Source organism: Convolutriloba macropyga, chromosome 4 (genome assembly GCF_964194025.1).
Source record: "Convolutriloba macropyga chromosome 4, txConMacr16.3, whole genome shotgun sequence".
In the NCBI taxonomy this organism is placed as follows: Eukaryota; Metazoa; Xenacoelomorpha; order Acoela; family Convolutidae; genus Convolutriloba; species Convolutriloba macropyga.
This window is the reverse complement of record NC_134471.1, coordinates 5802057-5924271: the sequence shown is the minus strand read 5'-3', so window position 1 is coordinate 5924271 and position 122215 is coordinate 5802057. Positions and strand designations below refer to the sequence as shown.

Here is a 122215-nt window from a genome sequence, read left to right as displayed (position 1 = left end):
AGTCTATTTTTTTCTTCTTTTACACAATTAAGATTAGGATCAGTTCTTCTCTTCTTCCTCCTTGCAGGGACTTAGTAAAGAGGGTACTGAATTTGACCAATAAATTTAGCAAAAGTAGCTCACAATGTAGCTAGGTGATGGAATTCCACCAGAAGTTAAGCTGGTAAATCCGACTGGTTCAAATTTTGTACCAGATGGAGATAAAAAGAAATCTCCTTGTGCAAACCAGACAGAGACCACGGACTACAAGCGATCCTCCAACTGGGAAAAAAGTCTCACTACATGACAGTGACAGCAGTTGGCTACTCCCTGCAAGACTGACGTCACTGACCAGCACACATGATAACTGGCACCCTCACTGGTTATACAATCAAGACGAACTCCTCACTGACGACACTAGTCACAACTCCACCTCAGAGAAGACCAAACTCTTCAACCCACGTTTCAACGAGTATGACACATCCATCGTATTTCTGCTGCAGTTCACAAATATGGGTTTGAAACTCTTAACCCCGGATGGATGTAGCAGTAGAAATACTGGATGTACACCTCCATGCAATCAGAGACTGAGAAGACAATTCTCCTTTATATAGAGAGAACTCTACTAACTGTAGTCAGTCTATTAGTTAGCTACAACATGTGTATACTCTTGACTCCGGTGGTGTACTTTATTACCACCGTAATAATAGAAGTTTATCTTCAGTGATTTATAGAGCCGGTGAGTCTGAGAGATATAGGTAAGCCTACTTCGCGCGCAGAAATAAGTAGCCCTAACTCTGTATAGTTTAAGGCTGTAAAAGGAGCCCACATCGGGTCTGTCTAATCATCTAGGTTTTTAAAGAGGAGGTATTACAAGATTTTAATTTGTTTACCTAAATTGCACAACCCAATTTAGTGAAAATAGAATTGTTTTCTTGAGTTCTGTGAATTTTCCGTTCTCGGCTTTGTGCGAAATAATCTTTGCTCCATTATATCTAGCGGATATCATCCGGTGCGAATCTAGAGTCTTAATGTTTGCAGTGTTGTCTGGTTAGCACATGTAAGCCTTGACAGTCAGTTTTTTTTCTGTTTTTTTTCTGAAAGATATAGAAATTAACGGCAATACGTGAATACTATGAAAATCATTATGTGAACAGCCTTGGCGGTCGCGCGCTCATATCAATAGTCACATTGTAGGACGGGGTAGGGGCCCCGGACGTTTCTTTACAGGAGTTGCGGATACCTCAAAACTTTGCCGTGACGGGCTCTCGAATCGCACCCGTCAGAATTTTCTGCAATTTTGTCCGCCGGTGGGAAATGGCCAGACAGGAAAAATTACTTTTTCGACCCGAAACGATTGAAATACTCCTTTCATGGTTTTTTTGGGCATTTTTTCCGGGAAAAAGCGCTAAAATGAGTTGATCTTGGAATAAGTGGATTTTCTCAAAATTACCAAAGAAGTTAATTTTGTGTGTTGGTCCAATGAAATTGTCCTGGAATCTAGTTTATATTAGACAAAACCGTTGACAGATAGCTATTCCCAATTTAAAGAAAACCCACTTTAAAGTTCGCCGAAATTGCTTATTTTTTGTAAGCGGAGAACCTTGGCGCAGTGCGGGATATGCGTTCGCCTCCCACGCTGCTGGTTGTCAGATCGATTCTGAGCAGGAAAGAAAACGGCCATTGACTGAAGAGTTTTTTCTAGTCAAAAACGTGTTTTCTTACGTGCGCGTTTCAATTCTGCTGCATGCGTGATTTCTCAAAAATATGAAAGTTTCCGTTTGTCGTCGTTCAAAGAAAAGCAGTTTGGAAGTTAGGCCAAATGGACGTTGAGATTGCTCACTTGGCGTGCTTATGATTTCTTTGATTGCAGAACATTCATTTCAAAATAGAACAATTGATTAATGCGTGCGTTTTGGCCCGGCAGCGCAAATAAAGAGAAGTTGAAGAGAAATTTGAAAAGCGTGTACGCAAACTGCGGAAGCGTAGTGATTACTAGACGCTACGCACTGAGGATGGAAAACGTAGACTTCACAGTGAATTGAGGCATTGTTCTAGCTTTGACATGATTGAAATCAGAGGTAACATGGTTCAGAGGTTGAAGATGCGACTTCTACGATGGAGGCGTGGGTTCGAATCCTGTCAGAGAAAATCTTTTTTTGGTTCTCACATTTGACACATTTCAGGAGCTTAACCTCGATTCTACCGGCGTCTAAACATGTGCTATTTGCCCTTTTTTAATTAATTTCTGGACGTTATTCCAAACAGGAACTGTCTAAGGGGCTTGTTCCCCGCCAGACAGTTCCCTACGTAGTCAATCGACGATGAACTATCTATACAGCTTCTTCCTACACCGAGCCAGAACGGCTCAATGTCTATGTCTCAAACGTCGTTTTTAAATAGCTCTGCTACTTCCTGCGTGCTGGAGTTCAAGGCCTCTGCAAGATTACTGCTATTGTGAGTGTTTTTTTCTGTATGGTGATTGGAGGGGAGATAATGAACCAAAAAGAGACATCAACAGCGCAAAACCCAGGGTTCGAGTGACAGGGGGAACTCCTGATTGAGGGGAACGCCTGATTTGCTAGATCCTACATATGCCGCCTTTGCGTTGAGTTAAGCGTGGTTGTTTGACTTAGCTGTCATTTTGCAGTAAAATTTCGTTTTTTAGAAACAGTCTTGCATAATAAAGTTGAAAATTTAAGCTCGATATAAAAAGTTCACAGAGCAGAGGGTTGTCAACTTATTCATTCGATTCAACGCATTCAGCACCCAGAATTGAAGCTGCAGTCTAATTGAAATAATAAAAACAATTTTTGGAATACTACAGTATGGTGGTAAAAAAGGTGACCAGCTCGCAAGTTTCACACACAGACACACAAGCACACACTTAAGCACACAAAAACACACAAAAACACCACATACACACAAGCACACATAAATACACACACACACACACATACACACACAGACATACACACACAAGCACACACAAACACACACACGCACACACACATACACACACACGCACACTCAAACACACACACACACATACACACATACACAAACAAGCAAACACACACACAAGCACACATAAACACACAAACACATACACACACATAAACACACACAAGCACGCACAAACACACACACACACAACACACACGCACGCGCGCGCGCAGAGAGAGAGAGAATCCTAGGCGCTGAAAATATGTAGGCTCGATCCATTAGAAACGCAAATTTTATAGATAATCTACGCTTGAAAACGCTAAAATCCGGAAAGTACTTTAACGAATGCTGTGGTATTTAACGAATACTCTCCGCCATTAGAACACAAAGCCTATTTTTTTACATAGTTTGGCGGTAAAATCTTCGAACTAATGACTTTAAATTCAACTCTTTTCCTGGACTGAACTGCAAGTCAAGATCAGTACTGGGCAAATCAAATTGCAAGTCTACAAGCACATAACAGTACTGTGCACGTCTAAAAACAAGTCTGCAAGTCTGACAAGTCTTTGCCAAGACTTGGATTACACTTGCAAGTTTATTCCTAATAAGTCAAAACCAACTTTTCAAAAAATTTCGAGCGAAAATTTCGAAACTCGGAAAATTTTGCAACGCGCCACGATCTCCAGGTTAATGTTCAGCCACTTTCCCGGGCTCCTGAAAAGCGATGTCAGACTGGTTTTAAATGGTGCCAGACACTACTACAGGACCTCCGGGAGTTCCAAATGGGCCATTTCAGGTAGATAGTGGCCGTTTTCAGCGGTTTTCAGCCGAACTTTAGCCGAAAAACGACAAATCTTGATGAACACTCCTATCATGTCAACCATTCCTATCCGAGGGAAGATTTTGAAGAGAGGGGCACCCAGGCTTTGGTCCAGACCCAAATTGAGCTATGATCAGACCCAATCGAATGAATATATTATAGCAAAACTAAGAGACTTGTTCATATTTAAAATCTTTTTCTGATCAGACTACTTTGAGCGCACTTGAGTCTAATCATAGTCTGATTAAGGTCTGGGCAATGGTCTGAAATTGAGTCTGGACCATGGTCTGAAGATGGTCTGATCATATTCTGTTTATAGTCTGGACAATGGTCTGAATTTGGGTCTGATCGAAAGCGCACTATAGTCTGGACAGTGGTCTGGGTTCGGTCTGATCAGAGGAAATTTTAATCTGGAAAGTCTGATCAGAGATCATTTTGGTCTTGAAGGTCTGATCAGTGGTAACTTCGGTCTGGAAAGTCTGATCAGAGGTCATTTCAGTCTGCATAGTCTGATCATAGCTCAATTTGGGTCTGGACCTAAACCTGGCAATACAGTTAGGGTTCACTTGCTGACCCGAGGTCCAGTTATTGGGCATCAATCCGCAATTTTGATGTTTTTTGAACCAATTTTTGACGTTTTTCCGGCCACATATGACCTCTTTGGATCTTTTTTTGACGTTTCTTTCGGCCATTTTTGACGTTTTTTAGACGTGCCAAGTCTGGACCAAGACTTGCATTCAGACTTGCACGTCTTGACTAAGACTTGCATTTAGACTTGCACGTCTTGGCCAACCAATACTTGCATACTGACAAGTGTAAAAAATGACAAGATCATAGCTCTGAATCAGTAATGATATAAGACTTGCAATTTGACGTGCCCAGTACCGATATTGAGTTGCCGTTCAGTCCGGGTTATGTCAAAAATGATAAGTAAATTTTCCAAGCTGTCAATGCTATTTACGGCTTATGTTTCAAAACTCTTTGACCCGGGAACTACGCAGAAAAGAAGGAAACCTGATTGTAAAAGACAAGTTTAAAATCGCGAAAAATATAATTATCTTTGAATATAAACTAACTTTAACCGGTTATCAATCGTTTTATAAAAAAAATTGATGGATGAACAGATATAAAAGTATAAAATTCAATTCGAAAAAGAAAAATGAGCCTGATTCAATATATGAGAAAAAGCAGATTCCAGTTTCCTGAGATCTCAGCTCTAATTACCACACCCCCTTAACGGTGCTTAAAAAAGTGCGCTCTATCAAAGAACCGCTAACTGTCGTTGACGTCTTTTTTGGAAAAGTGGTTTCAAGATTGTCAAAAATCTTTACTAGTTTTGCTCACTGCCACTGTTGTCAGCACTCGCTCGCAACTCTATTCTGAAAACATGGTTGTGAAAAACGGCGCGATTTTTTAAAACAATCACTCAACCTTATTGGTTGTAAATAGCCATTTCGACATCATTGCTAAACAAAAACTATAAAAAAAATGTAATCCAAATGTTTTTGAATCGATCATTTCGGTCAAGTTGATCAATTTATGCTTTCTTTTTACGGGACAGGTTTTTCTCTTAGTGTAGCATTTCTGTTTGTCGCTTTTTGTTTATAGTCTGTTGCTTATAAAAGTTCAACTTGTTCACTCATTAAATCAACTTTTGAAGCCTCAACAAGAACACTCCATGACCGCAAAAGTGCTTTTAAGCACATCAAGTATCAAAAGTATATCTCATTATAATCAACAAGCTATTTTATTGTTGTATGGTCAAGTGTATTTATTTATTTATTTATTTATTTATTGAGTCAGATATACACAGAATTATAGTTTACAAACGTACATTTGTCCCCAAAAAATTCTCCGCAAAAACTATGGACGAGCATTTGCACGTGCACACAATTGTGGAAAACACACATGGTCTGAACGCCAAAGAGGTTAATATGTTGCTGCAAAAATTAGAAAAAAAAGCTAATTTTTTAAAAATCTTCTATGATTCCATGCTTCCAGGCAATCTTACTTTGTTTATTTTTTGTGACTGTTGCTCTTATGCATTACTTTGTGCTGCTTTGGCATCGCATGTCACTTCAAGACAGATGTGTCTAAAATTTTTAAATGACGTATTGATTTTTTGACGTATTGATTTAGTTTTTCCCATAGGATAGCATTTCTTGATCCCGGGTCGAGGAAAGATCAGAAAAATAAGCAAGGTAAGCGGTGAAAAGTCGTTTTTTTACCGCAAATTTCGTACATTATTTTGCAGTGAAATGCGGTGAAATTATGCAATTTGACCGCTATCGTGTAAGCGGTGAACTTACAAAAAGTCACCGCATTTCACCACCCTTACAAGGGTTCAAACCTCTCAACTCCTGCATGTCATGCACTTCTTCTTCCACTGCGCCATCTCTCGCTAACTTTTTGAAGTAGTATTTCTCACTAACTAGTATTTTTGTTTTGAATATAAGACAAATTAACTCTACTTTCAGTAAAACATGCGCGGTGAATTTTTGTAAGATTTCCGATTTTTAGCTATGAAATTACATATTTCAGCGGTGAAATGTGGTGATTTTTTGTAAGTCCACCGCTTACTCTAGTGGTGAAATTACATAAATTCACTGCTTAGAGAAAGTGTCAACAAGATGTAAGATTAAGGGGTAATTTTAAATCTAATAATCTAACATGGGCTTAAATCTAATAATTCCTCCCTTGCTCCCCATTAAATTCACCTCATTCACTATTGATCTCACACAATTTTAACACTTTTTCTAAGCGGGTAATTTATGTAAGTTCACCACTAAGTTAAGCGATGAATTTACTTAATTTCATCGTAATCATCGCTTACCTCACATAATTTGGACACTTTTTTCAGAGCGCTGAATTTATGTAAATTCACCGCTAAAATCAGCGGTGAAATTATGCAATTTCACCGCTACCAGGCGATAAAGTCTTTTTTCACCGCATTCACCGCCTGATTTATGTAATTTCACCGCATTCACCCCTTATCTTACATAATTTTGCGTTGAATGATGGTGAATTCTCGAGCCGGGATCCATTCAAAAAGCACATATCCGTATATAGCTCTGCTGAAAGTGTTGATTATTCTCATAATAGCCTCTCAAACATTGCATCAATTTTTCTAATTTTTACCAGTATTTCCCTATGCAACTTTGCTCACAACTAACGAACCGATTAATTTGGCAACTACCCTATAAAGCTTTGATTCATTATTTTTCGATTCTCATTATTCCTAATCCACCTCTCCTCAAAATAAAATTATTAGTTCATGTTTTATAACTTTTGCCCCCCTTTTTATTCAATATTTCACAATTCACGGTTGTCACCAATTAGTTTAGCGTAAAACAATGTTGTTCACTGTTTTCATACTGACATCTTTAAAATTCGGTTCACTATTTCTATAGTCTAATAATTCGCCATCAATTACGCTCACCACTAACGTTGTGATTAATTGTCAAATTATTCTATTGATTTTTTTAAAGGTTTTTATATTGCAGTAATCTGCATTGACTTCCACTGAGAAGATATAGCTAGATTCAATTTTCAAAAATTTCACTCTATTTAGTTTTTCTCATGTTGTTATATTTGAACCTTTAGTTTGTCTAAAATATGAGTAGGATACTAAAATGCACGTATTGTCACGGGGGAACGTCCCCCCCGTGACAAGTAGTGTGGTACATTTTTGAGGTGAAAAATTTTGTCTCTCAATTTTGCCGGAGGGACAAAAACTTGTAAAATTTTTTGGGGACAAATTTGTTGGGGACAAACGCGGACGACGTAGTGGCCAGAAAAGCTCTTGTAGCTAACTCCTATGAAAACTATTTTATTGGAAATGAAATTTTAACTTGTGATAAACACTTACTTAGTGGTGTCACATTGCGAATTTCCTTTAGAAGGTCTACAATTGGTTTTGTTGTGATTTCCGAGTCCAACAAACATTACAAGATAATATAATTGAGGCTAATCTGTACGTTAGAAAAATGACAGTAGCGGATCATGTTTTGATGGCGATTAAGAAAACTCTACTAAAAACACCTGCAGTGTATTGGTATACAGAAGTATTGCCACGAACTTTTTTAGCTACAACTGGAATAAGAAGTTGGAGCCATGGAATATTTTTTCGAAAAAACCAGTACGACGTATGGTTATTGCAGTGGCAACAAATCGAGACCACCTCGGAGCTAATCCCACTAACACTTTTCACTACCAGAAATTTAATTTGAGACAAATTGTTGTTTATAGAAATGGTCAACCTATTGTTGTAACTCCGATCTCAAAAAATTTTAGCCACCGCATTTACTTCAATACTCTGGAAGCCTTATATTTTCTTGACAAAGGTGGGCACGGTACAGAACTAACAAATTGCTCAATTTCAGTTCAATTCACATTCGACGGAGCATTGGCAGCCAACGTAGAAATTCTACTTTTGGGTGAAAGAAGCTCAACATTTTATGTTAATTCGGAACGAAAGGTGACAAAAAGTTCAATTATCACCTACCCTACAGATGAATAATGATGAAATACGCTATTTGTTGGGAAAATGTATTCATTTGAAATATTATTTTTATGGAGTTTTTACAGCGGACAATTTAAATTAAAAGCTAACAAGAGAAGGATTTATCATAGTCAATGCTTCACCGTCGCAACATGCAGGAAGTCATTGGATGTTTCTTTTGTTTCACGGAAACAAAAATTATTTGGCAGATCCGCATAGAATCCCGATACAAAACTACCAATTTTTGTATTGCCGACTGGTAAAGTTTTACAATGAAGTAACTCAAATACTCAAACTCAAGCCAATTCAAAATCAAAACTGAAAACTCGGTGGATTTTTTGCATTTATATTGCGCATGTGATGTTTGGTTATGAATATCCTTTGATGTTGAATATGAACGATAATGATTTGCTACGCTTTGCTAATCATATGTTCTAACATTTTTTAATTAACTTTCTTTGCACAATTATTTCTTCAAAGACAACAGAACAAGTCAATTGTTAAGTAAAAGATTTCGATTCCATTTATAAATTTATCAAAATCAAACTATTATCAACTTGCCAACAACCATAGCCACAAATTAATATATCAAGTATTTTGGAAAGCTCACCGTACATACCACCATTATAAATACTATATAATCTTTCAATCGTACAAGTAGGCAAAAATTCAATTTGCGTTTGAGCATCCTGTGTCATTATCATGTTGATATTTGGTAATTTTTTGTTGGAATTTGAAACAGTTAGATTGCGCAGGTCGTTGTAACTGACTGCCTCTTGAAGTTTTTCCATTACTTCGCCATAATGCACTATGTGACAAGACCCCCGAATTAGCAGTTAAAAATAAGTGAAGAGACATGATATTGTTTATAGTTTAGAAGAAGTATCCTTGAAAGACTGTGGCAATTGATCAACAGCAGCAATGACATGGTAATGAAATTAATGTATTTTGCAATGATCTTCATTTTTGTGCTGGCTGTATGCGAAGATTTTTGTAAGATTAGAATCAAATTGAGGCTCACTATTGCAATTAAAAAAAGATTTTCGAATTGTCGAAAGTGTTCAGGTGTACGTTCCAACATTGCTTCAACCATTTTCTTTTGCTATTTAAATCTCTTTATCACTCTCTGAGGCTTTTCTAATTTTTTGAATCTGTAGCTACAACTTTGAAGGTTCATTTCTAAACTGGGACCAGGCTGTAACTTCCTTGCGCCAGAGCTGCTCTGCTCGTTCGCAAACTTTGAGAGAGTTTTTCTTCTGATAGCATCAATTTTTTCTCCCACTTGCTCCAATTCCTGCATAGAGAGAGTGAGTTTTTGGTTGAAACGAAATTCGTTGTCTCCGTTTTTTTTGAAAAGTTTCAGCGATTTATAAGTTCCAGTATTATCATATGTTTTCACACAGGCAACTACATATCGTTTTTCAGAACGCGCTATAGCGCGATAAAAATCAAAGTAATCTTGAGACGACGACATACTACTTTCTTTTTAAACACAAACTCAAACTTGTGATGACTCATTGTCTTTGATATTAAAACAACACTTGTTCAAACATGTGCAAGACGGTAACAAAACTTAAACTTGACTGACCAATCGTAGAAACTTAGACGACCACACTGACAGGCAACACTGACAGGCAACGACCACACTGACAGGCAACTACATATCGTTTTTCAGAACGCGCTATAGCGTGATAAAAATCAAAGTAATCTTGAGACGACGACATACTACTTTCTTTTTAAACACAAACTCAAACTTGTAATGACTCATTGTCTTTGATATTTAAACAACACTTGTTCAAACATGTGCAAGACGGTAATAAAACTTAAACTTGACTGACCAATCGTAGAAGCTGAAACGACCACACTGAATTGCTTATAGTAACAAAAGAGACCACACCTTGTCTTCTTGTCTTTGAAAAAAAAAGAACACGTGTTCAAACATGTCCTAGACGGTAATAAAGCATAAACTCGACTGGCCAATCAGAGAAGCTGAGAAGACCACCCTGAAATGCTTATGGAGTTGAAAGACACATATCGGCACATGTAGTAAACAAAATAATTCCTAAAACTTGGTCAACCAATCACAAACGCTGAGATCGAAAAAAAATCAAAAAAAAAATCAAAAACATATTTTGTCATATTCCCCAGGCCAATATTAATCTTCAGTCAGCTTTCAAACAATCAGAGGTCGACAAAACAAGTCCAGATTGGATAAAAACAGATTATCATTGTAGAAATACAGCTATAGTTATTGTTAGTGCTATGAAACTATTAGGGAAACAAAAACAGAACAGGAAAACTGTTTAGTAAAGTAAAGAAAAAAAGAAATTCCCTTACAAAAAAAGAAGTTGGTTTTTTTAAGTATATAAGAGAAATAGTCTGGTCATTCTATCATTTTGCCTAAGTTACGCAGAAAGATTCAGTCGTACATCAGTTTTCCTGTTAAATTTTTGTCATTTTTATAATTTTCCCCAAGTTCTTACACTGTATTATGTGATCACATTTGCATTATCCCTCAAACACCTTGTGTTACACAATTTAGTGGTCTGCACTTTTTGTCATTTACAATGCAAAACAATTTTCGCATAATGGAATTGCTTTTCGTTGAAGTATTTTGCATTAAATTGTCCAAAAACATCAATTTTTACTCTATAAATACACAATTTTTGTCGATTTTTAACTCTCCCGTCATTTAAACCTGGTATATGAATTGCTTTACCGCACACTCTCAAACACTTTTTCAGTACTTTTTTGTAACATTTCATATAGTTTTGAGCATTTTTTTGTCCATTTCATACGTATATTTCATCCTTATTCTCTGCAAAGTTGCCTTCTTTTCACCTCTGCCGCTTCAAATTGCATACCAGACACAATAATTCTCAATTTGGAGCCCTGGCACTTAAGTTTTATTGGTTTTCTATTCTGCTCACACTCCCTAATCTGGGATCACATATTGTCAATAAAACTATCAAATTAAAACCAGATGTTGGAAAAAACCACCAAAATTTGACTCCATTTCGTTTTACTGTCGATATGTTAGATAAAACTTATCAAGAGGTTGAAATAAAGAAAAGGTAAGTCAGTTATATGTCTTTGAAAACCCAAGAGTAGTCCTTTTGACAAAAAAAGTGTTTTTAAAGACTAAAAAAGATTTTAAAGTTGAAAAAAGGTTTTTTCAACTTTAAAATCAACTTAATAGAACCCAATAAAATGCAAAATTTTTACAAGTTTTTCAATAATTCCAGAAAACTGTGAAATTTTAACAAGTTTTTATTCGCCGCAAAAGATAGCTGGAAATATCGTAAGTTTTTGCGCACCAAGCAAATTTGGCAGAAATTTCACAAGTTTTTCTCACCGCACAAAATTGACAAAAATTTTGCAAGTTTTGTCCCCAACGATTTTGCGAAAATTTTAGAAGTTTTTGTCCCTACGACAAAATTGAGAGTCAAAATTTTTCAACCTCAAAAATGTACCGCACGATTCGTCACTAGGAGGGACGTCCCCCTCCCCCCACCCCGTGACAAAACTTTATTCACGATTTTTCACGGGATTTCTTAAGTTTCGATTCAATTACATTTGGTCTAATTCAGTTTTCTTTGATTTGTGTCAGTAGATCTCCAAAAAAACCTGGACAACAGTAAGTCAACAACTTCAAAAATATACAAAAATTAGGTTCAAATAGGTCCGAAAAGGACTATCGTAGCCGAATAAGTGTAGAAAAATTTACAAAAATTATTTGAAAACAGTTTCGCAAAAACGACTATATTAGCCGGAAAGAGCTCAAAACATGGTCGAAAAATAGTCCAAAATAGCTCCAAAAAGCAGTGAGAACTTTGAGTGATAAATGACACTTCATTTAATCTGAGCTGTCAATTTTATGCAGTTCGGTGAGTTGATGTTCATTTTAAGTTTTTTTTGTTTGGCCAACTTTTGATATGGAACCTGGTTTAGACTCAAAATAAACTTCAAAGAATGAACACATTCAATCTCTCATTGAAATCGTCTTTGCAGGTGTAGATAATTTTTCTATTCAAAAACTTTGCCAATTTTACCCTGTTTGAATTTTTTTCAATCCATCCGCTCCTTGCAGTACCTTCGCAACAGCAAATCTATCGGCTCAACAGGTGCCCCGTTTGAATTTCCAAGGGTTTGCAGCATCTTGTTCTCTATTTTAGATGCAGATCGTCGTTTTCTTCATATAGGCACCTGTTGAGCTGGTATAGTTGCTGTGGCGAATGTACTGCATGGAGCGAATGGACTGAAACTGATGGAAAAGTGAAAACAATCAAAACACATGAAGTTTTAATTGAAACTTAAACATATATAACGGTCTTCACTGAGCGGAGAAACAATCGTAAAAAAACATAATAATCTATCTAATTGAGTATGTACCAGGAGGCACGTGCTAAAAACTGTAACTTTGAGAAACACTAAGTCATAATGTTGATTAAAGAGATGTAATTCAATGGTTAGGAAATGGATGACTTTTTAACAGTAGCAAAAGAAGATTTGTGAAGCAAATCTCACGAGTTTTAACTGTTGACAAGGAACAACAGTGGGCAAAGGGTGGCCCAGGAATATCGTGCCAAAGTAACTATAATTCAAGGGTCTTTTTGAAACACCACCAACACTGGCGTCAGTGAAGCATGCTGATTAGTTTGCTTCTCTGACGTCCGGCCGCAGCACCACCAACACTACATATTCAATATTACCTGAAGGCGGAACACCGCACAGTTTTTTTCTAGTGAGCCCCCCCCCCCCCCTAACAAAGCTCGAACGCGCAACCTCAAGGCAAAAGCAAAGGCAAGGGCAAAGGCAAAGAGAAAGACCATGAATCAACCCCAAAGACCAAGACCCCCCCCTCCCGACCGGACAATAAAGACCCCCCAGCACAGTCAACATCTCAACAACACAAAACACAAAGCAGAATACAAACCGCCTGACAGCAATGCCGAACATAACCATGCAACCACTCGTTTTAAAAGCAAAAATCAGGGTGATGGGGGAGAAAATTGCGAAAAACCTGCAAACCATGAGCGAATTTATTGACAGTGGGAACATAAACGCAGCGAAGAATGTTCACGAAAAGGCAGCGGAAACGTTTTCGGAGTTCGCGGAAACAAGTTACGAGCTGATTTCACAGCTTGAAGAAGATCAACATTAGCAGTACATCGGAAAAATCACTGACACGTGGAACAACATCGACGACATGAAAATTAAAATTCAGAATCACCCATCGCAGGAAAACACCACAACAAACTTCAACACACAAGACAACAACGAGACAACAGTAACATCCAATTCGACAGCCGATAACTCAGCAACCAACAACAACATCAACACTAGAGCAATTGGACAACCGCAAACATCCATTAACAGAAGTTTACACAACGAACAACCGGAAACTAGCAATTAATAACAGACTAGCTTACTCAAGCAGCCTAAACGACCAGCAGAACAGAGTAACTCAAATGGGGGCACACAGACATTCAATCAACCAACAGTACTACCCCAGCAATTGTCAACAACGTTGTCACAACCAGTTCCATTCTATACGCCTTATGTGGAAGCTCTTCCAAAAATAGATCTTCAGAAATTCAACGGTGAACCGAGCAAATGGGCAGATTGGTGCAGCCGTTTCAGCTTCATGATTGGAGACACTCATCTCAGTGATGGAACGAAGATCGCCTATCTACAGTGACTTGTAATTGGAAAAGCCAAAACAGCAATTGAAGGATTTGCGTGCAACGGACACCTGTACAAGGATGCAATAAATGAGTTGAAACAGCGTTTTGGGAACCCAAACGTCATCATTAGCAACTTGCTGGAGAAACTCTTCAACTACAGGCCACCAACAACATCTCTTCCTTGGACAATTGTAAATTTTTCCACTTTCATAAACACCATGACAAGGACTCTGCAAGAACTGAACTTCGAAGCCGATCTCAACAGCACGACCATCTTGAAGCATGCAACCGACGAACTACCTTACATCGAACAATTCAAATGTAATCAGTTTGTTTTACGACGGAGAATTCAACAGCCGACAATTGCAGACCTCAACCAATGGATTAAAGAAATAGCCGAAGCACACGAATGTTCAACGCATCAAGGACGAAGCAGCACCAGCCTTAGCACAGCCAGTGACACGCATTAACAAAATTTAAACTCAAATGGAACCCGACAATTTCATCAACAACCAACTCATCCTAACCGGGAACAACAGCAGCAACAACAACCAACACAGAAAATAACCAACTTTAGCAACAACAACAGGAACCAGTACAACCAGAGGAGCACAACACAATCGTTTCAAGCAACAAGATGAAGCAACAGCAACAGCCAGCCTCTGCCTTGTGCCTTCAACGACGGTAATCATCAGTCATTCCATTGCCCAACGTTTAAAGCAAAGACAGCAGATGAAAGACTAGAAACGGTTTATCAATTGAATCTTTGCAGAAATTGTTTGGGAGCGAACCATCGAGCCAATTGCAGGGAGCAAGGATGCGGACAACCACACAACACTATGCTACACGGTGACAACAGCAGACACGGACGAACAACATCAATTGTTCAAACAAACTCTCAATTGAACAACTCAAGAGAAAAAGGTAACTCATTTGCGGTCATCAACAACAAAGATACAACCACAACAAACGACACAACAGCAGCAACTAAAACAACGAATCTTCTCTATGTCATGCCAGTTATTTTACATAACAAAGAGAACAAAGGTCGGACATACGCCTTCATCGAGCCAGGAGGCAGCTTGACATTACTTCTCTCGAAGACAGCCGACGAACTACGCCTTCAGAAAGAAACACGTCAACAACTTGTCTTGGAAGGAGCGAACGGAACAGACACAAAAACTTGTTACACAACTTCAACAGAAATTTCAAATTTGGTAGACGATGAACGCTACAATCTCAAACAGATATATGTTGTGGAAAACATCAATTTGCCAAAGTTGAGGGAGCACCCGGGAGACATTGCCAGAAAGTATGACCACCTTAGACATGTCAATATGCCAACTCTGGATAATCTCCAATTCGCAGTATTGATTGGACAGGACAACATTAACCTTATCTCAACAGTCAGGGTGGAACAAGGACCATCTTCAGCACCAAGCGCTAGTCTTTTCAAACTTGGTTTGACTATTTCTGGACCTCATACAGTATTGGATGACAGCAAAACACAACATTCAATGCATCATACTGCTTTGTTTTGCAGCAATTGCCTTGAACAAGACAATGACCTCAACGAAGAAGTTTCTCATTGGTGGAAAGCAGAGACAAATCCATTGGAATTCAAAACTAAGTCTAATGATCCAGAAGTCTTGTTGGCCACCAAGATACTTATCACAACATGCTTGAGAAAAGCAGATGGACTTTATGAAACGGGACATCTCTGGAAGGACGACAACAGTTTACCAGCCAACCGGTCACAAGCCTTGACTCATCTGAATCATCTCGTCAACAGACTACAGAAGAAACCTGAACAGTACAAGAAATACAATGAGGGCATTCAAGCAGACCTGGAAAAAGGCTACATTGCGAAAGTACCTTTCCATCGACAGAAAGATACAGGATTGTACATACCACACTATGGTCTTGTCCGCCCAAACAAACCCGACAAGATACAACGAATCTGCGATGCCAAAGCTCCACAAAGCGGAACAAGCCTCAATGACAAACTCTTAGCTGGACCTGACCTCCTCGGAAGTGTGCTTAGAATTTTGCTTTGGTTCAGACAAGGAGCCATCGCAATCCAGGGAGACATCGAAGCGATGTTTATGCAAATCGGAGTACAACAAAAAAGACCGATTTTATCTGCGATTCATGTGGAGACAACCAAATAGCCAAGAATTAGAGGTGTACGAATACCAAAGAAACACCTTTGGAGCCAGGGACTCACCAGCTTGCGCAAATTTTGTTTTGCAACAGACAGCCAAAAACGACATCGAAGATCACCCAAATTCTCTGGAGATCATTCAGCGGACATTCTACATGGATGACGTGGTTGCATCTTTCAGCGACACAATCACAGCATTCACGACAGCCAAGGATGTCAAGGATACTCTGAAAAAAGGTAAATGCAACCTAACAAAATGGTGCAGCAAGAGCCGTGAGTTTTGTCAGCAGATGCAAGACGATCTTTGCAGACCAGTTGAGGAGCTCTTTAGTAAAACTTTTCATCAAAGAGTGCGTGGAATTCATTGGAGCTTGGACGAAGACAAAATAACGTTCAAAGCGAAAGACAAAGAAATTGGACAGGAAAACAAGGACACAACGCAAGTTTCTGTCTTTTGTGTCAAGTTTCTACGATCCTTTGGGAATCATATCTCCATTCCTAATCCGAGCAACGATTCTACTGCAAGAACTATGGAAACACGGACGCGAATGGGACAAAGCCATCAGTGGAGACAATGGAAAGGCCATCAAGGATTGGGTAGAGGAAAGGGAACTGTTAGATACGGTACTGATAAACAGGTTGGTAGGTGGTACAAGACTTGGGGACACAATGGAACTTCATGTATTCTGCGACGCATCATTGGAGGCAACAGCAGCGGTAGCACACATCAAGACAACCAGCAACCGAGGAACCACAATTCGTTTTCTTATGGGAAAAACAAGAGTGGCACCCTTACGTCAAACAGCAATTCCCAGACTAGAACTGGAAGTAGCACTTTATGCAGCAGGATTGAAGAAAACAATCGAGGATGAAATGGATTTCAAGTTTAACAAAATCTTTTTATGGAGTGACAGCACGACCGTTCTCAGTTGGATAAAGAACTTCAAATTAAAACACAAGATGTACATCGGAAACCGAATTGCCGAAATAAGAGATCTAGAAAGCACTAATCAGTGGACCTACGTCAATACTAAGGACAACGCAGCAGATCAAGGAACGAGAGGACTTAAAGTAACAGAGATGACACAAAAACCTCTTTGGTTACAGGGACCACAGTTTCTTCTGTTTTCTAACGAAAACTGTACAACTGACGAACAACATGAAAATTTCTTCTTGAACAGTGCACAACAGAAGTCTCAGGTAACGCGACGACAGCCAATTGACAAGGACCTCATTGATGCCAACAGCTTTAGCCAGTGGTTGAAACTCAGAGCCGTCATCATCAAAAATAAAAAACCTACGAAACATAACGAAATCACATGACCAACAGATCATAGATGCATAGAACTTTCTCTTCCGTTTATCTCGGCAGCAATCATTCGACGAGGATGTAAATCAACTAATACACAACAGTCCAGTTCAGAAAAGGAGTAGATTGATTCTGTTGACAACTTCAATAGACGAAGATGGTATCATTCGTTCAAACAGCAGACTAGCCAACGCACCCGTTTCAACAGCAACGAAAAAACCAATAATATTAGACGGCAGAAACAGGATTATGCGTCTTTTTCTGGAACTGCAACACAATATCAATGGTCATCTTGGAGTTCAACAGCAAACACACAGCATTCAGTTGAACTATTGGGTTCTACAATGCAAAACAGTAATGAAGAAGATCTCAAATAGATGCTACGAATGCAGACGACAGAGACAACTCAACAGCCAGCCTCAGATGTCAGATCTTCCGAGTTACCGATTCTCAGTCAAACCTGTAGCCTTCAAAGAAACCGAAGTGGACTTTTTGGGCCTTTTGAAATCTACAGCCAGATCAACATAGCCATGAAAGCTTACTGCTGCTTATTCACCTGTCTGACGATACGAGCCGGTCATATCGAAGTGACCGGGAACTTGCAAAACCAATCATGCATAACGGAATTCCAACGATTCTTCAGCCGACGAGGACTACCGGAAAGAATTCACAGCGACAACGCTTTATTTTTCACAGTACAGCAACGACCGTCGAGGAAAGCAGCTTAAAGAGCGATACAGAAACATGCGAAATTGAAAAAGATTGCATGGAATTTTATTCCACCAGGAGCACCACATTTTGGCGGAACATGGGAACGCCCCATTGGGATGAGCAAACAACTCTTCTTCAATATCGCCAGATCTAGGAAACTCCAGAAGACAGTTTCTCAACCCTTATTTGCTAAGTCGAATCTCAACAGCAGACCTCTAAGTCAGCAGTGACATACGCGATGTGAAAAGCCTGACACCAGGACATTTTTTGACAGGAATGACAACAGGACTGCCATAAGATAGTACAAATAGCAGCAACGGCAGAGGAACACGAAAACTATGGGACAATGTCAGCAGTATCATGAACGAATTTTGGACACACCTTTTAAAGGAAAATCTCCAAACACTCAGAAAACATCGAAAATGGCATTCAACAATAGACGGGATAGAAGTAGGCGACATGGTATGGATATTAGAAAACAACACACCCAGGGGTATTTGGCCGGTAGGTAGGGTACAAAAGGTAAATAAAGGTAAGGATAATGTGATAAGGTCTTGCCTGGTTAAAACATGAAAAGGGGATTTTGTTAAATCAGCTGTTAAACTTAAATTGATCAACGCCAAATCAATATAAAGGTTATCAATAGTAAATGGGGAACAATAATTTAAGCACAATCTGAAGCAAACTTGATATCAGTTTTGGGCTTAAGGTGATGTGAAAGATGAAAATTTTAAATTTCAATTCAGTGAGCTATAAATTCAAAGGGACTTTTACTTATCATTCAAGTACAATTAGGGCACTCAATAAGTAAGCTCACCAGGATAATAATTTTAGCAAAACTTAGCGTACATTAGAAAATATTTTCAATTGGAAAATTTAGGTAGTAGGTTTAAAAGGAAGACAAATTCTGGATAGACTGTAGGTAGGTTTTGGAATTCAAAAGCACAATTAATTATCTTATTGCAAAAAAGCAGAGAGTTGAACCGAAAGGATACCAGTATTTTGAAAAAGTAGATGACACTAACCAACTTAGGTAAAACGAAACATCAGAAGTAAAGTATTACAAAACATTTGGTATTCCGACAAAATCTAATTTGGGAAAAGCTGGTAAAATGTAGGCAATAAGTACAAGGTAGTGGTAGGTTTAGGTAGGTAGGGAACGCGGTTTGCAATCCAGCATCTTTTAACGAGCAGACAAGCGGCAACAATATTTTCAGAAATTGTTCAGTATTTGACATTCGCCAATCAGCCAATACAAAGTCGATTCAAAACAACTACAAATGTGCACAGTCAAACGCAATCCGCACAAAAGCAATTCAACTTTCCAGCGTACAATTCTTTCATATAACAAAACTAGCAGCGCGTTTACAACCAGCACACAGTAACAGTCTACAGATAACACAGACGGAAGACATCAACAGAAATTTCACGACAAAAACCAACACTTCAGCAAGAATTACTTCAGCAGAAACAGCAGAATTTTTCGAACAGCAGTCAACGCATTCATCAATAGCAGACATCATCAAAGTCAGGTCAGACATACTTGTAGATATGGACCAGTCCATAACTTCAAGATCAGCGTTTTATTGAGGACACAACTCAATACAACATTTCAACATAATGATCAGCAGCTGAAGTAAGAAATACAGTTCGGCTACACAAAAGACACAACAGAGCAAAAGAGAACACGACGAGACGACAAAGAGCAACTTCAAACAGACTTCAACAACAACAACAACAACAGATCGACTACAAGCGGAGTGTACCAGGAGGCACGTGCTAAAAACTGTAACTTTGAGAAACACCAAGTCACTAATTCCGATTAGAGAGATGTAATTCAAAGGTTAGGAAATGGACGACTTTTTCACTGTAGCAAAAGAAGATTTGTGAAGCAAATATCACGAAGGTTTTAACTGTTGACAAGGAACAACCGTGGGCAAAGGGTAGCCCAGGCATATCGTGCCAAAGTAACTATAATTCAAGGGTCTTTTTTGAAACACCACCAACACTGGCGTCAGTGAAGCAAGCTGATTAGTTTGCTTCTCTGACGTCCGGCCGCAGCACCACCAACACTACACATTCAATATTAACTGAAGGCGGAACACCGCACAGAGTATTAGTAGTTCAATTTAAATCCATCCATTTCAAAGGTTTTTAAAGAACTATATCACATTTTTTTCAACAGAATTAATTAGATTTAAGAGGATTTAAATTGTTAAAATGGTCCCGGATTAATGCTGTAGAATGGATTTTGTTGATAACATTTTATTAATGAAGAACGCTAAAAAAGGATTTCCAGTTCAATTATTCCAATGCGGTCTGGAAGCGTAAAGATCATTTAACAACCAAGCAGGGGGCGAGACAGAATAACCTTAGCATTCTTTGTTGTAACGCAGTGGTTCATTCTAGTGAATATTTGTGAGCTAAGGTTGAAAAGACGCTTGGTAACTGAATGAATTGTGTTCATAGTACGATTCTGTAACGATCAATTTAAATGTGTAAAACTTAGATTCTTTAAAATAAAATTGATTTGAAAGTAGAGATAAATTGTAGTTTCATTAAATTTTAAAAAATTTGAAGAATGAACAAAGTGTTTCGTGATTAAATTGAAAAAAGTACAGCATGTGATCTGAATATGAAAAATGTAGCATCTGCTAGTTTCCTAGTCAACAGTTAACATTGTGTTTATAATCTAACCTTTTATAAACTGTTGAGCAAGATTCAAGAGCGATCTCGCTATTTTTAAAGAGCTTCTCTAGAAAACATCTATCTTGCATACAAATTACCTAGATTTTAAAGGGTCTTGCAAAAAAGGTGTTCTTTTTGCAAACCTCCAGAAGTTCGTTTTATAACATTATAAACGCCTTTTCAAACAAAGGTCTTTGCGCAAAAAGCATAAAAAAATTTTGTTTTATTTTTTGAAAAAATTTTGTATTTAAAATGTTATAAACAGTACGTAGAATGAAATTGAAACACTAGCAAACGTTTCAGAGGCCAAAAGTAACAGAAATGCACATACAGACATACTATCTATATATTAATTCTAACTCGAATGCTATACCACCATGTTTAAGCGCCTATCTTCTCATGTTCTAACGGTCCTTAAATATGCAGCGTGTTCTGTGACTTGGTTTTATGTGTGTGCGTGCGTGTGTCCGTGAGCGTGCATTCGTATGTGTGTGTGCGTGTGTGTGCACGTAGGCATTCAAATGACCATTTTGCTCTTTTCGGTTTTTGGACGTTCATTTCGTTTTCGAACGTTTGATTAGTTTTCGAACGTTTGCTTGCTTTTCAAACGTTCGATTTGTTTTCGAACGTTCTTTTAACTTGACCGCTTACGTCTATGTGACTGTGTTTGTGTATATGTGTTTGTGACCTTGGACTGATAAAATTTAACTGACGTTAACCATGGCTTGGAGTACAACCGCTGAATTTTATCCTTGTGCGTTTGTGTGTGAATTTGTTTGCGCGCGCGTGTGTGTGTGCGTATGTATGTGTGTTTGCGTGCACGCGTGTGAGACCTTGAGCTGTTGACATTTAACTGAGGTTAACCGTTACATTGAGTTGCTTTAATGCAATACTGATTGTTCTTTTTACATATTATCATTCCTTTTTGCATATCCCAGATGGCCAACGATTTGGTAAGCATCCATTGGTGATTAAAATTAATTAGGGCGGGCAGGTCTGAACTGGTCTAAAGGTTTGTGAGGTTTTGCTCAGATTTTTTTCATTTTCTCAGACTCTTATCCTGCAATTCAGTTATCCTCCTGACTTTTCTTCGCTAAAACTTTTCTTCGCTTTTCTTGGCTAAAACGTTCTTCGCTTTTCTTCTTTAAAGATAACTTTCAGAAATGACTGCTTTACCAATAAAAGGACTGCAGCAAAGCTTTAAAGCTGAGATCAAAAAATTTTAGCAATAAATTATGGTTGCTGTTGAGCGGTTGCAGACGGCATTAAATTATTCTGTCTATAAAACGAAAAGCCAAGAGTCTGACAGAAAAAAACCTAAAAAGTTGAGCAGGGCCTTAAGAAAGTGCCCCGAAATAGATAGATTTAGAGCGACTATCAAAAAGACCTTCTTTTGCTCACTTTCCCCACTTCCTTTTTTCTTTTCTCACTTTCTTTTCTCACTTTCTTTTCTCACTTTCTCTTCTCATTTTCTTTTCTCACTTTATCTTCTCACTTTCTCTGCTCACTTTTTTTTCTCACGCTCTTTTCTCACTTTCTTTTCTCACTTTCTTTTCTCGCTTTCTTTTCTCGCTTTCTTTTCTCGCTTTCTTTTCTCTTTTTCTTTTCTATTTTTCTCTTCTCACTTTCTTTTCTCACTTTCTTTTCTCACTTTCTTTTCTCACTTTCTTTTCTCACTTTCTTCTCTCACTTTCTTTTCTCACTTTCTTTTCTCACTTTCTTTCTCACTTTCTTTCTCGCTTTCTTTTCTCACTTTCTTTTCTTACTTTCTTTTCTCACTCTCTTTTCTCACTTTCTTTTCTCACTTTCTTTTCTCACTTTTTTTCTCACTTTCTTTTTTCACTTTCTTTTTTTCTCACTTTCTTTTCTCACTTTCTTTTCTCACTTTCTTTTCTCACTTTTTACTCACTTTTTCTCACTCTTTCTCTCTTTTTTCTCACTTTTTTCTCAGTTTCTTTTCTCACTTTCTTTTCTCACTTTTTTTCTCACTTACTTTTCTCACTTTTTTTCTCACTTTCTTTTCTCACTTCTTTTCGCACTTTTCTCACTTTCTTTTGTCACTTTCTTTTCTCACTTTCTTTTCTCACTTTCTTCTCTCACTTTCTCTCTTTCTTTTCTCACTTTCTTTTCTCTTTTTCTTTTCTCACTCACTTTTATCACTTTCTTTTCTCACTTTCTTTTCTCACTTTCTCTTCTCACTTTCTTTTCTCTCTTTTCTCACTTTTTTTTCTCATTTTCTTTTCTCATTTTTCCTCCCTTTTTTCTCACTTTCTTTTCTCACTTTCTTTTCTCACTTTCTTTTCTCACTTTCTTTTCTCTCTTTTCTCACTTTCTTCTCTCATTTTCTTTTCTCATTTTTTCCTCCCTTTTTTCTCACTTTCTTTTCTCACTTTTTTTTCTCACTTTGTTTTCTCACTTTCTTTTCTCACTTTCTTTTCTCACTTTTCTCACTCACTTTTATCACTTTCTGTTCTCACTTTCTTTTCTCACTTTCTTTTCTGACTTTCTTTTCTCACTTTCTTTTCTCACTCTCTTTTCTCACTTTCTTTTCTCACTTTTTTTCTCACTTTTTTTCTCACTTTTTTCTCACTTTCTTTTCTCACTTTTTTTTCTCAATTTTTTTTCACTTACTTTTCTCACTTTTTTTCTCACTTTCTTTTCTCACTTCTTTTCGCACTTTTCTCACTTTCTTTTGTCACTTTCTTTTCTCACTTTCTTTTCTCACTTTCTTCCCTCACTTTCTCTCTTTCTTTTCTCACTTTCATTTCTCTTTTTCTTTTTTCACTCACTTTTATCACTTTTTTTTCTCACTTTCTTTTCTCACTTTCTCTTCTCACTTTCTTTTCTCTCTTTTCTCACTTTTTTCCTCCCTTTTTTCTCACTTTCTTTTCTCACTTTCTTTTCTCACTTTCTTTTCTCACTTTCTTTTGTCACTTTCTTTTGTCACTTTCTTTTCTCACTTTCTTCTCTCACTCTCTCTCTCTCTTTCTTTTCTCACTTTCTTTTCTCTTTTTCTTTTCTCACTCACTTTTATCACTTTCTTTTCTCACTTTCTTTTCTCACTTTCTCTTCTCACTTTCTTTTCTCTCTTTTCTCACTTTTTTTTCTCATTTTCTTTTCTCATTTTTTCCTGCCTTTTTTCTCACTTTCTTTTCTCACTTTCTTTTCTCACTTTCTTTTCTCACTTTCTTTTCTCACTTTCTTTTCTCACTTTCTTTTCTCACTTTCTTTTCTCTCTTTTCTCACTTTCTTCTCTCATTTTCTTTTCTCATTTTTTCCTCCCTTTTTTCTCACTTTCTTTTCTCACTTTTTTTTCTCACTTTGTTTTCTCATTTTCTTTTCTCACTTTCTTTTCTCACTTTCTTTTCTCACTTTTCTCACTCACTTTTATCACTTTCTTTTCTCACTTTCTTTTCTCACTTTCTCTTCTCACTTTCTTTTCTCTCTTTTCTCACTTTTTTTTCTCATTTTCTTTTCTCATTTTTTCCTCCCTTTTTTCTCACTTTCTTTTCTCACTTTCTTTTCTCACTTTCTTTTCTCACTTTCTTTTGTCACTTTCTTTTGTCACTTTCTTTTCTCACTTTCTTCTCTCACTTTCTCTCTTTCTTTTCTCACTTTCTTTTCTCTTTTTCTTTTCTCACTCACTTTTATCACTTTCTTTTCTCACTTTCTTTTCTCACTTTCTCTTCTCACTTTCTTTTCTCTCTTTTCCCACTTTTTTTTCTCATTTTCTTTTCTCATTTTTTCCTGCCTTTTTTCTCACTTTCTTTTCTCACTTTCTTTTCTCACTTTCTTTTCTCACTTTCTTTTCTCACTTTCTTTTCTCACTTTCTTTTCTCTCTTTTCTCACTTTCTTCTCTCAGTTTCTTTTCTCATTTTTTCCTCCCTTTTTTCTCACTTTCTTTTCTCACTTTTTTTTCTCACTTTGTTTTCTCATTTTCTTTTCTCACTTTCTTTTCTCACTTTCTTTTCTCACTTTTCTCACTCACTTTTATCAATTTCTGTTCTCACTTTCTTTTCTGACTTTCTTTTCTCACTTTCTTTTCTCACTCTCTTTTCTCACTTTCTTTTCTCACTTTTTTTCTCACTTTTTTTCTCACTTTTTTCTCACTTTCTTTTCTCACTTTTTTTTCTCAATTTTTTTTCACTTACTTTTCTCACTTTTTTTCTCACTTTCTTTTCTCACTTCTTTTCGCACTTTTCTCACTTTCTTTTGTCACTTTCTTTTCTCACTTTCTTTTCTCACTTTCTTCTCTCACTTTTCTCACTCACTTTTATCAATTTCTGTTCTCACTTTCTTTTCTGACTTTCTTTTCTCACTTTCTTTTCTCACTCTCTTTTCTCACTTTCTTTTCTCACTTTTTTTCTCACTTTTTTTCTCACTTTTTTCTCACTTTCTTTTCTCACTTTTTTTTCTCAATTTTTTTTCACTTACTTTTCTCACTTTTTTTCTCACTTTCTTTTCTCACTTCTTTTCGCACTTTTCTCACTTTCTTTTGTCACTTTCTTTTCTCACTTTCTTTTCTCACTTTCTTCTCTCACTTTCTCTCTTTCTTTTCTCACTTTCTTTTCTCTTTTTCTTTTCTCACTCACTTTTATCACTTTCTTTTCTCACTTTCTTTTCTCACTTTCTCTTCTCAATTTCTTTTCTCTCTTGTCTCACTTTTTTTCTCATTTTCTTTTCTCATTTTTTCCTCCCTTTTTTCTCACTTTCTTCTCTCACTTTCTTTTCTCACTTTCTTTTCTCACTTTCTTCTGTCACTTTCTTTTGTCACTTTCTTTTGTCACTTTCTTTTCTCACTTTCTTTTCTCACTTTCTTTTCTCACTTTCTTTTCTCACTTTCTTTTCTCACTTTCTTTTCTCACTTTCTTTTCTCACTTTCTTTTCTCACTTTCTTTTCTCACTTTCTTTTCTCACTTTCTTTTCTCTTTTTCTTTTCTCACTTTCTTTTCTCGTTTTTTTCTAACTTTCTTTTCTCAGTTTCTTTTCTCACTTTCTTTTCAAAATTTCTTTTCTCACGTTCTTTTCTCTCTTTTCTCACTTTTTTCATTTTCTTTTCTCATTTTTACCTCCCTTTTTTCTCACTTTCTCTTCTCACTTTCTTTTCTCTCTTTTCTCACTTTTTTTTCTCATTTTCTTTTCTCATTTTTTCCTCGCTTTTTTGTCACTTTCTTTTCTCACTTTCTTTTCTCACTTTGTTTTCTCACTTTGTTTTCTCACTTTCTTTTCTCACTTTCTTTTGTCACTTTCTTTTGTCACTTTCTTTTCTCACTTTCTTTTCTCACTTTCTTTTCTCACTTTCTTTTCTCACTTTCTTTTCTCACTTTCTTTTCTCACTTTCTTTTCTCACTTTCTTTTCTCACTTCCTTTTCTCACTTTCTTTTCTCTTTTTCTTTTCTCTTTTTCTTTTCTCACTTTCTTTTCTCGTTTTTTTCTAACTTTCTCTTCTCACTTTCTTTTCAAACTTTCTTTTCTCTCTTTCTTTTCTCACTTTCTTTTCTCACTTTCTTTTTTCTCTTTTCTCACTTTCTTTTCTCATTTTCTTTTCTCATTTTTTCCTCCCTTTTTTCTCACTTTCTCTTCTCACTTTCTTTTCTCTCTTTTCTCACTTTTTTTCTCATTTTCTTTTCTCATTTTTTCCTCGCTTTTTTCTCACTTTCTTTTCTCACTTTTTTTTCTCAATTTTTTTTCACTTACTTTTCTCACTTTTTTTCTCACTTTCTTTTCTCACTTCTTTTCGCACTTTTCTCACTTTCTTTTGTCACTTTCTTTTCTCACTTTCTTTTCTCACTTTCTTCTCTCACTTTCTCTCTTTCTTTTCTCACTTTCTTTTCTCTTTTTCTTTTCTCACTCACTTTTATCACTTTCTTTTCTCACTTTCTTTTCTCACTTTCTCTTCTCACTTTCTTTTCTCTCTTTTCTCACTTTTTTTCTCATTTTCTTTTCTCATTTTTTCCTCCCTTTTTTCTCACTTTCTTTTCTCACTTTCTTTTCTCACTTTCTTTTCTCACTTTCTTTTGTCACTTTCTTTTGTCACTTTCTTTTGTCACTTTCTTTTCTCACTTTCTTTTCTCACTTTCTTTTCTCACTTTCTTTTCTCACTTTCTTTTCTCACTTTCTTTTCTCACTTTCTTTTCTCACTTTCTTTTCTCACTTTCTTTTCTCACTTTCTTTTCTCTCTTTCTTTTCTCACTTTCTTTTCTCGTTTTTTTCTAACTTTCTTTTCTCAGTTTCTTTTCTCACTTTCTTTTCAAAATTTCTTTTCTCACGTTCTTTTCTCTCTTTTCTCACTTTTTTCATTTTCTTTTCTCATTTTACCTCCCTTTTTTCTCACTTTCTCTTCTCACTTTCTTTTCTCTCTTTTCTCACTTTTTTTTCTCATTTTCTTTTCTCATTTTTTCCTCGCTTTTTTGTCACTTTCTTTTCTCACTTTCTTTTCTCACTTTGTTTTCTCACTTTGTTTTCTCACTTTCTTTTCTCACTTTCTTTTGTCACTTTCTTTTGTCACTTTCTTTTCTCACTTTCTTTTCTCACTTTCTTTTCTCACTTTCTTTTCTCACTTTCTTTTCTCACTTTCTTTTCTCACTTTCTTTTCTCACTTTCTTTTCTCTTTTTCTTTTCTCACTTTCTTTTCTCGTTTTTTTCTAACTTTCTTTTCTCAGTTTCTTTTCTCACTTTCTTTTCAAAATTTCTTTTCTCACGTTCTTTTCTCTCTTTTCTCACTTTTTTCATTTTCTTTTCTCATTTTTACCTCCCTTTTTTCTCACTTTCTCTTCTCACTTTCTTTTCTCTCTTTTCTCACTTTTTTTCTCATTTTCTTTTCTCATTTTTTCCTCGCTTTTTTGTCACTTTCTTTTCTCACTTTCTTTTCTCACTTTGTTTTCTCACTTTGTTTTCTCACTTTCTTTTCTCACTTTCTTTTGTCACTTTCTTTTGTCACTTTCTTTTCTCACTTTCTTTTCTCACTTTCTTTTCTCACTTTCTTTTCTCACTTTCTTTTCTCACTTTCTTTTCTCACTTTCTTTTCTCACTTTCTTTTCTCACTTCCTTTTCTCACTTTCTTTTCTCTTTTTCTTTTCTCTTTTTCTTTTCTCACTTTCTTTTCTCGTTTTTTTCTAACTTTCTTTTCTCACTTTCTTTTCAAACTTTCTTTTCTCTCTTTCTTTTCTCACTTTCTTTTCTCACTTTCTTTTTTCTCTTTTCTCACTTTCTTTTCTCATTTTCTTTTCTCATTTTTTCCTCCCTTTTTTCTCACTTTCTCTTCTCACTTTCTTTTCTCTCTTTTCTCACTTTTTTTCTCATTTTCTTTTCTCATTTTTTCCTCGCTTTTTTCTCACTTTCTTTTCTCACTTTTTTTCATTTTCTTTTCTCATTTTACCTCCCTTTTTTCTCACTTTCTCTTTTCACTTTCTTTTCTCTCTTTTCTCACTTTTTTTCTCATTTTCTTTTCTCATTTTTTCCTAGCTTTTTTCTCACTTTCTTTTCTCACTTTCTTTTCTCACTTTCTTTTCTCACTTTGTTTTCTCAATTTCTTTTCTCACTTTCTTTTGTCACTTTCTTTTGTCACTTTCTTTTCTCACTTTCTTTTCTCACTTTCTTTTCTCACTTTCTTTTCTCACTTTCTTTTCTCACTTTCTTTTCTCACTTTCTTTTCTCACTTCCTTTTCTCACTTTCTTTTCTCTTTTTCTTTTCTCTTTTTCTTTTCTCACTTTCTTTTCTCGTTTTTTTCTAACTTTCTTTTCTCACTTTCTTTTCTCTCTTTCTTTTCTCACTTTCTTTTCTCTCTTTTCTCACTTTATTTTCTCACTTTTTTTTTCTCACTTACTTTTCTCACTTTTTTTCTCACTTTCTTTTCTCACTTTCTTTTCTCACTTTCTTTTCACTTTTTTTCTCACTTACTTTTCTCACTTACTTTTCTCACTTTTTTTCTCACTTTCTTTTCTCACTTTTTTTCGCACTTTTCTCACTTACTGTTCTCACTTACTTTTCTCACTTTTTTCTCACTTTCTTTTCTCACTTTCTTTTCTCACTTTCTTTTCTCACGTTCTTTTCTCACTTTCTTTTCACTTTCTTTTCTCACTCACTTTTATCACTTTCTTTTCTCACTTTCTTTTCTCACTTTCTTTTCTCACTTTCTTTTCTCACTTTTTTTTCTCACTTTCTTTTCTCACTTTCTTTTCTCACTTTCTTTTCTCACTTTCTTTTCTCTCTTTTCTCACTTTCTTTTTTTTGTCAGTTTCTTTTCTCATTTTTTCCTCCCTTTTTTCTCACTTTCTTTTCTCACTTTATTTTCTCACTTTCTTTTCTCACTTTCTTTTCTCACTTTCTTTTCTCTCTTTCTTTTCTGACTTTCTTTTCTCTCTCTCTTTTCTCACTTTCTTTTCTCACTTTCTTTTGTCACTTTCTTTTGTCACTTTCTTTTCTCACTTTCTTTTCTCACTTTCTTTTCTCACTTTCTTTTCTCACTTTCTTTTCTCACTTTCTTTTCTCACTTTCTTTTCTCACTTTCTTTTCTCACTTCCTTTTCTCACTTTCTTTTCTCTTTTTCTTTTCTCTTTTTCTTTTCTCACTTTCTTTTCTCGTTTTTTTCTAACTTTCTTTTCTCACTTTCTTTTCAAACTTTCTTTTCTCTCTTTCATTTCTCACTTTCTCTTCTCACTTTCTTTTCTCTCTTTTCTCACTTTTTTTTCTCATTTTCTTTTCTCAGTTTTTCCTCGCTTTTTTCTCATTTTCTTTTCTCACTTTTTTTCATTTTCTTTTCTCATTTTACCTCCCTTTTTTCTCACTTTCTCTTTTCACTTTCTTTTCTCTCTTTTCTCACTTTTTTTCTCATTTTCTTTTCTCATTTTTTCCTCGCTTTTTTCTCACTTTCTTTTCTCACTTTCTTTTCTCACTTTCTTTTCTCACTTTCTTTTCTCACTTTCTTTTCTCACTTTCTTTTCTCACTTCCTTTTCTCAATTTCTTTTCTCTTTTTCTTTTTTCTTTTTCTTTTCTCACTTTCTTTTCTCGTTTTTTTCTAACTTTCTTTTCTCACTTTCTTTTCTCTCTTTCTTTTCTCACTTTCTTTTCTCTCTTTTCTCACTTTATTTTCTCACTTTTTTTTTCTCACTTACTTTTCTCACTTTTTTTCTCACTTTCTTTTCTCACTTTCTTTTCTCACTTTCTTTTCTCACTTTCTTTTCACTTTTTTTTCTCACTTACTTTTCTCACTTACTTTTCTCACTTTTTTTCTCACTTTTTTTTCTCACTTTTTTTCGCACTTTTCTCACTTACTGTTATCACTTACTTTTCTCACTTTTTTCTCACTTTCTTTTCTCACTTTCTTTTCTCACTTTCTTTTCTCACGTTCTTTTCTCACTTTCTTTTCACTTTCTCTTCTCACTCACTTTTATCACTTTCTTTTCTCACTTTCTTTTCTCACTTTTTTTTCTCACTTTCTTTTCTCACTTTCTTTTCTCACTTTCTTTGCTCACTTTCTTTTCTCTCTTTTCTCACTTTCTTTTTTTTGTCATTTTCTTTTCTCATTTTTTCCTCCCTTTTTTCTCACTTTCTTTTCTCACTTTATTTTCTCACTTTCTTTTCTCACTTTCTTTTCTCACTTTCTTTTCTCTCTTTCTTTTCTGACTTTCTTTTCTCACTCACTTTTATCACTTTCTGTTCTCACTTTCTTTTCTCACTTTCTTTTCTCACTTTCTATTCTCACTTTCTTTTCTCACTTTCTTTTCTCACTTTCTTTTCTCACTTTCTTTTCGGACTTTCTTTTCTGACTTTTTCTCACTTTCTTTTCTCACTTTCCTCACTTTCTTTTCTCACTTTTTTTCTCACTTTCTTTTCTCACTTCTTTTCGCACTTTTCTCACTTTCTTTTGTCACTTTCTTTTCTCACTTTCTTTTCTCACTTTCCTCTCTCACTTTCTCTCTTTCTTTTCTCACTTTCTTTTCTCTTTTTCTTTTCTCACTCACTTTTATCACTTTCTTTTCTCACTTTCTTTTCTCACTTTCTCTTCTAACTTTCTTTTCTCTCTTTTCTCACTTTTTTTCTCATTTTCTTTTCTCATTTTTTCCTCCCTTTTTTCTCACTTTCTTTTCTCACTTTCTTTTCTCACTTTCTTTTCTCACTTTCTTTTGTCACTTTCTTTTGTCACTTTCTTTTCTCACTTTCTTTTCTCACTTTCTTTTCTCACTTTCTTTTCTCACTTTCTTTTCTCACTTTCTTTTCTCACTTTCTTTTCTCACTTTCTTTTCTCACTTTCTTTTCTCACTTTCTTTTCTCACTTCCTTTTCTCACTTTCTTTTCTCTTTTTCTTTTCTCGCTTTCTTTTCTTGTTTTTTTCTAACTTTCTTTTCTCAGTTTCTTTTCTCACTTTCTTTTCAAAATTTCTTTTCTCACGTTCTTTTCTCTCTTTTCTCACTTTTTTCATTTTCTTTTCTCATTTTTACCTCCCTTTTTTCTCACTTTCTCTTCTCACTTTCTTTTCTCTCTTTTCTCTCTTTTTTTTCTCATTTTCTTTTCTCATTTTTTCCTCGCTTTTTTGTCACTTTCTTTTCTCACTTTCTTTTCTCACTTTGTTTTCTCACTTTGTTTTCTCACTTTCTTTTCTCACTTTCTTTTGTCACTTTCTTTTGTCACTTTCTTTTCTCACTTTCTTTTCTCACTTTCTTTTCTCACTTTCTTTTCTCACTTTCTTTTCTCACTTTCTTTTCTCACTTTCTTTTCTCACTTTCTTTTCTCACTTCCTTTTCTCACTTTCTTTTCTCTTTTTCTTTTCTCTTTTTCTTTTCTCACTTTCTTTTCTCGTTTTTTTCTAACTTTCTTTTCTCACTTTCTTTTCAAACTTTCTTTTCTCTCTTTCTTTTCTCACTTTCTTTTCTCACTTTCTTTTTTCTCTTTTCTCACTTTCTTTTCTCATTTTCTTTTCTCATTTTTTCCTCCCTTTTTTCTCACTTTCTCTTCTCACTTTCTTTTCTCTCTTTTCTCACTTTTTTTTCTCATTTTCTTTTCTCATTTTTTCCTCGCTTTTTTCTCACTTTCTTTTCTCACTTTTTTTCATTTTCTTTTCTCATTTTACCTCCCTTTTTTCTCACTTTCTCTTTTCACTTTCTTTTCTCTCTTTTCTCACTTTTTTTCTCATTTTCTTTTCTCATTTTTTCCTCGCTTTTTTCTCACTTTCTTTTCTCACTTTCTTTTCTCACTTTCTTTTCTCACTTTCTTTTCTCACTTTCTTTTCTCACTTTCTTTTCTCACTTCCTTTTCTCAATTTCTTTTCTCTTTTTCTTTTTTCTTTTTCTTTTCTCACTTTCTTTTCTCGTTTTTTTCTAACTTTCTTTTCTCACTTTCTTTTCTCTCTTTCTTTTCTCACTTTCTTTTCTCTCTTTTCTCACTTTATTTTCTCACTTTTTTTTTCTCACTTACATTTCTCACTTTTTTTCTCACTTTCTTTTCTCACTTTCTTTTCTCACTTTCTTTTCTCACTTTCTTTTCACTTTTTTTTCTCACTTACTTTTCTCACTTACTTTTCTCACTTTTTTTCTCACTTTTTTTTCTCACTTTTTTTCGCACTTTTCTCACTTACTGTTATCACTTACTTTTCTCACTTTTTTCTCACTTTCTTTTCTCACTTTCTTTTCTCACTTTCTTTTCTCACGTTCTTTTCTCACTTTCTTTTCACTTTCTTTTCTCACTCACTTTTATCACTTTCTTTTCTCACTTTCTTTTCTCACTTTTTTTTCTCACTTTCTTTTCTCACTTTCTTTTCTCACTTTCTTTGCTCACTTTCTTTTCTCTCTTTTCTCACTTTCTTTTTTTTGTCATTTTCTTTTCTCATTTTTTCCTCCCTTTTTTCTCACTTTCTTTTCTCACTTTATTTTCTCACTTTCTTTTCTCACTTTCTTTTCTCACTTTCTTTTCTCTCTTTCTTTTCTGACTTTCTTTTCTCACTCACTTTTATCACTTTCTGTTCTCACTTTCTTTTCTCACTTTCTTTTCTCACTTTCTATTCTCACTTTCTTTTCTCACTTTCTTTTCTCACTTTCTTTTCTCACTTTCTTTTCGGACTTTCTTTTCTGACTTTTTCTCACTTTCTTTTCTCACTTTCCTCACTTTCTTTTCTCACTTTTTTTCTCACTTTCTTTTCTCACTTCTTTTCGCACTTTTCTCACTTTCTTTTGTCACTTTCTTTTCTCACTTTCTTTTCTCACTTTCCTCTCTCACTTTCTCTCTTTCTTTTCTCACTTTCTTTTCTCTTTTTCTTTTCTCACTCACTTTTATCACTTTCTTTTCTCACTTTCTTTTCTCACTTTCTCTTCTAACTTTCTTTTCTCTCTTTTCTCACTTTTTTTCTCATTTTCTTTTCTCATTTTTTCCTCCCTTTTTTCTCACTTTCTTTTCTCACTTTCTTTTCTCACTTTCTTTTCTCACTTTCTTTTGTCACTTTCTTTTGTCACTTTCTTTTCTCACTTTCTTTTCTCACTTTCTTTTCTCACTTTCTTTTCTCACTTTCTTTTCTCACTTTCTTTTCTCACTTTCTTTTCTCACTTTCTTTTCTCACTTTCTTTTCTCACTTTCTTTTCTCACTTCCTTTTCTCACTTTCTTTTCTCTTTTTCTTTTCTCGCTTTCTTTTCTTGTTTTTTTCTAACTTTCTTTTCTCAGTTTCTTTTCTCACTTTCTTTTCAAAATTTCTTTTCTCACGTTCTTTTCTCTCTTTTCTCACTTTTTTCATTTTCTTTTCTCATTTTTACCTCCCTTTTTTCTCACTTTCTCTTCTCACTTTCTTTTCTCTCTTTTCTCTCTTTTTTTTCTCATTTTCTTTTCTCATTTTTTCCTCGCTTTTTTGTCACTTTCTTTTCTCACTTTCTTTTCTCACTTTGTTTTCTCACTTTGTTTTCTCACTTTCTTTTCTCACTTTCTTTTGTCACTTTCTTTTGTCACTTTCTTTTCTCACTTTCTTTTCTCACTTTCTTTTCTCACTTTCTTTTCTCACTTTCTTTTCTCACTTTCTTTTCTCACTTTCTTTTCTCACTTTCTTTTCTCACTTCCTTTTCTCACTTTCTTTTCTCTTTTTCTTTTCTCTTTTTCTTTTCTCACTTTCTTTTCTCGTTTTTTTCTAACTTTCTTTTCTCACTTTCTTTTCAAACTTTCTTTTCTCTCTTTCTTTTCTCACTTTCTTTTCTCACTTTCTTTTTTCTCTTTTCTCACTTTCTTTTCTCATTTTCTTTTCTCATTTTTTCCTCCCTTTTTTCTCACTTTCTCTTCTCACTTTCTTTTCTCTCTTTTCTCACTTTTTTTTCTCATTTTCTTTTCTCATTTTTTCCTCGCTTTTTTCTCACTTTCTTTTCTCACTTTTTTTCATTTTCTTTTCTCATTTTACCTCCCTTTTTTCTCACTTTCTCTTTTCACTTTCTTTTCTCTCTTTTCTCACTTTTTTTCTCATTTTCTTTTCTCATTTTTTCCTAGCTTTTTTCTCACTTTCTTTTCTCACTTTCTTTTCTCACTTTCTTTTCTCACTTTGTTTTCTCAATTTCTTTTCTCACTTTCTTTTCTCACTTTCTTTTCTCACTTCCTTTTCTCACTTTCTTTTCTCTTTTTCTTTTCTCTTTTTCTTTTCTCACTTTCTTTTCTCGTTTTTTTCTAACTTTCTTTTCTCACTTCTTTTCTCTCTTTCTTTTCTCACTTTCTTTTCTCTCTTTTCTCACTTTATTTTCTCACTTTTTTTTTCTCACTTACTTTTCTCACTTTTTTTCTCACTTTCTTTTCTCACTTTCTTTTCTCACTTTCTTTTCACTTTTTTTTCTCACTTACTTTTCTCACTTACTTTTCTCACTTACTTTTCTCACTTTTTTTCTCACTTTCTTCTCTCACTTTTTTTCGCACTTTTCTCACTTACTGTTCTCACTTACTTTTCTCACTTTTTTCTCACCTTCTTTTCTCACTTTCTTTTCTCACTTTCTTTTCACTTTCTTTTCTCACTCGCTTTTATCACTTTCTTTTCTCACTTTCTTTTCTCACTTTCTTTTCTCACTTTCTTTTCTCACTTTTTATTCTCACTTTCTTTTCTCACTTTCTTTTCTCACTTTCTTTTCTCACTTTTTTTTCTCACTTTCTTTTCTCACTTTCTTTTCTCACTTTCTTTTCTCACTTTCTTTTCTCTCTTTTCTCACTTTCTTTTTTTTGTCAGTTTCTTTTCTCATTTTTTCCTCCCTTTTTTCTCACTTTCTTTTCTCACTTTATTTTCTCACTTTCTTTTCCCACTTTCTTTTCTCACTTTCTTTTCTCTCTTTCTTTTCTGACTTTCTTTTCTCTCTTTCTTTTCTCACTTACTTTTCTCACTTACTTTTCTCACTTTTTTTCTCACTTTCTTTTCTCACTTTTTTTCGCACTTTTCTCACTTACTGTTCTCACTTACTTTTCTCACTTTTTTCTCACCTTCTTTTCTCACTTTCTTTTCTCACTTTCTTTTCACTTTCTTTTCTCACTCATTTTATCACTTTCTTTTCTCACTTTCTTTTCTCACTTTCTTTTCTCACTTTCTTTTCTCACTTTTTTTTCTCACTTTCTTTTCTCACTTTCTTTTCTCACTTTCTTTTCTCACTTTTTTTTCTCACTTTCTTTTCTCACTTTCTTTTCTCACTTTCTTTTCTCACTTTCTTTTCTCTCTTTTCTCACTTTCTTTTTTTTGTCAGTTTCTTTTCTCATTTTTTCCTCCCTTTTTTCTCACTTTCTTTTCTCACTTTATTTTCTCACTTTCTTTTCCCACTTTCTTTTCTCACTTTCTTTTCTCTCTTTCTTTTCTGACTTTCTTTTCTCTCTTTCTTTTCTCACTTTCTTTTCTCACTTTCTTTTGTCACTTTCTTTTGTCACTTTCTTTTCTCACTTTTTTTTCTCACTTTCTTTTCTCACTTTCTTTTCTCACTTTCTTTTCTCACTTTCTTTTCTCACTTTCTTTTCTCACTTTCTTTTCTCACTTCCTTTTCTCACTTTCTTTTCTCTTTTTCTTTTCTCTTTTTCTTTTCTCACTTTCTTTTCTCGTTTTTTTCTAACTTTCTTTTCTCACTTTTTTTTCAAACTTTCTTTTCTCTCTTTCTTTTCTCACTTTCTCTTCTCACTTTCTTTTCTCTCTTTTCTCACTTTTTTTTCTCATTTTCTTTTCTCAGTTTTTTCTCGCTTTTTTCTCATTTTCTTTTCTCACTTTTTTTCATTTTCTTTTCTCATTTTACCTCCCTTTTTTCTCACTTTCTCTTTTCACTTTATTTTCTCTCTTTTCTCACTTTTTTTCTCATTTTCTTTTCTCATTTTTTCCTCGCTTTTTTCTCACTTTCTTTTCTCACTTTCTTTTCTCACTTTCTTTTCTCACTTTCTTTTCTCACTTTCTTTTCTCACTTTCTTTTCTCACTTCCTTTTCTCAATTTCTTTTCTCTTTTTCTTTTCTCTTTTTCTTTTCTCACTTTCTTTTCTTGTTTTTTTCTAACTTTCTTTTCTCACTTTCTTTTCTCTCTTTCTTTTCTCACTTTCTTTTCTCTCTTTTCTCACTTTATTTTCTCACTTTTTTTTCTCACTTACTTTTCTCACTTTTTTCTCACTTTCTTTTCTCACTTTCTTTTCTCACTTTCTTTTCTCACTTTCTTTTCACTTTTTTTTCTCACTTACTTTTCTCACTTACTTTTCTCACTTTTTTTCTCACTTTCTTTTCTCACTTTTTTTCGCACTTTTCTCACTTACTGTTATCACTTACTTTTCTCACTTTTTTCTCACTTTCTTTTCTCACTTTCTTTTCTCACTTTCTTTTCTCACGTTCTTTTCTCACTTTCTTTTCACTTTCTTTTCTCACTCACTTTTATCACTTTCTTTTCTCACTTTCTTTTCTCACTTTCTTTTCTCACTTTTTTTTCTCACTTTCTTTTCTCACTTTCTTTTCTCACTTTCTTTTCTCACTTTCTTTTCTCTCTTTTCTCACTTTCTTTTTTTGTCATTTTCTTTTCTCATTTTTTCCTCCCTTTTTTCTCACTTTCTTTTCTCACTTTATTTTCTCACTTTCTTTTCTCACTTTCTTTTCTCACTTTCTTTTCTCTCTTTCTTTTCTGACTTTCTTTTCTCACTCACTTTTATCACTTTCTGTTCTCACTTTCTTTTCTCACTTTCTTTTCTGACTTTCTTTTCTCACTTTCTTTTCTCACTTTCTTTTCTCGCTTTCTTTTCTCACTTTCTTTTCTGACTTTCTTTTCTGACTTTTTCTCACTTTCTTTTCTCACTTTCCTCACTTTCTTTTCTCACTTTCTTTTCTCACACTCTTTTCTCACTTTTTTCTCACTTTTTTCTCACTTTTTTGCTCACTTTTTTTCTCACCCTCTTTTCTCACTTTCTTTTCTCACTTTTTTTCTCACTTTTTTTTCTCACTTACTTTTCTCACTTGTCTCACTTTCTTTTCTCACTTTTTTTGCACTTTTCTCACTTTCTTTTGTCACTTTCTTTTCTCACTTTCTTTTCTCACTTTCTTCTCTCACTTTCTCTCTTTCCTCACTTTTTTTTCTCACTTTCTTTTCTCTCTTTCTTTTATCACTTTATTTTCTCACTTTCTTTTCTCACTTTATTTCCTCACTTTCTTTTCTCACTTTCTTTTCTCACTTTCTTTTCTCACTTTTTTTTCTCACTTTCTTTTCTCACTTTCTTTTCTCACTTTCTTTTCTGACTTTTTCTCACTTTCCTCACTTTCTTTTCTCACTTTCTTTTCTCACTTTCTTTTCTCACACTCTTTTCTCACTTTTTTCTCACTTTTCTTCTCACTTTTTTTGCTCACTTTTTTTCTCACTTTCTTTTCTCACTTTATTTTCTCACTTTTTTTCTCACTTTTTTTTCTCACTTAATTTTCTCACTTCTCTCACTTTCTTTTCTCACTTTTTTCGCACTTTTCTCACTTTCTTTTGTCACTTTCTTTTCTCACTTTCTTTTCTCACTTTCTTCTCTCACTTTCTCTCTTTCCTCACTTTTTTTCTCACTTTCTTTTCTCACTTTCTTTTCTCACTTTCTTTTATCACTTTCTTTTCTCACTTTCTTTTCTCACTTTCTCTTCTCACTTTCTTTTCTCACTTTCTCTTCTCACTTTCTTTTCTCACTTTCTTTTCTCACTTTCTTTTCTCACTTTTTTTTCGCACTTTTCTCACTTACTGTTCTCACTTTCTTTTCTCACTTTCTTCTCTCACTTTCTCGCTTTCCTCACTTTCTTTTCTCACTCACTTTTATCACTTTCCTTTCTCACTTTCTTTTCTCACTTTCTTTTCTCACTTTATTTTCTCACTTTCTTTTCTCACTTTTTTTTCTCACTTTCTTTTCTCACTTTCTTTTCTCACTTTCTTTTCTCACTTTCTTTTCTCACTTAGTTTTCTCACTTTTTTCTCACTTTCTTTTCTCACTTTATTTTCTCACTTTATTTTCTCACTTACTTTTCTCACTTTCTTTTCTCACTTTTTTTTCTCACTTCCTTTTCTCACTTTATTTTCTCACTTTTTTTCTCACTTTTTTTCTCACTTACTTTTCTCACTTACTTTTCTCACTTTTTTTCTCACTTTCTTTTCTCACTTTTTTTCGCACTTTTCTCACTTACTGTTCTCACTTTCTTTTCTCAATTTCTTCTCTCACTTTCTCTCTTTCTTTTTTCTCACTCACTTTTATCACTTTCTTTTCTCACTTTCTTTTCTCACTTTCTTTTCTCACTTTATTTTCTCACTTTCTTTTCTCACTTTTTTTTCTCACTTACTTTTCTCACTTACTTTTCTCACTTTTTTTCTCACTTTTTTTTCTCACTTTCTTTTCTCACTTTCTTTTCTCACTTTCTTTTCTCACTTAGTTTTCTCACTTTTTTCTCACTTTCTTTTCCCACTTTCTTTTCTCACTTTTTTTTCGCACTTTTCTCACTTACTGTTCTCACTTTCTTTTCTCACTTTCTTCTCTCACTTTCTCGCTTTCCTCACTTTCTTTTCTCACTCACTTTTATCACTTTCCTTTCTCACTTTCTTTTCTCACTTTCTTTTCTCACTTTATTTTCTCACTTTCTTTTCTCACTTTTTTTTCTCACTTTCTTTTCTCACTTTCTTTTCTCACTTTCTTTTCTCACTTTCTTTTCTCACTTAGTTTTCTCACTTTTTTCTCACTTTCTTTTCTCACTTTATTTTCTCACTTTATTTTCTCACTTACTTTTCTCACTTTCTTTTCTCACTTTCTTTTCTCACTTCCTTTTCTCACTTTATTTTCTCACTTTTTTTCTCACTTTTTTTTCTCACTTACTTTTCTCACTTACTTTTCTCACTTTTTTTCTCACTTTCTTTTCTCACTTTTTTTCGCACTTTTCTCACTTACTGTTCTCACTTTCTTTTCTCAATTTCTTCTCTCACTTTCTCTTTTTCTTTTTTCTCACTCACTTTTATCACTTTCTTTTCTCACTTTCTTTTCTCACTTTCTTTTCTCACTTTATTTTCTCACTTTCTTTTCTCACTTTTTTTTCTCACTTACTTTTCTCACTTACTTTTCTCACTTTTTTTCTCACTTTCTTTTCTCACTTTCTTTTCTCACTTTTTTTCGCACTTTTCTCACTTACTGTTCTCACTTTCTTTTCTCACTTTCTTCTCTCACTTTCTCTCTTTCTTCTCTCACTCACATCTATCACTTTCTTTTCTCACTTTCTTTTCTCATTTTCTTTTCTCACTTTATTTTCTCACTTTCTTTTCTCACTTTTTTTTCTCACTTTCTTTTCTCACTTTCTTTTCTCACTTTCTTTTCTCACTTTCTTTTCTCACTTTCTTTTCTCACTTTCTTTTCTCACTTTTTTTTTCTCACTTACTTTTCTCACTTACTTCTCACTTTTTTCTCACTTTCTTTTCTCACTTTCTTTTCTCACTTTTTCTCGCACTTTTCTCACTTACTGTTCTCACTTTCTTTTCTCACTTTCTTCTCTCACTTTCTCTCTTTCTTTTCTCACTTTCTTTTCTCACTCACTTTTATCACTTTCTTTTCTCACTTTTTTTTCTCACTTTATTTTCTCACTTTTTTTTCTCACTTTCTTTTCTCACTTTTTTTTCTCACTTTCTTTTCTCACTTTCTTATCTCATTTTCTTTTCTCACTTTCTTTTCTCTCTTTTCTCACTTTCTTTTCTTATTTTTTCTCATTTTTTCCTCCCTTTTTTCTCACTTTCTTTTCTCACTTTATTTTCTCACTTTATTTTCTCACTTTCTTTTCTCACTTTCTTTTCTCACTTTCTTTTCTCACTCACTTTTATCACTTTCTGTTCTCAATTTCTTTTCTCACTTTCTTTTCTCACTTTCTTTTCTCACTTTCTTTTCTCACTTTCATTTCTGACTTTCTGTTCTCACTGTCATTTCTCAATTTTCTCACTTTCTTTTCTCACTTTCCTCACTTTCTTTTCTCACTTTCTTTTCTCACACTCTTTTCTCAATCTCTTTTCTCACTTTTTTCTCACTTTTTTTCTCACTTTTCTTGCTCACTTTTTTTCTCACTTTCTTTTCTCACTTTTTTCTCACTTTTTTTCTCACTTACTTTTCTCACTTCTCTCACTTTCTTTTCTCAATTTTTTCGCACTTTTCGCACTTTCTTTTGTCACTTTCTTTTCTCACTTTCTTTTCTCACTTTCTTCTCTCACTTTCTCTCTTTCCTCACTTTTTTTCTCACTTTCTTTTCTCACTTTCTTTTCTCACTTTTTCTCGCACTTTTCTCACTTACTGTTCTCACTTTCTTTTCTCACTTTCTTCTCTCACTTTCTCTCTTTCTTTTCTCACTTTCTTTTCTCACTCACTTTTATCACTTTCTTTTCTCACTTACTTCTCACTTTTTTCTCACTTTCTTTTCTCACTTTCTTTTCTCACTTTTTCTCGCACTTTTCTCACTAACTGTTCTCACTTTCTTTTCTCACTTTCTTCTCTCACTTTCTCTCTTTCTTTTCTCACTTTCTTTTCTCACTCACTTTTATCACTTTCTTTTCTCACTTTCTTTTCTCACTTTATTTTCTCACTTTTTTTTCTCACTTTCTTTTCTCACTTTTTTTTCTCACTTTCTTTTCTCACTTTCTTATCTCACTTTCTTTTCTCACTTTCTTTTCTCTCTTTTCTCACTTTCTTTTCTTATTTTTTCTCATTTTTTCCTCCCTTTTTTCTCACTTTCTTTTCTCACTTTATTTTCTCACTTTATTTTCTCACTTTCTTTTCTCACTTTCTTTTCTCACTTTCTTTTCTCACTCACTTTTATCACTTTCTGTTCTCAATTTCTTTTCTCACTTTCTTTTCTCACTTTCTTTTCTCACTTTCTTTTCTCACTTTCTTTTCTGACTTTCTGTTCTCACTGTCATTTCTCAATTTTCTCACATTCTTTTCTCACTTTCCTCACTTTCTTTTCTCACTTTCTTTTCTCACACTCTTTTCTCAATCTCTTTTCTCACTTTTTTCTCACTTTTTTTCTCACTTTTCTTGCTCACTTTTTTTCTCACTTTCTTATCTCACTTTTTTCTCACTTTTTTTCTCACTTACTTTTCTCACTTCTCTCACTTTCTTTTCTCAATTTTTTCGCACTTTTCGCACTTTCTTTTGTCACTTTCTTTTCTCACTTTCTTTTCTCACTTTCTTCTCTCACTTTCTCTCTTTCCTCACTTTTTTTCTCACTTTCTTTTCTCATTTTCTTTTCTCACTTTCTTTTATCACTTTCTTTTCTCACTTTCTTTTCTCACTTTCTCTTCTCACTTTCTTTTCTCACTTTCTCTTCTCACTTTCTTTTCTCACTTTTTTTCGCACTTTTCTCACTTACTGTTCTCATTTTCTTTTCTCACTTTCTTCTCTCACTTTCTCACTTTCTTTTCTCACTATCTTTTCTCACTCACTTTTATCACTTTCTTTTCTCACTTTCTTTTCTCACTTTATTTTCTCACTTTCTTTTCTCACTTTTTTTTCTAACTTTCTTTTCTCACTTTCTTTTCTCATTTTCTTTTCTCTCTTTTCTCACTTTCTTTTCTCATATTCTTTTCTCATTTTTTCCTCCCTTTTTTCTCACTTTCTTTCCTTACTTTATTTTCTCACTTTATTTTCTCACTTTCTTTTCTCACTTTCTTTTCTCACTTTCTTTTCTCGTTTTCTTTTCTCACCTTCTGACTTTCGTTTCTCACTTTCTTTTCTCACTTTCTTTTCTCACTTTCTTTTCTCACTTTTTTTCTCACTTTCTCTCTTTCTTTTCTCACTTTCTTTTCTCACTCACTTTTATCACTTTCTTTTCTGACTTTATTTTCTCACTTTATTTTCTCACTTTCTTTTCTCACTTTTTTTCTCACTTTCTTTTCTCACTTTTTTTCTCACTTTCTTTTCTCACTTTCTTTTCTCACTGTCTTTTCTCACTTTCTTTTCTCACTTTCTTTTCTCACTTTTTTTCTCACTTTCTCTCTTTCTTTTCTCACTTTCTTTTCTCACTCACTTTTATCACTTTCTTTTCTCACTTTCTTTTCTCACTTTAGTTTCTCACTTTCTTTTCTCACTTTTTTTCTCACTTTCTTTTCTCACTTTCCTCACTTTCTTTTCTCACTTTTTTTTCTCACTTTCTTTTCTCACTCTTTTCTCACTTTCTTTTCTCACTTTCTGACTTTCTTTTCTCACTTTCTTTTCTCACTTTCTTTTCTCACTTTCTTTTCTCACTTTTTTTTCTCACTTTCTCTCTTTCTTTTCTCACTTTCTTTTCTCACTCACTTTTATCACTTTCGTTTCTCACTTTCTTTTCTCACTTTCTTTTCTCACTTTATTTTCTCACTTTAATTTCTCACTTTCTTTTCTCACTTTCTTTTCTCACTCACTTTTATCACTTTCTGTTCTCACTTTATTTTCTCACTTTCTTTTCTGACTTTCTTTTCTCACTTTCTTTTCTCACTTTCTTTTCTCACTTTTTTTTCTCACTTTTTTTTCTCACTTTCTTTTCTCACTGTCTTTTCTCACTTTCTTTTCTCACTTTCCTCACTTTCTTTTCTCACTTTATTTTCTCACTTTCTTTTCTCAGACTCTTTTCTCACTCTCTTTTCTCACTTTTTTCTCACTTTTTTTCTCACTTTTTTTCTCACTTTTTTTTCTCACTTTTTTTCTCACTTTCTTTTCTCACTTTCTTTTCTCACTTTCTTTTCTGACTTCTCTCACTTTCTTTTCTCACTTTTTTCGCACTTTTCTTACTTTCTTTTGTCACTTTCTTTTCTCACTTTCTTTTCTCACTTTTTTTCTCACTTTCTTTTCTCAATTTCTTCTCTCACTTTCTCTCTCCCTTTTCTCACTTTTTTTCTCACTTACTTTTCTCACTTCTCTCACTTTCTTTTCTCAATTTTTTCGCACTTTTCGCACTTTCTTTTGTCACTTTCTTTTCTCACTTTCTTTTCTCACTTTCTTCTCTCACTTTCTCTCTTTCCTCACTTTTTTTCTCACTTTCTTTTCTCATTTTCTTTTCTCACTTTCTTTTATCACTTTCTTTTCTCATTTTCTTTTCTCACTTTCTCTTCTCACTTTCTTTTCTCACTTTCTCTTCTCACTTTCTTTTCTCACTTTTTTTCGCACTTTTCTCACTTACTGTTCTCACTTTCTTTTCTCACTTTCTTCTCTCACTTTCTCGCTTTCTTTTCTCACTTTCTTTTCTCACTCACTTTTATCACTTTCTTTTCTCGCTTTCTTTTCTCACTTTATTTTCTCACTTTCTTTTCTCACTTTTTTTCTAACTTTCTTTTCTCACTTTCTTTTCTCATTTTCTTTTCTCTCTTTTCTCACTTTCTTTTCTCATATTCTTTTCTCATTTTTTCCTCCCTTTTTTCTCACTTTCTTTTCTTACTTTATTTTCTCACTTTATTTTCTCACTTTCTTTTCTCACTTTCTTTTCTCACTTTCTTTTCTCGTTTTCTTTTCTCACCTTCTGACTTTCGTTTCTCACTTTTTTTTCTCACTTTCTTTTCTCACTTTCTTTTCTCACTTTTTTTCTCACTTTCTCTCTTTATTTTCTCACTTTCTTTTCTCACTTTTTTTCTCACTTTCTTTTCTCACTTTTTTTCTCACTTTCTTTTCTCACTTTCTTTTCTCACTGTCTTTTCTCACTTTCTTTTCTCACTTTCTTTTCTGACTTTCTTTTCTCACTGTCTTTTCTCACTTTCTTTTCTCACTTTAGTTTCTCACTTTCTTTTCTCACTTTTTTTCTCACTTTCTTTTCTCACTTTCCTCACTTTCTTTTCTCACTTTTTTTTCTCACTTTCTTTTCTCACTCTTTTCTCACTTTCTTTTCTCACTTTCTGACTTTCTTTTCTCACTTTCTTTTCTCACTTTCTTTTCTCACTTTCTTTTCTCACTTTTTTTTCTCACTTTCTCTCTTTCTTTTCTCACTTTCTTTTCTCACTCACTTTTATCACTTTCGTTTCTCACTTTCTTTTCTCACTTTCTTTTCTCACTTTATTTTCTCACTTTAATTTCTCACTTTCTTTTCTCACTTTCTTTTCTCACTCACTTTTATCACTTTCTGTTCTCACTTTATTTTCTCACTTTCTTTTCTGACTTTCTTTTCTCACTTTCTTTTCTCACTTTCTTTTCTCACTTTTTTTTCTCACTTTTTTTTCTCACTTTCTTTTCTCACTGTCTTTTCTCACTTTCTTTTCTCACTTTCCTCACTTTCTTTTCTCACTTTATTTTCTCACTTTCTTTTCTCAGACTCTTTTCTCACTCTCTTTTCTCACTTTTTTCTCACTTTTTTTCTCACTTTTTTTCTCACTTTTTTTTCTCACTTTTTTTCTCACTTTCTTTTCTCACTTTCTTTTCTCACTTTCTTTTCTGACTTCTCTCACTTTCTTTTCTCACTTTTTTCGCACTTTTCTTACTTTCTTTTGTCACTTTCTTTTCTCACTTTCTTTTCTCACTTTTTTTCTCACTTTCTTTTCTCAATTTCTTCTCTCACTTTCTCTCTCCCTTTTCTCACTTTTTTTCTCACTTACTTTTCTCACTTCTCTCACTTTCTTTTCTCAATTTTTTCGCACTTTTCGCACTTTCTTTTGTCACTTTCTTTTCTCACTTTCTTTTCTCACTTTCTTCTCTCACTTTCTCTCTTTCCTCACTTTTTTTCTCACTTTCTTTTCTCATTTTCTTTTCTCACTTTCTTTTATCACTTTCTTTTCTCATTTTCTTTTCTCACTTTCTCTTCTCACTTTCTTTTCTCACTTTCTCTTCTCACTTTCTTTTCTCACTTTTTTTCGCACTTTTCTCACTTACTGTTCTCACTTTCTTTTCTCACTTTCTTCTCTCACTTTCTCGCTTTCTTTTCTCACTTTCTTTTCTCACTCACTTTTATCACTTTCTTTTCTCGCTTTCTTTTCTCACTTTATTTTCTCACTTTCTTTTCTCACTTTTTTTCTAACTTTCTTTTCTCACTTTCTTTTCTCATTTTCTTTTCTCTCTTTTCTCACTTTCTTTTCTCATATTCTTTTCTCATTTTTTCCTCCCTTTTTTCTCACTTTCTTTTCTTACTTTATTTTCTCACTTTATTTTCTCACTTTCTTTTCTCACTTTCTTTTCTCACTTTCTTTTCTCGTTTTCTTTTCTCACCTTCTGACTTTCGTTTCTCACTTTTTTTTCTCACTTTCTTTTCTCACTTTCTTTTCTCACTTTTTTTCTCACTTTCTCTCTTTATTTTCTCACTTTCTTTTCTCACTTTTTTTCTCACTTTCTTTTCTCACTTTTTTTCTCACTTTCTTTTCTCACTTTCTTTTCTCACTGTCTTTTCTCACTTTCTTTTCTCACTTTCTTTTCTGACTTTCTTTTCTCACTGTCTTTTCTCACTTTCTTTTCTCACTTTCCTCACTTTCTTTTCTCACTTTCTTTTCTCACTTTCTTTTCTCACTCTTTTCTCACTTTCTTTTCTCACTTTCTGACTTTCTTTTCTCACTTTCTTTTCTCACTTTCTTTTCTCACTTTCTTTTCTCACTTTTTTTTCTCACTTTCTCTCTTTCTTTTCTCACTTTCTTTTCTCACTCACTTTTATCACTTTCGTTTCTCACTTTCTTTTCTCACTTTCTTTTCTCACTTTATTTTCTCACTTTAATTTCTCACTTTCTTTTCTCACTTTCTTTTCTGACTTTCTTTTCTCACTTTCTTTTCTCACTTTCTTTTCTCACTTTTTTTTCTCACTTTTTTTTCTCACTTTCTTTTCTCACTGTCTTTTCTCACTTTCTTTTCTCACTTTCCTCACTTTCTTTTCTCACTTTATTTTCTCACTTTCTTTTCTCAGACTCTTTTCTCACTCTCTTTTCTCACATTTTTCTCACTTTTTTCTCACTTTTTTTCTCACTTTTTTTTCTCACTTTTTTTCTCACTTTCTTTTCTCACTTTCTTTTCTCACTTTCTTTTCTCACTTTCTTTTCTCACTTTTTTTTCTCACTTACTTTTCTGACTTCTCTCACTTTCTTTTCTCACTTTTTTCGCACTTTTCTCACTTTCTTTTGTCACTTTCTTTTCTCACTTTCTTTTCTCACTTTCTTTTCTCACTTTTTTTCTCACTTTCTTTTCTCAATTTCTTCTCTCACTTTCTCTCTTTCTTTTCTCACTTTCTTTTCTCACTCACTTTTATCGCTTTGTTTTCTCCCTTTTTTTTCTCACTTTCTCTTCTCACTTTCTTTTCTCACTTTCTTTTTCACTTTCTTATTCACTTTCTTTTCTCACTTTCTTTTCTCACTTTCTTTTCTCTCTTTTTTCACTTTTTTTTCTCATTTTCTTTTCTCATTTTCTCACTTTTTTCTCACTTTCTTTTCTCACTTTCTTTTCTCACTTTCTTTTCTCACTTTCTTTTCTCACTTTTTTTCTCACTTTCTCTCTTTCTTTTCTCACTTTTTTTTCTCACTCACTTTTATCACTTTCTTTTCTCACTTTCTTTTCTCACTTTCTTTTCTCACTTTATTTTCTCACTTTCTTTCCTCACTTTCTTTTCTCAATCACTTTTATCACTTTCTGTTCTCACTTTATTTTCTCACTTTATTTTCTGACTTTCTTTTCTCACTTTCTTTTCTCACTTTCTTTTCTCACTTTTTTTTCTCACTTTCTTTTCTCACTTTCCTCACTTTCTTTTCTCACTTTATTTTCTCACTTTCTTTTCTCAGACTCTTTTCTCACTCTCTTTTCTCACTTTTTTCTCACTTTTTTCTCACTTTTTTTCTCACTTTTTTTTCTCACTTTTTTTCTCACTTTCTTTTCTCACTTTTTTCGCACTTTTCTCACTTTCTTTTGTCACTTTCTTTTCTCACTTTCTTTTCTCACTTTCTTTTCTCACTTTTTTTCTCACTTTCTTTTCTCAATTTCTTCTCTCACTTTCTCTCTTTCTTTTCTCACTTTCTTTTCTCACTCACTTTTATCACTTTGTTTTCTCCCTTTTTTTCTCACTTTCTCTTCTCACTTTCTTTTCTCACTTTCTTTTTCACTTTCTTATTCACTTTCTTTTCTCACTTTCTTTTCTCACTTTCTTTTCTCTCTTTTTTCACTTTTTTTTTCTCATTTTCTTTTCTCATTTTCTCACTTTTTTCTCACTTTCTTTTCTCACTTTCTTTTCTCACTTTCTCTCTTTCTTTTCTCACTTTTTTTTCTCACTCACTTTTATCACTTTCTTTTCTCACTTTCTTTTCTCACTTTCTTTTCTCACTTTATTTTCTCACTTTCTTTTCTCACTTTCTTTTCTCAATCACTTTTATCACTTTCTGTTCTCACTTTATTTTCTCACTTTATTTTCTGACTTTCTTTTCTCACTTTCTTTTCTCACTTTCTTTTCTCACTTTTTTTTCTCACTTTCTTTTCTCACCTTCTTTTCTCACTGTCTTTTCTCACTTTCTTTTCTCACTTTCCTCACTTTCTTTTCTCACTTTCTTTTCTCACTTTCTTTTCTGACTTTCTTTTCTCACTTTCTTTTCTCACTTTCTTTTCTCACTTTCTTTTCTCACTTTCTTTTCTCACTTTCTTTTCTCACTGTCTTTTCTCACTTTCTTTTCTCACTTTCCTCACGTTCTTTTCTCACTTTTTTTCTCACTTTCTTTTCTCAGACTCTTTTCTCACTCTCTTTTCTCACTTTTTTCTCACTTTTTTTCTCACTTTTTTTCTCACTTTTTTTCTCACTTTTTTTCTCACTTTCTTTTCTCACTTTCTTTTCTCACTTTCTTTTCTCACTTTATTTTCTCACTTTTTTTCTCACTTACTTTTCTCACTTCTCTCACGTTCTTTTCTCACTTTTTCGCACTTTTCTCACTTTCTTTTGTCACTTTCTTTTCTCACTTTCTTTTCTCACTTTCTTTTCTCACTTTTTTTCTCACTTTCTTTTCTCAATTTCTTCTCTCACTTTCTCTCTTTCTTTTCTCACTTTCTTTTCTCACTCACTTTTATCACTTTGTTTTCTCCCTTTTTTTTCTCACTTTCTCTTCTCACTTTCTTTTCTCACTTTCTTTTTCACTTTCTTATTCACTTTCTTTTCTCACTTTCTTTTCTCACTTTCTTTTCTCACTGTCTTTTCTCACTTTCTTTTCTCACTTTCCTCACGTTCTTTTCTCACTTTTTTTCTCACTTTCTTTTCTCAGACTCTTTTCTCACTCTCTTTTCTCACTTTTTTCTCACTTTTTTTCTCACTTTTTTTCTCACTTTTTTTCTCACTTTTTTTCTCACTTTCTTTTCTCACTTTCTTTTCTCACTTTCTTTTCTCACTTTATTTTCTCACTTTTTTTCTCACTTACTTTTCTCACTTCTCTCACGTTCTTTTCTCACTTTTTCGCACTTTTCTCACTTTCTTTTGTCACTTTCTTTTCTCACTTTCTTTTCTCACTTTCTTTTCTCACTTTTTTTCTCACTTTCTTTTCTCAATTTCTTCTCTCACTTTCTCTCTTTCTTTTCTCACTTTCTTTTCTCACTCACTTTTATCACTTTGTTTTCTCCCTTTTTTTTCTCACTTTCTCTTCTCACTTTCTTTTCTCACTTTCTTTTTCACTTTCTTATTCACTTTCTTTTCTCACTTTCTTTTCTCACTTTCTTTTCTCTCTTTTTTCACTTTTTTTTCTCATTTTCTTTTCTCATTTTCTCACTTTTTTCTCACTTTCTTTTCTCACTTTCTTTTCTCACTTTCTTTTCTCACTTTCTTTTCTCACTTTTTTTTCTCACTTTCTCTCTTTCTTTTCTCACTTTTTTTCTCACTCACTTTTATCACTTTCTTTTCTCACTTTCTTTTCTCACTTTCTTTTCTCACTTTCTTTTCTCACTTCATTTTCTCACTTTATTTTCTCATTTTCTTTTCTCACTTTCTTTTCTCACTCACTTTTATCACTTTCTGTTCTCTCTTTATTTTCTCCCTTTATTTTCTGACTTTCTTTTCTCACTTTCTTTTCTCACTTTCTTTTCTCACTTTCTTTTCTCACTTTCTTTTCTCACCTTCTTTTCTCACTGTCTTTTCTCACTTTCTTTTCTCACTTTCCTCACTTTCTTTTCTCACTTTCTTTTCTCACATTCTTTTCTCACACTCTTTTCTCACTCTCTTTTCTCACTTTTTTCTCACTTTTTTTCTCACTTTTTTTCTCACTTTCTCACTTTTTTTCTCACTTTTTTCTCACTTTCTTTTCTCACTTTCTTTTCTCAATTTCTCTTCTCACTTTCTTTTCTCACTTTTTTTTCTCACTTACTTTTCTCACTTCTCTCACTTTCTTTTCTCACTTTTTTCGCACTTTTCTCACTTTCTTTTGTCACTTTCTTTTCTCACTTTCTTTTCTCACTTTCTTTTCTCACTTTTTCTCTCACTTTTTTCTCACTTTTTTTTCTCACTTTCTTCTCTCACTTTCTCTCTTTCTTTTCTCACTTTCTTTTCTCACTCACTTTTATCACTTTCTTTTCTCCCTTTCTTTTCTCACTTTCTCTTCTCACTTTCTTTTCTCACTTTCTTTTTCACTTTCTTTTTCACTTTCTTTTCTCACTTTCTTTTCTCTCTTTTCTCACTTTTTTTCTCATTTTCTTTTCTCATTTTCTCACTTTTTTCTCACTTTCTTTTCTCACTTTCTTTTCTCACTTTTTTTCTCACTTTCTTTTCTCACTTTCTTTTCTCACTTTCTTTTCTCACTTTTTTTTCTCACTTTCTTTTCTCACTTTCTTCTCTCACTTTCTCTCTTTCTTTTCTCACTTTCTGTTCTCACTTTCTCTTCTCACTTTCTTTTCTCTATTTTCTCACTTTTTTTCTCATTTTCTTTTCTCATTTTTTCCTCCCTTTTTTCTCACTTTCTTTTCTCACTTTCTTTTCTCACTTTCTTTTGTCAATTTCTTTTCTCACTTTCTTTTCTCACTTTCTTTTCTCACTTTCTTTTCTCACTTTCTAATCTCACTTTCTTTTCTCACTTTCTTTTCTCACTTTCTTTTCTCAATTTCTTTTCTCACTTTCTTTTCTCACTTTCTTTTCTCACTTTCTTTTCTCACTTTCTTTTCTCACTTTCTTTTCTCACTTTCTTTTCTCACTTACTTTTCTCACTTTTTTCGAACTTTTCTCACTTTCTTTTGTCACTTTCTTTTCTCAATTTCTTTTCTCACTTTCTTCTCTCACTTTCTCTCTTTCTTTTCTCACTTTCTTTCTCACTTTCTTTTCTCACTTTCTTTTATCACTTTCTTTTCTCCCTTTCTTTTCTCACTTTCTATTCTCACTTTCTTTTCTCCCTTTCTTTTTCACTTTCTTTTTCACTTTCTTTTCTCACTTTCTTTTCTCGCTTTCTTTTCTCTCTTTTCTCACTTTTTTTCCCATTTTCTTTTCTCATTTTCTCCCTTTTTTTCTCACTTTCTTTTCTCACTTTCTTTTCTCACTTTCTTTTCTCACTTTCTTTTCTCACTTTCTTTTGTCACTTTCTTTTCTCACTTTCTTTTCTCAATTTCTTTTCTCACTTTTTTTTCTCACTTTCTTTTCTCACTTTCTTCTCTCACTTTCTCTCTTTCTTTTCTCACTTTTTCTCTCACTTTCTTTTCTCACTTTCTATTCTCACTTTCTTTTCTCACTTTCTTTTCTCACTTTCTTTTCTCAATTTCTTTTCTCACTTTCTTTTCTCACTTTCTTTTCTCACTTTCTTTTCTCACTTTCTTTTCTCACTTTCTTTTCTCACTTTCTTTTCTCACTTACTTTTCTCACTTTTTTCGCACTTTTCTCACTTTCTTTTGTCACTTTCTTTTCTCAATTTCTTTTCTCACTTTCTTCTCTCACTTTCTCTCTTTCTTTTCTCACTTTCTTTCTCACTTTCTTTTCTCACTTTCTTTTATCACTTTGTTTTCTCCCTTTTTTTTCTCACTTTCTCTTCTCACTTTCTTTTCTCCCTTTCTTTTTCACTTTCTTTTTCACTTTCTTTTCTCACTTTCTTTTCTCGCTTTCTTTTCTCTCTTTTCTCACTTTTTTTCCCATTTTCTTTTCTCATTTTCTCCCTTTTTTCTCACTTTCTTTTCTCACTTTCTTTTCTCACTTTCTTTTCTCACTTTCTTTTCTCACTTTCTTTTGTCACTTTCTTTTCTCACTTTCCTTTCTCAATTTCTTTTCTCACTTTTTTTTCTCACTTTCTTTTCTCACTTTCTTCTCTCACTTTCTCTCTTTCTTTTCTCACTTTCTTTTCTCACTTTCTTTTCTCACTCACTTTTATCACTTTCTTTTCTCACTTTCTTTTCTCACTTTCTCTTCTCACTTTCTTTTCTCACTTTCTTTTCTCTCTTTTCTCACTTTTTTTCTCATTTTCTTTTCTCATTTTTCCTCCCTTTTTTCTCACTTTCTTTTCTCACTTTCTTTTCTCACTTTCTTTTGTCAACTTCTTTTCTCACTTTCTTTTCTCACTTTCTTTTCTCACTTTCTTTTCTCATTTTCTTTTCTCACTTTCTTTTCTCACTTTCTTTTCTCACTTTCTTTTCTCACTTTCTCTTCTCACTTTCTTTTCTCACTTCCTTTTCTCACTTTCTTTTCTCTTTTTCTTTTCTCTTTTTCTTTTCTCACTTTCTTTTCTCGATTTTTTCTAACTTTCTTTTCTCAGTTTCTTTTCTCACTTTCTTTTCAAACTTTCTTTTCTCACTTTCTTTTCTCTTTTTTCTCACTTTCTATTCTCATTTTCTTTTCTCATTTTTTCCTCCCTTTTTTCTCACTTTCTTTTCTCACTTTATTTTCTCACTTACTTTTCTCACTTTTTTTCTCACTTTCTTTTCTCACTTTTTTTCTCACTTTCTTTTCTCACTTTTTTTCGCACTCTTCTCACTTACTGTTCTCACTTTCTTTTCTCACTTTGTTTTCTCACTTTCTTTTCTCACTTTATTTTCTCACTTTCTTTTCTCACTTTTTTTTCTCACTTTCTTTTCTCACTTTCTTTTCTCACTTTCTTTTCTCACATTCTTTTCTCTCTTTTCTCACTTTCTTTTCTCCTTTTCTTTTCTCATTTTTTCCTCCCTTTTTTCTCACTTTCTTTCCTCACTTTATTTTCTCACTTAATTTTCTCACTTTCTTTTGTCACTTTCTTTTCTCACTTTCTTTTCTCACTCACTTTTATCACTTTCTGTTCTCACTTTCTTTTCTCACTTTCTTTTCTGACTTTCGTTTCTCATTCTTTTCTGACTTTCGTTTCTCACTTTCTTTTCTCACTTTCTTTTCTCACTTTCTTTTCTCACTTTCTTTTCTGACTTTATTTTCTCACTGTCTTTTCTCACATTCTTTTCTCTCTTTTCTCACTTTCTTTTCTCCTTTTCTTTTCTCATTTTTTCCTCCCTTTTTTCTCACTTTCTTTTCTCACTTTATTTTCTCACTTTCTTTTCTCACTTTCTTTTCTCACTCACTTTTATCACTTTCTGTTCTCACTTTCTTTTCTCACTTTCTGTTCTCACTTTCTTTTCTCACTTTCTTTTCTGACTTTCTTTTCTCACTTTCTTTTCTCACTTTCTTTTCTCACTTTCTTTTCTGACTTTATTTTCTCACTTTCTTTTCTCACTTTCTTTTCTCACTCACTTTTAACACTTTCTGTTCTCACTTTCTTTTCTCACTTTCTATTCTCACTTTCTTTTCTCACTTTCTTTTCTCACTTTCTTTTCTCAATTTCTTTTCTCACTTTCTTTTCTGACTTTCTTTTCTCACTTTCTTTTCTCACTTTCTTTTCTCACTTTCTTTTCTCACTTTCTTTTCTCAATTTCTTTTCTCACTTTCTTTTCTCACTTTCTTTTCTCACTTTCTTTTCTCACTTTCTTTTCTCACTTACTTTTCTCACTTTTTTCGCACTTTTCTCACTTTCTTTTGTCACTTTCTTTTCTCAATTTCTTTTCTCACTTTCTTCTCTCACTTTCTCTCTTTCTTTTCTCACTTTCTTTCTCACTTTCTTTTCTCACTTTCTTTTATCACTTTCTTTTCTCCCTTTCTTTTCTCACTTTCTCTTCTCACTTTCTTTTCTCCCTTTCTTTTTCACTTTCTTTTTCACTTTCTTTTCTGACTTTCTTTTCTCGCTTTCTTTTCTCTCTTTCTTTTCTCACTTTCTTTTCTCACTTTCTTTTCTCATTTTCTTTTCTGACTTTATTTTCTCACTGTCTTTTCTCACATTCTTTTCTCTCTTTTCTCACTTTCTTTTCTCCTTTTCTTTTCTCATTTTTTCCTCCCTTTTTTCTCACTTTCTTTTCTCACTTTATTTTCTCACTTTCTTTTCTCACTTTCTTTTCTCACTCACTTTTATCACTTTCTGTTCTCACTTTCTTTTCTCACTTTCTGTTCTCACTTTCTTTTCGCACTTTCTTTTCTGACTTTCTTTTCTCACTTTCTTTTCTCACTTTCTTTTCTCACTTTCTTTTCTGACTTTATTTTCTCACTTTCTTTTCTCACTTTCTTTTCTCACTCACTTTTATCACTTTCTGTTCTCACTTTCTTTTCTCACTTTCTATTCTCACTTTCTTTTCTCACTTTCTTTTCTCACTTTCTTTTCTCAATTTCTTTTCTCACTTTCTTTTCTGACTTTCTTTTCTCACTTTCTTTTCTCACTTTCTTTTCTCACTTTCTTTTCTCACTTTCTTTTCTCAATTTCTTTTCTCACTTTCTTTTCTCACTTTCTTTTCTCACTTTCTTTTCTCACTTTCTTTTCTCACTTACTTTTCTCACTTTTTTCGCACTTTTCTCACTTTCTTTTGTCACTTTCTTTTCTCAATTTCTTTTCTCACTTTCTTCTCTCACTTTCTCTCTTTCTTTTCTCACTTTCTTTCTCACTTTCTTTTCTCACTTTCTTTTATCACTTTCTTTTCTCCCTTTCTTTTCTCACTTTCTTTTCTCACTTTCTTTTGTCACTTTCTTTTCTCACTTTCTTTTCTCAATTTCTTTTCTCACTTTTTTTTCTCACTTTCTTTTCTCACTTTCTTCTCTCACTTTCTCTCTTTCTTTTCTCACTTTCTTTTCTCACTTTCTTTTCTCACTTTCTATTCTCACTTTCTTTTCTCACTTTCTTTTCTCACTTTCTTTTCTCAATTTCTTTTCTCACTTTCTTTTCTCACTTTCTTTTCTCACTTTCTTTTCTCACTTTCTTTTCTCACTTTCTTTTCTCACTTTCTTTTCTCACTTACTTTTCTCACTTTTTTCGCACTTTTCTCACTTTCTTTTGTCGCTTTCTTTTCTCAATTTCTTTTCTCACTTTCTTCTCTCACTTTCTCTCTTCCTTTTCTCACTTTCTTTCTCACTTTCTTTTCTCACTTTCTTTTATCACTTTGTTTTCTCCCTTTCTTTTCTCACTTTCTCTTCTCACTTTCTTTTCTCCCTTTCTTTTTCACTTTCTTTTTCACTTTCTTTTCTCACTTTCTTTTCTCGCTTTCTTTTCTCTCTTTTCTCACTTTTTTTCCCATTTTCTTTTCTCATTTTCTCCCTTTTTTCTCACTTTCTTTTCTCACTTTCTTTTCTCACTTTCTTTTCTCACTTTCTTTTCTCACTTTCTTTTGTCACTTTCTTTTCTCACTTTCTTTTCTCACTTTCTTTTCTCACTTTCTTTTCTCACTTTCTTTTCTCACTTACTTTTCTCACTTTTTTCGCACTTTTCTCACTTTCTTTTGTCACTTTCTTTTCTCAATTTCTTTTCTCACTTTCTTCTCTCACTTTCTTTCTTTCTTTTCTCACTTTCTTTCTCACTTTCTTTTCTCACTTTCTTTTATCACTTTCTTTTCTCCCTTTCTTTTCTCACTTTCTCTTCTCACTTTCTTTTCTCCCTTTCTTTTTCACTTTCTTTTTCACTTTCTTTTCTCACTTTCTTTTCTCGCTTTCTTTTCTCTCTTTTCTCACTTTTTTTCCCATTTTCTTTTCTCATTTTCTCCCTTTTTTCTCACTTTCTTTTCTCACTTTCTTTTCTCACTTTCTTTTCTCACTTTCTTTTCTCACTTTCTTTTGTCACTTTTTTTTCTCACTTTCTTTTCTCAATTTCTTTTCTCACTTTTTTTTCTCACTTTCTTTTCTCACTTTCTTCTCTCACTTTCTCTCTTTCTTTTCTCACTTTCTTTTCTCACTTTCTTTTCTCACTTTCTATTCTCACTTTCTTTTCTCACTTTCTTTTCTCACTTTCTTTTCTCAATTTCTTTTCTCACTTTCTTTTCTCACTTTCTTTTCTCACTTTCTTTTCTCACTTTCTTTTCTCACTTTCTTTTCTGACTTTCTTTTCTCACTTTCTATTCTCACTTTCTTTTCTCACTTTCTTTTCTCACTTTCTTTTCTCAATTTCTTTTCTCACTTTCTTTTCTCACTTTCTTTTCTCACTTTCTTTTCTCACTTTCTTTTCTCACTTTCTTTTCTCACTTTCTTTTCTTACTTACTTTTCTCACTTTTTTCGCACTTTTCTCACTTTCTTTTGTCACTTTCTTTTCTCAATTTCTTTTCTCACTTTCTTCTCTCACTTTCTCTCTTTCTTTTCTCACTTTCTTTCTCACTTTCTTTTATCACTTTCTTTTCTCCCTTTCTTTTCTCACTTTCTCTTCTCACTTTCTTTTCTCCCTTTCTTTTTCTCTTTCTTTTTCACTTTCTTTTCTCACTTTCTTTTCTCGCTTTCTTTTCTCTCTTTTCTCACTTTTTTTCCCATTTTCTTTTCTCATTTTCTCCCTTTTTTCTCACTTTCTTTTCTCAATTTCTTTTCTCACTTTCTTTTCTCACTTTCTTTTCTCACTTTCTTTTGTCACTTTCTTTTCTCACTTTCTTTTCTCAATTTCTTTTCTCACTTTTTTTTCTCACTTTCTTTTCTCACTTTCTTCTCTCACTTTCTCTCTTTCTTTTCTCACTTTCTTTTCTCACTTTCTTTTCTCACTTTCTATTCTCACTTTCTTTTCTCACTTTCTTTTCTCACTTTCTTTTCTCAATTTCTTTTCTCACTTTCTTTTCTCACTTTCTTTTCTCACTTTCTTTTCTCACTTTCTTTTCTCACTTTCTTTTCTCACTTTCTTTTCTCTCTTACTTTTCTCTCTTTTTTCGCACTTTTCTCACTTTCTTTTGTCACTTTCTTTTCTCAATTTCTTTTCTCACTTTCTTCTCTCACTTTCTCTCTTCCTTTTCTTACTTTCTTTCTCACTTTCTTTTCTCACTTTCTTTTATCACTTTGTTTTCTCCCTTTCTTTTCTCACTTTCTCTTCTCACTTTCTTTTCTCCCTTTCTTTTTCACTTTCTTTTTCACTTTCTTTTCTCACTTTCTTTTCTCGCTTTCTTTTCTCTCTTTTCTCACTTTTTTCCCATTTTCTTTTCTCATTTTCTCCCTTTTTTCTCACTTTCTTTTCTCACTTTCTTTTCTCACTTTCTTTTCTCACTTTCTTTTGTCACTTTCTTTTCTCACTTTCTTTTCTCAATTTCTTTTCTCACTTTTTTTTCTCACTTTCTTTTCTCACTTTCTTCTCTCAATATCTCTCTTTCTTTTCTCACTTTCTTTTCTCACTTTCTTTTCTCACTCACTTTTATCACTTTCTTTTCTCACTTTCTTTTCTCACTTTCTCTTCTCACTTTCTTTTCTCACTTTCTTTTCTCTCTTTTCTCACTTTTTTTCTCATTTTCTTTTCTCATTTTTCCTCCCTTTTTTCTCACTTTCTTTTCCCACTTTCTTTTCTCACTTTCTTTTGTCAATTTCTTTTCTCACTTTCTTTTCTCACTTTCTTTTCTCACTTTCTTTTCTCATTTTCTTTTCTCACTTTCTTTTCTCACTTTCTTTTCTCACTTTCTTTTCTCACTTTCTTTTCTCACTTTCTTTTCTCACTTCCTTTTCTCACTTTCTTTTCTCTTTTTCTTTTCTCTTTTTCTTTTCTCACTTTCTTTTCTCGTTTTTTTCTAACTTTCTTTTCTCAGTTTCTTTTCTCACTTTCTTTTCAAACTTTCTTTTCTCACTTTCTTTTCTCTTTTTTCTCACTTTCTATTCTCATTTTCTTTTCTCATTTTTTCCTCCCTTTTTTCTCACTTTCTTTTCTCACTTTATTTTCTCACTTACTTTTCTCACTTTTTTTCTCACTTTCTTTTCTCACTTTTTTTCTCACTTTCTTTTCTCACTTTTTTTCGCACTTTTCTCACTTACTGTTCTCACTTTCTTTTCTCACTTTGTTTTCTCACTTTCTTTTCTCACTTTATTTTCTCACTTTCTTTTCTCACTTTTTTTCTCACTTTCTTTTCTCACTTTCTTTTCTCACCTTCTTTTCTCACATTCTTTTCTCTCTTTTCTCACTTTCTTTTCTCCTTTTCTTTTCTCATTTTTTCCTCCCTTTTTTCTCACTTTCTTTTCTCACTTTATTTTCTCACTTAATTTTCTCACTTTCTTTTCTCACTTTCTTTTCTCACTCACTTTTATCACTTTCTGTTCTCACTTTCTTTTCTCACTTTCTTTTCTGACTTTCTTTTCTCACTTTCTTTTCTCACTTTCTTTTCTCACTTTCTTTTCTCACTTTCTTTTCTGACTTTATTTTCTCACTGTCTTTTCTCACTTTCTTTTCTCACTTTCCTCACTTTCTTTTCTCACTTTCTTTTCTCACACTCTTTTCTCACTCTCTTTTCTCACTCTCTTTTCTCACTTTTTTCTCACTTTTTTTCTCACTTTTTTCTCACTTTCTTTTCTCACTTTCTTTTCTCACTTTTTTTTCACTTTTCTCACTTCTCTCACTTTCTTTTTTCCCTTTTTTCGCACTTTTCTCACTTTCTTTTGTCACTTTCTTTTCTCAGTTTCTTTTCTCACTTTCTTTTCTCACTTTCTCTCTTTCTTTTCTCACTTTCTTTTCTCACTTTCTTTTCTCACTTTCTTTTCTCACTTTCTTTTCTCACTTTCTCTTCTCACTTTCTTTTCTCACTTTCTTTTTCACTTTCTTTTCTCACTTTCTTTTCTCTCTTTTCTCACTTTTTTTCTCATGTTCTTTTCTCATTTTCTCCCTTTTTTCTCACTTTCTTTTCTCACTTTATTTTCTCACTTAATTTTCTCACTTTCTTTTCTCACTTTCTTTTCTCAATTTCTTTTCTCACTCACTTTTATCACTTTCTGTTCTCACTTTCTTTTCTCACTTTCTTTTCTGACTTTCTTTTCTCACTTTCTTTTCTCACTTTCTTTTCTCACTTTCTTTTCTCACTTTCTTTTCTGACTTTAGTTTCTCACTGTCTTTTCTCACTTTCTTTTCTCACTTTCCTCACTTTCTTTTCTCACTTTCTTTTCTCACACTCTTTTCTCACTTTCTTTTCTCACTCTCTTTTCTCACTTTTTTCTCACTTTTTTTCTCACTTTTTTTCTCACTTTCTTTTCTCACTTTCTTTTCTCACTTTTTTTTCACTTTTCTCACTTCTCTCACTTTCTTTTTTCCCTTTTTTCGCACTTTTCTCACTTTCTTTTGTCACTTTCTTTTCTCAGTTTCTTTTCTCACTTTCTTCTCTCACTTTCTCTCTTTCTTTTCTCACTTTCTTTTCTCACTTTCTTTTCTCACTTTCTTTTCTCACTTTCTTTTCTCACTTTCTCTTCTCACTTTCTTTTCTCACTTTCTTTTTCACTTTCTTTTCTCACTTTCTTTTCTCTCTTTTCTCACTTTTTTTCTCATGTTCTTTTCTCATTTTCTCCCTTTTTTCTCACTTTCTTTTCTCACTTTCTTTCCTCACTTTCTTTTCTCACTTTCTTTTGTCACTTTCTTTTCTCACTTTCTTTTCTCACTTTCTTTTCTCACTTTCTTTTCTCACTTTCTTTTCTCACTTTCTTTTCTTTTTTTTCTCTTTTTCTTTTCTCACTTTTTTTTCTCGTTTTTTCCTTACTTTCTTTTCTCACATTCATTTCTCACTTTCTTTTCTCACTTTCTTTTCTCATTTTCTTTTCTCACTTTCTTTTCTCACTTTCTTTCTCACTTCCTTTTCTCGCTCTCTTTTCTCATTTTTTTCCTCCCTTTTTTCTAACTTTCTTTTCTCGCTTTCTTTTCTCACTTTCTTTTCTCACTTTCTTTTCTCACTTTCTTTTCACACTTTCTTTTCTCACTTTTTAATCACTTTCTTTTCTCACTTTCTTTTCACTTTCTTTTCTCACTTTTTTTCCTCACTTTCTGCTCCCACTTTCTTCCACTTTCTTCTCCCACCTTCTTTTCTCACATTCTTTTCTCGCTTTCTTTTCTCACTTTCTTTAAGCACGAGTTTGAGATTACGTCGTATGTGACTACCTCATCTACTGTAATAGATTGTTAACATTCACCTCCAATTATGATGAAGGACGATTGGCCAAGTCCTTCACTTGGACACGTTTGGACTTTTCATCTCCAGCTTTCGCGCTCCCAGTTGGTCGGCACTTGCAGCACATGTAATCCCCTCGGGGCTTTCAGCTGTAAGTGCCGCAGCTCTTTTGAGTATGGGGGAGATGAATCGTTCATTCGTGTTTGGGTGTTGGACTTGGAATTTATAGGTAATTTGGGAGTATAAAATGTGATCTCGAAAGATGCTATTTTTTTCGAAAAATTAGGATTTAGTTCTCATCCGCTCTTCGCCTGTTTTACCGCACCTTAAACCTGTAGATTAATGTTTTATATGAGTTGCGCTCTGCCAATATGTAGAAGTTCGTTATCTGTACAAGTCTTAGCGGTACTTAAATTTGCAAGATAGCTCAGCCAATTAGGTCTTTAATCAAAATATTGGTGTTACTTGGCGTAATATACTAAACCAAACACATCGGTAACGTAACGTAATACCTCTGGCTGTTGAAGGATGGGCATGGCTTACAGGCCGAGCGGGTACGAAAAAATCTCAATTTTAAACGTATTCTTTTAAATGATTTTCTTGATATGCTTTTGCGGGCCTGCTAGTTGATGTTCATTTGCATGCCTAGAAGGTCTTTCATAAGGTCTGATTGCTTTTCAAAATTAGGAAATTTGCAATTCTTGCTGCAGCATCTTCCACATGAGCATATTTTTGCCATATATCACAATTAGGAATCAGATACAAACAATTAAATGGTTTTCCTGCGGAATGGCCTCCTCTGCTATTACGTTTTAAAACTATAGTTTTTTTCTTGTCGTTTTGTTGTTTTATTGTTTACAAAGAGGTGACACTAAGCAAAAACGTTTCTTTTATAATAAAAGCACAAAATTAACTAAACATTAACTGAAGATAAAGTTTATAGCATGCATGCAAATGTCATTCAAAAATCAACAATTTCTAGACCAAAAAATCGAGAAGCAGACACCCTAGATTTTTTAAAAAAGGTTCGAAAGTAATTTGAAATCAGTAATTCGAAAGTTCTGAGATTTTACAAAGGAGAATAGAAAAAAATGCAATTTCAAAACATTAGTATTCGACAAGATATTTTAAATAAGCATGAATCAGAACTTGATGATTTTTTTTCCAAAAAAGGAATGAGAGGTAAGAGGTATTGGATTGGCCATAAAATAGTCCGGATGTGAAGTTAGTGGAAAAATTAGGTAACAGTTTGAAGTAACGATACAAAGCAGATGTTATTTTTTAATTTGGAAGAAAAATGCTAAAGTTTTGAAACCAAATTGATGCAGATGTCGCAAAAATCTTTCATGAAAACTGTTCAAACCTAGGGACATAAAAGAACTAAAGGCGTAATAACGCGTTACCAGATATGTGATCTGAACTTAAGATGTTAAATATTTTGTTTTCAATGTTTCTTAAAATCTTCTTGTTTGCGCAGTTTTCGGTAGCATAGTCTTTTTCAACTATTTACCTTAAAATTAATTCGAAAAAAAACTAAAGGCGCTCTGCAATTCTGTTAGAAAAAAGCTGAAAAAGCTTTTAATTTTACAAAAACGAGCTGAAAATGTACTGAAGTTAGAAAAAATTAGTGCGCTATGACTAACATGAGAATGCGATTCTCATGCAAAAACAAGCTCGAACACCTCGACCAGTTAAAGCCGGCAATTTGAAAATACGTTACTGTGGGACACAAAACTGCAACCAGATATAGTGTCAACTAAATTCTTTCGTTCTATCAAGGCACTGCAGTTCAGAGAGGCATTCGACTATTTCAATCTGGATTCAGGGGTGCCTGGATGGTTAGAAGTGAGACATCTCAAGTGTCACTTGGAAGAGATGGGATACAATCCCTCGGAAGAAGAGCTGGTCAAGTTCTATATTGAACTGGATCCCTTCTGTACAGGTTTGTTCCCTTAGCGAACAACCAGTCGAGCGTGGTATGGTCTGAGTCATAAACGAGGACAAACAAAAACCTCGATCTGGGATAGCATTACCAACATTGCAACCCGGGTTGACTTAGGCTCATCGTACTTCTAGCCACCATATACCGAAATTGTGTCCCTTTTTTTACCCCTATTCTTTTAACCCCCTATATTTTTACCCCGATTTTGTAACCCCTATTTCGTTTAACCCCTCAATAGTTCAACCACTATATTGTTTCACCCCGATTTCAAGCTTCCAACAATTAAGGATAATTAGGTCTCAATCAAATCTAATTAGTATAATTAATAGAGATTTAAATCGGCCCATACCGTACTGGGGGGGGGGGGCAGAAACAGAAAAGATCCGTTCTATATAATAGGTAGCTAGAACAAAACAAGCATACTCAAATTAAGCGTCACCTCGTCGCCCTCATCTCATTTAAATATATGTCTATTGCTCTGGATAGACTAAAATTAATTTTTGGACGTTTTCTTGGACAGTTATATTGTCAAATCTATGCAACAAAAAATCTGGCAAGAGGGTTGTCGGAGTTCAACTATGGCTATAGACTCAAATTCTGTATATGATGTTGTTTCAGGTCAGTACGACTTCGACTCGTTTCTTCGAATGGTTGCCATAATTCTCAGATCTGGTGATGAATTTGAGAAGGACCTCTCATCAGTATTCCGCATGTTCGACATTCAAGCCAAAGGCCAGTTGAAATGATTAACAACTCCATTAGGTTACCACCCCAGGAGAGAGGTAACATCAAGAGAGAGCTTCAATGGAAATAGGTTGGGGGTATGGAAATCAGAAAATGAAAGGGTTTTAGAGGACGAAAATGCAAATAGGGAGGAAAATGAGGGTATGGGGATATAAATTATATCCCCACACCATAGTAAAAAAGATTTCATTCTGATATTGAGTTTGTGTGTGTGAGTGTGTGTTTCAATGAACTTGTTTAATTGACATTCCGGAGCACTTGACATTTGTGCGAATACACGGCTCAGAGTCTCTGCTGGTCTTTGAACTGTTCCTGTAGCCGTCTGGATGTCGAAGATCCTGGCTATTCCGTCTGACCGTTTGTGTGCTTTCATAATCTTCCCAAGAGGCCAGATGTCTTGGGTGTGAAGTCTTTGAGCACCCGCACAATGTCACTTTCTTCCAGCTCATCATTTGGTTTTTGCTACTTCGTTCTCTTGCTGAGCTCAGGAACATATTCCTTCAGCAGCCTGTTCAGTAGTTATCAAGTAGTGTCTGCGTCAACTTGAAGTCCTTAGTGGAGAACCGCTGGTTGATTTCCACCCGAGGTTTCAAACACATATGAGGTCTGCGAAGTAAGAAGTGATTAGACGTAAGTGGTCCCTCATCTGAGATGCTGCAGCCCACATGAGTTAATGGCCTGGAGTTCAAAATTGCCTCGGCCTCTGTCACAACTGTCTGGAAAATTGAGAGTTTTAGTTCCGACTGTCCAGCACTATAAGTAGACTTCTCTTCGCGGTCTGTATCAGCCTCTCCCAGACTCCTCCGATGTGTGGTGCCAATGGTGGGTTGAAAGACCACTGAATGTTTTGTTGAGCCAATTGCAGTCTGAAATGCTCGTTGTCTGGCTTGTTGTTTCTTTGGAATTTTGAATTCATTGTTTGGTTGGCTCCAATGAAGTTTTTTGCCATTGTAACTCACAATGAGGTCAGGGTATACACCTGGTGATACAAATCTGCGGATGTTCATGAGAAGACAATCAGTTAAGAGGCCATGGCAAGCTTCTAAGTGGAAAGCTCTGGTGACCAGGCATGTGAACAAGCAGACGTAAAAAATATGAGTGCCCTCTCTTTCGTCCTCAAAATAGAAGGGTCCAAACATGTCCATTCCTGTATTGACGAAAGTGTACTGCTTGTTTACATCTGGAAATCTGAATTCAGGCAGATCAGCCATCTTCGGTCTCACGTTTTCTGCCCCCTATCGTCTACAAATGAAAGAGTATTTACCCAAAATTCTGAGCACTTTTTTCAACCCAATCATCAGGAAAGTCTGTTGCAAGTAAGCTGTTAAGTATTCCACACCATGATGGCCACAGTCATGGTGCGCTTTTCAATCAACAGTCTGGCGATTCTGCTCCTGCTATGGAGAACGAGGAGATGTTTCGCACTGTATGTTAGAGGTTCCTTGTTGAATCTTCCTCCTACCCTCAAGAGTTCGATGTCATCTAGAAATCGAGTGACGGGCATCAGCTTTTTGTGTTTCTCGAGATTTCTTCCTTTCAACAGTGAAGAATTTGTTCCTGAGAAAAACTTGTATCGGGACAATTTGATGAGATAGTTTCTTGCCTTGTTCTCATCTGATGCAAAATTGTCAGTGTTGGAGGCCTCAAGTGATTCGTTTTGTCTTCTAGATCGGAGTTCTGCATTGAAGCGTCTTTTTGCCTGGAACACCATTCCAGTAGAGTTGAGTAGTCGACTCCTTGTTGAAAAATTTTCAGCCTCAATGTCCGGCGTCTGACGTTGTGTCGCTTGTGTAGCGCATATGCGGGGATCACTGTCCTCGGCTAAATTCCAGGAGTCTTGAGGTGCGCTCTGAAAATCCGGTGGTTGAAGCCACAGTTTTCAGGTATTCATAATTCCAGGGATGTGTCTCCAATTGTCCGGGCTGGAATTTTCGTGAATTTTGGTCAATCTGTTTGCAATGTACATCTTGTGTCTCTGCTTTGACTGGATCCATCCGAGTGTAGCGGTGATGTCCGTTCAAAAATTTTTTTAGCTTATGGTCGTTGTCATCTCGCTCTCACAGAAACCGGCTAGCTAGCTCTGCTACAATTGTTGCTGCTTCTAATTTTTTTTGGAATGTTCAGCGGCTTGATTGGTGCCACTTTTGTTTTTGCTGATCACATATCGTGATGTGGAAGATCCATGCGGCGTTGGTTGTCCGCTTATAAACTATGACAGCAATAGCACTCATTGAGGCATCAGTGAACGTGTGAAGTTGAATGGTTCCATTGACGCTGGGAACCACGCATCTAGGAATTTGGGTTGAAGTCATGCTCTCAAACTCATCCATCCACTCCTGTAGTTCCTTTTGGTAGCTTTCTGACACAGGTTAATCCCAGTCTCTTCCCTTTTTAAGGATTCGCTGGAGAATGCATCTAATTCTAATGGCAAACGAAAAAATTTGTCTGCAGTTGTGATGTAGTTTCTATCCAAATCCGTTTTGATTGTTTCCTTGTAGCGGTCTCTCAAGTTTGTGTCACTGTACAACCTCTGTTGTAGAACTTGCCACTGAACTCCGGCATTGAAGTAGTTTTTAGGGAGAGTGATGTCTTTCTTCCATTTAAAACCAATCTGGTATCTGTCGCCAATGTTTTTTTATGCTATCATTGAGGATGGAGAGAGCTTCTTTGTCATCTGAAGACTGTCCTATGGAAGAGCACTGGTTGAAGATCACTCCTTCAATTGACCGGAAAAACTGGAAAAGATCTTCATCTGGATCGTCTGGTCGCCTCTTGATATGATGGAAAAGTGCTAAGCTTTTGCTGCTTGATTTTCTGAAACTTTTCTGTGTGTACCTCTGAGGAATGGGCCCTGTCAGTGTCCAATTAAGCAGAGTGTTGACTCTGTGTGGGGTACCAGAGGTCCCATTGTGAACTGTCTTGGAACTGTTGCTGTGAATTCATCTGCTCTGATCAGTATTTCTATCCGGTTGTCCCTAATTGTTGGAAAACTTATGTTCTGGAGGTGAGAATGGTCTCTGCAGATCTCATTCAACATTTCAAATGAAGTTTTGGCATCCGAAACTCCTCCATTACTGTTGCGTACACAGGGATTCTGATCACAGGACAACTGCTGTACAAAGTTCCTATCCCGATCATGACATCTTCTGTTTTAACTGAGTGTTCACCATGAAGTGAAACCAGTGGTAGGGTTATATCTTTGGGCTGTTGAACTTGAAGTGCATCGTCTACCTTCTGTGTTATTTTTTGTGTTGTCACTGCCACTGTCCAGCAGTGCGCAGGTTTCAATGCAGACATCTCTGTTGAGTAGTGTTACTGGTATTGCCTGCAATTGTATCTGCGGTCTGATCCAAGAAAATTTTGCTGTTGGTTGCTGCAAGTGTAGTTTTGTTGCGGAGTAATCGCCTGCTGTTGGGCTGCAGTGCGCTGGTTGTTACTCTGCTGTCTGCGGTTATTTTGCTGCGTGTTCATCGGCTGAGGGTGAAAACCATTTGTTTTCCCATTGCCCTGTGTGAAGTGCTGCTGTTTGATCCACCTTGTCTGTTCATGTTTCCTTTCTGTTGGTTGTAGTTGGAACTCGTCTGCTGCCTTTCTTTCTCATTGTAAAAATTTCGGCCATAGTTTGACTGATTTCGGTTTGTTGGGCTTCTGAAGGTATTGTTTTTTGAGATCTGATTCCAGTTCCCACTTGGTTGTGCATTTTGTTGCTATTGCCTTTCATTTGTCCTATGGAATGTTGAGTGATGGAAACCATTGCATCTGTCTACAAGGAACCTCGTTTTTGACTGACAGAGACCCGTTTCATGAGCTGTTAAACAGTTAGGGTAGAGATCAAACCTCCTAACACAATCCTGTTGGTCATACACTGATTTTTCCAAGTATTCGGGACATCGACCATGGTTGTGTTTTTGCGAGCAGAGTTGACATGACACATCTGGTGGCCCCCTTCTAGAATCGTATGCTGTAGTTCTCAGGTAGGCCTCTGCATAGGAGTCAACCCAATCAGCAAAGTGAGTAAAGTTAAGTTGCAGCAAGGTGTGACTTCCTTTGTGTTGATTCTATCTGATTATCATGGTGGCGTTCAGTTTGTCTCTGGCCATTCTTATGACTTCTGAAGAGTTCAGATCAGTTTCGAAGTTGTGAAGGCGGAATGTTTGTACCAGTCTCTTCGAAAAAAGATGAGAAGCTCACAAAAGTGTTTGGTTCGTCCAATCTGGGTTTCGGTCACCTCTCCAACTGATCCAGGTATGCAGCGAAAATATGCTGTGGTTTGCCAAACTTTCTGGTCAGTTCAGCGATGGCTTCATAGTAGTAGTCCCCATTCTAAAAGTATCCACTTATGGAATATTTTGCCATCTGCGTTACGAAGTTTTAGAGATAGGTCACTTTTTCAGCATCTGAGAGGCCACTGTTGTGGTGAATGGTTGCTTTGAAGAATCTGAACCACTGGTGCCATTTCAAAGGATCACTTGTGAAATTATCAATTGATATCTTAGGCAAACTTATTGTATGTTTTATTGTCTTCAAACATCAGAGCTTGGTTTTGCATCCAGTCTGGTGGAGGACTCGGGAAACACGGGAAGCCATTGCATAGGTTGCCGTTATAGGCGTTGTTATAGTGTTCATCTGGTCCGGTACAATTTTTCAGTGGTTGTTGATTGTTTTGTGGTGTGTACTTATGGCTCGTGGTCGACACAGCTTGGCTATTGTTTTGAAAAGACCCTGGTTGTTGAAACTTCACTGCTCTGCTATCCTCTCTCTCATGTCCGTTCTGTCCACGAACACGGTTCTCTTCTCTCGATCGACTTAAATTCTATCAGCGTTCATCTGTTCTCAGTGCCCCTGTGAGAAATTCTCTGTTCTTTCCTGTCTCTTCAGTACTCAGAGCGGGTTGAGAATCATCAGGGTCTTCCTAGTCGGACGAGTCAGCGCTAATAGTTTCCTGATTGTTGAGGCTTGCAAACTGCTGTTTCCTTGCTCTATTGCTTAAAGGGTACTGTTTTCTCAGTAGATTAGGGGAAGGCGCTGCTGATGCGTTGTTAAAAGCACATTCAGTGTCAGTTGCATCCGTTGTTGTGAACATTTGCTTTGAAGAAACTGAACCACTGGTGCCATTTCAATGGATCACTTGAGAAATTAACAATCGATATCTTAGGCAAACTTATTGAGTTTTTCTTATTGTTTATTGTCTTCAAACATCAGAGCTTGGTTTTGCATCCGGTCTGGTGGAGGACTCCGGAAACACGGGAAGCCATTGTATAGGTTGCCGTTATAGGCGATGTCATAGTGTTCATCAGGTCCGGTACAATTGTTCAGTGGTTGTTGATTGTTTTGTGGTGTGTACTTTTGACTCGTGGTTGAAACAGCTTGGCAATTAATTTGAAAAGACCCTGGTTGATGCAAATTCACTGCTCTGCTATCCTCTCTCTCACGTCGGTTCTGTCCTCGAACACGGTTCTCTTCTCTCGATCGACTTGAATTTTGATCAGCCTTCATCTGTTCTCAGTGCCCCTGTGAGAAATTCCCTGTTCTTTCCTCTCTCTTCAATGCTCAGAACGGGTTGAGAATTATCAGGGTCTTCTTAGTCGGACGAGTCAGCGCTGTTAGTTTCCTGATTGTTGCGGCTTGCAAACTGCTGTTTCCTTGCTCTCTTGCTAAAAGGGTACTGTTTTCTCAGTAGATTAGGGGAAGGCGCTGCTGATGCGTTAAAAGCACATTCAGTGTCACTTGCATCCGTTATTGTGAATGTTTGCTTTGAAGAAACTGAACCACTGGTGCCATTTCAATGGATCACTTGTGAAATTATCATTTGATATCTTAGGCAAACTTAATGGGTTTTCTATTGTCTTCAAACATCAGAGCTTGGTTTTGCATCCAGTCTGGTGGAGGACTTGGGAAACACGGGAAGCCATTGTATAGGTTGCCGTTATAGGCGTTGTTATGGTGTTCATCTGGTCCGGTACAATTGTTCAGTGGTTGTTGATTGTTTTGTGGTGTGTACTTATGGCTCGTAGTCGAAACAGCTCGGCTATTGTTTTGAAAAGACCCTGGTTGTTGAAAATTCACTGCTCTGCTTTCCTCTCTCTCATGTCGGTTCTGTCCACGAACACGGTTCTCTTCTCTCGATCGACTTAAATTCTATCAGCCTTCATCTGTTCTCAGTGCCCCTGTGAGAAATTCTCTGTTTTTTCCTCTCTCTTCAGTACTCAGAACGGGTTGAGAATTATCAGGGTCTTCTTAGTCGGACGAGTCAGCGCTAATAGTTTCCTGATTGTTGAGGCTTGCAAACTGCTGTTTCCTTGCTCTATTGCTTAAAGGGTACTGTTTTCTCAGTAGATTAGGAGAAGGCGCTGCTGATGCGTTGTTAAAAGCACATTCAGTGTCACTTGCATCCGTTGTTGTGAACATTTGCTTTGAAGAAACTGAACCACTGGTGCCATTTCAATGGATCACTTGTGAAATTAACAATCGATATCTTAGGCAAACTTATTGAGTTTTTTATTGTTTATTGTCTTCAAACATCAGAGCTTGGTTTTGCATCCAGTCTGGTGGAGGACTCGGGAAACACGGGAAGCCATTGTATAGCTTGCCGTTATAGGCGTTGTCATAGTGTTCATCAGGTCCGGTACAATTGTTCAGTGGTTGTTGATTGTTTTGTGGTGTGTACTTATGACTCGTGGTTGAAACAGCTTGGTAATTAATTTGAAAAGACCCTGGTGGATGCAAATTCACTGCTCTGCTATCCTCTCTCTCACGTCGGTTCTGTCCTCGAACACGGTTCTCTTCTCTCGATCGACTTAAATTCTATCAGCGTTCCTCTGTTCTCAGTGCCCCTGTGAGAAATTCTCTGTTCTTTCCTGTCTCTTCAGTACTCAGAACGGGTTGAGAATTATCAGGGTCTTCTTAGTCGGACGAGTCAGCGTTGTTAGTTTCCTGATTGTTGCGGCTTGCAAACTGCTGTTTCCTTGCTCTCTTGCTAAAAGGGTACTGTTTTCTCAGTAGATTAGGGGAAGGCGCTGCTGATGCGTTAAAAGCACATTCAGTGTCACTTGCATCCGTTGTTGTGAATGTTTGCTTTGAAGAAACTGAACCACTGGTGCCATTTCCATGGATCACTTTTGAAACTATCATTTGATATCTTAGGCAAACTTAATGGGTTTTCTATTGTCTTCAAACATCAGAGCTTGGTTTTGCATCCAGTCTGGTGGAGGACTCGGGAAACACGGGAAGCCATTGTATAGGTTGCCTTTATAGGCGTTGTTATAGTGTTCATCTGGTCCGGTACAATTTTTCAGTGGTTGTTGATTGTTTTGTGGTGTGTACTTATGGCTCGTGGTCGACACAGCTTGGCTATTGTTTTGAAAAGACCCTGGTTGTTGAAACTTCACTGCTCTGCTATCCTCTCTCTCATGTCCGTTCTGTCCACGAACACGGTTCTCTTCTCTCGATCGACTTAAATTCTATCAGCGTTCCTCTGTTCTCAGTGCCCCTGTGAGAAATTCTCTGTTCTTTCCTGTCTCTTCAGTACTCAGAACGGGTTGAGAATTATCAGGGTCTTCTTAGTCGGACGAGTCAGCGTTGTTAGTTTCCTGATTGTTGCGGCTTGCAAACTGCTGTTTCCTTGCTCTCTTGCTAAAAGGGTACTGTTTTCTCAGTAGATTAGGGGAAGGCGCTGCTGATGCGTTAAAAGCACATTCAGTGTCACTTGCATCCGTTGTTGTGAATGTTGCTTTGAAGAAACTGAACCACTGGTGCCATTTCCATGGATCACTTTTGAAACTATCATTTGATATCTTAGGCAAACTTAATGGGTTTTCTATTGTCTTCAAACATCAGAGCTTGGTTTTGCATCCAGTCTGGTGGAGGACTCGGGAAACACGGGAAGACACTGTATAGGTTGCCGTTATAGGCGTTGTTATAGTGTTCATCTGGTCGGGTACAATTGTTCAGTGGTTGTTGATTGTTTTGTGGTGTGTATTTATGGCTCGTGGTTGAAACAGCTTGGCTATTAGTTTGAAAAGGCCCTGGTTGATGCAAATTCACTGCTCTGCTATCCTCTCTCTCATGTCGGTTCTGTCCTCGAACACGGTTCTCTTCTCTCGATCGACTTAGATTTTATCAGCCTTCATCTGTTCTCTGTGCCCCTGTGGGAAATTACCTGTTCTTTCCTCTCTCTTCAATGCTCAGAACGGGTTGAAAATTATCAGGGTCTTCTTAGTCGGACGTGTCAGCACTGTTAGTTTCCTGATTGTTGCGGCTTGCAAACTGCTGTTTCCTTGCTCTATTGCTAAAAGGGTACTGTTTTCTCAGTAGATTAGGGGAAGGCACTGCTGATGCGTTAAAAGCACATTCAGTGTCACTTGCATCCGTTCAGTGTGCTTTTGCTCTCTGTTTGCATTTCAGCATGGTTATGTTTCTTTCGGCAAGATTCATAAGCAAGTGTTGTCAACTCTTCACTTGTTAGCTGTAGCTTCATGAATTCACTGCAACTTCTGTCTAACTGTTCTTTCTGAGACCTCAAGAGTTCCAAAGTGTCATGTTGTATGCTTAGACCTTCGTTAGTATTGCTTTATTCTTTGAAGAGGTCTCTTACTGCGTTCCACAATGTCAACTTCAGCTGAAAATGTTTCTTGAGTTCGTTCTTTGCTGCTGATGTTTTGGACTTGTCTGGCTTGCTGATTGTCTTAGAAGCCTTGTCATGTTTTACAAAGTTTTTACTGCACTGTTACTGCACTATGTTTCCTTGTAACAGCCCTATTCCAGATTTTGTTCTGTTAAACCTATTTAATTAAATGCGGCTGTTACTTTTTGCGCTTAGCTAATGCTTTTTGGTTAATCTTTATTTGCCATGTTTGTGCTTGTTGGTATCACAAATCAGTGACGTTTGATAGAACTGTAATGCTTCACTAATCAGAAGTTGTATAGAATTCAACTTTTTCAATAACCAAGGAAATTTTAACGTAGACAAATCTAATTTTTTGCCTGATTGCGCATTTGTTTTTTCGAGTTCGAAGGAAAGAACCCTAACCTGTGGTGGCTAACTTTCTACTAATGTGTGTGTGTGTATTGACACTGCTGGGGATAACTTCACGTTCCTATAAACCTTACAAGAGCAAGGGCATACCAGGCCTTACAACTAAACCTACGTCAATGTTTGTGTTTGTGTTACTGGTGCTCTAAATTTCACCTAGAGCTGGGCCTACTTTTTTCAAAACTAATGCGGAATTTGAAGATAGTATATTGATCCAACGATACCTAGACGGCTAATAAAACCCAGGCTTCGAAATGAGGTTTCAAAGCTGCAAGTAAGGCTAGCCCATCTGCTTGACTTGGCATTCCACGCAAGCACCCTTCTCAGGAGAACTCTCATCTCAGTTTCAATTCTAGGAACAGATTAAAAATCAGTTGGATCTTTTCTGATTGTGATGTTTTATTAAAATTTGTGAAGTTATCGAAACCAGAGCTTAAAACGTGCTAAAGTGTCAAATTTCTAAGTTCCCCCTACCAAAAAAAAATTCCCGAGTATGAGTCGAGCAAGTTTAAAAAGTCCTATTTTGACCCTTGGATACGCCAGAATTGTTTATGACCTTCGTCCTAAGTCTCGCATACCGAGACAACTTTTCAATAATATTTGTATTTCTGAAAGTCACTAATGGAAATCCAGCTCCATTTATACATCATTACTCTTGCCATTGGCACAGAAGTCATGGCTAAAAACGGGAAATCCCTTACTAAAAATAATATTGAAAGTTAATGTCAACAACTTCTGACTTCTTCAATAAAATCAACACATATAAAGAGCTTCAAGGGAAATAGTTTGGGGGAATGGAATCATGAAATGAAATGGTTTTGGAGGACGAAAATGCATATGGGGGAAGGAAAATTTGGGTCTTTACGCTTTTAGAACATTACAGTTCAGTTTCTTCCAAAACTATTTCAAAGTAACAGCTGAAATTCAGGAAAACATGAACATGCTATCTTAGCTAGTTGTTATACTAGTTAACATTAAAGAGTTTAGCAGCCAGGTCTTAAAAATTTAGTAGCAATTGCCCTCTTCATCCAAAATACGTTCCACAGAGATTTTTTTTGTTGTTCGAATAGCAAATATAATTTCAGAAAACAACTTATAGATGGCGTTAAAAATTCTCCAATAAATTGATTGTGTTTAAATTAATTAAACTTTTAAAAACGAGAGCATTTATAAGTAAAACTTATTCCATCATTTGGTTGTTCGCATCACAGGAAAAAATTAGGACGTGAAAGATACCATGTCAATTGAAAGGTAATAGTTCAGGCTGATAACTTATAATCCAGACGCAATCCCTTAGGGAAATTGGTTCACAAACAGCTGAAGTGTCTCAGAGAAGGATAAGCCGATTGAAGTCTTAAGATCCGTTTTCGTGTCACAGCTTGACATAATCATTTGGAAAACCAACTGATCATTTTTTATATTTTTGTGATGGTAAAAAAATGAATCAAATGTAATTATTCAAATTACTTGATTAAAAAAGCGCCCAAAAATTACAAAAATTGTTCACAGGAACCATAGCAACCAGTGCCATCCGGAACATCCTGAAAGAGGTGGATCCAGGAATGACAGAGTGGGAACTGGAAGACCTCATCAGAGAGACAGACCGAGACCAGTCGGGGGAAGTTGACTTCGAGGAATTCCGAAACATGATGATGACGAACTAGACCAAATTTGGCGAATTATTTTGTCTAACAAAACCTTTTTAGTAATCATTTCAAAGCGTCTATCGGTACCAAAATTAACCGATGTTCAAAGAAACTAGGTGCGACTTACAGACTAATTAAAAATATGAGGTATAGGAATGCAGATTTAGCCCTCAGCTGATGTAGAGACAATTTTCCTCCGAAAAATTTTGAAATAATTCAAATAGCACTTGAAAAAATTTAAGCTCAATTTTAATACTCATCGGAAATAGAGTCGAATCTTCCAAAGTATTCAGATACATATGTGGACACCAGTTTCAAAGATGAGTTTACTTAAAATTTCGATGCGGATAGACACTTCAAGGGAAGAATAACTCAAGATTATTTTCATTTTTTGAAGATTCAAATTTTCAATATTATTTTCAAATATACTTATTTTTAATGTGTTTTCAGATATTTTTCTTGCAACTCACAGTTATCCTCTTATCAAAATCCACATTTCCGCATTTTCTTGACCCTAAAGTAATAACGGAAGCTAGTTTAGTTCATAACTCAAAGCAATTATCGCATACCGAATAAAAAACAGCGATTAATTATTCAAATCAGTGAAGCTTTGCAACTTTAAATTTTTGAGCTATGAGCTGTGCAAAAAATTTCATTTTTTTTGCCAAGACCGCGAAAATGAGCAGAAACTAAAATAACAAAACTCATATGAAGGCGCTGCCCAAGTATCTAGATATGATTGAAGAGAAATTGCTGCAAAAAAAATAAATTTAAAGATGACTCTCAAGTGTTTCTGTTCTCTTAACTCATAAATCTGTCACCTTAGCTAAATTCTACGGTTTAGTGGAAAAATTGTGATCTCAATAGTGAGAATGGTAAATTTAATCAATTTTTATTCTGGTTTGGCATCAACAGCTCCGCTTAAGTTGTTTGAGAATAAAAATCACCGAGCATCAAGAAAGCGCTATTGGAAGAAAACAATGACACTAAACTTCGTTTGAAAAATTCATACCTAACTGCCCAATTAAAATAAACTGGAAATCATGTAAATTCAGTCAAGAATATCAATCTCGGAATGCTGGACACTACTGGTTACAACAAGAGAGAGTCAACGAAACGAAAGCTCTCGTACCCGCAAGACATCAAAAAGAACCTACAAGTGAAGATCAGATTCTGAACAGATGTGGCGAAATTAAAGGAAAGATTAAAGAAATTAACTTTCGCAAAAGCTCGTCAGAAACGTAAATTTTGTCATTGGAGCCCGCCCTCTAGCTGCTGACCAGATTGCTGGTGTAGAGCTTCAACCAGGAAATCATCAAAGAATTGCATTTATGCAGTTACAATGGGTTTTTCACAGAAAAAAAACGATATGAGTTTTTCAAAAAATCGCGGGTTGAAATACTACGACCAATTATGGCACACATGCTATAATCGCAAATTGCTGACAAGTCAACGGGAGTACTAACAAATGCATTCAATCTCCTCTACCAAGAGAAAGTAGAAGCCCCTAAAAGAAATATATCAGACCAACCCTCACATCTAAGAATCCCAAAATTTGAACTATTGACTAAATTCGACACAAAAAATTGTGGCACTGTGGAAAGAAGTGTGGATTACCTATCTTCAGGCTCCTCTTTCAATGATTCTTTGCCTGCTGGCTTAATTTTAAAAAATTCAATTAGAATGTAGATGAAGTTTGATTTGGTCAACTGCGTTCTTGTAGGTGGAATTTACTCTGATGCGCTTAAAAGAAGACCTAATTAGGCCACTACTTAAAGTAGACAAATATAAGGATCTTTTCCTAGCTACCGCTCATTTACAAATCCTAAATGTTTGGTGAAAAAACTTAAGCACAGTATCCACCAACAACTAGCTAATTACCTCAACAAACCTGACAAGTGGCCTGCGACGCAATCCGCTACCGGCCAAACCACTCTACTGAAACCGCTATGATTTGGTCGTTATAATCTAGTCTTGAGTAACGTTTCAAGACGTATCTTGATGTATATCGTATCCTTTGACCTCAGTAGTGCTTTTGAAACTGTGGTTTTTGGAATAGTGCGAAAATTATTTTGATTGAGTGGAACTGTAGCAAAAAATTTCCTTAACAATCAACTATGCAAAAAACCGCGGAAGTACTGATTTGAAATGTTTTATCTCACGGCGTCGAGCAGCAAACCGGAGTACCCCAAGCAAGCATTCTTGGCCTTTTAAGTGGGCTGTGTAATACATCGAGTCAAATAAGGAAATGCTTCCGGATAGATGAAAAACCTTTTTCGTCCAAACGTCAATTCAGCAAAATCTTTGCAGCGTGATCTATTTTGTATCTTAACAGCAACATTAAGCGTGTAAACTTTCAGCCAATAAAAAACACTTCTTTGGAACAATCCGATCAACTGGTGCATTTTTGAGTTCTTAGGATATCATCATAAATTATAGATGTGCTTTTTGACTTCTTTGAAATTTCTATAAACCCTCCTTGAGTCTAATATTTCCCGGGCCGAGGTTTGGCCAAAAAATAATGTAAGATTAAGGGTGAATAGCGGTGAAAAAAACTTGTTTCACCGCAAAGCGCCCGCATCTTTTAGCGTTGAATGCGGTGAATTTTTGACGGTGAAATGTTCACCGCATTCAGCGGAATTCTTACAAAAAAGAAACTTCCCTCCTGCGTGTCCCCAACTTCGTAATCCACTGCGGCAGCTGTCAATAACTTGAATGATATCTCCTATGAAAATAAGATGAGCGTTGAAATTAGCGCGGTGAATATTTGTAAGATTTGCGATTTTAGTGGTGAAAATTTTTTTCACCGCATCCTGCTGGTAGCGGTGAAAATTTTTCTTTCACCACTTAAGCGGTGAAAAAAAACATTTTTCAGCTCTCAATAGTTTTTTTCACCGCATTCATCACATTGAACGCAAATCTTACACTTTTATTCAAATTCACCGCAAATCTTACATCTTTTGCCCGTGACACCTCAACCCGGGTTTTTATGAAAGCTTTGATACCTCCAGTTGCAACAAAAATCAACTGCATTTCACCCAGGCAACTAGTTTTTGTTCTAAGAAACGCCGGGCTATCAACAACCTCTCTCTCTCTCTCTCTCTCTCTCTCTCACTCACTCACTCTCTCTTTCACACACACACACACACACACACACACAAACACACACACCCACACGCACGCACACACAACACACACACACACACACACACCCACACACACACATCAAACCCCACACACACACACACATTTTATGTTGCCAGCTCAAAAAACGGGTTATAAAGTTCTAAACAATCTATATATCAAATCATCTGAATAATTTGTAGGAAAAGTTTGTTGCAGATAAAATTATTCTACATTAACCTAGAAAATTGCTCACCTCCTCATCTGCCAGTTAAACTACATTCAGATAAAATTTTATAGTATAATAGATCCAAATGAATCGAAGCATTTTCAGAACGTCTGCTTCTTGAGAAAAAATCTTGCTTACAATCTTTTTTAACCAATAAGTTTTCTTCCAGCTTTCGTGTGATTTCTTGCAGAAGAAAAAAATATTGCTCCTTATTATTCCTCAGATTTTTACAGTTGAACGCTTTCTTAGAAAGTTTTAATTGTTTATTTTTTTCGTAACAGCACTCTAGAAATTTTTGTGTTCAAAGAGGGAATATATTTATATAATATGAAAAAAAAACTGCTGGAAAACCGCACAAAATTTTTATACTTTTTAAATTAAAAGGACAAAGTTTTGCTTGCACCTTATAAAACTGGGCGAACCCAACAAACGACGACTCGAAACAAATCATTGGTCTAGAGAATAGTTTGTATACAAAACTTTAAAGTTTTTGCTCCACTATCACCAAAAACCCATCCTGAAAAGCCATTCTATATGCGGTCGCACCAGTTCTGATGTTAATTTTTAAATTGAGGCTTACACTTCCGACCAGTAAAATTGTTTCGGTTTAGTGCAAATGTCCATAAAATACACATAAAAATGGCTCACATTGCTCTTGGCTCAATGACTGCATGCAATTTTTCAGATGCAGTAATGATATCGTTTTTTTACTGGCAAGAGGCCATGCGAAACATGATTTTTATGTGTTTCGGAACTCCTTGTTGATAGTTTACTCAGCCGTTCAGACTGTATATTTCTCCACTCCAGAACAATTTGAAGCAAAACTACAAAGTGCTCATTTAACTGAAGGAAGAATGCGTTTCCAACCAAGTGCAAGTTTCATTGATACTTGTCGCTTTTTTCAGAATTGAATCAAGAAACTTTTTCATCAGGAAGAGGAGCGTACTTGAGAGTCAGTGATCAACCCAAGCGTAAATTGTAAAGACCAAACAAAAACACAAAAAAAAACGTTCAAAACGACAAAACTGAAGGTATATAGTAACTCTAGGGTAAATGTAAAACCGATTAAGGATAGAAAATTTTTTTCTGCTCTTAGGTTGTTGTGGTACTCAATTAGGTATACTGGCATTTTTATTGCTATTACAGTTTAATTTAGACGACTTGGATTTGCGGCACAATCCGTAGAAGTGAAGCCTGAAATCTCAAGTTTTTAAATTTGAAGTGGAGAGCTGATACAAATCCACGCTGAGAATTTTCCTAGGAAAACCGCTGCGTTTCCAATTCGAAAAACTTTGGGCTCAAAGGGAGATATAGAACAGAACAATTGATATAAGATAAATTTGTGAAGAAATGAATCGTTAAGTAAATTGGGCGGCATGAACAAATAATTAGCTTTTTTAGACGGAGGTAAAATACCATCAGCTGAACAGCGTAAAGTCGAAAGTATATCATACCTCAGTGAACTGAGGTCAATTACTTATTACACATTTTCTAATGTACCACATATCCGCCGCTTTGACAAATTATGAAGAGCAAGAAAAATTTAGACAAAAAATGAAAATTTGTACAGAGTATTATGAGAACATCAAAAATGAATAAAATATGAATATTTATTAGTAAAACAATTTGCTGGTTATCAAATCTAGTTCTTTAGTTTTGCTTGTTTTAGTAACTAGAGATAAGTACTAATTTAAACGTATTGCACTTGATAGCATTTTTTGGAGAACATTAATTTTAAAATAAGAACACATCTAGAAATTGCGTATTTGTGTTTGGTTTCCCATGTAATTTTGTGAATTTGAAGAGTTAACACAGCAAATGATGATACTCTAACTTTGAACTAAATTAAACGGTAAAAGTGTCACGAATGAATGATAAAATTAAACAATATACAATATATTGAATATAGAATCGGAAATTTAAATGAATTTTGAAATTGAATTAAGGAGTTTGAGTAAAAGAGTTTGAGTTTCTAGGATATTTGATTTTCTATGACACAAACAGACTCGTTGATCTCCCGTTCATAGTCCGAATAATCATACTACCTGGGAGAGTTAGTAGCTGGCCGGATTCTCGGATCAGGAGGGCTAAGTACAGGAAGTTCGAAGTTTATTTCCTCCGCTGGTGGTTTTGTGTTTTACTCCTGAATTATAGTTGCGATGACAAAATTTTCCGTCATTTGTTTTTTTTTGGAAGAAGAATTGACTCAGACTCACTAACCGAACAGAGAGAACATTCAAAGCATTGTGACGAGGCTTCTCTGGTGCGCTTACCAGTTGAGGTTGGAGGTGTCGAAGTCGAAAATGCTGCAAATGCGTTTGGAGTACATGTACTTCTGCACGAGTGACTAGTGGTTGAGGCTTTGATGGTTTGCGGGTTGGTATTGGTTTTAATATGCTACTGTCTGCAGACGAAATACCCAAAAGATTGTCAGCATGTCCTTGGAGAATCTTTGTGTCTCCCATGTACTTTTTTTAGGTCTTTGGTTTGTTGAGCAATCTTTTCTTCTGTTGTTTTCTCGGAAGAGGTCTAAGTCGAGAGTATATTCGTATTGGAATGTTTCGCTCAGCATTTTTTGCCAACTGTGGCAGTTTCGTTGTTCCATAATCGTTCATTTGGGACTTCGGGTTCTGTGATAACCGCAATTGTTAATGAGGTACGGCTCACTACAATTCCGGGAACAAAGGTATCCCACATTCCACAACAATCTTTTTCTAGATCTTGGGTCAACTCTCTGGCCAGTTTCAGCTTAAAGGATTTCTCAATGCAGGGAGTCGGTTTGTGAGTTTAGGCTGAAAAACAAACCGGGATAATGATTTGATTTGTTCTCCGTTATAGCAATTTCCAGAGTCAATTTGAACGGGTATCATGGCCTCTTCGATCCTTTTGTCGCTTCTTGATGTCCAGACTTATCCGCTGTTGTCCAGATAATCGTCTACTGGTTAAGTATCTGCTTCTAAATAAGGATTCAAAATCTGTTTATATGTTAGGTTTGTAGAATTTGATGGTGCACTTTTGTTGCTTTCCTAATGTGTTGGGTAGGGTTTTTTCGCCAAAGTGTGCTGGAAAGGTGTCAGTTTTGTCATTTTTTGCTGACATCTACGTAATTGATATTCTATTGACTTTTTTGAAACATTTATTGTGAACATGTTGGATTTACGTGCTAATTCCATATAGCTTAAGCGTCTTTTTCAGTTTGTATCAATCGTTCCACTAATCCAATAGCACTATGGTCATGTGCTAGTGCAGTTATTATGTTAATATTAATTTTTTTGCAAAGGTTTTTAATTTTGTTTTCTATTAATCATCGAGCTGGGTTTAAACGAATGTTTCGCTGTACTCCGTGCAAATGGATAAATGCATCTAAAGATTTGACAATGATGGGATCATTAGTTTCGCCGAATATTTTCACTGTTGGATATTTGGAGAAAAAATCTATACATGCCAGAAAATTTATATCTTGTTCTTTTTCATTCGTTATTGGACCTTCAAAACCTAATTGTATTTCTTCAAAGGTTGGGAACAAATTTGAAGTGGTATCCACCTTGATGTACGTGTTACCGGTTTGAGATTCCTACCTATATCCGTACAGAGTTTACTTTTGTGCCAGATTGGGAGTTCCAGATTGGGATTGGTTTGTCTCTCGATTGAAGAACGTGTTCCTTTGACGTCTGAATCTGAAGTTGATTGGAATGTGACCCGTCCTGAGTTTGTTGAAGGAGACTGTTGTGATTGAATGTTGTTGCTCAAGTTGTTGAGTTTTGGATGATGGATTTGTGCTGTGTTTGCAGAGAGAGAGAATGTAGCAACTGTTCAAAACAAAAACCCATTCGGAAATATTCGTTTTCTGAGTACTAATAGCACCAATGGCATGTGTCTTATTTATCGCGTTAATATTCTGTGATTGGCAGTTTGATTGTGTTTATTTAAATTACTGCACTCGCATCACCAATGCAGGTAACTGCTACATCCGCAAGCCCGTTGTCGTGTTTGTATATAGCTATTGCTTTGGTTGGCGAGACAAATAGTCTACCAGCTCCATTTCAGCACCTGGTATGTCTTCAATATTAAAATCAAAGAGGAATAATTGGTCCAACTAATGTCTGAGACGACTATTATATGATTCATTAGATGATGGTTCTTTCGTGCATGATAATATTGCTCTATGATTAATGATAACAGTAAATAATTTTCCGAAAAGATACTATTTGAAAACAATCTACAGACCATACTAGCTCCAAAAATCTAGTTCAAGGAAACTATATCTTTCCTCATTGTTGTTAAGGAAACATGTTGCTAGTGCTTTTGGTATGCCAGCCTGTCGGTGATCGCTGTTCTAATGCAACACCTAAACCTGCACGTGGTGCATCACATACGATACGGGTTTCCAAGTGTTTTTCCAAATGTATTTTCGATTGTATTTGCTACCTGATGTTGGTCCCTACGTGCTACCCTAAGTGCTGGAATTGTGATTTTGATTCTCTATTAATTTTAATTTTGTGTTTATTTTTAAAAGAAGGCGTAGAGGATGACAATTGTGACATATTGGGCAATAATTTGCCTAAAAAATGTACTCGACCTAAGAATGAACTTAATTGTTTGAGATCTAAGGTTCTGAGGATCGATGATGTTTTTGATTTCAGTGGGGAAGTGCCAGATTGACGTAGAAACCAGTGATGGAACGATATACGTTGTCCGCTGTACAATCGCTATTAAATTTAAATTGCAATGGCGAGACGTCTCCGGGTATAAATTTAACTGACTATAAGCGTACTTCAAATCCAGTGTTGTAAAACATAGAGACCCACTCGATGCGTTTGCATTGAAATTTTGTTGAATTGTGTCTATCAAAATTTCAACTTTAGGCATCTGATACCTATTTTTATGAGCAGATTTAAATAGAACTTTAGTATCTAAAGCAAGTTTCACAGTTCTATCTCGTTTAACAGTAAAAAATAATAGAAGATATGAAGTTTTCATCAGAGCAAATATTAAATTTTATATATGCTTCTCGTTAATTAGTTTTTTTAGTTCAATTTTTACTGATGATTGAAGAATAATTGGTACTCGTTGGCCTTTCTGGAGAGTTGGAATGAAGTTTTCGAGGAAACACTCACCAACACGGGAAATAAGAGCAATGAAATCGCGTCCTACTTGTGACTTAATTGGGCACTGATTCTGATTCAAATATAGGGTCAGTTTCGGATAGTCTTAGCTGAGGGAAGAGAAGAGATCACGTCAAATGATCGATGTCAGATGGTTGATTTCCGTCTTCTACGACTGTGACTATACCATCTTTGGCCGCTCAGTGGTTGCATTTTACTGTAGTGTTAATGACACCAACTATATTGATTCTATCATTTGAAAGTGTTTTGAACTCATGCATTGCTGACGGCCTTACCTAATAGCTGTTTTTGTTGTTCATAACCACTGCAATTGCTATGTTGTTATGGATAATTGTGCAGAAGCTGCCGGAATTCAATAAACATTTTTCTCAATTTTACAAAAGTTTACCTGTGCAATGACTAGTTTCTCTCACCTGAGGTTTCGGTATTCTGTGATAACTGCTACGCAGTTGTCTTCGAGTTCATCTTAGTTAGAATCGCAGTTTGAATCGCAGATATTGTGCATTTTAGCAAATTATTGATTTGATTAAATTGTTCGTCTACCAATGGTGATGATCCTACTGTGGCAGCTTCAGATTGTATTATATCTTCTATCTTGTTGACTCTGTGTTTTGGTTTCATGGATATCTATGGTTTTCGACGAACTTGGGCAAAAGGATTGTTTATTGCACAGTTTTTAGAAGCTTCACCTCATGCTAGACAATTATGATGATGACCAGGGGACCATGTATTGCCGCAAATAAGACAGATATTCGGCCTGTGATTACTTAGATTTCTCCATGTTTTCTTCCGCATCCTTTGAATGTTGTTAACCGATGAGGTAGAGTTTGAGCAGGTTCCCATGTAGGCAGAAGTACCCAAAAAATTGAGCCGCTTTTGTATGCGCATTTCCACATTAATGGTCTGTTCTATCGCTTGCTTAGGGACTGATGTTTCCCTTAAGAGTTCATGTTAAATTTATCCATCCTGCATGTTTGTGATGAAGACATCTCGGATTATCGTTTGTTCATGACTACCGTGATCACAATTAAAGGAAGTTTCCCACAAACACCCATACAATATTTTACGGGTTCACCCTTTAGTTGCTTCCTTGTTAAAAGAGGGTAGTGGTCGAGAGTTAGGTTTCTTGGACACGTGAAGACAGTATCGAGAATTTCTCAGAAGTCTTTTGTTGTTATTTGGTTAAATTTGATAGTTGGTTTTTGTGAACAGAAAAATCGATGGTCTTCTATGCCTGAACAAAGATAAAAAGAGAGATGGCTTTGCTGTAACAAATTTTCCGGGATTTAGTGCCTAAAATTCCCGCAGCCTCAATTGTTCGACATTTGGTTAGCCATGTGTTCTTTAGCGGTTGGTTTCGGTTATTCGCTTTGAGCCGATTATCTACATCTTTCTCTTGATAGATTCTGGTAGTAGAGTAACTTTAACGAGAGCTGCCTCGCGTATATATCAATTAAAATTCCATCTCTAGCAAGAAAAGCTAACCTATGAACGATTTGCCGTATTTCCCATATTAATGGAGGTTCCAAAGTATTTTTTTCTCAGAAGTGTTCAATTCCGAGAAGAATTGAAAGTGTTCAATTTCTCAGAAGTGTTCAATTTCCTTTGGTGCCTACTGCCATATGTCATATTCCCTTAGGTAGACTAGCAATAGTGTCGCTAGTACAGACTAATATAGACGAATAGGATTCTCGATACGAATCCGTATTTAGATGTGATGCCTGAAATCTCACTTTATTAATTTCGTAGTGGAAAGCTGATACAGATCCACGCTGAGAATTTGCCATGGAAATGCACTGCGTTTCCATCATACCTCAGAGAGGTCAAATATTTAGTACACAATTATCTAATATACCACAAGATTAAATCGGCCGAGTTGTTGAATTATCTCTTATTGCCTTCAACAGTAGTCTTTTATCGCCTTTAAGCATCGCCATTAGATTAAAAACACAAATTCAAAAATCAAGCAACTATGGTAACCGGGGAGCAAACTTCTGTTCAGTTCCAAATAATTCCAGAGTTTTTGTCAGTTCCAAATAATGGGAAAAATGGTGCTAGTCTTAAATATGAAAAACAGATTATAATAACCATTGGCAACAAAATGATCACCAGAAAAAAGATTAAAATTGGATTGTTCGCAACTGTGTATAATCACTTTTAAGATAAAGCAATTGAAACAGGAAATGCATAGAAGCAGAGCAGTTTCGCATGACAAATCAGTAGATACAGGTCAAAACTCAAGAGTCTGATCGGGTTTGTCTCGTTTTTTGAAACAGCTAAAGTCGTTAAGGTTGTGTGGTGACAAGAAAAAAATGCAATATAAAGAACAGATTTCATTTCAGGGAAAAATTGGAAGTGAACAGAATTCGATGATCTTCACAAAAATTTTTGCATAACCTGTAAAAAATTTCAAATCTGCGAACATTTCCTGAAGTACTAAGGGGTAACTTAGTTAAGTCGTACTAAAGGATCGTTAAAAAATCAGGGTCCTATTTTTATAAATCTGTTCAGTTCAAGAAGTTCTTTTTTATTTGGCACTATTTTTATCTTCTGCTCTTAAGGATGATTTGTTTAGTTTTCCATGAAATCAAATAAAATGGGCATTAGGGGTTCAAAAAGATTACATACAAAAAATTAATGTAAATTTACCCCAACAGAGTTAACGTAAACTGTTGATAAGGTAAATTTAAGGTAGAATTTACCTTTGAGGTAAAATTTAGGTGGTGCCCCTTAACTTCTAAGGTTAGTTTAAGGTAATTTTCTGGTATAATTACCATAGCGTTTCAGTTAAGTCAAGGTGTTTTTTTGAGGTAAATTAACCTTAATATTTTCACCGTGTACCCCGAGAGAAATAATTGGAGTCATATTGGAAAAGATTTGTTTCCTACTAATTTTTGCGAAGTAACATATTTTTAGTTTTTCCGCTTTGTATAGGCTACCTTTTTAGGCCAGAAGTTTGAGTTTTTAAAAAGAAAACACTGATACTTTAATCATCATAATTGCGCTTTTTAATTACTCAAACAACGTTGCAGCTAAAATAGCAAATGACTGTCTATTTCTCAGTAAAATTTCAAAAAATGATGTGTTCCTGGTTGTTTCGTTTCTTTTTATCGAGTATACAAGCAAATATTTTGCAAATTCCTTGTATTTTCCTTTATTTGTATATTTGTTTTTAACTATCATTTGCTTTGGCTTCTGATTAATTTTTGTTAAGAATTGTTGCTTATATTTTTGTCGAGCTCATTTTAATAAGTTAAGAAGTTAATAAGCCTATATGTTAATAAGTTTTTATCCTTTACCTTTTGAATATTGAAGCTTTTAACTTACTGGAAGACGATTGTAACGTTCTTGAAATCTCTTCCATTGACTCAAAGTCTACCAGAAGCTATAGGGAGAATATTCATTCACATGATGCAGTTATAGATCTTACCCAGTGCCATCTATTGCGAAAAAAACTATTCTGTTTTTTTGGAATATTTCGGTAGCAAAAATTAGGAACAAATAATGGAATACATTAAAAATCATAGGTTGCTCTAGGTTTTCCTGCTTTATTTCTAAAAGTAACCTCAATTCAATTTCCCTCATTTTCTCAAGGAGGAGTAGAAGAACAATAAAAGTTTTGCTGTATCATTTTTTAATGCTTTTATTGGATTCTGTCAAGTCCAAACATGGGAATTTTCCGTGTCAGTCTCAGTATACTCCAAAAGAATATTTCGAGATAAACTTCACTTTTTCGAATTCTTGATCTTCGATTCACCTCTACCTTGAGCGAAAATTGATATATTCATTGAAAATTCACCAAGGACGCCAAGTTTCATGTTTTGTAACAATCAACGCATTAAATGGTCAAAATTAACGAAGAAAAAAAATTGTTTCCATTTTTTACCATCCGCTTATTTGTTGCATATTTTTTGCAACCCCACAATTGGGACTGCTAAAATATAGCTTAATTATTTGCTATATTTTGACACACTTGAGGTAACGAGGTTAAAAAAGATACCGGGTGACCAATAAAGAAATTTATACGTTAATAGCCAACTGTAGGCCTTGACTGATTCAAAATACCATACTCAACATATTCAACCAGAAAAGAGACGATGCTTGACCCGACCGATCGTTACGTAAAAATACATCAGCTTGACTTTAAGTAGTTACTGTACCCTATATCTATAGTCAACCCCCCCCCCCCCCCCCTCCCCTGATTAGAATTTTAAAGACTCTTCACAAGTCGAAGTATAAAACAACTAGAAATTTTATCTGAAATTGTACAACGTACATTTTGATTCAACTGGTTTTTCCCGGCAACTCAATTATTTTTTTTTAAAAAAAACACATTTTGTGAGTAGTCCCTAGTGATCGAAGAATTGAAGAACTTGGAAGCAATCTTGAAAGAAATATTTTCCATAGATTTCAGTTTTATAACTTGTTTCGTAAACAATAATTTTCTTCAAAGTTGTTTTCTAAAACAACAGCAAACTGAATTTTTTTACTATTGATACGTTGCAAGATTTTTGCAGGTATTAAATTCACTCATCACTTGGAGTCAAGCGATCATGTTTGACAGAGATCAAGTCTTATGAATGAGAAATGTTGACTGAATTGCGGCAACCTGCAGTATAAAAGAAATGAGACAAACGGCCGAAATCATTATAAATTGGTACTGCATATCAACGCGAGAAAAAACAAGAGGTCAACAGTAAAAGGTAATGAAAGTATGGAACTTTTCCCTTTTCGCGCCCAGTGCGTTACACCCCGGGTCAAGCATACACCCCGTATTAAGCGAGAATAAGGTGGTACGACATCCCTAATGGTTGTAGTACGACCACAAATCATTGAACCCGTGCTATTATAAATATAGCATATGGGTGAAATCAGCTTCTCAAGACGTCTATGGGCATAATAAACTTGGGGGGGGGGGTATCTAGACAGTGGGGAGGGGGTATCTGGTGCCATTTGAGTCTATTACCGACGGTTATCTTGCAAGATCTTGCAAGATAGGCAAGGTATCTGTTGGATATGCAAGAATCTTGCAAGATAAACGGCGAAGTTCATCTGGGGCATCAGGACAATATTCTGGACAAGCTTTGGTTCTGTCTGTTCCAGACGACCAAGGTATTATTGCGCATGCGCCGGGGGTGCAAATGATTAAACATTAAGCAGCCACAAACGTAAAACATATGTTGGATCTTTTCCGTTTGTACCCCCCCCCCCCCCAAGTACGTTATGCGCCCCCCAGTTACAGCTAGCACGTGCCATTACATAGTAAATCATCATGTAAAAATATGGCACGTGCGACTGGGGGGGGGGGGGCAAATAATATGCACTCACTAAGCTGGGGGGGGGGGACAGAAAATATCCCATATGTTTTTGGATGTTTGCCGTTTGTGACCCCCCCCCCATTAACATGTAAATCGTTATGTAAGAATATGGCACGTGGGTGTGGCGGTTGCAAATAATACGCCCCCACTAAAGTAAGGTTAACAAACGGAAAAGGTCACTGTTTTTTTAGGGACAATGATGTCAACGATATTCATTTTGGTCGTTTTCACTACCTTCGCTGTTTCGGTGATGACCTTCAATATTCCTGAAACTGAAATTGTGGTACCTCGGAAGATTAACCCTAAAAGTCAAATTGAAGTGCTTACTGGAAACAAATATGGGAGTCTTTCTCATTACTGCCCCAACACGCCCACACACACACACACACACACACGCACACACACACACACACACACACACACACACACACGTGCTATTGTATTTTTGTATTTTACGGCATTTTTTTTTGGGGGGGGGGGGGGGGGTAGGGGTATCTATTATATAACACAAGTTGGAGGTGCCCAGACCGAAGTGACCTATGATCACGCGACTTCACTCGTAGTTAACTTGAGAGCTGAGGGGTATGGCCATTCATTATTTAACACTATATCGTCTAAGCAGCGGGGGGGGGGTATAATGGGAAAGAATTGAAAAAGCTGCTGGAACGGACTGCTATGTGTATATCAAAGTAATTGGTTCAGCTGGGCAATCCGGCTGGGTGGAACTGGACTCAAGTGGTAACGATTTCGAGAGGAGTGCAAAAGGGACATACTACAGAGCGTTACCCAGAAATATGGGACTCCTGGTTAAGCTGAAAGTAAAGACGCAGACTTACTGTGGTCCAGGGGGTCAATGGTTCCTTGATTCAATATATATCCATTACGCCAATCATCAAGTCTTTCATTTTCCTGCGAATAAATGGATAAAACCTAATAAGGAATATGAATTTAAAGGAAAATATTAGCCCAAATTTCAAACATTTAACTGCATTGTGATTTATAAATTTAAATATTTAGAAACTAATTTTTACCTTCATAAAGCATCAAAACTTTAAAACCCAAACGCAGCAGGCTAGTAAAGTGCGATAGTTCAACAAGTGAAGCATGTGACTATAAGTTGAACTCCGACTCGATAACAAAAGCTAATCAAGCAAAATCTTGCAAGATTATTGCAAGATTCTTGCACGGCGATGTTAAATCGTGGAAAATTCTGGCAATATCTTCGAAAAATAATTCATTAAAACATCTTGGAAGACCCTTTAAAAGCTAAAAATCTTTTTTTTTACGGACAAAACGCGGCTCCAACAGGGCAAAAATTGCTCAAAAAGTTAGAAAATACATTGTCCGACGTCTGATTTTATTCCAGATAAGCAAAAAAAAACTTTAAAAGTGCTATAAGCCTCCGATTTTTTGTTATTTTATATCGTAAACTATCTCAGCAGCAAATAATTTGCAAGTTTTTGAATTACTTTGAAAAATCCTGATAGGAAAAAATTGGGGTTTTGAGTATTTACCCCCTAAATGAAATTGCCATGTAAGATTGGGCTGCAAGGGGAGGACTTTTGAAGAATTACCCACTAAATCAAAATGCCATGTAAGAGTGGACTGCAATGGAGGACTTTTGACGATTTGACCCTCGAACTAAAATTGCCATGTAAGAGTGGTCTGCCATGGGCTGCAATGGAATGATTTTTGAGGATTTACCCCCTAACTGAAACTCTCATGTAAGAATGGGCTGTAAGGGTAGGATTTTGAGTAAATAACCCCCTAACTAAACGTACCATGTAAGACTGGGCTGCAATGGGAGGACTTTTGAGGAAATTAACCCCTAACTGAAATTGCCATGTAAGAGTGGGCTGCCATGGGCTGCAACGGGATGATTTTTGAGCATTTACCCCCTAACTGAAATTCTCATGTAAGAATGGGATTTAAGGTTAGGACTTTTGAGGAATTAAATCCCTAACTGAAATTGCCATGTAAGAATAGGCGGCAAGGGGAAGACTTTTGAAAAACTACCCCTAACTAAAATTGACATGTAAGAGTGGACTGGAATTGGTTGCAATGTGAGAACTTTTGAGTATTTATCCCCTAGCTGAAATTCCCATGTAAGAATGGGCTGCAAGGGGAAAACTTTTGAAAATTTATTCCCTAATTAAAAGTACCATGAAAAAGTGGGCTGCAATATGAGGATTTTTGAGGAATTTAACCCCTAACTGAAATTGCCACGTAAGAATAGGCTGCAATGGGAGGACTATTGAGCAATTACCCCCGAACTGAAATACTCATGTAAGAATGGGCCGCAAGGAGAAGACTTTTAAAGAATTACCCCCTATCTAAAAATGCCATGTAAGAGTGGACTGCAATGGAGAACTTTTGACATATTGGTCCCAAACTAAAATTGCCATGTAAGAATGGGCTGTAAGGGTAGGACTTTTGAGGAATTAACCCCCTAAATAAAAGTGCTATGTAAGAGTGGGCTGCAAGGGAGGACTTTTAAGGAATTTAACCCCTAACTGAAATTGCCATGTAAGATTGGACTGCAATGGAGGACTTTTGACGATTTGACCATCGAACTAAAATTGCCATGTAAGAGTGGTCTGCCATGTGCTGCAATGGGATGATTTTTGAGGATCTACCCCCTAACTGAAACTCTCATGTAAGAATGGGATGTAAGGGTAAGACTTTTGAGGAATTAACCCCCTAACTGAAATTGCCATGTAAGATTGGGTGGCAAGGGGAAGACTTTTGAAGAACTACCCCTAACTAAAAATGCCATGTAAGAGTGGGCTTGAATTGGCTGCAATGTGAGAACTTTTGAGTATTTATCCCCTAACTGAAATTCCCATGTAAAAATGGGCTGCAATGGGGGGACTTTTGACCAATTAACCCCGAACTGAAATTCTCATGTAATAATGGGCTTCAAGGAGAAGACTTTTGAAGAATTACCCCCTATTTAAAAATGCCATGTAAGAGTGCGCTGGAATTGGCTGCAATGGGAGAACTTTTGAAGAATTAACCCCAACACTATAACTGCCATGTAAAAGTGCGCTGCAATGGGCTGCAAGGGGAGGTTTTTTGAGGAATAATCACCCTAACTAAAATTGCCATGTATGAGTGGGCTGGAATTGGCTGCAATGGGTGAAGTTTTTGGGCAATTACCCCCGAATTGAAATTCTCATGTAAGAATGGGCTGCAAGGAGAAGACTTTTGAAGAATTACCCCATATCTAAAAATGCCATGTAAGAGTGGACTGCAATGGAGGACTTTTGACGATTTGATCCCGAACTAAAATTGCCATGTATGAATGGGCTGTAAGGGTAGGACTTTTGTGGAATTAACCCCCAAACTAAAAGTACTATGTAAGAGTGGGCTGCAATGTGAGGACTTTTGAGAAATTTAAACCCTAACTGAAATTGCAATGTATGAATGGGCTGCAATGGGAGGACTTTTGAGGAATTAGACCCCCTGACTAAAATTGTCATGTAAGAGTGGAATACATTGGGCTGAAATGGGAAGACTTTTGAGGGTTTACCCTGGAAACGAAATTCTCATGTAAGAATGGGCTGTAAGAATGGACTTTTGAGGCATTAACCCCCTAACTAAAATTACCATGTGAGAGTTGGCTGCAATGAGAGGAATTTTGAGGAATTTAACCCCTGACTGAAATTGCCATGTAAGAATAGGCGGCAAGGGGAAGACTTTTGAAGAATTACCCCCTTACTAAAATTGCCATGTAAGAGTGCGCTGGAATTGGCTGCAATGGGAGAAATTTTGAGGAACTAACGTCAACACTATAACTGCCACGTAAAAGTGCGCTGCAATGGGCTGCAAGGTGAGGTTTTTTGTTTTTTGAGGAATGATCACCCTAACTAAAATTGCCATGTAAGAGTGGGCTGGAATTGGCTGCAATGGGAGAAATTTTTAGGAATTAACCATCCCCCCAACAATAACATTATTGTAAAATTGCGCTGCAAAGGGCTGCAATGGGAGGACTTTTGAAGAAATACCCCCAACTAGAGATGAACTGGTGTTGGTTGAGTCTTTACCAACTTAAACAAATTGTTGTAAGTAACTGGAAAAATATATCAACATAGTAAATACACAATGAATTAGAAAGCCTTAGTGTTTGCTTCAGCTCTGTTTTCCCTAAAATCCTCCTACTTTGTTGTAAGAGTGGGGGCGGGGGTAAATTGTCTATGGGGGATAAATTGATGTAAGTTTGAGGAGGTAATTTGGAATCTGGTCGGGGGGGGGGGGGGGGGTAAAACGATATAAAAGTTGGCCTGCAATTAGAGGACTTTTGAGGAATTACCCCCTCAGTAAAACTGCTGTGTAAGAGTGGGCTGCAAAGGAGGACTGTTGATGATTTGACCCCGAACTAAAATTACCATGGAAGAGAGGGCGGCATTGGGAGGACTTTTGAGGAATTCAACCCCTATCTGAAATTGCCATGTACGAATGGGCTGCAATGGGAGGACTTTTGAGCAATTACGCCCGAACTGAAATTCTCATGTAAGAATGGGCTGCAAGTAGAAGACTTTTGAAGAATTACCCCCTATCTAAAAATGCCATGTAAGAGTGGACTGCAATGGAGGACTTTTGACGATTTGATCCCGAACTAAAATTGCCATGTAAGACTGGGCTGTAAGGGAAAGACTTTTGAGGAATTTAACCCTAACTAAAAGAGCTATGTAAGAGTGGGCTGCAAGGGGAGGACTTTTGAGGAATTTAACCCCTAACTGAAATTGCCATGTAAGAATGGGCTGCAATTGGAGGACTTTTGAAGATTTAGACCCCTGACTAAAATTATTTTGTAAGAGTGGGCTACAATGGGCTGCATTGGGAGGACTTTTGAGGATTTACCGCTATATAAAAATGCCATGTATGAGTGGACTGCAATGGAGCACTTTTGAGGATTTGACCCTCGAACTAAAATTGCCATGTAAGAATGGTCTGCCATGGGCTGCAATGGGAAGATTTTTCGGGATTTAACCCCTAACGGAAATGTAAGAATGGGCTGTATGAGTAGGATTTTTGAGTAATTAACCCCCCAACAAAAAGTACCATGTAAGACTGGGCTGCAATGGGAAGACTTTTGAGGAATTTAATCCCTAACTGAAATTGCCTTGTAAGAGTGGGCGGCAAGGGGAAGACTTTTGAAGAACTACCCCCTAACTAAAATTGCCATGTAAGAGTGCGCTGGAATTGGCTGCAATGGGAGAAATTTTTGGGGAATTAACCCCCACACTATAACTGCCATGTAAAAGTGCGCTTCAATGGGTTGCAAGGAGAGGTTTTTTGTTTTTTGAGGAATGATCACCCTAACTAAAATTGCCATGTAAGAGTGGGCTGGAATTGGCTGCAATGGGAGAAATTTTGAGGAATTAACCATCCCCCACAATAATTTTAATGTAAAAGTGCGCTGCAAAGGGCTCCAATGGGAGGACTTTTGAAGAAGTATCCCCCTAACTAGAGATGAATTAGAGTTGTTTGAGTCTTTACCAACTTAAAGAAATTGTTGTGAGCAACTGGAAAACTATATCAACATAGTTAATACAAAATGAATTAGAAAGCCTTGTTGTTTGCTTCAGCACAGTTTTCCCTATAATCCTCCTACTTTCTACTTTGTTGTAAGAGTGGGGGCGGGGGTAAATTTTATATGGGGGAGATATTGATGTAAGTGTGAGGAGGTAATTTGGAACCTGGTCGGGGGGGGGGGGTTAAAATGATATGAAAGTTGGCCTGCAATTAGAGGACTTTTGAGGAACTACCCCCTGAGTAAAACTTCTGTGTAAGAGTGGGCTGCAAAGGAGGACTGTTGATGAACTGACCCCGAACTAAAATTACCATGGAAGAGAGGGCGGCATTGGGAGGACTTTTGAGGAATTCAACCCCTATCTGAAATTGCCATGTACGAATGGGCTGCAATGGGAGGACTTTTGAGGATTTACCGCTATATAAAAATGCCATGTATGAGTGGACTGCAATGGAGCACTTTTGAGGATTTGACCCTCGAACTAAAATTGCCATGTAAGAATGGTCTGCCATGGGCTGCAATGGGAAGATTTTTCGGGATTTAACCCCTAACGGAAATGTAAGAATGGGCTGTATGAGTAGGATTTTTGAGTAATTAACCCCCCAACAAAAAGTACCATGTAAGACTGGGCTGCAATGGGAAGACTTTTGAGGAATTTAATCCCTAACTGAAATTGCCATGTAAGAGTGGGCGGCAAGGGGAAGACTTTTGAAGAACTACCCCCTAACTAAAATTGCCATGTAAGAGTGCGCTGGAATTGGCTGCAATGGGAGAAATTTTTGGGGAATTAACCCCCACACTATAACTGCCATGTAAAAGTGCGCTGCAATGGGTTGCAAGGAGAGGTTTTTTGTTTTTTGAGGAATGATCACCCTAACTAAAATTGCCATGTAAGAGTGGGCTGGAATTGGCTGCAATGGGAGAAATTTTGAGGAATTAACCATCCCCCACAATAATTTTAATGTAAAAGTGCGCTGCAAAGGGCTCCAATGGGAGGACTTTTGAAGAAGTATCCCCCTAACTAGAGATGAATTAGAGTTGTTTGAGTCTTTACCAACTTAAAGAAATTGTTGTGAGCAACTGGAAAACTATATCAACATAGTTAATACAAAATGAATTAGAAAGCCTTGTTGTTTGCTTCAGCACAGTTTTCCCTATAATCCTCCTACTTTCTACTTTGTTGTAAGAGTGGGGGCGGGGGTAAATTTTATATGGGGGAGAAATTGATGTAAGTGTGAGGAGGTAATTTGGAACCTGGTCGGGGGGGGTTAAAATGATATGAAAGTTGGCCTGCAATTAGAGGACTTTTGAGGAACTACCCCCTGAGTAAAACTTCTGTGTAAGAGTGGGCTGCAAAGGAGGACTGTTGATGAACTGACTCCGAACTAAAATTAACATGGAGGAGAGGGCTGCATTGGGAGGACTTTTGAGGAAATTAACCCCTATCTGAAATTGTCATGTAAGAATGGGCTGCAATGGGAGGACATTTGAGCAATTACGCCCTGAGTAAAACTGCTGTGTAAGAGTGGGCTGCAAAGGAGGACTGTTGATGATTTGACCCCGAACTAATATTACCATGGAAGAGAGGGCTGCATTGGGAGGACTTTTGAGGAATTCAACACCTATCTGAAATTGCCATGTACGAATGGGCTGCAATGGGAGGACTTTTGAGCAATTACGCCCGAATTGAAATTCTCATGTAAGAATGGGCTGCAAGGAGAAGACTTTTGAAGAATTACCCTCTATCTAAAAATGCCATGTAAGAGTGGACTGCAATGGAGGACTTTTGACGATTTGATCCCGAACTAAAATTGCCATGTAAGAATGGGCTGTAAGGGAAAGACTTTTGAGGAATTAACCCCCTAGCTAAAAGAGCTATGTAAGAGTGGGCTGCAAGGGAGGACTTTTGAGGAATTTAACCCCTAACTGAAATTGCCATATAAGAATGGGCTGCAATGGGAGAGGACTTTTAAGGATTTAGACCCCTAACTAAAATTATTTTGTAAGAGTGGGCTACAATGGGCTGCATTGGGAGGACTTTTGAGGATTTACCCCTATATAAAAATAATGCCATGTAAGAGTGGACTGCAATGGAGCACTTTTGACGATTTGAACCTCGAACTAAAATTGCCATGTAAGAGTGGTCTGCCACGGGCTGCAATGGGATGATTTTTGAGGATTTACCCCCTAACGGAAATGTAAGAGTGGGCTGTATGAGTAGGATTTTTGAGTAATTAACCCCCTAACTAAAAGTACCATGTAAGACTGGGCTGCAATGGGAGGACTTTTGAGAAATTTAATCCCTAACTGAAATTGCCATGTAAGAGTGGGCGGCAAGGGTAAGAATTTTGAAGAACTACCCTCTAACTAAAATTGCCATGTAAGAGTTCGCTGGAATTGGCTGCAATGGGAGAAATTTTGAGGAATTAATCCCCATACTATAACTGCCATGTGAAAGTGCGCTGCAATGGGCTGCAAGGGGAGGTTTTTTGTTTTTTTGAGGAAAGATCACCCTAACTAAAATTGCCATGTAAGAGTGGGCTGGAATTGGCTGCAATGGGAGAAATTTTTAGGAATTAACCATCCCCCCAACAATAACTTTATTGTAAAATTGCGCTGCAAAGGGCTGCAATGGGAGGACTTTTGAAGAAATACCCCCTAACTAGAGATGAACTGGTGTTGGTTGAGTCTTTACCAACTTAAAGAAATTGTTGTAAGTAACTGGAAAACTATATCAACATAGTTAAAACAAAATGAATTAGAAAGCCTTGTTGTTTGCTTCAGCACTGTTTTCCCTAAAGTCCTCCTACTTTGTTGTAAGAGTGGGGGCGGGGGTAAATTGTCTATGGGGGATAAATTGATGTAAGTATGAGGAGGTAATTTGGAACCTGGTCGGGGGGGGGGGTTAAAATGATATAAAAGTTGGCCTGCAATTAGAGGACTTTTGAGGAACTACCCCTGAGTAAAACTGCTGTGTAAGAGTGGGCTGCAAAGGAGGACTGTTGATGAACTGACCCCGAACTAAAATTACCATGGAAAAGAGGGCTGCATTGGGAGGACTTTTGAGGAATTTAACCCCTATCTGAAATTGTCATGTAAGAATTGGCTGCAATGGGAGGATTTTTGAGCAATTACGCCCGAACTGAAGTTGTCATGTAAGAATGGACTGCAAGAAGACTTTTGAGGATTTACCCCTATATAAAAATAATGCCATGTAAGAGTGGACTGCAATGGAGCACTTTTGACGATTTGAACCTCGAACTAAAATTGCCATGTAAGAGTGGTCTGCCACGGGCTGCAATGGGATGATTTTTGAGGATTTACCCCCTAACGGAAATGTAAGAGTGGGCTGTATGAGTAGGATTTTTGAGTAATTAACCCTCTAACTAAAAGTACCATGTAAGACTGGGCTGCAATGGGAGGACTTTTGAGAAATTTAATCCCTAACTGAAATTGCCATGTAAGAGTGGGCGGCAAGGGTAAGAATTTTGAAGAACTACCCTCTAACTAAAATTGCCATGTAAGAGTGCGCTGGAATTGGCTGCAATGGGAGGAATTTTGAGGAATTAATCCCCATACTATAACTGCCATGTGAAAGTGCGCTGCAATGGGCTGCAAGGGGAGGTTTTTTGTTTTTTTGAGGAAAGATCACCCTAACTAAAATTGCCATGTAAGAGTGGGCTGGAATTGGCTGCAATGGGAGAAATTTTTAGGAATTAACCATCCCCCCAACAATAACTTTATTTTAAAATTGCGCTGCAAAGGGCTGCAATGGGAGGACTTTTGAAGAAATACCCCCTAACTAGAGATGAACTGGTGTTGGTTGAGTCTTTACCAACTTAAAGAAATTGTTGTAAGTAACTGGAAAACTATATCAACATAGTTAAAACAAAATGAATTAGAAAGCCTTGTTGTTTGCTTCAGCACTGTTTTCCCTAAAGTCCTCCTACTTTGTTGTAAGAGTGGGGGCGGGGGTAAATTGTCTATGGGGGATAAATTGATGTAAGTATGAGGAGGTAATTTGGAACCTGGTCGGGGGGGGGGGGGTTAAAATGATATAAAAGTTGGCCTGCAATTAGAGGACTTTTGAGGAACTACCCCTGAGTAAAACTGCTGTGTAAGAGTGGGCTGCAAAGGAGGACTGTTGATGAACTGACCCCGAACTAAAATTACTATGGAAAAGAGGGCTGCATTGGGAGAACTTTTGAGGAATTTAACCCCTATCTGAAATTGTCATGTAAGAATTGGCTGCAATGGGAGGATTTTTGAGCAATTACGCCCGAACTGAAGTTCTCATGTAAGAATGGACTGCAAGAAGACTTTTGAAGAATTACCCCTATCTAAAAATGCCATGTAAGAGTGGACTGCAATGGAGGACTTTTGACGATTTGATCCCGAACTAAAATTGCCCTGTAAGAATGGGCTGTAAGGGAAAAACTTTTGTGGAATTAACCCCCTATTTAAAAGTACTATGTAAGAGTGGGCTGCAAGGGGAGGACTTTTGAGGAATTTAACCCCTAACTGAAATTGCCATGTAAGAATGGGCTGCAATGGGAGGACTTTTGAGGATTTAGACCCCTGACTAAAACTATTTTGTAAGAGTGGGCTACAATGGGCTGCAATGGGAGGACTTTTGTGGGTTTACCCCTAAATAAAAATGCCATGTAAGAGTGGACTGCAATGGAGCACTTTTGACGATTTAACCCTCGAACTAAAATTGCCATGTAGGAGTGGTCTGCCATGGGCTGCGATGAGATGATTTTTGAGGATTTACTCCCGAACGGAAATGTAAGAATGGGCTGTAAGAGTAGGACTTTTGAGTAATTAACCCCTTAACAAAAAGTACCATGTAAGACTGGGCTGCAATGGGAGGACTTTTGAGGAATTTAGTCCCTAACTGAAATGGCCATGTAAGAGTGGGCTGCCATGGGCTGCAACGGGATGATTTTTGAGTATTTATCCCCTAACTAAAATTCCCATGTAAGAATGGGCTGCAAGAGAAGACTTTTGAAGAATTACCCCCTCACAAAAAATGCCATGTAAGAGTGGACTGCAATGGAGGACTTTTGACGATTTGATCCCGAACTAAAATTGCCATGGAAGAGAGGGCTGCATTTGGAGGACTTTTGAAGAATTTAACCCCAGCTGAAATTGCCATGTAAGAATGGGCTGCAATGGGAGGACTTTTGAGCAATTACGCCTGAACTGAAATTCTCATGTAAGAATGGGCTGCAAGGAGAAGACTTTTGAAGAATTACCCCCTAACCGAAACTCCCCTGTAAGAATGGGCTGCAAGGGGAAGACTTTTGAAGAATAACCTCCTAACTAAAAATGCCATGTAAGAGTGGACTGCAATGGAGGACTTTTTACGATTTGATCTCGAACTAAAAGTGCCATGTAAGGATGGGCTGTAGGGGAAGGAATTTTGAGGAATTAACCCCTAACTAAAAGTACTATGTAAGAGTGGGCTGCAAGGGACCCCTGACTAAAATTATCTTGTAAGAGTGGATTACAATGCGCTGCAATGGGAGGACTTTTGAGGATTTAGCCCTAAATAAAATTGCCATGTAAGAGTGGTCTGCCATGGGCTGCAATGGGAAGATTTTTGAGGATTTACCCACTAACGGAAATGTAAGAATGGGCTGTAAGGGTAGGACTTTTGAGTAATTTACCCCCTAACTAAAAGTACCATGTAAGACTGGGCTGCAATGGGAGGACTTTTGAGGAATTTAATCCCTATCTGAAATGGCCATGTAAGAGTGGGCTGCCATGGGCTGCAACGGGATGATTTTTGAGTATTTATCCCCTAACTAAAATTCCCATGTAAGAATGGGCTGCAAGAGAAAACTTTTGAAGAATTACCCCCTCACAAAAAATGCCATGTAAGAGTGGACTGCAATGGAGGACTTTTGACGATTTGATCCCGAACTAAAATTGCCATGGAAGAGAGGGCTGCATTTGGAGGACTTTTGAAGAATTTAACCCCAGCTGAAATTGCCATGTAAGAATGGGCTGCAATGGGAGGACTTTTGAGCAATTACGCCTGAACTGAAATTCTCATGTAAGAATGGGCTGCAAGGAGAAGACTTTTGAAGAATTACCCCCTAACCGAAACTCCCCTGTAAGAATGGGCTGCAAGGGGAAGACTTTTGAAGAATAACCTCCTAACTAAAAATGCCATGTAAGAGTGGACTGCAATGGAGGACTTTTTACGATTTGATCCCGAACTAAAATTGCCATGTAAGAATGGGCTGTTAGGGAAGGACTTTTGTGGAATTAACCCCCTAACTAAAAGTACTATGTAAGAGTGGGCTGCAATGTGAGGACTTGTGTGGAATTTAAACCCTAACTGAAATTGTCATGTAAGAACGGGATGCAATGGGAGGACTTTCGACGAATTAGACCCCGACTAAAATTGTCAAGTAAGAGTGGGCTACAATGGGCTGCAATGGGAGGACTTTTGAGGATTAACCCCCGAAAAAAAAATTCTCATGTATGAACGGGCTGTAAGGGGAGGACTTTTGAAGAATTACCCCCTAACCGAAATTCCCATGTAAGAATGGGTTGCAAGGGGAAGACTTTTGTAGAATTACCTCCTAACTAAAAATGCCATGTAAGAGTGGACTGCAATGGAGGACTTTTTACGATTTGATCCCGAACTAAAATTGCCATGTAAGAATGGGCTGTAGGGGAAGGACTTTTGAGGAATTAACCCCCTAACTAAAAGTACTATGTAAGAGTGAGCTGCAATGTGAGGATTTGTGTGGAATTCAAACCCTATCTGAAATTGTCATGTAAGAACGGGCTACAATGGGCTGCAATGGGAGGACTTTTGAGGATATACCCCCGAAAAAAAATTCTCATGAATGAATGGGCTGTAAGTGGAGGACTTTTGAGGAATTAACCCCCTAACTAAAATTACCATGTGAGAGTGGGCTGCAATGGGAGGAATTTTGAGGAAATTAACCCCTAACTGAAATTGCCGTGTAAGAATGGGCGGCAAGGGGAAGATTTTTGAAGAACTACTCCCTAACTAGAATTGCCATGTAAAAGTGCGCTGCAATGGTCTGCAAGTGGAGGTTTTTTGCTTAATTATCACCCTAAATAAAATTGCCATGTAAGAGTGGGCTGGAATTGGCTGCAATGGGAGAAATTTTGAGGAATTAACCATCCCCTCACTATAACTTTAATGTAAAATTGCGCTGCAAAGGGCTGCAATGGGAGGACTTTTGAAGAATTACCCCCTAACTAAAAATGCCATGTAAGAGTGGGCTGCAAAGTAGGACTGTTGATGATTTGACCCCGAACTAAAATTGCCATATAAGAGAGGGCTGCAATGGTAGGAATTTTGAGGAAATACACCTCCCCCTGGCTAAAACTGCCACGTGAGAGTGGTCCGCAAAGGTAGCACTTTTGAGGTTTTACCCCCTCGCCACACTAAAAATGTCATGTAAGAGTGGGAGGACTTTTGAGGATTTGACCCCGAACTAAAAGTGCCATGTAAAAGTGGGCTGCAATGTGAAGACTTTTGAGTAGTTAATCACCTAAATGAAACTCTCAATTAAGAGTGTGCCTCAATGGAATAAAATGGGAGGACTTTTGAGGATTTAACCCCTAACTGAAATTCTTCTGTAAGATGGGCTTCAAGGGGTGGACTTTTGAGGAGTTACCCCAACCCAATGGGAGAAATTTTGAGCAGTTACCCCCGATCTTAAATTCTCATGTAGGAATGGTCTGTAAGGGTAGGACTTGTGAGGAAATAACCCCCTAACTAAAAGTACTATGTAAGAGCGGACTGCAATGGAGGACTTTTGACGATTTGATCCCGAACTAAAATTGCCATGTAAGAATGGGCTGTACGGGTAGGACTTTTGAGGAATTAAACCCCTAACTAAAAATATTATGTAAGAATGGGCTGCAATGTGAGGACTTTTGAGGAATTTAAACCCTATTTGAAATTGCCATGTAAGAATGGGCTGCAATGGGAGGACTTGCGAGGAATTGGTACCCTGACTAAAATTGTCATGTAAGAGTGGGCCACAATGGACTGCAATGGGAGGACTTTTGAGGATTTACCCCAGGAAAGAAATTCTCATGTAATAATGGGCTCTAAGTGGAGGACTTTTGGGGAATTAACCCTCTAACTAAAATTACCATGTGAGGGTGGGCTGCAATGGGAGGAATTTTGAGGAATTTAACCCCTAACTGAAATTTCCATGTAAGAATGGGCGGCAAGGGGAAAACTTTTGAAGAACTACCCCCTAACTAGAATTGCCAGGTAACAGTGCGCTGGAATTGGCTGCAATGAGAAAACTTTTGAAAAATTAACCCCCACACTATAACTGCCATCTAAAAGAGCGCTGCAATGGTCTGCAAGTGGAGGTTTTTTGCGGAATTATCACCCTAACTAAAATTGCCATGTAAGAGTGGGCTGGAATTGGCGGCAATGGCAGAAATTTTGAGGAAATAACCATCCCCCCACTATAACTTTAATGTAAAATTGCGCTGCAAAGGCCTGCAATGGGAGGACTTTTGAAGAATTACCCCCTAACTAAAAATGCCATGTAAGAGTGGGCTGCAAAGGAGGACTGTTGATGATTTGACCCCGAACTAAAATTGCCATGGAAGAGAGGGCTGCAGTGGGAGAACTTTCGGGGAAATATCCCCTGGCTAAACTATCACGTAAGAGTCGTCTGCAATGGTAGCTTTTTTGAGGAATTACCCCCCCCCCCCACTGAAAATGCCACATAAGAGTGGTCTGCAAAGGAGGACTTTTGAGGATTTGACCCCGAACTAAAATTGCTATGTAAGAGAGGGCTGCAATGGTAGAACTTTTGAGGAAATACCCCTCCCCCTGTCTAAAACTGCCACGTAAGAGTGGTCCGCATTGGTAGAATTTTTGAGGAATTACCCCCTCGCCACACTAAAAATGTCATTTAAGAGTGGGAGGACTTTTGAGGATTTGACCCCGAACAAAAAGTGCCATGTATGAGTGGGCTGCGATGTGAAGACTTTTGAGTAGTTAACCTCCTAACTGAAACTGTCAAGTAAGAGTGTGCTGCAATGGAATATAATGGGAGCACTTTTGAGGATTTAACCCCTAACTGAAAATCCTCTGTAAGAATGGGCTTCAAGGGGTGTACTTTTGAGGAATTACCCCACCCCTCTAACTAAAATTACCATGTAAGAGTGGGCTGCATTGGGAGGATTTTTGACGATTTACCCCCTAACGGAAATTCCCATATAAGAATGGGCTGAAAGGGGAGGACTTTTGAGGTATTACCCCCTAACTAAAATTATCATGTAAGAGGCGGCTGTAATGGGCTGCAAGGGGGGAACTTTTGCGGAATTAATCCTCACTATAACTGCCATGTTAACGTGCGCTGCAATGGGCTGCAATTGGAAGAATTTTGAGAAATTATCCCCCCTATCTAAATTTGCCATGTAAGCGTGGGCTGCAATGGGCTACCAGGGAGGTTAATTTGATGTAAGAGTGACGGGGTAATTTGTCGAGAGGGGGTAAAATAGTGTAAGGATTGGGCTTTCAAGGGGGGATGTAAAATGATGTTAGAGTGAGGTGGAATTTTGTTCAGAGGTGATAAACTGATGTAAGATTTATGCTGCCAGGGGGAATAATTTCATGTAAAAGTGAGGTGGTAATTTGTTGAGAGGCGATAAAATGATGTAAGGATTGAGCTTTCATGTGGGGTAAAATGTTGTTAGAGTAATGAGGTATTTTGTTCAGAGGAGGAAAAATGGTGTAGGAATTGGGCTGCTAGTGAGGTTAATTTGACGTAAGAGTGAGGGAGTAATTTGTCGAGAAGGGCTAAAATGATGTAAGAAATGAGCTGCCAAGGGGGGTAAAATGATGTAAGTGTGAGGGGGTAATTTTTTCACAGCGGGGTATTTCTAAAAAATTTTATTCATAAATGTAGACTGTCCAGAGTTGCACAAGCCTGGATGGTTTGGAGGTTAAAGAAAAACGGCTGAAAGTAGAGGTTTCGGTTTCAAGAATGGAAGTCTTCGAGTAGGGGGTTAAACCAATGTAAGATTAGCGCTTGCAGGTGGGCTAAAATTGAGAGGGGTAAAATTTGTTGAGAGGGGTTAAGATGGTGTAAAAATTGGGCTGCCAAGGGTGTAATATAATGTAAAAGTGTGGGAGAAAGACAAATTTAACAACCCACTCTTACATCGTTTTTGATCTGTTAATCGGGATAGACTGATATAAAAGTTTGCTGTTACTGGAAAATTCATCCCCAAACGCTTACATATTATTACCCCCCTCGGCAGCCCCTTGCAGCCCAAAAAAATCTAAGGGTTTTGAGCTGCATTTTCCTAAACTCCCTTTTCAGCCTCAATCTTACGTCATTCTGGAAGGTGAAGATTGAACCGTAGAGCGTTTGACGGTAAATCACTAATATTGAAAGCTAAACAAAACAGTTTTTCAGACTTGGAGGGTTTTATCGATATTTGAAATGCTTTAGTTAGGTTTCTTTGCAATAGTTTCTCAGCTGTTCTCCGTACTCGGACAGTGATGCAATTCGGCTTTTTCACTAGTAATTTTGAATTGAGCTTCAAATTTCAACTGCCTCTTTCATTTTTTTCATCGTCTCTGAAGGCTCCACCAAGGTATCAGTGCTAAATTCTTTAACTGCGCTTCTGTGCCTGGTTTTGGTTGTTTGTAAATTACATTAATAGCGATACTGTTTGAATCTTCTTTTTTCTTTCAATTCTACGACTTCCATAAGCTTTTCGCTCGGGCTAAAAAAGTTGTGTCTAGTCGGGTCCAGTTTTCCGACCAAAACAATGCAAAAGAGGGACTGGAATGGGCGGATTCTTTTTGCGAATGGAGTTTAAAACTCTCAAATGTGTTTGAGCTGCCAAGGGGTAAAATGATATGAGGGTGAGATAATAAAAGATAAACTAAACACCACTCATACAATTTTTTGGCATGTCAAGAGGCGTTAAATGATGTAGGATTGAGGGTTTTATGGAGAAAGTACCCCTTAACTCTTACATCATTAAACCACCTTGGACTCTCCACTCTTGCACCTTTTTATTCCCTCTCAACCAGGTACCCCAAGTTTTTACATCATCTTAACCCCCCCCCCCTGGAAGAGCTTATCTTACATTGTTTTAGCCACCCAAACTCGAAGACTGACATTCTCGTACCCAAAACCTCTGTGCACTCAGCCGGTACTACTTAGCGTCGAAACCGCCGATGCTTGTCCAACTCGTGACGGTCTGAATGTTTTTTGTATTTTTTAAATTTCTTTGAATATTTTCTGATTATTTTTTGTTTGCCTTACCCCCTCTGAACAAGGCCCTTTCGCTCGTACGACAATTTACCCCTTTACAGAACAACTCCTTCATCAATTTGCCCCTTCAGATCAATTTACTCCCCCCCCCCCTACTCTCACATCAAATTACCCCTCCAGCCCAATTCTCACATCTCTTTACACCCTCTGAACAAATTACCACTTTAACCCCTCACTCTTACAGCAGTTCACTCACTATGCCAGATTAAATCTTAAGCCATTTTACCCCCCTGAATAAACTACTCTCTCACTTTTACACAATTCCAACATTTTGGATGACCAATTCCTACTCAATTTTAACCCTTCTGAACAAGTAACCCCCCAGCTTTTACTTGATTTTAACTCCCTTGGCAGCCAAATTCTTACATCATTTTAAGCCCTCTCTAAAAGTAAGTTAAGCCCTCTCTTACACCAAATTATCCACTTTTGCGGCCCAATTCTTACCTCATATTAAAAATATCATCTGAACAACTAACTACCTCTCCCTTACACCTTTTTACCCTCCTTGGAAGCCCAACTCTTACATCATTTTACCACCTCTCATCAAGTTATCCCCTCAACTTTACATCAATTTACCTCATATGGCAGACCAATACTTATGTCATTCTACAACCTAAAAGTTGGGGGTTAAACTTTAAGAGTGGAGATTTAATTTATCTTTTGCCCGCTCACTAGCATTATCTATCCCCCTCCCCCACCTGCTATCCATTGCAGGCCGGAAAAAATGTAAATGTTTGAGCTGAATTTTCCTTAATGGTCCTCCCATTGCAGTCCCACTCTTACATAGTTTTGTGCGGAAAAAATCAACCTGGCTAGACAAACTTTAGTAGATCAGACCATAGATAATGGATCATGGCAACCATAGAGACGAAAAACCGGGGGATGTAAACAGTATCGGTACTCAAGTAATTTACAAATACCTTATACCAGGCATAAAAGGATGTCAATGTCGCAAAACAGAAGACTGGATAAAAACTATTTTGCAATGATAGCTGATATTGTTCAATTTGATACAATTTATGTAATTTACATTCAAAACCTCACAGAAACTATAATAAATAAAGAAAACGGATGCAAATATTAAGGTTTTTGAATTTAGTTTGTTTTAATTGCTGATATCGTTTTACTTTTAATTTCAAATGTTTTAAATTTGTGAAGGTGGCCAGGATGGACCGTCAAGAGTTGGTCCAGCATTGATGATCTGGAGGCTAAGGAGAACCGGCTGACTTTAAAGTCTTCCCAGTCCAGACCATTGCAGCCCACTCTTGAATCAAAATTTTGGCCAGGGGTTTACTTCCCCAAAGTCCTCCTATTGCATCACATTTCAGCCTACTCTTAGATCGCAATTTTGGCCAAGGGATAATTGGTCAAAGTTCATGCAATTGCAGCTCACTTTTGCCGCCGACTGTAACATTGCAATATTGGCAATGACGTTCATTCCACAAAAGTCCTCCCATTGCAGCCCATAGCAGCCAGCTCTTACTTCGAAGCTTTGGCCAGGGGTTGATTCCTCAAAAGTCCTCCCGTTACTGCAGAACTCTCAAATCATTTTATATTCCCCCTTACCACAGTATCCCCTCACACCTGAATCAATATACACCCCATATAGAAATTACCCCCACTCATACAACACAGGGGGAGAACTTTAGCAGGACATTCGACCAGGGTACCTGCAAAATATTTGAATTTAGTTGCGATCCAACGTCAAATGAGAGACATATATGATTTAAAAGGTTTTGAAAATCCTTTCATTTGTTCAGTCTCATCTAGGTTTGCCAAATGTTCACAACACCTACGGCTGTCCAGGTTGAGGTGCCATCCGGAAGTGACCTCTGATCAGACCGTGCCAGACGATAGTAACCTCTGATCAGACCATCCCAGACGAAAGTAACCTCTGATCAGACTAATGTACGCTCAGAACACCGTGTGCGCTAAATGTGCGCTCAAAACTATCTCTGATCATACCATTCCCATCCGGAAGTGACCTCTGAACAGACCCAAATCAGACTTTTGCCAGACGATTGTGCAACCATGGCCCAAACGAAACCCAGACCATTGTGCAGACGATTGTGCGAGTCAGATGGCCTCTGATCAGACTATCCTCGGACAAAAAATGCCACTGATCAGACCATCTTCTAAACATCTTCCGACCACCCCCAGACCATTGTCCAGACGATTATGCGACAATGGCCCACACCAAACCCAGACCATCGTCTTGAGAATTCTTCGCGTCAGATGACCTCTGATCAGACAATCCCCAAATCAAAAAAGCCACTATTCAGACCAATTTCTAGTAGCCCGGATGAGAAAGGGGGAGGGAAACACACCCAAAACATACTGGAAAATCTCAAAAAGTTGTTCGTGTTTCTGACAGTATTTAACCTATTTTGGCTCTCTGACCAGACGGTTACCATCCAGAACCGACCTCTGATCAGACTATCCCCAGACTGAAGTGACCTCTGATCATACTATTGTGCACTCGAAAGAGGCCTATGATCATACCTTTCCCATCCGGAAGCCACCTCTGATCATACCATGCCCAGACCAAAAGTGACCCCTGATGAGACCATTCCCATCCGGAAGCAACCTCTGATCAGAAAATTCCCCTCCGGAAGTGGCCTCTGATCAGACCGTTTCCGTCCGCAAGTGACCTATGCTCAGACCATTCCCATCCGGAACCAATACCCATACCCTTTAGTTATGGTCTGGGAACACACCGTGTGCTTTGGACTTCGGATGATCAGAGGTCACTTCCGGATGGCACCTCAACCTGGATGGGCTTCGATAAAATCCACTGCGTGATCTTGACAATAAAAATGAACTAAATTGGAGGTCGTTTTTTTCGTTCTGCTACTTCTTTCCAACTCCAAAGCTGCATTGAGGATTTCACTAAAAAATATTCGAAATCATATGTAAAAAAGACGTGAATTTAAAGCGCCAGCAAATAGAAAATGAAACAGCTTCTGTTACTTGAAAATTTTTACTACTCAATGAACTCATTCATTTTCATGTTTTTTTTGCAAAAGTTCAGAAACTATTCAATCTTTCTGAACTTTGATGTAGTCCAGTGTTTGGTGTCAGCAGTAATTTAGAATAAACTGGCAGAAATTTTTTGTTATTTTCTACTATTTTTCTTGCTCAAGTTACATAGTGTTTACCTAATCGTTTAAGCTTCGAGCAATCAAATTTAAAAGATGGAGTCGAAGACAACCTTTGATTGAAGCACATTGCATAAAAATAATACAACTCGTTGAAATTGATCAACCCTATGTTGCTTTCGCACTTTGTTTTCTCAGCAGTTGTTATTTCCTGAAACAACACTAAAAATTTTTTTGTGAGATTAGCAGTTTCTATCAATATGTTTAGAAAGTTTTTCTGTTTGCTTACATTCCGTTTTCCTTTCATCGCAGATATCATTATGAGAAATTGATCGTGAGCAATTTTTGTAATTTAGTCTATTTCCTGTAAAGAAAAATGGTGAAAGAAAGCTTCTATGTTTTAAAAAAACTTCAGTAATCCTGGCATTTGTTCATTTTTTTGTTTATTAAAAAATTTCCCAGCCGTTCTCTACTTTCAGAATTGATATAACCCAATGCCTCAATTAAGCAGTAAATTTTTTCAAAAGTTTATTGTAGCATTTTAATGTTTGGTTCTATCGTTTTCTTCAACATCACAACTGAGCTTTTAATTGAGAAAAAATTGAGTTTTATAAAAACTTTAATTAAATACGTGTAAATTTGACAATTTTATATTTTCTATCGTCTTTACGAAAGTGTCATAAAATTTTTTGAGTTTTTGAAGCATGGCGGAATTGAATTTGCTTTTGATTTTCAGTTCAAATGAAGAAACTGACAGATATTCTACGACTTGTAAAAAGCCCTTTTGCTTTGAAGATATTTATCAAAAAATTTTATTAAATGATGTCACGGCTTAATTGCGCTTCAATTGATGCTAAACAACCGCCTTTCTAAGTGAGAGAACTTGAAAGCAGTGGTTTGTGATATTTCTGAGATCCACAGGGATCCTAACTGAATTCAGTTGAGCTGAGAGTTCCGCAAGCAGTCGCTTTTCGTTTTTTTTTTCAGTCCCTTTACATACTTTTTTTTCTACCGTTTCCTCTTTTCTACCTTAAGTTTCAGCTGCTTTTATTTTTTACTCTCCCTTTGAAGGGCGACTTCTTTTCGGACACGTTTGTCCTTTTTTTAATACCGCAATTTACAATAATGTCTCCAAATGTAAAAAAAAGTAATGTGCACGCGACGCAGAATACTGATAAAAACCTCAGGAATCTTAAAACAGTGTGAAAGAAAGTTAAACAAGTTTTAAACTCATAAACAAGTAAAACCTTAAACTTAAACCTCTAAACTTTTAAACCAGTTATCACATTATATGGGTTGGCGAAAAAGAAAATGATTAAGAAAAATGTGGAAGGTTTAAAATTCCCAAATGACACAAAAAAAGATTATTGATGAGAAAAGCGTTAAGTCGTCCAAAGCCCCTTTGCTCAAGCGTTTTCCTAAAAACGCTCGTGCTCAACTGAAATCTTTTCTGAAGGAACAAATTGAGGAGATCATAAGGAAACCCTCCAATGCTCAGAAATGGAAATCGATATTTGCTTCAATTATGGGTTTTCTTTGCCATTCTAAAATTTTTAGAAGAAATTACCCAGCCTGAGCTCAGTCATAAGTCAAAAAATTGGAGCGACAGAATTTATGTTCTCAACAGTTCCTTTTTTCTGTATAACGAAAAATTCCTCATGTCTGAGGGTAGCATTTACAATAATTAAATATAGATAGCTTTAACGTTTCCTTACATCTTGTTTCCTCATTCTCGGTATCATTTCTATGAGCAATCGATCGTGAGCTTTTATAGAGCTTTGAAGCCGCAAAATTTTGAATTTTATTTTCATTGAAGTAGTAAAGGGAGAATTTCTATGAATTGAAAAATTTCATCAGTCTTTGAGTAAGTTCAATTTCCCAGCCGTTCTCTAATTTCAGCGTTTTACTGTTTGGTTCTATCATTTCATACAACAACACATCCATGCTTTTAATTGAGAGAAAATTGAATTACATAAAAACCTAAATTGAAATTGTTTAAATTGGGCAAGTTTATCTTTTCTTTCATCTCTCCGAGAGTTTTGAAGTTTTTTTGAGTTTTTGAAGCTCGTCAGAATTGAAATTGGCTTTGATTTTTAATTGAAGGGTTAAAGCCGACAGATATTCTACAACTTAAAAAAAAACCTATTGTTTTGATGATTTTATTAACAACTTTTTTTTGATATTATGATGTCACGGCTTAATTGCGCTTCAATTGATGCTAAACAACCGGCTTTCTAAGTGAGAGAACTTGAAAGCAGTGGTTTGTGATATTTCTGAGATCCACAAGGATCCTAACTGAATTGAGTTGAGCTGAGAGTTCGCAAGCAGTCGCTTTTCGTTTTTTTTTCAGTCCCTTTACATACTTTTTTTTCTACCGTTTCCTCTTTTCTACCTTAATTTTCAGCTGCTTTTATTTTTTACTCTCCCTTTGAAGGGCGACTTCTTTTCGGACACGTTTGTCCTTTTTTTAATACCGCAATTTACAATAATGTCTCCAAATGTAAAAAAAAAGTAATGTGCACGCGACGCAGAATACTGATAAAAACCTCAGGAATCTTAAAACAGTGTGAAAGAAAGTTAAACAAGTTTTAAACTCATAAACAAGTAAAACCTTAAACTTAAACCTCTAAACTTTTAAACCAGTTATCACATTATATGGGTTGGCGAAAAAGAAAATGATTAAGAAAAATGTGGAAGGTTTAAAATTCCCAAATGACACAAAAAAGATTATTGATGAGAAAAGCGTTAAGTCGTCCGAAGCCCCTTTGATCAAGCGTTTTCCTGAAAAGTCTCGTTATCAACCGAAATCTTTTCTGAAGGAACAAATTGAGGAGATCATAAGGAAACCCTCCAATGCTCAGAAATGGTAATTGATATTCGCTTCAATTATGCGTTTTCTTTGCCATTCTAAAGTTTTTAGAAGAAAATACTCAGCCTGAGCTCAGTCATAAGTCAGAAAATTGTAGCGACAGAATTTATCTTCTCATCAATTTCTTTTTTCTGTATAAGGAAAAATTCCTCATGTCTGAGGGTAGCATTTACAATAATTAAGTAGAGATAGCTTTGACGTTTCCTTACATCTTGTTTCCTCATTCTCGCTATCATTACTATGAGCAATTGATTGTGAGCTTTTATAGAGCTTTGAGGCCGTAAAATTTTGAATTTTGTTTTCATTGAATTAGTAAAAAGAGAATTTCTATGAACTGAAAAATTTCAGCAATCTTTGAATACGATCAATTTTCCAGCCGTTCCCTAATTTCAGATTCAAAAAAAAATCCAGTTCTTCAATTCAGCAGTAATTTTTTTAGAATTTTACTGTTTGGTTCTGATGAGAAATTGATCGTGAGTAATTTTTGTATTTTAGTCTATTTCCTGTAAAGAAAATGGTGAAAGAAAGCTTCTTTGTTTTAAAAAAACTTCAGTAATCCTTGCATTTGTTCATTTTTTTGTTTATTAAAAAACCTCCCAGCCGTTCTCTATCTTCAGAATTGATATAACCCAATGCTTCAATTAAGCAGTAACTTTTTTCAAAAGTTTATTGTAGCATTTTACTGTTTGGTTCTATCATTTTCTTCAACATCACATCTGAGCTTTTAATTGAGAAAAAATTGAGTTTTATAAAAACTTTAATTAAAAACGTGTAAATTTGACATTTTTGTATTTTCTATCGTCTTTACGAAAGTGTCATAAAATTTATTTGAGTTTTTGAAGCATGGCGGAATTGAATTTGATGTTGATTTTCAGCTCAACTGATGAAATTGACAGATATTCGACGACTTGTAAAAAGCCCTTTTGCTTTGAAGATACTTATCAAAAAAATTTTAAAATATGATGTCACGGCTTAATTGTGCTTCAATTGATGCTAAACAACCGCCTTTCTACGTGAGAGAACTTGACAGCAGTGGTTTGTGATCTTTTTGAGATCCACAGGGATCCTAACTGAATTGAGTTGAGCTGAGAGTTCCGCAAGCACTCGCTTTTCGTTTTTTTTTCAGTCCCTTTACATACTTTTTTTTCTACCGTTTCCTCTTTTCTACCTTAATTTTCAGCTGCTTTTATTTTTTACTCTCCCTTTGAAGGGCGACTTCTTTTCGGACACGTTTGTCCTTTTTTTAATACCGCAATTTACAATAATGTCTCCAAATGTAAAAAAAAAGTAATGTGCACGCGACGCAGAATACTGATAAAAACCTCAGGAATCTTAAAACAGTGTGAAAGAAAGTTAAACAAGTTTTAAACTCATAAACAAGTAAAACCTTAAACTTAAACCTCTAAACTTTTAAACCAGTTATCACATTATATGGGTTGGCGAAAAAGAAAATGATTAAGAAAAATGTGGAAGGTTTAAAATTCCCAAATGACACAAAAAAAGATTATTGATGAGAAAAGCGTTAAGTCGTCCAAAGCCCCTTTGCTCAAGCGTTTTCCTAAAAACGCTCGTGCTCAACTGAAATCTTTTCTGAAGGAACAAATTGAGGAGATCATAAGGAAACCCTCCAATGCTCAGAAATGGAAATCGATATTTGCTTCAATTATGCGTTTTCTTTGCCATTCTAAAATTTTTAGAAGAAATTACCCAGCCTGAGCTCAGTCATAAGTCAAAAAATTGGAGCGACAGAATTTATGTTCTCAACAGTTCCTTTTTTCTGTATAACGAAAAATTCCTCATGTCTGAGGGTAGCATTTACAATAATTAAACATAGATAGCTTTAACGTTTCCTTACATCTTGTTTCCTCATTCTCGGTATCATTTCTATGAGCAATCGATCGTGAGCTTTTATAGAGCTTTGAAGCCGCAAAATTTTGAATTTTATTTTCATTGAAGTAGTAAAGGGAGAATTTCTATGAATTGAAAAATTTCATCAGTCTTTGAGTAAGTTCAATTTCCCAGCCGTTCTCTAATTTCAGCGTTTTACTGTTTGGTTCTATCATTTCATACAACAACACATCCATGCTTTTAATTGAGAGAAAATTGAATTGTATAAAAACCTAAATTGAAATTGTTTAAATTGGGCAAGTTTATCTTTTCTTTCATCTCTCCGAGAGTTTTGAAGTTTTTTTTGAGTTTTTGAAGCTCGTCAGAATTGAAATTGGCTTTGATTTTTAATTGAAGGGTTAAAGCCGACAGATATTCTACAACTTAAAAAAAACCTATTGTTTTGATGATTTTATTAACAATTTTTTTTGATATTATGATGTCACGGCACAATTGCGCTTAAATTGATGCTAAAAAACCGTCTTTCTACTTGATATGACCTCAAAGCAGTAGTTTTTGTAATTTCTGAGATCCACAGGGATCCTATTTGAGTTTAGTCGAGCTCACAATTGCGCATGCAGTCGGCTTTTGGTTTTTGTTTCAGTCCCTCTACATCATATTTTTCTAGCGTTTACTCTTTTCTACCTTGTATTTCAGCTGCCTTTCTTTGTGACGCTATCTTTTACGGGCCGCTTCCGTTCAGCCACGTTTTGCTTTTTCCAATACCCCAGTTTACAATAATGCCCCCATATCTAAAGAACAAATATGCACTCGAAGCAAAAAACTGATCAAAATCTCAGGACTGTTAAACTAGTGTAAAAGCTGTTATCACATTATTGGGATTGGCTAAAATGGAAATGATTTTGAAAATGAAGAAGCCTGAAAAATCCTAAATAACGAGAAACATCTTGTTGATGAGTTCAACGGCTCAATTAATAGCTCGAGCCTCGATCAAAAAAAAAATCGTTAAGTCGTCCGAAGCGCGTTTGCTCAAGCGTGTTCCTAGAAACGATCGTGCTCAACTGGCGTCTTTTCTGATGGAACAAATTGAAGCAATAATAACGAAACCTTCCAATGCTTAGAAATGGAGGTTGATCTTTGCGTCAATTATGCGTTTTCTTTGCCAACCTAAAATTTTTAAAAGAAAACAACTTGCATGATCTCAGTCAAAAGTCAGAAAATTGGAGCTAATAAACGGAATTTTGCTTTTGAAATTTAACTTCTGAACAGTTGCTCTTTCTCTGGATAACAAAATTTCCTTATATCTGAGAGTAGCATTCACAATGAATAAATTTAGATAGCTTTAACGTTTCCTTACATCCCAGTTCTTTTTTCTCGCTAACATTACTATGAGCAAATGATTGTGAGCTTTTATATAGCTTTGAGACCTTAAAATTTTGATTTTTAATTTCAATGAGTTAGTAATAGAGAGAACTTCCGTATATTGAAAAATTTCAGCAAGCCATTAAAACGATCATTTTTCCAGCCGATCTCCAATTTCAGAACTAATAAAATCCAGTTCTCTAATTCAGCAGTATTTTTTTAAAATTTTAATTGTAAAATTTTAATGTTTGGTTCTATCTTTTTCTTCAACAACACAACTGAGCCTTTAATTGAGAAAAAAGTGAATTGTAACAACTGAATTAAAAACGTTTAAATTGGACAAGTTTACTTTTTTGTCTCTACGAGAGTATCATAGAAATTTTTTGAGTTTTTGTAGCACGTCAGAATTGAAATTGTTTTTGGTGTTCAATTGAAGTGTTGACACTGACAGATATTCTACACTTTGTAGAAAACCCTGTAGTTTTGATCATTTTTGTATTAACTTTTTTGATATTATGATGTCACGGCACAATTGAGCTGAATTTGATGCTAAACAACAGTCTTTCTACCTGAGAGGACATAAAAACAGTGGTTTTTTATATTTCTGAGATCCAGAGGATTCCTGACTGAATCGAGTCGAGCTGAAAATTGCGCAAGCAGTCGCTTTTCGTTTTTGTTTCAGTCCCTTTTTATCCTTTTTTACTACGGTTTTCTCTTTTCTACCTTGTATTTCAGCTGCTTTTCTTTCTTATGCTCCCTTCGACGGGCAATTTCTGTTCCGATACGTTTTCCATTTTACCAATAGCCAACTTTACAATAATAACCCCAAAAATGAAAAAAGAGATATGCACGCGACGCAGAAAACTGATCAAAACCTCAGGATTCTTAAACCAGTGTGAAAGCAAGTCAACCAGTTAAACCTTAAACTTAAACCTGTAAACTCTTAAGCCAGTTATCACATTATATGGGTTGCCGAATATGAAAATGATTGTCAAAAATGTGGAGGTTTTAAAAACCGAAATAACGAAAAAAAAACTTGCTGATGAGAAAATCATTAAGACGTCCGAAGCGACTTTGCTCAAGCGTGTTTCTAAAAAAGCTTGTGTCAATTGGCGTCTTTTCTGATGGAATGTATTGAGGAGATCATTATGAAACCCTCCAATGCTCAGAAAGTGACGTTGATCATTGCGTCAATTATGCGTTTTCTTTCCCAACCTGAAATTTTTAGGAGAAAACAACTAGCATGAGCTCAGTCAAAATTCAAAAAATTGGAGCTAATAAACGGAATTTTGCTTTTGAAATTTAACTTCTGAACAGTTTTTCTTTCTCTGGATAACAAAATTTCCTTATATCTGGCTTTAACGTTTCCTTACATCCCAGTTCCTTTTTCTCGCTAACATTACTATGAGCAACTGATTGTGAGTTCCTCTTTTTCAAAAATTACTTTATGTCTGAGAGTAACATTTACAATAATTAAGTTTAGATAGCTTTAACGTTTACTTACATCCCATTTTCTTTTTCTCGCTATCATTAAAATGAGCAATTAATTTTGAGCTTTTGCAGAGCTTTGAGACCGTAAAATTTTGAATTTTAATTTTAAGGAAATAGTAAAAGATTGAACTTCTATGAACTGAAAAATTTCAGCAATCTTTGAATACGATCAGTTTTCCAGCCGTTCCCTGATTTCAGATTTAATAAAACCCAGTTCTTCAATTCAGCAGTAATTTTTTTTTAGAATTTTACTGTTTGGTTCTGATGAGAAATTGATCTTGAGCAATTTTTTTAATTTATTATATTTCCTGTAAAGAGAATGGCGAAAGAAAGCTTCTATGTTTTAAAAAACTTCAGTAATCCTGGCATATGTTCAATTTTTTGATTATTAAAAAACCTCCCAGCCATTCAGAATTGATATAACACAGTGCTTCAATTAAGCAGTAAGTTTTTTAGAAGTTTATTGTAGCATTTTACTGTTTCGTTCTATCGTTATCTTCAACAATACAAATGAGTCTTTAATTTAAAAAAATGATTGGTATAAAAACCTAAATTAAAAACGAGTAAATTGGACAAGTTTATCTTTTCTTTCGTCTCTACAAGAGTCTCATAAAAAGTTTTTGAATTGTTGAAGCACGTCGGATTCGAAATTGATTTTGATTTTCAATTGAAGTGTTGAAGCTGACAGATATTCTCCTATTTGTAAAAAGCTCTATTGCTTTGATGATTTTTTAACAATTTTTTAGAATTGTGATGTCAGGGCAAATTGCGCTTAAATTGATGCTAAACCACCTTTCTACCTGAGTTGACTCAAGAGCAGTGTTTTTGGTTTATCTGCCATCCACAGGGCTCCTAATTGAGTTGAGGTGAGCTAAAAATTGCGTAAGAAGTCGATTTTTGGTTTTTGTTTCAGTCCCTCTACACCCTTTACATCCTATTTTTCTAGCGTTTTCTCTATTCTACGTAGCAAATCAGCTGGTTTTCTTTGTGAAGCTTCCATTGCTGTTCGTGCACGTTTGACCTTTTCCCAATTCCTCACTTTACAATAATGCCCCCGAACTAGAAAAAAAATTTTGCACGCAACGCATAAAACTGATCGATACCTCAGGACTCTTAAACTAGTGTAAAATCTGTTATCACATTATCTGGATTGACTAAAATAAAAAATGATTGTGAAAAATTGAAAGGCTTAGAAATCCAAAACAACGAGAAAAAGCATGTTGGTGAGTTCAACGGCTCATGTAATAGCTTAAACCTCGATAAAAGAAATCGTTAATTCGTTCAAAGTTTTTTTTTGCTCAAGCGTGTTTCTAAAAACGCTCGTGCTCAACTGGCGGTTTTTCTGATGGAACAATTTGAAGAGATCACAATGAAACCCTCCAATGCTCAGAAATGGAATTTGATCTTTGCGTCAATTATGCGTTTTCTTTGCCGTTCTAAAATTTTAAGAAGAAAACAAGTAGCCTGAGCTTAGTCATAAGTCAGAAAACTGGAATTAATCAACGGAATTTTGCTTTTGAAGTTTATATTCTCAACAGTTCTTCTTTTTTGGATGACGAACATTTCCTTTTGTCTGATAGTGTTTCCTTACCTCCCGTTTCATTTTTCTCGCTAACATTACTAGCAATGTAAAAGTGAGCTATTAGGGAATTTTGAGACCGTAAATTTTTGACTTTTAACTTCCATGAATTCGTAAAAGAAAAAAACTTCTGTGAATTGAAAAATTTCAAAAAACTTTTAATGCATTCAATTTCTGGTTTCCTTGAAACTTGTTCAAACTGTTCTCCATCATCAGATTTCGTTCATTAGATGTTTGATTTCAGCAGTGATTTTTATTTAAAAAGGACGCATTTTTTGTTTGTTTTTCGAATTTTTGTCATCATAACTACTGTGCGCTTAATTAGGAAAGTCTTGAAACTCTTAAGAACATCTGAGTTAACGTATAATAAACTCAAATATAATCGAAAGCGAACTGCAATTGAAAATTTTTATGTCTAGATCTTTTTTACCATTCCCTGAATTAATCCAGTCTGAAGTTTTGTTGAACAAAAGTTTTCTTAATTGTTTTTTTTTTCAAACTTTGGTTGTTTCCAGTCCTTGATTTAATCAATTACTTGAAATTGCTTCTGATTTATACTATTTTGTTGTGCTACATTTTCTTCATCTCTGAAAGTTTTATGAGAGTGTCCTTAAAAAATTTAAATTACTGAAGGAGGTCGTAATTGAAATCAGTTTTGTCTTTCAATAAACTTAGTTGAGAGCAACTTTATGACTTGTGAAAAACCATATGAATTTGAAAAAATAAATAGAAAAATTCTTTCATATGTTTTGATGGCACGGCACAGTGGAAATTAAACAACCACGTTTCCACTTGAGAGGAGTTGAAAGCAGCTACTTTTGACTTTGGAGACCCACAGATATCATATTATTCGAATTGACTAGACATGAGAACTGCGGATCATTCTTTTTTGAATAAATTCTTATCTCTTTTCTTAAAAATCCCTTGTTTCTACCTTGTTTTTGTTTTTTAGCTGCTATTTTGACGAGGCCTTCGACGGTTCTTTTGTGCTGGCAGATTTTACTTTTTCTACCCCACTTTACAATAATGCCACCAAGACTTAAATAGTTACACTTGCAACGCAGAGAAATTTTCAAATCTTCAGTGATCTTTTGCGGGATGCAAAGTGGTTGTTTGAATTTCTGTTATCAATATATCTGCTTTGGTTAAACTCAAAATGATTGTAAAAATGTGTAATGTCTAAGTGTCCGCAATACATAAAATAAGGGTTTGCATTGAAATATAACGCTCACATAACAGCTTGTGCCTTGATAAAATTTTTAAATCTTCCAAGGCGCGTTTTTTCAAGCATGTTCTTAAAAATGCTTTTCATTTGACAAGTTGTCTAACGGCCAGAACTTACGATATTATAACGGAACCCTCCAACGTCCAAAAATGGATTTTAACTTTTTGCGACATTTATTTGCTGTCTATGCCAACCTAAAAAAATCGAAAGACTCGAGCCATGTCATAACTCAGAGGATCAGAGTTAACACTGTAACCGTCCCCATACGACTGAGGGACAATTTTACGTTGATTGTAAAATAAATTATATTGAACAATGTTCGAAATTGACTTCAGCGATACTTGACAAAGAGCAACAAGGGGCCGGCATCTGTTTGGCCTGCACTGCCGCTAAATTTGCCTCTACAACGCCAGCAAAAACAAACATCTGCCTGAGAAGCACACAGAGCTCTTTTATATAAATTCTCCTCCTCTGCTATTTCAGAACATTTTTTTCAAACCCAGTCGCGATGTTGTTAAATGGATAATGACTTTACCAACGGCTGGAGAGCTAAACCTTAATGCCTAGACCTCCCCCGGCTCTGAAAAATTTGTCTATAAATTTAGAGGCATCAATTGATTACAACTATTCATAAGCCGGCTATGGTCATCCCAGTTTCATGCTTCGAGATGCAATGATTTCATTGTAGGGATGGACTCAACAGGGGGTCCAAAAGCGACTCTATAGCTTGACAACAAAATGGTGGTACTCGTTAACGAACTGAAGTCAAAACTGAGCACGGGGTGGTTTGACGGCAGCAATATGGCAGATGATTAAAAATCTGTAACAAAAGATTTCAACCGATTCTGAATTTTTGAGGAAAAACTTGGCTCAACTCTCAACATTGGAGAAAATCTTTGGCATATCCCTGGAGAGCCAAATGAGGCTGAAAACGTAACGCACCCAACCAATTTTGAAAATAATGCACCGGAATAATCATTAGAGCAGAAGATGATTTTGTAGTCTTAGGAGCCCCATTAGTATAAAACATGCGTTCTCTGCTTTTTAAAAAGTTACAGATTTGCCAAAGTGACAGGAAATCCGGAGCAAATGAATTTGTATGGTGAATTTGTTATCCGCCAAAATTCTTTGAGAATTTAAAAATTTTTCAGCTTCCACGGAACAAGCCGTTTGTTTCTTGGAAAAAGATTTGTTGAAATACGAATAAAGAAATACGTTGCAATTTTAAAATCAGGGCTGAACTGAATAACAAATGTAAAAATGTGGGTTGAAATGCATTTTTCCAAGCAGTTTTGCCCTCCTCAAGGGTTGGACTTCGGGTTGCATCAGCGCAAAAACTTGTTCCTGCCAATTTATGAGCTTGAGTGGACGCAAATGGGACTTTTAAGAAAATCTCTAGTCCGCACTTTCAAGCAGGGCTTAGACAGTTTAGTGGACACAGTTGAAAAAACAAAGTCTGAAGAGTAACCTGACAACAAGAGCAAAAAATGTTTGATGCGAAAAATAAACTCGTGACCTTGTTTTCACATTTTTGTTGTGAAACATTTTAACAGCAACGTTTAACAGTAACGTTAAAAGTTTGCGTCGAAATGATTATTAGTAATTTTTTATTCAACTGGTTTCCTTCTGAGAGCCAGGGACTTTGAACTTCACAATTGTGTATGTTGTGAAATGGTATTCAAACGGGTTGCGCTCTTTGTTGTCTTAGGAGAGAAGCGCAATGATCTCGCCTCGCTAACTTCAGCTATTTCATTAAGCAAACACGTGTCTCAGTTTGTATATCCTCAATGCCAGAACTTAGTCGCCTGTTGAGAAGAAAAAGCAAGAGACGCAAAGCGCATACACTGGTACCATGGAAGACTCGTAATCAGTTCTGTGAAGAGTTGTCTTGTGGAATCGCGTGCCCTTGCTGAACTGGGGAATGCATTGGGCGCAGACACAAGCGCAGCAATTGCGGAGAACGGCATAAAAAGCAACGAAAATTGGAGAACTGAGAAAGACTATTTGTTTTACAAGAGTAAAAACTTTGTTTACCAAGAGTGCTTGGTAGTGTAATAGGTTTTAATAATGCAGAGAAGAAATTTGTAGAAAGATCACTAAAACAGCAGAAATCGTTGTTTAAAAAAAGCATGCCATTGTTTGACCTCAAAATGTTTGTAAATCGTCCACTTCATCGGTTCAGCATAAAGTGAACTTCTTAGCACGCACAACACCCAATATTGAAGACCTTTTAAAAGAAGTTGAGATGTCAAGCATTGATGAGCTATTACCTAATATATTACAGAATCCCGCGTAGAATCAAAATTACAGCACTATGTTCTCGTTGCCGATAAGGAACGGCGGCCTGAACTTCCTAAAACCCGAAGACTGCTTTAAGGAATATGGACAATCAGTTCAACTGTCAAGTCTCTTATCCCTATCTTTGCCCAAAGCCGAACTAAAGCAACAGCATATCATACAAGAAATGAAAAAGGAAAAAGAGTTTGCCATCAAATCAAAGAGGACAAAAATTTAGAACAAATTGACTAAGAACGACATTCGCTCATTCCAGTTAGCCAGTGGAAAGGGAGCATCAAGCTGGTTGAACGCTATGCCATTGAAACGATATCACTTTGATCTAACAAAAAGCGAGTTTCGTGATTGCATTGCCCTTCGCTATGGCTGAGACCCAGTGAAGATACCATCACTATGCGCATGCAAGGAAAACTTCACTGTTGCGCATGCCCTCCACTGTCCGAAAGGGGGATACACGCACATTGGACAATAGTTTCAGCGATTCCATTGCGAAAATGTGAATTGATGTCTGTCATGAAGTCGATATCGAACCTCTTCTTCAGCCGTTGCAAGGGGAAAACTTTGCTTTTTGGTCAACGACAACTGATGATGATGCAAAGTTGGTTATCAAGGCCAAGATTTTGGGAATCGACATTCAACAAAACTTATCTTGATGTTAAAATTTTCCCACTGGCAAAAAGTTTCCCTGAAAGCAGTAGCGAAGCCTACAAGTATCATGAATTTAGCAAAAATAACAAGTATGAACAAAGAATATCTGAGGTTGAGAAAGCAACATTTCGTCCGCTTGTATTCGCATCCACTGGTGGAGCTGGCCCATCAGCTTCAAAAGCGCTGAAACAATTAGCATGAAAGCCCTCTGCGTGGAAAAAAGACAGCTACGCTGATATCATATCATATCTAAGGGAATAAACTAGCTTAGCTTTGCTCTCGTGAGGAATTCCATCCTCTTTATTCGTGGTTCTTAGGTGACGCAAAATTGTTGATGCTTCAATGGGAGCTGTGGTTGAAGAAGGGAGAATGTCAGTTTGACTCATCTTCTTTCGTCATTAGTTGTTTGTTTTCAAATGCTGTCTGTCTTTTTTTTACTTCCTCAGCTGATGTTTATATACATATACATTTACACAAACACACACACACACACAGACACACACACACACATATATATATATATATATGTATATATATATACATATATATTTATGTATGTAAATATATATATATATATATATATATATTTATACATATATATATATATATATATAAATATATATATTTATATATATATATATATATATATATATATAAATATATGTATATATATATATATATATATATATATATATGAATATATATATATATAGATATATATATATATATATATATGTATAAATAGATATATATATATATATATATATATATATATATATAAACAAAAATATAATCATTTTTTTACAGATTAAAACAATACAAAATGCTTTATGAAGACGTACTCCTGGGAATGCCCGGACCAGCCAATTTTCACCCAGTGTTGGGGGAGGGGCATTTTTATACACAGAGAGAGAGAGTTCTTTATGATCCAGGTTTCAAATACGGAGCGTGTGTAGTGGAAATATGAAATCCCACGTTGTATATGAGATAAAATGTAATGGATGCGGATCCATCTATGTTGGGCAAACAAGCCGGCATGTTACCACAAGGATAACAAAACATCAAAAGAAGGATTCCAAGGCGGGTCAACATCTGGTTGAATGTTGTGGCGCCACGAATGACATTGAATGGAAAATTCTGGACGCCAGTCCGACAGTATAAAAGCTAGTGACTATCGAAGCTATATACATCAGCAAGCAGAAGCCGGCACTAAACAAACGCGATGAATATAGGGGACGGCAACTTACGCTAAAATATTAGTTCAAATCATAATTTTGACTAGATAAGGATACATAGGGCAAAAAACATTTTGTGCATGACAAACCGAAATTTGCAAAACCTCCACAAGAGGGATACTTAGGGTTAGGACAAATTCGGAATACCCCTGAAAATAAAAAACCATAATAAAAAAATCAGGAATAGGATTGCTTTTAAAGAAATTGAATAACAGATGTAAGTATGAGTTCTAAATAGGCTAAATATTGTATATGGAAAAAAATTTCGATTGAATTCTAAGAATAGCTCTTAGAATTGTTTTTATTGTAGTCTAAGACAAATGTAAATACCTATTCATTTTACCCTTTACAAATTGGTTTACATTATTTACTTTGTGAAATCTTTTAAAAACAAGGCCTAAAGAAGGGCTATCTGCAAAATACTTTGAGAAGTTTTAATTGTTTTAGTCTTTATCGAGTGCCTTAGAAAAAATTAACACGGGGGGGGGATTTGGTTTTTCTGGACATTAACATAAAAGTGAGCAGCAAAGGTAATATCGCCTGTCATTTGTATCAAAAACCAACTGACACTGGATAAATACTGAATTTTCGCAGCTGCTCACCGCTTCAACATAAGAAAAATGTGATTCAGTGGACGGTTCAAAGGATTTTTAGGCAACCGCTAATTGGTCGGCCTTCGAACAGGCTCCTGAAAAGAACAAAACTTGATGGACCAGAAATCAGTATCCAGAGGAAAGATCTTCAAAATTAGTGAACCAGACTTTAGAAAAGATAATAAGTGGCGGTAAAGACCAAATGAGAACAACACCAAAAGGGCATCAAAAAAGCAAGAATAGGTCTCATGATAAGCCAACTATTTTTCTACAATACAGAGGCAACCTTACTCAAAATTTTGCAAGCGAATTGAAGAAACTATGCGAATTGCAAGTGGTTTTTATAACGCAGAAACAAAAATCTTGCCTCCCCGCCCCAAAATCATCTTGCGATAGAGACCTGAAATCCCACGTCGTATATGAGATAAATTGTAGTTGATGCGGATCCATCTATGTTGGGCAAACAAGCCGGCATGTTACCACAAGGATAACAAAAC

At 36.0% G+C, this 122215-nt stretch overlaps 1 protein-coding gene across 2 annotated transcripts; it reads left to right on the top strand.

Annotated features, from left to right (window-relative positions):
• The first annotated feature begins 5417 nt into the window (after positions 1 to 5417).
• Positions 5418 to 72961, top strand: LOC142338228 (troponin C-like). 2 transcript variants are annotated; one of them, XM_075387888.1, is made up of 4 exons: positions 5418 to 5673; positions 61242 to 61404; positions 62023 to 62136; positions 72689 to 72961. In XM_075387888.1, exons 1-4 carry the CDS (start codon positions 5503 to 5505, stop codon positions 72841 to 72843), a joined length of 603 nt encoding a protein of 200 aa, XP_075244003.1. In that variant the 5' UTR covers positions 5418 to 5502; the 3' UTR covers positions 72844 to 72961. The 2 variants fall into 2 exon arrangements, with proteins under 2 accessions (XP_075244003.1, XP_075244004.1); XM_075387889.1 differs by lacking the exon at positions 62023 to 62136.
• The last annotated feature ends 49254 nt before the right edge of the window (positions 72962 to 122215 follow it).

Coding starts and splice junctions, on each gene's coding strand:
- LOC142338228 (XM_075387888.1), top strand. CDS start 5,503: ATGGTCAAGTGTATTTATTTATTTATTTATTTATTTATTGAGTCAGAT. Junction 5,674..61,241: donor ATGGTCTGAACGCCAAAGAG/GTTAATATGTTG, acceptor CGTTCTATCAAG/GCACTGCAGTTCAGAGAGGC. Junction 61,405..62,022: donor ACTGGATCCCTTCTGTACAG/GTTTGTTCCCTT, acceptor ATGTTGTTTCAG/GTCAGTACGACTTCGACTCG.